This window comes from Pyxicephalus adspersus, chromosome 1 (assembly GCF_032062135.1).
Source record: "Pyxicephalus adspersus chromosome 1, UCB_Pads_2.0, whole genome shotgun sequence".
NCBI lineage: Eukaryota > Metazoa > Chordata > Amphibia > Anura > Pyxicephalidae > Pyxicephalus > Pyxicephalus adspersus.
Window position 1 is genome coordinate 32,378,440 of NC_092858.1, and position 144,179 is coordinate 32,522,618.

The 144,179-nt window shown below is 36.4% G+C and overlaps 11 protein-coding genes across 11 annotated transcripts in view; all 11 read right to left on the reverse strand.

The window, feature by feature from the left end:
• Window positions 1–10,936, reverse strand: part of LOC140321738 (keratin, type II cytoskeletal cochleal-like) — a 19,106-nt gene extending 8,170 nt beyond the window's left edge. The window contains exons 1-5 of the mRNA XM_072398529.1: window positions 10,529–10,936; window positions 10,020–10,228; window positions 2,802–2,862; window positions 2,106–2,201; window positions 1,356–1,416 (exon numbers count right to left, since the gene is read on the reverse strand). Coding sequence (XP_072254630.1) covers window positions 1,356–1,416; window positions 2,106–2,201; window positions 2,802–2,862; window positions 10,020–10,228; window positions 10,529–10,936 — 835 coding nt within the window. The remainder of the gene's footprint in view (window positions 1–1,355; window positions 1,417–2,105; window positions 2,202–2,801; window positions 2,863–10,019; window positions 10,229–10,528) is intronic.
• A 6,876-nt stretch (window positions 10,937–17,812) lies between these two features.
• LOC140321739 (keratin, type II cytoskeletal cochleal-like) lies at window positions 17,813–21,620 on the reverse strand. The gene is made up of 7 exons (XM_072398530.1): window positions 21,192–21,620; window positions 20,811–21,019; window positions 20,090–20,150; window positions 19,382–19,477; window positions 19,005–19,169; window positions 18,535–18,660; window positions 17,813–18,037 (listed from the first exon to the last, which is right to left on the reverse strand). The coding sequence occupies exons 1-7, from the start codon at window positions 21,618–21,620 to the stop codon at window positions 17,813–17,815; spliced, it is 1,311 nt and encodes a 436-aa protein (XP_072254631.1).
• Window positions 21,621–30,181: 8,561 nt separating this feature from the next.
• On the reverse strand, window positions 30,182–34,729 carry LOC140321741 (keratin, type II cytoskeletal cochleal-like). The gene is made up of 9 exons (XM_072398531.1): window positions 34,310–34,729; window positions 33,336–33,544; window positions 32,754–32,814; window positions 32,545–32,640; window positions 31,786–31,950; window positions 31,572–31,697; window positions 30,962–31,182; window positions 30,727–30,751; window positions 30,182–30,286 (listed from the first exon to the last, which is right to left on the reverse strand). Exons 1-9 carry the CDS (start codon window positions 34,727–34,729, stop codon window positions 30,182–30,184), a joined length of 1,428 nt encoding a protein of 475 aa, XP_072254632.1.
• Window positions 34,730–42,307: 7,578 nt separating this feature from the next.
• On the reverse strand, window positions 42,308–45,991 carry LOC140321742 (keratin, type II cytoskeletal cochleal-like). The gene is made up of 7 exons (XM_072398532.1): window positions 45,566–45,991; window positions 44,548–44,756; window positions 44,145–44,205; window positions 43,969–44,064; window positions 43,717–43,881; window positions 42,970–43,095; window positions 42,308–42,532 (listed from the first exon to the last, which is right to left on the reverse strand). The coding sequence occupies exons 1-7, from the start codon at window positions 45,989–45,991 to the stop codon at window positions 42,308–42,310; spliced, it is 1,308 nt and encodes a 435-aa protein (XP_072254633.1).
• A 6,515-nt stretch (window positions 45,992–52,506) lies between these two features.
• LOC140321743 (keratin, type II cytoskeletal cochleal-like) lies at window positions 52,507–57,765 on the reverse strand. Its single transcript, XM_072398533.1, has 9 exons — window positions 57,355–57,765; window positions 55,762–55,970; window positions 55,598–55,658; window positions 55,089–55,184; window positions 54,670–54,834; window positions 54,254–54,379; window positions 53,322–53,542; window positions 53,066–53,100; window positions 52,507–52,625 (listed from the first exon to the last, which is right to left on the reverse strand). Exons 1-9 carry the CDS (start codon window positions 57,763–57,765, stop codon window positions 52,507–52,509), a joined length of 1,443 nt encoding a protein of 480 aa, XP_072254634.1.
• Window positions 57,766–72,072: 14,307 nt separating this feature from the next.
• Window positions 72,073–81,381, reverse strand: LOC140344788 (keratin, type II cytoskeletal cochleal-like). Its single transcript, XM_072432030.1, has 9 exons — window positions 80,959–81,381; window positions 80,170–80,378; window positions 79,445–79,505; window positions 79,268–79,363; window positions 78,015–78,179; window positions 76,530–76,655; window positions 74,196–74,416; window positions 73,511–73,545; window positions 72,073–72,438 (listed from the first exon to the last, which is right to left on the reverse strand). The coding sequence occupies exons 1-9, from the start codon at window positions 81,379–81,381 to the stop codon at window positions 72,332–72,334; spliced, it is 1,443 nt and encodes a 480-aa protein (XP_072288131.1). The 3' UTR covers window positions 72,073–72,331.
• A 9,587-nt stretch (window positions 81,382–90,968) lies between these two features.
• Window positions 90,969–96,160, reverse strand: LOC140326678 (keratin, type II cytoskeletal 6A-like). Its single transcript, XM_072405505.1, has 9 exons — window positions 95,615–96,160; window positions 95,178–95,392; window positions 94,407–94,467; window positions 94,212–94,307; window positions 93,308–93,472; window positions 92,771–92,896; window positions 92,081–92,301; window positions 91,757–91,791; window positions 90,969–91,668 (listed from the first exon to the last, which is right to left on the reverse strand). The coding sequence occupies exons 1-9, from the start codon at window positions 96,119–96,121 to the stop codon at window positions 91,412–91,414; spliced, it is 1,683 nt and encodes a 560-aa protein (XP_072261606.1). The 5' UTR covers window positions 96,122–96,160; the 3' UTR covers window positions 90,969–91,411.
• Window positions 96,161–103,222: 7,062 nt separating this feature from the next.
• LOC140321744 (keratin, type II cytoskeletal 6A-like) lies at window positions 103,223–108,422 on the reverse strand. The gene is made up of 9 exons (XM_072398534.1): window positions 107,916–108,422; window positions 107,267–107,481; window positions 106,497–106,557; window positions 106,301–106,396; window positions 105,574–105,738; window positions 104,570–104,695; window positions 103,862–104,082; window positions 103,562–103,596; window positions 103,223–103,479 (listed from the first exon to the last, which is right to left on the reverse strand). The coding sequence occupies exons 1-9, from the start codon at window positions 108,420–108,422 to the stop codon at window positions 103,223–103,225; spliced, it is 1,683 nt and encodes a 560-aa protein (XP_072254635.1).
• A 5,804-nt stretch (window positions 108,423–114,226) lies between these two features.
• Window positions 114,227–119,177, reverse strand: LOC140321745 (keratin, type II cytoskeletal 75-like). Its single transcript, XM_072398535.1, has 9 exons — window positions 118,665–119,177; window positions 118,030–118,244; window positions 117,262–117,322; window positions 117,071–117,166; window positions 116,254–116,418; window positions 115,217–115,342; window positions 114,861–115,081; window positions 114,559–114,593; window positions 114,227–114,477 (listed from the first exon to the last, which is right to left on the reverse strand). The coding sequence occupies exons 1-9, from the start codon at window positions 119,175–119,177 to the stop codon at window positions 114,227–114,229; spliced, it is 1,683 nt and encodes a 560-aa protein (XP_072254636.1).
• An 11,507-nt stretch (window positions 119,178–130,684) lies between these two features.
• LOC140326684 (keratin, type II cytoskeletal cochleal-like) lies at window positions 130,685–136,338 on the reverse strand. Its single transcript, XM_072405517.1, has 9 exons — window positions 135,768–136,338; window positions 135,455–135,669; window positions 134,856–134,916; window positions 134,526–134,621; window positions 133,574–133,738; window positions 133,073–133,198; window positions 132,533–132,753; window positions 131,580–131,614; window positions 130,685–131,484 (listed from the first exon to the last, which is right to left on the reverse strand). The coding sequence occupies exons 1-9, from the start codon at window positions 136,299–136,301 to the stop codon at window positions 131,180–131,182; spliced, it is 1,758 nt and encodes a 585-aa protein (XP_072261618.1). The 5' UTR covers window positions 136,302–136,338; the 3' UTR covers window positions 130,685–131,179.
• Window positions 136,339–142,111: 5,773 nt separating this feature from the next.
• The window catches only part of LOC140326691 (keratin, type II cytoskeletal cochleal-like), a 7,399-nt gene continuing 5,331 nt past the window's right edge, over window positions 142,112–144,179 (reverse strand). Inside the window, exons 7-9 of the mRNA XM_072405530.1 lie at window positions 143,106–143,326; window positions 142,441–142,469; window positions 142,112–142,323 (exon numbers count right to left, since the gene is read on the reverse strand). Of these exons, the coding sequence (XP_072261631.1) occupies window positions 142,112–142,323; window positions 142,441–142,469; window positions 143,106–143,326 (462 nt within the window). The remainder of the gene's footprint in view (window positions 142,324–142,440; window positions 142,470–143,105; window positions 143,327–144,179) is intronic.

Consider the following 144,179-nt stretch of genomic DNA (forward strand, 5'->3'; position numbering starts at 1 on the left):
ATGGCACAGGGAATATTCCAGGGAATATAACCTTGGAGGTCCTTCCCTTCAACCTGCAGCCTAGTACTGTACACTGATTTTCTGTCAGTTAATATCATGTTAACTCTGTGCTTTGGATATGTAAGTTCAGGAATTGATAATAAAAATATTATTGGTCAAAAGCATTTTTGATATATGATTAGAAGTTTATTTGTGATAATATAGACAAGCAGTGATATTTGTTAATTAATTGCACACTAGTTATACAGAATCTCTGCAAGCTTTATAGGGCAAATCCAATAATATTAATACAGATATTTCTAAGAGGAAAGAATATGATTAAAGGAAGTTTCTGCATGCAAAATAAAAATTCATAATTTTGTATTGGAATCCTTGAAAAAAATGCTTTTGGCATCTGTAATTGTTGGCTTTAACATGTTAGCAATGGTGCCCATGGCTAGGGTGGTGCTTTGATTTGGAAACATTGCTGACAGAGCTGAATCCTCCTTTGTGGTGGTGATAATGGTGGGAATCCTGATGATGATGTACACTATGGTGATCTCCTGAATGATGCTTTCCTCCAGTACTGGAATGCAGAACAGCTGAAAGGAAAACAAAACATACATGAATGTAGAGAAAATAATTTACCATAAATTCAGTTGCTATTTCACAGAATTGCAACTAAAAGTGGTTCCAAAGCTGCTGATCTTAATGTTACATTAAATAATAATTTATTCCTCTACAGAGACCATGACAGACCATTAGAGTTAGTCTTCACCACACTTTCTACAAAATGGGATGGTGTTTTCTCTGCTAGCTATACTCCCCAATATTTTTTTTCTTAATAATCATACATTTTTCATGACAATAGTCATACTGATTGCTTTTTTCACAACATTGCTATTGGATTGCTAGTGGAATCTCTCTACACTGAAGCCCCAAAAGGTAAAAATGAATGAGATACTAAAACAGCAGCAGGATTATATTTAGTGAAACTGAAAGCATGAAATATAAATTCAGTTTGGAGTTTGTTATTAACTTAATCAATAACACATAGTTACTTACATATGTTTACACAATTTTCACCTGCCAACCTGTAAAGAAACGAAAGATTAAGTGAGTATTGGGAGAAAAAAGTTTAATTCATGTTAATCATGACTAAGCATTACCCTAAAAATATACGATTGTGTCTGAAACTTTTCTTAAGAAATAGCAGTGCACTTCCTAATATGTGAGGGTGTCTAGGCATTCTAGTGCCTACAGGTTTATAGCTACATATTTGTAGTGTGAGATGTAATACACTGCTACTTCTGAAAGTCAGTTTCCGGAGATTTGTAGTTAGATCCGGTGATGTTACCACTGTGCTGCTTTTCGGCTGTTGTCCATAGACACAACCACTGAAGTATCTGAGATCTGCGCCTGGAGCTGAGCAATCTCCTGTAAAATCACACAAATTAATATTTATTATATTTGTCTAGAGGACACTTAAGGAAAAATGTATAGCCATGTTCTTGGCTTTATTTAAAGGTTTATGTTGTATTTGCAAAACAAAAAAAAAAATATAGTTAACAATAATAAACAGGTATTCTCTGATTTATCTTAAGTGATAGTTTCATTGTTTGGATTATGTTCCTATGAATCATAACTGATACAATTTAGTGTTGGGTGCCTTCCTCTAACTATTCTGGCTGCATGTAGACGTTAGGAGAATAGTAACAAATGTAATATTTACTGAATGTTTAAACTTATTATCAAATTTAAAAAATATTTGAATAAGGAAATGATAATAATAATGTTAATCATTTCAAGATAAATAAGGGATCACAATATTTTATCTAATTTTTTGTAACTTTTAGAGCACTTCTGAAATGGGCTTAGATTAGTTTCATACCTGATAATATAGGTGATTGCAGATGATTTATTTAATTGTCATACCAATATATCCGGTGGAGACCATGTGGTCCCTTGACATTATCTATAATATTTAGGGCTAAGTTTGAATTATTCATTTTTAGATGAAGAAACTTACATATTAACTATAAGAACATTTATTTACCCAGGGGTACAGGCATTTCACATTTTTGTAACCCAAAAACCACAGAAAGAATTTTAGAGAAACTTTTTACCGCATCATACAGAGTCCTCAGGAAGTTTATTTCATCAGTGAGGATATTGGCCTTTGATTGCAGTTCAGCTTTGTTCATAAATGCTGAATCAACATCCTAAAAAAAGAGAAGAATTAATGATTGCTAGTGACAAGCTTTGAATGAAGCTTTGGATTACATTGTTATGTAACTATTGTAGTGCTGCTATTCCCCACTTTTGGAATCCTGATAATCAGGAAACAAAACATGTTCCCACTTAAATAAATATGACATGGAATTAGACCCCTGTGTTTATCTGCTTGTCATTAATCGTAGTACATTTTTTTTTACAATGTGCAAAGGATTTGAAATTGTTTTTTTAAAGGAAAAAATCATTTGGCCTATTATTTATCACAGTGCAAAGAAATAGGTACTCTGCAGAAAATCCATAGCAAATAAAATTAAACTATCCTTCTCGGATCAATCTTTAGTAAATAGTTTTTTTGGTTGCTTTATATTCTGTGCATAATAGTTTCCCTCTGAACTGCCAATAAAGACTTGGGTTGTGAGGGGGAAACTGAGCAAACTGAAGCCACTAATCATAAGAAAAAACTTTTAAACTACATTATTATCGGTGCCTTGTGGTAGTCCAGGCACATATGCTAGAATTACAAAATATCACTGTTGACCTCTAATTTTTATTAGGCAGTGATGATATTTTATTAGACTAACACTTACTCTCTTTAGTGCTGCAAACTCATTCTCTGCTGCTGTACGTCTGTTTGCTTCTTCTTCATATCTGGGTAGAAGGGGAAAACATCAACATTTTTTATATGTTAAATCAATTTAGAATAAATAATTACTAGCTTAAATACTAGCTGCATTTTTAAATAGCTGATTGTTAAAAAAAAGGTAGACAGCTGTCTCAGTTTCATTGATTGGTCTCACTTCCTCCCACTTCCACCCTTTATTTGGACAGTAAAGAAGCAGCACACCAATGGGCTCATGTCACTGCCATACAACTCACCTGATAGGCTTGTGAAGTAATATTATATGCAGATCTCAATTACTGTGTGCTAATAAAGTCTTACGGGATTTCAGGAAGTAACTTAAGACTAAGAATTGGACTGTAAATGTCCATAGAACAACAAGAGTTGTAATTGTATTTGCCTTTGTTTCTTCTTCTAAAATGTTTATAAATGTAGTGAAAGGTGGATTTGAGCTATCATGATTTAAAAGAACTTAAAAAAAATGAGGTAAAGACACTCACACTAAACCATTATTGTATATTTTGGTATTAAGAAATCTTAGGGTAGTGGACGGGGTCAAAGGAGACAGAGATTTCCAGTGTTCCTGAAAATCTCTTTAAGGAATCTAAAATATCAGGTATACCTTCTCCTTAATTCATCGACTGTTCCCTCCATGCCGTTTCTTTCTGCATCCAGCATGATGAATCTTCTCAGGAAGCTGGCCTATGGAGGATGTTAAAGTTGCTTGATGGCTAGGGAGATTGTGTTCCCTTGTGTCCTACCTTGGCTGTATTTATACTTGAAGTGGGTGTTTCTAATTACGGTATGTCACTAGACATTATAGTTTAGTTTGGAAGCATAATTATGTCATGTTTGAGAACAATAAAACACTAGCACACGCATAAACATTAATAATCAAAGCTAAATGTATTTACTGGTGGCTTCCATCACTGAACATCACTGATATTAAAATACCTTTGTTATTAAAGCACAATAAAATATTACCAATCATTGTTATCAAAAATTATTTTAGAATGTATTACATTTAAAAGTGTATCAAACACTTATTCACACTGAATACTATTTTATAAATCATGTTATTCATCAATATATGGGTGGATACCTGCTTTGGAGAGTGGTTCTTAAACTTTGTAATCATACTTGGCCCAAAAGCAAAAATTCATATAAAGATATAGAGCAATATATGGGTAATAAAAAATAGACATACAAACAGAAAAACATTTTGACTTTCTTTTAAGCACACTTCTAAATATTTTCTCATTTTTTAAATCAGAACATTTAAAAGCTAACAAATTAAAGTGGACCTAATTGCAAATTGTTACCTTACATAAAAAGGTAGACTACCATTTCATATAAGGTAAAGATTACCTTCTTTTTTTAGTGACGGTTTTAAAACCTTCTTTAAAAAAAAAAAAAGATTAAAGCACCTCCCTTTTGTCTTGATTAGAGATGAGCAAGCGATATTTGTAAGTTCGATCTTGTGGCGAATCGGGCCGTTCTCGCTTACCGAACATTTAAGCGAGAACAGGCTTGTAATTCGCTATGAGGTTGTGTTCTCACTGAACAAACAGCGGAAAATGCAGGGGTCAGGAACGGCGACTTTTTCTGGCAGAAATGGCGCGGCTGGGAGTGAATCATTTGCTCCCAGGATGCACAGCAAGGCCCAACAGCCCAATCAGGAGAGATCTGAGCACAGGCATATATACAAGGAAGGAGGGGGGGTTAGTCACTCCATCTTGAGTTCTGTATCAGAGAAAGAAGCAGGGAGAGAAGTGCATTGTGACAGGGACAGGTTAGGAGCCTTCTGTATATCTGAAATATACAGATTGTGCAGCTTTTGATGCTATCTCTTGCTATCTAGCAAAAAGGCAGAAATATTTCTGTCCTACTCTCCATAAAAACAGATATTTCATTCTGATAGCACTTGCTCTCTGTCAAAAAAGCCAGAAAAATTTCTGTATTTCTGCTAAAAATATGAAGATATTTAATTCTGATACCACCGGCTATCTCTCAAAAAAGCTGAAAAGTTTCTATATTTCTCTAAAAAAAAATAGATATTTTATTCTGATAGCACATGCTATATATCAAAAAAGCCAGAAAAAGGTCTATATTTCTCTCAAAAAAATACAGATATTTTATTCTCATCCCACTTGCTATCTATCAAAAAAGCTTGAAAAAATTCTGTATTTCTCTCAAAAAAATAAAAATTTTGCAAAAATCGATAAACCCGAACTTTGTCGGGTGGTTAAATCCCATCACTTACCTGGTCCCCGCTGTGATGATCCGTTCTGTTCCAGCATCGATCTCTAAAAAAAATACCTTCTCCCCACAGCTCCTCCGGACACTTGTGTCTTCATCCGGCGAGTGCAGTGACGATCTCCGGGTTTTCCCGGTGACGTCGCTGCATGCGTCACTGCGAGCGGGAGGCGGGGTGAGAAATTCAAATCGCTTTGCATTGAACTCAATACAAATAAGCTGTATTGAGTCCAATACAAAGAAATCTTTGTATAATATATTTAATTGTATTATATATATATATTATATAAGCTACTGTAAAGCTACATTTCATTATACACTATTTTTTATGTTTATAAAAAAAATTATACTATTTTTTATATTATACTATTTTTTTATGTTTTATAAAAAAAAATTTATTATTAGAAAAATATATTACTATACAGTATACCGAATTATCGCATTTTCAGTATTTTTCATTTATTTATGTATTCTTGTTTAAGCTGATTTTTGTGTCTTTGTTTTAATTTTATTAAAAGTAATTTTTTTTTTTGTTTACATAATTGTGTGTTTCAAACATTTTTTAGATTCATGATATCTACTAGAACCCTGTTCGGACATATTTCTGTAAGTTACAGGTCTACAATTTAAAAAAAAAATTTCATGAAAAATAGTGTACCGCTTTTGGTACAGAAATCTAGACATCAGTGTAACGCCCAGGTGGTTAATAAATAGGATTTATATAGCGTAAACAATTTATGCAGCTATGTAAATTCAGTAGGGGTGTGTACGTTAAATAGCAATGGGTTTTTCTGCTGTTTTTAGGGCAGAGACTGTTGCTAGTGGGTTGAGTTCACCCTTTCTAAATGTTCTAATGCTTATGCTGCCTTCTGGACGCTGTCAATCACGCAAAAATCCTTTTTTCCTGCTGTCACTTTTCCCGCCATTTTCTAGAAAACCACCAGGTCTTTTGGAACCTTTGTATTTTTTACTTGTCACTGTTCTCTTATACTTATCTATCAAATTTGGTGGTGGGCTTTGCTATTAATGTTTAAAGTCGGCATATTTACTTTAATGGAATTTGGGAAATCGATTCGCTAAAATTTTGCGAACCCACTGGAAGTTCGAGGAAATTTTTGCGAGACTGTCAGATGCCTTTTCGCTCATCCCAAGTCATGGAGAGCCACCCTTAACAATAGAAAATTGGCTCACTTATAATTTAATGTTTTTATAGTTCCCATTTTTTGCACTTTTTCTGTCCTTGTAGTGCCATTACACCAATCAAAATCAGGGAAGTTAATGACCCATTACTACCACTGTTCCAGCCTGTACATCCCTTTCTATCTGTGTAAATAGGTAATGATCTCTATCTTCTTTAGCACTGAGGGCTTTAGCAGACTCCAATAATTATCCAATATTTAATCCCCATATGCAAATCCAACCATATTTTCCAAACATCATCATATGCTCCATCAACAATTTCTTCTTTCACATTTACTTTCATGTCACCTCCCACATACAAACAGACACCACCTCCTTTTAGTTTTACTTCACTGAAAAGAGAATATAGCCGAGAATGTTAACAGCCCAGTCAAGGAAGGAACAGAGCCAGGATTCAGTGATAGCAATTAGGTCAAAGTGCTCTTTATTCATTAAGGCTTACATCTTCCCTATTTTTCTTGCCAGACTTCTAGCATTGGTGAAAAGACTTTTTAAACCATCACTGCTTTTACCAGCAGTGTTTGCCAAATACTTTTGTTTTTCATTACAATTAGTACTGAACACTCCAATGTTTGTGTGTAAGCATTCCACCCTCCACTGGTGACCCCCTGTCTGCCCTATCTGACCATGTTTGACTATCCCACCCTGCTCTGTCCTAGTTTAAATATTCCCCCAACTTTCCTATAAATCTTTCCCCTAGCTCAGTAGACCCCCTTCCATTTAAGTTCAAACCATCTCTGGCATATAAATTGTACCCCAATTAAAAGTCACCCCAGTGCTCTGGGAATCCAAACCCTTCCCTATTACTCTAGGACTTAAGCCATACATTTAGCTGTCTAAGCTTCCTTTGCCTTTCCAGTGTTGCACATGACACAGGGAATATTCCAGGGAATATAACCTTGGAGGTCCTTCCCTTCAACCTGCAGCCTAGTACTGTACACTGATTTTCTGCCAGTTAATATCATGTTAACTCTGTGCTTTGGATGTGTAAGTTCAGGAATTGATAATAAAAAGATTATTGGTCAAAAGCATTTTTGATATATGATTAGAAGTTTATTTATTATAATATAGACAAGCAGTGATATTTGTTAATTAATTGCACACTAATTATACAGAATCTCTGCAAGCTTTATAGGGCAAATCAAATGATAATAATACAGATATTTCTAAGAGGAAAGAATATGATTAAAGGAAGGTTCTGCATGCATATTAACAATACATAATTTTGTATTGGAATTCTTGAAAAAAATGCTTTTGGCATCTGTAACGCTGGCTATAACATGTTAGCAATGGTGCCCATGGCTAGGGTGGTGCTTTGATTTGGAAACATTGCTGACAGAGCTGAATCCTCCTTTGTGGTGGTGATGATGGTGGGAATCCTGATGATGATGTACACTATGGTGACCTCCTGAATGATGCTTTCCTCCAGTACTGGAATGCAGAACAGCTGAAAGGAAAACCAAACATACATGAATGTAGAGAAAATAATTTACAATAAATTCAGTTGCTATTTCACATAACTCCAACTAATAGTGGTTCCAAGACTGCTGATCTTAATGTTACATTACATAATACTTTATTCCTCTACAGAGACCATGACAGACTATTAGAGGTAGACTACAGCACACTTTTCACAAAATGGGATGGTATTTTCTCTGCTAGCTATACTACCCAATATTTTTTTTTTCTTAATATTCATACATTTTTAATGACAATAGTCATACTGCTTGCTTTTATCACAACATTGCTATTGGAATGCTAGTGGAATCTCTCTACTCTGAAGCCACAAAAGGTAAAAATGAATTAGATACTAAAACAGCAGCAGGATTATATTTAGTGAAACTGAAAGCATGAAATAATAATTCAATTTGGAGTTTGTTATTAACTTAATCAATAACACATAGTTACTTACATATGTTCACACAATTTTCACCTGCCAACCTGTAAAGAAAGGAAAGACTAAGTGAGTATTGGGAGAAAAAAGTTTTGAATAGATTTGTTGTCTAAACAGGAATTTAAAATGTGAATCATGACGAAACATTACCCTAAAAATATACGATTGTGTCTGAAACTTTTCTTAAAAATAGCAGTGCACTTCCTGGTATGTGAAGGTGTCTAGGCATTCCAGTGCCTACAGGTTTATAGCTACATATTTGTAGTGTGAGATGTAATACACTGCTACTTCTGAAAGTCAGTTTCTGGAGATTCCGAGTTAGATTGTTTAGTCTTCTGTAGGGCTTCTTCTAGCTCAGCCAGCTTATGTTTGGCATCTCTGACAGCGGCTTCGCCTTGTGCCTCGGCCTCATTAATGGCGTTTTCCAATGCTGCTCTCTAAAAATATCATAAATATATTTAATTTATAATTAAGGTAAAGACACTGCTCCACTGAAAAAACAGTGTTAATGTAGGTCCCACATTAGTGACCGTGGGTTTTTAATGATTGACAATTATATTTTTTATATTTATATTTCCTTTCAGTTTCATAAAGTGAGGAAAAAACAATTCAAAGGTCATGTATAGCCTTTCTGCTATGATTCAAATGTTGTGTTTAGCCTTTTTTACCTGAGATTTAACACACTCAATTTCCTCTTTAAGCCTCTGAATTGTCTGGTTTAACTCAGCGATCTCATTTCTGCTGTTCTGTAGATTGCTACCATTCCTTCCAGCTGCCAGGCGAAGTTCATCAAACTATGGTATAATGACAGAAAATAAATTGCATGGATGCATCAAAAAGATGTACATGAATGCCACCATCTCTGTTCAAAAACCAGAACATCAATAAAAACCATGGGCGTGTCTCTGAGTAGAACATTCCATCTTTAGTTATATACTGTCTGGAATGGGTGGAATAGGGTTCTACACCTGATTTTCCCACATTTCGTAGTGTTTGGTTACACTGTTCAAAGAGATTGTTTTTCAGTGGTTGCAAATCTGTATGTGATATATTATCAATGATTTAGCTTTATAGAATGTGGAAAATTTAATGACAAAGCCTTTAAAAACTAGGAAAGGTATATTACAGTAGTAAGAATATAATTATCATTATTTATTTGTATTTATAAAGCCTAAACATAGTATGCAGTACTGTACAATAAATAGGGGTTGCAGATGACAAACATGTATAATAGACACAAACAATAAAAAAGGATGGGGGACAGAAGGATCCTGCCTATTATTTTATAATACAAGAGGTGGGAGAAAGTATTACACCATAGGAGGGGGTTATGGAATAGTGGCTAATTAGTCATGGGTTGAGATGTAGATGAAAGCGGGTAGAAAAATTAGAAATGGTGGATTTTTTAATGTGTAGTATATTAGAGAAAGCCTAACAGGATGAGAAATGACGTTCCAGAAAGTGGAGGAAACTCTAGAGAAGATTTGGAGTCGTGCATGGGACAAGGGTGTGATTGAAGAAGTTTTTAGTAGGGCACTAAAAGAACAAAGAAACCTGCTAGGGCTTAATTGAAAACATCAATACTTACAAGGCACATGTTATTCTTAATGACACAATAGGTTGGGCTTACCCTTGATTGGTACATGGCTTCAGCCTCAGCTCTGCTTCTGTTGGCAATTTCCTCATATTGAGCTCTGACCTCAGCAATGATACAATCCAGGTCCAGGTTTCGGCTGTTGTCCATAGACACAACCACTGAAGTATCTGAGATCTGCGCCTGGAGCTGAGCAATCTCCTGTAAAATCACACAAATTAAATCTAAAATATCAGGTATACCTTCTCCTTAATTCATCGACTGTTCCCTCCATGCCGTTTCTTTCTGCATCCAGGCGAGCTCTCTCACTTTGCACACTCTCCAGCTGTCTCCTGAGATTACTGATGAAGGTCTCAAACAAAGGTTCAATCTGACACCTGGCTGTATTCTGGTCTTGCAAAACAGCCCACTTGGTCTCCAGCATCTTGTTCTGTTGTTCAAGGAATCTCACCTGAAACAAAAGAGCATATTACATATCTACATAACTGCATTTTCATGAGCAAAGATCATTCTCAGATACCTTACACTCAATATACGCAGAAAGTAGCTATATGCAGAATCCTTAGGAATCTAAAATGGCATATAATACAATTTATTCATGAAGTCAAACTTTAAACTGCAAATTGTTCTACCTACAGTTTATAAAACACAATTTAAATATTTTTCTTAAAAAAAGGACAATGAAAGTTAAATGTGGCTATATTTATTTAGCTACATCTTACTGTGGGAGCTCACAAATGAAAGACCTCACCTTATCGATGAATGAGGCAAACTTATTGTTGAGTCCTTTGATCTGGTTCTTCTCCTCTGTCCTCACTCTTTGAATACTTGGATCAATTTCCAGATTAAGAGGGGCCAGCAGACCTTCATTTATAGTAACAGGGTTGATCCCAACAGAGCAAGATGAACCACCGAATCCATGACCAAGTGTACCAATACCAAATCCAGATTTATGTCCGCTTTTACCTTGATGAATACTTCCTACTGATATCTTGTGTCCTTTGGAACCTACATTATGAAGACTTGAACTGGTAAAACAGTGCCGGCTCTTGTGTCCATGTTCATTATGTTTAGAAGAGTGTGATAAGAAGCTTTGTGAGCTGCAATGTTTAGGTAAAGCAACAGAGCAAGAACTGCTCTTGTGTCCAGAGGAGGTCATGATGGATTGATGGGGCATGATGAATCTTCTCACGAAACTGGCCTATGGAGGATGTTAAAGTTGCTTGATGGCTAGGGAGATTGTGTTCCCTTGTGTCCTACCTTGGCTGTTTTTATACTTGAAGTGGGTGTTTCTAATTATGTCACTAGACATTATAGTTTAGTTTGGAAGCATAATTATGTCATGTTTTAGAACAATAAAACATTAGCACACCCTAATAATCAAAGCAAAATGTATTTACTGGTGGCTTCCATCACTGAACATCACTAATATTAAAATACCTTTGTTATTAAAGCACAATAAAATATTACCAAACATTTTTATTAAAATTATTTTAGTATGTATTACATTTAAAAGTGTATGAAAGATTTATTCACACTGAATACTATTTTATAAATCATGTTATTCATCAATATATGGGTGGATACCTGCTTTGGAGAGTGGTTCTTAAACTTTTTAATCATACTGGGACCCAAAAGCAAAAAGATTAACATAAACATATGTTTATAAAAAAAGAAAAAAAGGTAAACATTTAGAGCATTAGAGCAATATATGGGTAATAATAAATAGGCATACAATCAAAAAACATGTTGGCTGCCTTTTAAGCACACTTATTATATTTTCTCAAATATAATATATTTTTATATTTTTCAAATATTTTCTCATTTTTAAATCAGAACATTAAAAGGTAACAAATTAAAGTTGACCTAAACGCAAATTGTTACCTTACTTTTTAAGGTAGACAACCCTTTCATATAAGGTAAAGATTACCTTCTTTTTTTGGTGAGGGGTTTAAAACCTTTTTTAAAAAAAAAAAAAGCCCTTGCCCTTTCTGTCTTGATCACCGCAACTGAATTGGATCGCAGAGCACCTGGGGATACATACGTCACACATCCCAGGAGGTTTCTGGCTGCTTCTTTGCTCCTTCTGTGCATGCCTAATCATGCAAGAATGAGCCTTTTCTTCAATGGGGAAAAAATGCGCAGTGAGATCGGCATTTTTTTTCCCCATCTACTTAACCCGATCTCACATCTGCACAGTGCGAGATCAGGTGATGTACGAAGAAGGAGGAAGAAGGCTAAAGAAGATGGCAGTGGGACAACGCGGGACCTGATCCAGGAAACATCCAGATAGATTGACAGACTGGCAAAGGTAAAAGGGAGCTTTTTTTGTTCGGTATACTTCTGTTTTAAAAATATTTCATGAGAGCCGTCCACGTAGCTGAATATTACTTGGTAACTGCCTCTGATTTTGCATTTCTAACCAGGCTTTACAGTGAAGAGAGAGAAGCCATTATAGTGGCTCAGAGGTTAGCACTCTGAGCTTGGTCCCAGGTTCAATTCATGACTAGGACACTATCTGCATGGAGTTTGCATGTTCTCCCTGTGTTTTATGGGTTTCCTCCCACATTCTAAAAACATGTAGTTGGGTTTATTGGCTTTCCCTGAAAAGACATTATAACGTAAAAGAATCAATGCATATAATGTTATAGAGATAACTTGTAAGAAAGATATAATTATAGAAATAAGTAAAAGAGAAGAGGAAAATAAAATGAAATGTTTTTTCAGGGGAGATATATATATATATATAACTGTATTATATAGAAAGAGTATCTATATTTAATGTAGAATAGTTTATCCACGGGTCCCAGATCTTTAGAAATGATCTTATCCATAGTTTTGTTACTCTTGAACAAGACCACCAAATGTGGGTCATAGTACCTTCTTCAATACATTTTCCCAAACAATTAGAAGAATAGTCAAGAGCCAATTTAGCTATTCGAGATGGCGTATGATACTATCGGTATATGATTTTGTATGAATTTTCCAGTATATTGATACTGTGTTTGTCCATATATCCTTCCCATTATCATCATCGATGGATACATTTACCTCTCCCAGTTCAGCATATAAGAAGGTTTATTATGTGATTTAGCAGATAGTAGTGAGGTTTTGTAATAAAGTGATGAGTCCATTAGTAAGTGGATTTAATCTTCTTTTGGATTTACTTCTGATAAGAGATGAGATGAAATGATGTATTTGTAAATAGTTTTTTTTTCGGATTCTGGGATTTCATGTGAGGATTTGAATTCTGAAAAAGGTTTTATTCCTTCATTAGTTAGAAAGGAATATATGTCAGTAAATTCTTTATTTGTCCACCATTTAAATTTGGAAGGGGGTTCTAAACCTGGAGGGAAGAGGGGACATTTTATTATAGGCAATAATGGTAAATGTGTTGATATAAGGTTTCCAGAGAATTTACCACTATCCCATATTTTCAGTAGATGTGTGGTAGGTGTGGACTAAGATGATTAGGACAATATACTGGAGGAATATACTGGAGGAATCCACTTATGGTAAGTGTAATGGGATAGCAGTTTATCAAACTTATAAGTACCCATAATTGGGGGATTTGTAGTGCTTTGGAATTCTGTCACTTTCTTATCCTTGTCAGGTGGTAAGGACCTGAACTTGATTAAGACTCTAGTCACTTATGGTCTCATTGTAAAGTACCTGCCAACATAATTGCTCCTATATCATACCTTATTAGCCTCAGCTAAAAAAACATAAAAAGGGTTCCCTTTAAGATTTTGGTGGGCCCTGGAGAAAGCACTTATGCGGGCTGACGGCATGTTTCATTTACTTATGTATTTGTATACAAATGTGTTATATATTTACATTTATTGGACACAGACTAAAATTAACGGACACAGAGTTTGAGAAAAACAAACTAATCAATGCAAATTAATACAAACTGGATACTAGGTAGAAAAGGGTTACGATAAATGATATGTTAGATATATGACTAAAATTAACGGACACAGAGTTTGAGAAAAACAAACTAATCAATGCAAATTAATACAAACTGGATACTAGGTAGAAAAGGGTTACGATAAATGATATGTTAGATATATGACTAAAATTAACGGACACAGAGTTTGAGAAAAACAAACTAATCAATGCAAATTAATACAAACTGGATACTAGGTAGAAAAGGGTTACGATAAATGATATGTTAGATATATGTGTGAATTCCAGGTAAATGTAGGTTTTTGTTGGTTTAAAAGCATATTCTATTTTAGAAAGCTTTGACTATTTTGCATAGCTAATCACCCAAAAATTAAAAGAATTAAGTGGGAGCCATATCATGAATAACTAGTTTACCGAGACCCAAATTTTAAAGAGTAGGCTTGATTTGATAATATGATTTAGGACACACTGTGTTTAGACTTTGTTAACATAAGCTTGTGATATTACATCTAGCTCTTCATGCATATATCATTTACACAGAGAGGCATTTACATGGGATGCATACAATGATTTGCCTGATAGTACTGCCAAGAATAATTGGCATCTAACACAGTGGTCGCCAACCTTTTCGGTCCCACGGATCACTAAAATTTCCGGACCAGCATACACAGGGAGCACAAAGAGCCAGGTGTTGCTCAAAGGGGAAGAAACTTCCGCCATAGTGATGTCATGATGCCAAAACCCGCCCACTCCCCCATCGGAGATCTGAAAAAGCGATGGGAGAGTGGGCGTATTGTGTCCAGAATCACAACCCGCCCACTTAATTGCTCTGGCCAGAGTCATGGGCCACCAAAATTTTCTCACGGACCACCGGTTGGCGACCGCTGATCTAACAGGCGCATGCCACATAAGGTATGATAAATCATATTTACAATACCAGCTCAGTTCTGCTCACCTTTTGAAAGGCAGAACTAATTGCTACAAGATACAATCACACTTTTTGCTGTTTTCTATATCTTACAGACATCTTTCTAATTTAACCCTACTATAAAGGGACTTACATTGTAAAGTAAAAAGCTATTTTTTCCCAAAAATGTTGAAAGTATATACTAAAGGTTTGCTATAGTGGACAAGACTGACCCACCAGGTTGATGGGGCTATCAAAAGGGTGAGGTCAACATGGAGTCAGTAAATGCCTTGGACCAGTGGGTAGTTTATAAAGGTTAGAAGGCTGAATAATATTTTTTTTAGTTCTCTGTATTATGTAAGTGTGCCTACAAAAGATTGGATAGTCAGCGACCAGCAAGAGTGACCTTGAGAAGTCTCTATCAGCTGAATGTGGTGTAGCAAATGTAGCATGTAATGTAGCAAATTACCAACTGCCTCTCCGTGTTTCTTCATAAAAAATGCCAAAGCATCCTTTGGTTTATTTTTGTTGGATTTTAATATTTTGGCCATTTCTTTTAGTATACTGCGAATATTCTCAATCACTGAAGTTGATTTACAAAAGAGTCAATTATCTTTTGCAGAGGTATAATTTATTTTGCTAAATGACAGCCTAACCTACTAAATACCTACTGTGTTGGACACAAAAGAAAAAACATTCCAGTACATTCAACAGGTTTCATTTTGCCTTCAGCTGGACTGCTCAGGTGGGCCACCAGGAAAAGCTATAGATACAATAGGCAGCTCCAATCTAAGCAAGAAGTAGGGTTGAAGTGGGAATTAAGCCTAGAAAGACAATATGCCTATTAGAAGAGATTTTCTTTCTCACTTAGAGCAACACAACATGTTGCGCTATCTAGGTAAATTGTCATACTGAACATATCTTATGACAGTTGCAGGGAGTAAGTGTTGGAAAGTGATGGATAGTGTGTACATACCCTGTTTCCCCGAAAATAACACCTACCCCAAAAATAAGCCCTAGCATGATTTTTCTGTATTTTTGAGGATGCTCAAAATATAAGCCCTACCCCCAAAATCAGCTACAATATATAAAAATACATGGACAAGAGGAAAAAGCTATTGCTAGACATGATAATATGGGGCCAATGGTTCTAAAGGAAGTAGAGTCACAAGAAATTCAAGATGGAATTCAGAGTTTGAAGAGTTATGACAATGTTGCAGAAGATGACTTTATTTCAATAAATGTTTATTTTTTGTTTAAGAATAAATATTGATTGTTGTTCATGATAAAATAAGACATCCCTCTGAAAATAAACCCTAGTGCATTTTTCAGAGCAAACATTATTATACGACACTGTCTTATTTTCAGGGAAACAGGGTATGTGCCAGATTTTAATCCTGTGCACTGCCTTTTTAAAAATCTCAGGGATTTTGTGTTCTTCCTGGAGTAAGTGCGCAGCTGACATAAAAAGACTGATATGATCAGTCTAGCCTGTCCTGCTCTAGGAACCACATGTCTGTAGTCACTGTAAAAAATTAAAGGTATTTGGGCTATCCATTGTTGTTTTGTTTGGGTTAAATATTAGGTTTGCTCCCATTAGACAGGGTTTCACCTTGAGCTGTCATTATAATTGTTGAATATTACGACAACAGGTGTAAGAATTTAAAAAATCTCATAGGTATCTTTAAGGACGTCTTTGTGTTCCTTGTACTGAATGGGTATAGGCATATTTAGCTTTGACTCCTTATGAGCTATTACTTTTGCTTTGTTATTATAATAAAATATAAAATTCTCACAAATATTTAATGATATGGAAATAGAAGTTTATTAATGTTTTAGAAAGGCAGAGATCATTTTATTTACAGTGCATGCAAATAATAAAAGCTATGAAGCAAGATTGATAGAGTAATGCAATGACAATACAGGGAATTGTTAAGAGACTGAATCATCAGCACTAATAGAACTTTTCTTTGGACATATTTTTGCAATCTTTCCTGTGACTTCAGCAATGGTGGCCACGGCTAAAATGATGCTTCTGTTTGGAAGTATGGCCGACAGAGCTGAATCCTCCCTTGTGGTGATGTTGGCGATGTTGATGATGCACACCATGGTGACCACTTGAATGATGTTTTCCTCCACTGCTGGAGTGCACAACAGCTACGCAGAAATATATACACATAAATGGTTATACAGACAATAATATGAGTTGTAAAAGGTTGCTATACCACTTTGATCTTTGGAGAGATAGGCCTCCTAAACTAGTCTTAGAGCAGAGTTATGATTCTTCAAAAGAATTGCTATACTATGCTTTATTCATGACTTGCTCCTCTACATATACCAATATCTGCCATATTATATCCAAATTCTCAATCAACCACTGGCCTCTTCTGTTTTTTTTTCATACAAGACTATAATCAAGGATGCAATATAAAGAGTACGGTGTAAGCTTAAGTTAGTGGAACAATCCTATAAAAATAAGTATGTAACACGTCAAGACTGGGGATGGCATTTGTATAAAAACTTTGTCAGACCTCAAAGCCAACCAAACATATTATAATAACTTACAACTTATTTTTATTCAAGCCCTCCACACCTCAAGAACAAGCTCCACAGTAAATACTTGGCATAGATGATAAAGTGCACTGTCTAACACTGTGCAATCAATTTTGTGTTATTTTTGCTACAATGGTTAGAATGTTAATGTTAGCTGACTGCTAATGCTTTTCAGAGGACCATCTTATTTTTCTTTTCTGATGAGATATTCCTTCTCTTTGTGGTTTTATGAAAACTTATATTTTTGTAAAATTACTTTTGTTCTGCAGAAAGACTTTGAGAGTCCTACCCCAATTTATTGACAAATCACAGATTTTAACTTTCCATTAAAGGAATTACTATTGCTACATCTGCTCAATGCCCACTATTTAGATTTCATTGTTGGTTCTATGGTAATTTGATGTCTACTTCTTCATCACAGTTTATTGAATGGATACAAAAATACCTAAATAATGTACAGAATAATAAGCATAGGTTACTTACATATGTTCACACAGCCATCAGCAGCCAACCTGAAAAGGAAAGCATGAGTATTAGACCAACTATGGCTTCATATTGTGTCTATTAAGGTGATTGTGCAGACTTTTTAGAGATTTCCGCCTCAAAAATGTTACATAAGAACATTTTCCTTTGTGCAGCAATAATCAAAGACAAACAGTAAAACACTTACCTGTGCTCTTCTCCCTCCAACATCTTCTTATAAGTAGCGATCTCAATATCCAGAGCCAGTTTGACATTCATCAGTTCTTGGTATTCTCTCAGTTGGCGAGCCATGTCCTGCTTGGCTTTTTGTAGGGCAGCCTCTAATTCAGCTAGCTTTTGTTTGGCATCTCTGATAGCAGCTTCCCCACGTTCCTCTGCTTGAATAATGGCAGCTTCAAGTGCAGCACGCTAATATGGATATAAATATATATAATATCTTATTGTTATACTGATGACTGCTAACTGCATCTAAATTGATTAGATAGTATGCGAGGCATGAGGAACTAGAGTGGAACTTTTCTTTATGTGCTGCCTTTGTCAGTCACGATGGAATTCCATGGACTTTTAAATAAATGAAGGAAACCAAGGCCCAAATAACATACTATCCTGGGTGTCCTGTACAGCAAATAATTTACCATGCATATTAGCTTCCTACTCAACATTTCAAAAACTAGAAATTTGAGAGCATTTATTGAATATAAATGTTAAATATAAATATTGAATATCTAAATTGCTCAGCACTTGAAAAACTATAAAATGGAATGTTTAGCATGGACGTGTGTTTTTTTTCACTAATGTCAAAATAAAATATTAAAAAGATGGTTTTCTTTTTGTGCTTTGTCTCGCTCTTTCTCTGTTTCTTGAATTACACAGATGCTTTCTACAAAAAATTAATAAACAATTACCTGAGATTTAGTACATTCAATCTCTCCTTTAAGCCTTTGAATTGTCTGCTTGAGTTCAGCAATCTCATTTCTACTGCTCTGTAAATCATTTCCATTTCTTCCAGCTGCCAAGCGAAGCTCATCAAACTACAACATAATGGCATAACAAATCACATGGGTAAGTAGGAATACCAATGTATGGGACAGATACCTTGAATTACAAGATAGCCGTTCAAGCCATTGTAAACATGGGATGCAAACAATGTGCCTGATTTATTAGTGCTCTCCAAGGCTGAAGAAGATACACTTTTATCAGTGAAGCTGGATCTGGTCCAAGATTCAAAACTTTTGCTACTAAATAACTTTGAAGAAATCCATTCCAGGTTTGCTGAATCACCCAGATTCACTGATGAAAATGTATTCTTTCCGACCTTGGAGAGCTAAAAAATCAGGCCCAATGTATCAAGACCTTCTATTGCTAGTAGACTTACCTTTGACTGGTACATGGCTTCAGCTTCAGCCCTGCTTCTGTTTGCAATCTCTTCATATTGAGCTCTGACCTGAGCAATGAGACAATCCAGGTCCAGGTCCCGGCTGTTGTCCATTGACACGACTACTGAAGTGTCTGAGATTTGAGCCTGGAGCTGAGCAATTTCCTTTAAAATAGAACATAAATTAAAAAAACTAGATCACAATTGGAAAAAATGATTGACACAATATAGATTGTTATTTGATATAGGTATTCTATGAAATATGTAAAGGGAATAATCAGTTTGTTAATGTAACATTTGATAAGACAACAGTGCACAAGGAAGGAAATATTTCCTTAGCAAAAAAAAAAAAATCCAAATGGTAGTAGAACTTTTACCGCATCATACAGAGTCCTCAGGAAGTTTATCTCATCAGTGAAGGAATCAGCCTTTGCTTGCAGCTCTGCTTTATTCATAAATGCAGCATCAACATCCTAAAATAGAAGATATTTGCAGTCATACTTAAAATAAAACATTTTGCTGCAGTTTCATCCTTTCTTTCAGAAAGAAAATGTATCAACAACCAAACAAAAAGCTAAAGTAAAGTCACTGGTAACAATACTTATGTTGACCATACAGAGAAAATGTATGGCTTAATCACATGTACTGTATATTCCAGACCTAATGCACCAATACACCCATACTGTTCTCTTTCCTATGGCCTACTAAGGATCTTTTAACCTTTTCCAACATTTTCACATTCTCTACCTATCTTACACTTTGTATGAACCATCAGTATTCAGCTGCAGTTGCATTTATCCTATTTTTTATATACCATCCTTTCCCACATCCTAGATTGTAAGCTTGATTAGGCAGTGTGCACTTCTCCTCCCATGTCAAAGTTTGTGCTTGGTATGTATGGATGATTATTATTTACAGTCCCTATTCATTATTAATGCCTTAAAAATATATAACTGCGTTCATAGGGTTTGGACATTCTCTCTGTCCTTTTTTGTGTCGTTTCTTTTAAAACATTCAAATGCGTTAAGTAAAAATGTTAGCATTATCATATCACATTGTATTGATGAATACATACTAATACTTACTCTCTTTAGGGCAACAAACTCATTCTCTGTTGCTGTGCGCCTGTTAAGTTCTTCTTCATATCTGTACAGTGGAAAAAATATATGTACTGATTGTGGCAAAACAAAAAACTAAAACTTATGTATACATTACAGTTGTAAGTTATGGACATATCTGGGTGAGGGCATCATTACCCTGACCTGATCTCACAAACAGTGCAGCACTTAACATTACTTGTCATTACTTACTGTTAATGTCTTTGTGTAAGTGATTTTTAGGACCTACTAATAAGGAGGTTTCATTTGCTTTGTAGCTATTGTAGCCTAAAGAATCTTCACATATATATATACATGTGATTTAAAAAAATAAATGTGTTAGATTTATAATGTTTAAAAGATAATTTAGCCTGAAGAATCTTCACACATATATATATATATATATATATATATAAAATTTGATATAAATATATAAATGTGTTAGATAAATATAATGTGTTAGATACCCCTTTCATGTACTGTGGTTCCTTTTCATAGTGAAATTACAACTGGTGGAAGGAACCACAGTGTGTAGCAAAGGTAGATCAGAGAAATGGCTTTGATGCAAGTAATCATGTTGATTACAGATCTCAGAAAAACCTAAACCTGCACCAGGGGCTACTTATACATCTGAAATACACAGGATTGCTTTTAATGAAATTCCTCTTTTCAAAATATGAATTTACATTTTAGTGAAAAATAGATGTACCTTCTTCTTATTTCATTTAGTGATCCTTCCATGTTGTTTCGCTCAGCTTCTAGACGAGCTCTCTCACATTCCAGATTCTCCAACTGTCTTCTGAGGTTGGAAATAAAAGCCTCAAACAGAGGTTCAATCTGACACCTGGCTGTCTTCTGCTCTTGAAGAAGAGCCCATTTGGTCTCCAGCATCTTGTTCTGCTGTTCAAGGAATCTCACCTAATTCAAACAAAGCACAATATATTTGTAACCTATTTGTTTCCCACATCTACACAATCTATCTTAGAAAACTTTACTAAAAAAACAGTATTATAAACGCTAAAGAAATATTTGATTGAAATACACATAATGATAGGTTTCTGTACAAATGTGATGTAAAAAAATTCCTCACCTTGTCAATGAATGAAGCAAATTTATTGTTGAGACCTTTGATCTGGTTCTTCTCCTCTGTCCTCACTCTTTGAATATTGGTGTCAATTTCCAGATTAAGAGGGGCCAGCAGACCTTCATTTATAGTAACTGGGTTGATCCCTCCAGAGCAAGATGAACCACCGAATCCACGACCAAGAGCGCCAATACCAAATCCAGATTTATGTCCGCTTTTACCTAAATGAACACTTCCTACTGATATCTTGTGTCCTTTGGAACCTACATTATGAAGACTTGAACTGGTAAAGCAGTGCCGGCTCTTGTGTCCCTGTTCATTATGTTTAGAAGAGTGTGATAAGAAGCTTTGTGAGCTGCAATGTTTAGGTAACGCAACAGAGCAAGAACTAAAGTGCTTGTATCCAGAGGAGGCAAGGATGGACTGATGAGGCATGGTGGATCTTTTCCCTGAAGAGATGTTTGGATGATTTCAGTTTCTTTCTGGTTAGTGTTGGCCTATGTTTTCCTCTGGTTGGTTTTATACTTTAAGTTCCAGTTATTAATTACGTCACTGGCTATTACAGTCTTGTTTGGAAGCAAATTTATATCATGTTTTATAACAATAAAATTTCAACACACCTCAAGAATCAAAGCTAGCTGAATCATTTAATAGCTTCCACTGCTAACATCAAGTAAAGTAAATCCATGTCAATCATTATAAAATGTTCTGTTAAAATGTAACTCTTCACATATAGCATTCATTCTTTTTGTAAAAAAGTATATATCATGTACAATATATCAGAACAGATTGCCATGCAAAATGTTTATCAGAAAAATATTTAAACTATAAATATTTAAACTTAGTGCACAATCAGATGAAATATTAGCACATAATTGTAGCCAATAAAAATAAAAATGTCTTGAAATCTTAATTCAAAGGCCTTATCAAGAACTGTGGATGCCTACTGCACTTCCTCTTCTTGTACTTTAGGTCTAAATATTTAGATTATGCACATTTTCCCAATCAGGCCTGTCAGGGGGCAACAGCGTTGTTTAGGTAGAAGTAGCCATTAAGGGCTATCACCACACAAAAAGCTGGTCCTTTGCTGCATATAAGAGACAAAAGAGGAAAAAGGCAGTAGCGGTAGTAATTCAGGTCATGTCCTGGGACAGGGATTTTTAACAGTAGCCTCACAGATAACTAGGGGCTAGTGTTCCAGGAAAGGACCATAAAAAATTATATTGGAACATAGGTACGTTTATTCAACATTTCAGTATGATAAATTATATTGATGTATCTCTCTACCATATATACTTACCTTTAGACGGAATTTTCTCTCTGTGTGTATTTTGGATACAATTATGAAATAAAATAAATAAAAAAAATAAAATAAAAAAATACATCATCTATTTATGTATTTATAGGTTGGTTCACATGCTTTAATTTGGTATCCTGATTGCTGATGGGTTTGAAAAAGAATCAAGTTTATTATTTGTTGTTAAAGTAAATGTGGAATCTAAGATAACACTTTTTCTTGGTGAAAAAGTTCATTTATTAATTATTATTAATAAATTATATTTTATTCATAGATCTCATGGAAAATTCCTGAACAAGCAGACCCAAGTTCACAAATTGCGTTGAATATGATATATGTGAGACTAATGTGATGGTTTTAAAATGTCTGTACATCTTGAAATTTTAGAATCCCTCTGTTAGTAACAGGATGAACATGTTTTATGCAAAAATATTCTATGTCAATGAATAATAAAAGTTAGGTTTTTTCTGTTTTATAATTGGTGCCCTAAAAGTCCCTCCTCTTCCCATGTTTGTATTTTGGTTTTATATACAGTAGCTATACTAGTTGGGATGTGGCACATGGATATATCATTGATGGTAGAATAACAATAAGAATCTGACCATACTTATGCATTGAATTAGGGGCTATTGTTGCTGTTCAAATTTGGGTCATTTACAAATACATCCAAAAAGGTTGGTCATTTGGTTTCTGATGGAACTGAATAAAGCCCCTATTTAGCAAAAATTAGCCTGGTTCACCAGTGAGCAATCTGGTAGTAGCAGTGGATATTCTTTCATTAATAAATTATTCTTAACAACAATCTTTTACTGCAAGCAACTTTATAGGCATCATAATTGAAATCTGCATCACAGGGAATATGGCCCACCCAGACCCTAAAAATCCAGGGGTGGTCTAGAAGCCCCTAATAGCCCCTAATTCAATGCATAAGTATGGTCAGATTCTTATTGTTATTCTACCATCAATGATATATCCGTGTGCCACATCCCAACTAGTATAGCTACTGTATATAAAACCAAAATACAAACATGGGAAGAGGAGGGACTTTTAGGGCACCAATTATAAAACAGAAAAAACCTAACTTTTATTATTCATTGACATAGAATATTTTTGCATAAAACATGTTCATCCTGTTACTAATAGAGGGATTCTAAAATTTCAAGATGTACAGACATTTTAAAACCATCACATTAGTCTCACACATATCATATGTCCATCCTTAATCAGAACTCAAAGCACTTCTATTTAAACAACAGGCAAGGTCACGTTGGGACCCTGGTCACGTGCCCAAATCTCAAGTGCCCAAATTATAAGTGCATGGGAATTAATGATAGATAGATAGATAGATAGATAGATAGATAGATGGATAGATAGATAGATAGATAGATAGATAGATAGATAGATAGATAGATAGATAAAAAAAGAGAACTCCTTTCATACTTGCAATGGAACACCATGCAGCCAACTGCACAGCAGTTAAATGCATGTGTGTTCTATTGCAGCTAAGGCTGTAGTTAGGTTCCAGAGAAGGAAAAGCAACCACACGGCCAACAGCGGCTTGTTGCTTTGTGGAACCATGCCACAATCCACCACTGCTGCAAGTAGGTATGTGCAGAAGGTAGTTACCAAATGCTCCCAATAATTTCAATGGGAGTGCTTAGGACTGCACCTGAGCCTGCAACATAACTTTGTGGTCAACCATAGGTCTGAAATGGCCCTAGGGGTGCTGATAAGATTGTTTTCTACTGCTCTGGAGAGTGGAACCCATGTTGGGACTGGGTTGGAGCTGGATACTTGACTGTAGGCAGGCACTGCTCTCACAATGTTTAATTAGTCACTTGTAACACTCACAGATTTATCAATGTATATATTTGTGTATATACATTTTCAATTGCACAGTTTGCAAGGAGTGTTTTTTGTGTGATGTTTTGTAACAAGCATTGCCATTGTGGATTCACTCACAAATTCTGACATGAATTGGTTATTTTTATTGAATCTCATAATTTTTGAGTTATCTTCTGTTCCAAGGTCTTGAAATTGCATAAAGGATAATCATCAAAGGCTTCAATATAACAAAACACGTCTTTTGATTCTGTGGTTATTCTTTAATCACAGGTGGAGGATATTGAAAAACACATTTATTAGAGTCTTAAATGAATAGAGAATTAAACTCATTCTAAGTATGAAAGTCTAGACAGTACGTGCATCATTGATTCTGGTAATATTAACCATGGTAGTCGCATCATTTGGTGTGATGCATACTTCCAATAGTTTGCTGGTGGATTAAGTGGACAAAAAAAACCTAAAAAATGTTAAAATGTATCAGCATAAATGTTTGGCAGAATCACTAAGTGCTACGTAGATAGATGATCCATCATCAGATTTATTATTTTGTTATTCGTTATTTTACCTAAACCATTTTTATTGCATTTATTCATCCGATATGATGTTTAGGATATTACTTATATAACAATATATATTCTTTTATTCTATTTTGTTTATTAAGCAATTAAAAGTACCAATATCTCCATGTAAAAGAAATCAGATTTAATGTTGTGATTGTTAATTTACTATATATTTGTGCTACTGAATAGCTGCATACTCGGTTTTTGTTATTTTTTGTAACTGTTAGGCTACGTACACACGTGCAATAATTATTGTTAGAAAACGAACGATTAACGATGGATCAACGATTATTTTTCAGATATAATCCACCAATAATGTACACACACTTGATACGATCGTTTGAAAAAATGCAGGTAGTGATGTGTACCCATAGAAAGTGTACCGCAGAACCATCCACGATCAATAAACAACGGTACACACAATAGATTGTGAATGCCCAATCAGATCCGCCAGAATGGTCGTTCGTTTCTAGCGTCGTTCATCAGCGTCGTTAGCCTGTCTTTGTGCATTTTTTTTGTTACCAATTGTCAGACGATCAGTCATTAATCGTTATTTTAAAACGAAAATTATTGCATGTGTGTACGTAGCCTTACTGCTTGGGTGACCATAACCTTGTCACAGTTGTCAAAATATTTAGGATGGCAACAGAACTAAATAACCAACTAACTAAATAACCAAATAAAAACTATTTGTGTTCATCTAACTCTGTTGTCAGTTTTCCCGCAACAGTGCCTTTTCCTGTGGTGGAGAATTCTTATCTAATGCTTCTGTAAGTCTGTAACTACGCCAACTGGCTGACATATGACTTTAATATACATTATATTTTTTTATGCAATATTGTTGCAGTTTTCGGAGGCATCTCAAGAAGGATCTTTATACTTGCTTTGCAATGAACAAAAGAAAAGACCTAAGGCGAGGGATGAGGTACAAGTTTGGTCCCATGGTGGGTTCTAGGGTTTCAGTGTTTGCTTTTTTTGAATTGACTTTGAAATTATGTAAACAATTACAGCAGATAAACAAAGCAGATTTTTCTACTTTATATAATAAGGGTGGATAACCCTTTTAAAATGTCTAAATACTTTATTTAAGGCATCCTCCCTTCTTTGCATCTGTGCAGGATGTGTAGAAGGGGCTTCTCCCCGCACTGTAAAACGCATGCGCAGTGAGATTGGCACTTTTTTTTACATTTACAGGAGGAAACTTCAACTCACGCCAACACAGGTGTGACGTAGGTTAAGCTGGAAGACAAAGGAAAAAGATGGCTGCACCCGATGGTTCCTCACCACTGGGATGAAAAATCCAGGAAGGTGCAGGAATGGATGAAAGCCAGTTGTAGAGGTATCAAGGGATCAAGTAAATGTAAGTGTATTTTTTTAATGTAATGACAATTATGCTTTAAAAGAATTTGCCTTTAGAATCAAATGTTCTTAGGGAGTTTTACTTCTAGGTATATTATCTTAGTCTATTGTCTCTTGGGATCAAATGTTCTTACCATATATTCTTCACCCTATATGCATAGGCTATTTTCTCACATATCTAAAACAAGATATAGATATACAAGATATAGCTTAAACCACAGTTACCATTTTTTTTAAAGCCATCACTAGCAGTACTAATTGGACTCCCGTACATTTACCTCAGGGTGATGGGACAGATATCTCAGGGGAATTCTAGATACTGGGGTCACATTGTGGAGATGGGGTTCTCTCCCCCAAATGATGGCCCATGCCACTGTTAGGACCAGGTGGGATTTTTGCCTAAAAGTAAGGAAGATACATTTCTCTATCCTTTTTTGGCAAACCAAATTCAAGAGTACACTCCCTTTCCCGATATCCTATAGAAGCAGATCCCAAGCCTAATAAAGGGTCTGGTTTTAAAAAAATAGAGGGCGTTAAACACAGTTTTTTAAATTTTTTCCTTATGCAATAAACAAAAACTATATTGTACCTGTCACTCCAGCCCCTATTATTGGTCCCTCTAGCCATTGTCCCTGTCATCTGTCACTTTATGACGCAATTTATGTTAGTTTTATTCATTTAATTATATGGGCTGCCTATTCTACATGCGACACCAGCTGATACAGACCGCGGCTGTAGTCTCAAAGTTCCTCCTTTGGGTATTTACCCCAAGGAACTATCCTCCCCCTCAGAGGGGCTATCTCTACATCTACAAATTGTCTGGGATTTTCCCCCCAGGCGTGTCTACACACACATATGCTTTATCTTCAAGAAATAAATACTTCAAAGTACTGTGTTCATTCTCGCTATTTGTGTCACCCGCTGAAGAAGCCTAAGATTGGTAAAATGCGCCGGGTATTCGACTTACGCTTGCGACACCACTGTTCATATGTTATAAATTCCTGTTAGAAGATCACTGTCTGGATCCCCTGAAGGGCCTATACAGCAATGATCTGGATCTGTATCCAGTCATTGTAAAGCCGAATATTGCATTGCATAATAATTGTGATATGTATTATGAGAAATAATCACTAATACAATCCATTTTTTTGCCACAAAAACCCTTCTCCTTGTTCTGTTTTCCTATTGATTATCCTCAGAGTTGGCAAACATGCCGAGCTTACAACCTATACATATAGACCACCACCAGATAAATATTTGGTTACATTATTTTAATAATAATTTTTAATCATTTTATTTTTATTGAATTCTATTTGAAAGATAACAGTGACGGACGCATTTCGTGCACTAAATTCATACTCAATTCTGTGTAGTTTTTCTTGTTTTTTCAGGTAAAAGTAAGTACCTCATTTTATATTTGGAATGGTTGACATTCAAGTATACATGGTATATTATAAATTGAGAAATGTCAGTTTTTGAAGAATTATCTGCATGATCTCAGCAACACTTTTACAAACCAGTGTTTGTGAACACAGTTCACAGTTGCATCCTCATATGCAAACTGTACCTTGGGAAACCATATACAAACATGATCAAGAAAAACCCCACATTCTTCTGTAGGCCCAATAGGGATGACGTAAACATCTGCCCTGCAGTCTGTTGAATCAAATTTTGAAATTATTTTTGAAAATCATGAATACTACATTTTCTAGGCTAGGAGACCATCTGACCTTGCAATGAAACCACATGAAAAGGAAGAGATAGTATATGCACATTTTTTTTATTCCCGGAATATGCTGTGCCAACAAAGTTGGATGTGTTAACAGGGTCACTATATAATATTATAAGTGAACCTGTGCCCAGACTATGCACCTTTGAGTATTAGCATTTCAAGCTGTGAAAGCCATCATGGACCTATGTAGTTATTATTGTGGAGTAATGAATTTTTATGTTCATGAAAGAAGTACTAAAATCTTAGCTTTATTCATGGAAGTGATGTTGGAAGGGTTCAAGCTCTCTAATGAAAGCAAATAGCAAATGTTTCATGTGTTAAAACTTTTTATAACAATTGTTATATCATTAATTTATAGCTCATACTGTGGAACTATAAGTTGATTTGTGCTAAAGTAGATTTGTATGTTTTAAGGCATTTATAAAAGATGTTGATACTGGGCATGACTATTATGTTCATTTATTAAAAAAAAAAAGATAACAAGAGGCATATTATAATGAAAGAAAGAATTTTATTGATTTGCGCCTACATAAATGAATTACTTCTACAATAGCAAAGCAAGTAAGATACACATGTAATACCAAATTATATCAGAAGAAATCATATTGTATGCACAAAAGCTTGAAAGTCATTGAAGTAGCAAATGTGACTGAGATGCAATTATAAATTGCCAGCTGGGAATAACTTCTCTCCTTTACTACAGTGCCAATTTCATGCTATGGTAAGGATCTAACCAAAGTTCAACATAAACCATCTGTATTTCAAAAGGTAAAGTATGGTATCAAGAAATAGGCAAAACTGCTTATGTTATGTCCAACTAAACTACCCAACCTAATCACTGCTAATCTGCAATCCAAGGAATGAAAATGTGAACCTTTCTGTAGACAAAATGTTGTCCAAGGTGTAGAGAAGATTTACAGTTCCTGCATGTTGTTTAACAGATAATGTAAAGCTAATACAAGCTAATCATTATTCAATGCAATCCTCTTTTCTTTGCAATACAACACCTACTTTTAAGCAATCTTTTTTTTGCACAACCATTTTATATATATATATATATATATATATATATATATATATCACATAGCAAATCCTAAATCTCCATGCTTTGCCCCCATATTATGCTCCCAATATGCTGAGAACCTCTGCCATAAAACCCTCATGGAAGACTGCTTTATTATATTTCTGTATTGGAATTCGATTTTCCAACTTTTCATGGTACTGCAGGTCACTCTACATCAGTAGATACACAAAATATGTGGCTTAAAATGTCACTATCTAGGTGTAAAGAAGCAGTGGACTCCATTGCTACCAGTTAATTGGTACCTGGATACCCTAGAAAACTATTAAAGTGCAGTTAAAGATGATGGCTACCTTGAAGCAGACCCATTGTAGTCCATTCAGCAGGTAGTGGTACTAACCAATTAATGTACTGGGGTTCACCTGGTGCAAGAAGTAGTGGGAGTTCACGGAGAATTGAGGTAAACCCGAGTTTACTTAAAATAACCAATCATCTGTAAAGGAAGTTAGAACATGGTTTTTCCTAGTACAGGATTTGATAACTAAAATGAATATTTTATTAACTAAGTTCACTGGGCTTTATATGTATCTACAGTTTTGTTGTTCCTATTATTATCTTGGCATTAATACAAACTTCAGTTATATTTGCTTTAGAATGATAGGTATTTAAAAGACTATCTTTAATATCTATTTCCTAAATATACTTTAGATGTGCATTGCAGTAAGATTTAAACACAAGCAAAAGCAACTACAGCAAAGGAAACCATTAAAAGGACCATTAAACATAAAAAGTTGGCTTTTCTTATCAGTTTAAATAAAATGATTACTTAACAATGTAAGTACATTTTTATTGTTTGAATGAGTCAGTATGCAAGATATTTTGTTACAATTTGCTAAATAATTAAGGGTAATGTACAGCTTTATGCTATTGCCCCACTCAGGCTGCGGAGAGGGTGACTACTCTGTCTTTCAGTGGGATTACAGAGCAGGAAGTCATCTGTATATGACAAACTTTACCCTTCACTCATTGTTTTGCTTCTGACTTCATTCGCATATACCTAATATATTCCTATAATATGTTTGATTATAAACCAACTGTATTTTAGATTTATTGGTCCTAAAAGACTGATTCATGCACAGAGGTTGCAAATTTAACAGTGGTGCCCATGGCTAGACTGGTGCTTCATTTTGGAAACATGGCTGATGGAGGTGAAGCTTCCCTTTTGATGGTGTCCTCCATGGTGTCCCCCTGAATGGTGTTTTCCTCCAGTGCTGGAGTGCAGAACAGCTAGGAAAGATACAATAGGCAGACTTAGGAATTCAGCATGAAACAATCCCGAAAATTGCTATACTAGCATTATGCAAGCTGTCTTTTATTATTCTATACAATATTGAAGTAAGCATTTAATAAAAAAAATTGTGGGCCAAATAGCTAGGTCTATGAAAACAAAAACCAGGCCATAGTTCAGTTTAAAGGAGCCCAGAGCAAGATATCAGTGGAAACAGGGGTAACGCTCCATGTCAGTGAATAGGTTGCTTACTTGTTACTTACTTGAAATATATATATATATATATATATATAGCACACAGGAGGGAACTGACAGATTTCATTTTATGCAAATTTAGGACATATGGTTGATTGTATCACACTGAATTTAGTTTTGTAATTCTTTCTATAACCTAAATTTGCAAAATAATGAATATAGATTTATTAGGATACTTACAAACATTAACACAACCATCAGATGCCAGTCTGAAAAATAAATAATATACAGGTTTAATATTCTTTGAAATTGTTTCAAAGGTAACAAAACAAAAATAAAAAGCTAAAGTTAAAAAACATGTTACTAATATATAATCCATAATATGCACAATTATAACAAGTATTACAATATTTATTTTTGTCTTAGCATTTCTATTGCTTTACACTGCTATGAAGTATACAAATCATCAGAACACTGACCTGCTCTCCTCTCCTTCCAGCATCTTCTTATAAGTAGCAATCTCAATATCCAGAGCCAGTTTGACGTTCATCAGTTCTTGGTATTCTCTCAGTTGGCGAGCCATGTCTTGTTTGGCCTTCTGTAGAGCAGCCTCCAGCTCGGCCAGCTTATTTTTGGCATCTCTGACGGCAGCCTCACCGCGTTCCTCAGCCTGATTAATAGCGGCTTCAAGTGCAGCACGCTGGAAGAAAAGATGAAGATGGACTGTTTTCAAGGTTTATATTTTGTAAAATTTTATAGAATGGATTTTACACAGTTGATGTTGTGATCACCCTCTTACTTTCTGCATGTTTCTAGTCATCACTTGAACGCTGCAAGAATGTTGATTGACTCTTGGTACTACTTTTCTTTCTCCCAGTGTAGAAAGGATTACAAAAGCTTATACTAAGTATTCTGATATCAACACTAACTACATTTTTTGATGTGTACATTTGTTTTTGCTCAATTGCCAACTCTAATGCATTGAAAATATACTGAAATGATAGACCATAAACGATAAAGAATCATAACAACATATACATAATTTAACAAGAAAACGGCATTCAGGGTTTGTAAAACAACAGTATATACCTGAGATTTGGCACATTCAATTTCTCCCTTAAGTCTCTGAACTGTTCGATTGAGTTCAGCAATCTCATTTTTACTGTTCTGGAGATCATTGCCGTTCCTTCCTGCTGCCATTCTTAGGTCTTCAAACTAATTGTGAGAGTCAATAAACAGTTATTTATGACACTTTAATGGTCAGTTTGGGCAGTAAGGAAAAAAAATTAGGTTCCAGACTCACCCTTGACTGGTACATAGCTTCAGCCTCAGCTCTGCTCCTGTTAGCAATATCCTCATACTGAGCTCTGACCTCAGCAATGATACTGTCCATGTCCAGATCTCGGCTGTTGTCCATAGAAACTACTACTGAAGTGTCTGAGATCTGAGCCTGGAGCTGAGAAATCTCCTGCAAAAATATTACATCAGTTTGACATGATTAGCTTATAAAGAAAGAAGAAGTGAAAGAAATTATTATCTTTAAACTACAGTGCCTAAGATCAACCAAACAAATATGATTTTACTCAGTCTGTGTTTGATAGCAATCATTTGTGTTTGATTACTATGAACAACTGCACTTTACATTTTACCTTATTAAAGAATTATTTTGACATATCCTAAGAAATTCTTTGCATTCAGATATTGCCTAACAATTAATATTTTATTATAGATTACCAAAAAGATCTATAGCACCCAACCCCTAGTGCTATCTATTTATACCAGTTTTTCACTGAACTACAGATAGAAACACCTACTACTCTGGTGTCAGCAGCCCAGACATTTCTAAAAAACTGACAAAGGTTCTACCCCCACCTAATTAAAATGACCTAGAGTTCTCCTAGGTTTTTGTGCAAAATCATGGTTGCAGAAGAATAAATTTATCTTTTTCATTTAAATAAAACAGGGTCTGATTTTATAATAAAATAAAACAGCTGATGCATCAAAGCTGGGTAAATGGTAAAATGCATGTGAATATGAATATAAAAATCATTTTTTATTTTACCGCATCATAAAGAGTCCTTAGGAAGTTAATCTCATCAGTCAGGGAGTCTGCCTTTGCCTGCAGCTCAGCTTTGTTCATGAAAGCAGCATCAACATCCTACAATAAAAAATGTCAAACAATGATCTCCTGAATAAATTAATGCTTCTGTTTTATGTATGTTTTAGTTTTTGTATGTTCCCAAGATTCTTGAGTAAATGTTTACAACTTACCCTCTTCAGAGATACAAATTCATTCTCTGCTGCTGTTCTTCTGTTCACCTCATCTTCATACCTGCAGTAAAATAAAATTTGGTAAAATCATCCCCAGCAATGATGAAATTATTGTAACTGCCATACACGGTTTTGTAGTTATTGGAAATCCAAACAATTCAGGGAAACAGCTTACAGGCAAAATAGTCATTAGTAGTGATATCTAAATTCAGTTTGTGTTTATAATAATATTAAAACTATCCAAGTTAGATTTGGACTAACTTCTGACAGTGTTGGTAGTTACCCATGTACATTAAAATTGAATATTATGTAAAACGCTGAATGCCTTATTTTGTTAAATGATCAAATATCAGAAGTTGTCTGTTTTAAAAAGGAAATTGTGTAGTAAAAGAAGTTTAGGCAGTGCTTAAGATATATTTAGTTAATGATTCAAATTGAATCAATTTCAAATTTTTATCATGTTAGCAGATTATACTGTACTGTGATCATTGAAAAAATGTGCTCTTTCATAAGAATGGTAAAATAATTAATTCTAGTAATTTAGTAAATTGTTAGACATTTATATGTAACTCTTTAGCGCACCTTCTCTTCAGTTCTTCCACATTTCCTTCCATGCTGTTCCTCTCAGCCTCCAGACGAGCTCTCTCACATTCCAGGTTTTCCAACTGTCTCCTGAGGTTGCTGATAAAAGCCTCAAACAGGGGTTCAATCTGACACCTGGCAGTCTTTTGCTCTTGCAGAAGAGCCCATTTGGTCTCCAGCATCTTGTTCTGCTGTTCAAGGAATCTCACCTAAATCAAACAAAGCACATAATAATTTATAACCTATTTGTTTCCCACATCTACACAATCTATCTTAAGCATTTCAGCAACTTCTGACATCTGTGGGGTTCACAATCACATTTCAACTTAAATAGACTTTGCAAGAATGATGTTCTCTAATTTTTTTCTAACCTTAATATAAATATGTGAAGTCAAAAGGGGTTCATTCCTCATTTGCTCTTTGAAAGCCTGCCCAGATAGGTTCAAGAATAGACTGTGAACGAAGCTCGATTTTTACATAGAAAATGTGAATATACTCCTCTCAAGAAAATTTTATTCCCCCTGAAGAAGTAGAATTAATATTTGCGAAACATGTTGGAAATCTGTGTATAATTACACTTGATTGTTTCTTGGAGATGTTTAACAAAAAAGTCTCAGTCTCAGCACCATGAATATATTTTAATACCATAAGTACTTTATACCAGAGGGACACATATCAAGTTCTACTTGACTGTATATCTTTATTTTTTAACTTTAGTGACTAAGCCACTTGTTTGGATGGTTTTATGGATGGTTTCAATACAAATTGTTATTGCCTTTAAGATCCTATCTTTCCTTCCACCCAGTTTTTTTGTGGTTACCTTCTATATAATTCAGTCGATATGCATTTTCAGATCATCATTTTAGTGGATAACCCTCATTCATAGTTCAGTTTACTAAAATATTAGTAAACAATGAGTGGAACAAATAGTTCATGGTATACCAAATTGTTAGGACTTGAGAAAAAAGTTTTACCTTGTCAATGAAGGAAGCAAATTTATTGTTGAGGCCTTTAATTTGGTTCTTCTCTTCGGTTCTTACTCTTTGAATACTTGGGTCAATTTCCAAATTAAGAGGAGCTAGCAGGCCCTGGTTCACAGTAACAGGGGTGATTCCTCCAGATGATCCGCAAAATCCTTGACCAAGCCCAGCAATACCATAGCCAGATGCAAGACCACTTTTTCCTGAATGACAGCTGCTGACTGAAAGCCTATGTCCTTTTGATCCAATATTATGGGCACTTGCACTGCTAAAGGAATGCTGAATCTTGTGTCCATGTCCACCATGTTTGGAAGAGAGTGATAAGATGCTGTGTGAAGAATGTTTGGGTACGGCAACAGAACAGGAGCTGAAGTGCTTGTGTCCAGAGGAGGCCATGACGGAGTGATGAGACATGATGAATCTTCTTACTGAGGATGCGAAGTGCAGTCTGTTTGGAGCTGTGAGATCCCAAGGCTGTGTTTTCCAACAGATGCCTGGTCCTTTTTATACTTGAAGTGGGTGTAGTCATGAAATTATAGCCTGTTATTACATCCTATGATTCCAGCTAGGTAGCATCAGATCCTCCTTGTTTCATAGAAAATAAAACAGTCAACGCGTTATAGCAAACCTTTATTGTTAATATTACGACATCAGTAGAAACAATAAGCAATGACAAAACAAATAAAAAGCCTTTTTAAATGTGTCTTTAGCATGAATAGCATTACTAGTGGAATGTGTTTTAAAAGTTATTCCTTGATGTTTAAAGGCTTTTAATGAGCTATGAAGTTAAAACAAGCCATTTCTTTGCCAGTTTGGGGCAAAGCAACAGTTTTGTTTTAACAATGGTCTCCCAAGCAGGTTATGTTAGTTATATTCTGTTCCCCTATTGCTCCATGTATTTCCAGGAGCTAAATGGTTTGCCTGTTATTTCCCAAATAGAGGAAGACTCGCTCCATCTGACAAAGTTGGGCTATAAGGAATCCATAGCTCTATGAAAGTTGCAGCTACAACAATTCGTAGCTTACACAAGACTTACCTTCTCCCAGCTTATCCGAGTGCCTTGGGAGCAAAAGGCATTTAGATAATATGCTGCTGGGGAGAACCAAATATAGGGGAACCTGTAGATTTTTCCTGTGTGGGGAAAGTGCTTCAATCTATGGTGCTTAAACACACTTAGCAGCACTTTTGACTGAGGTACTGAGCTGGAAAGTATACGCCTGTATTAGCTTTGCAAACAAATTTGTGGCACACACTATTGAAGTGTATCGGGCAAATCTTGTTCATCAATTCTAATCTTTTGGAGGGCTACTAAGAATGCTATTGTCAAACAAAAGTCATGGGAAATCCATATACATACATACACACACACACATATATATCATTGCTTGTATGTGTGTGTAGTATCTATAGTTCCAACACACACTGGTAATGTAGCAGCTGTGGCCCCAATTTTTTGTAGAGTGATCAAATCACTCATTTGAATGATTAGATCATGTAACTTAGCTGCATTATGAGGTTGATTTTGGTGAACCTGCTAATTTGTTAGCCAACCAAATCTGATGTGAACCTGCATCTCAAAACTATCCCCCCCCCCCCTTCATTACACATTTTCCAAGGGGAAAGTGGGTTAATATCATCTCTACAAGGGGGGCACACAATCTCTGGTAATTTACCTTCTGAATAAAAATTATATTTGTATTTAAAAAGGTAAAAAATGTGCTTTAAAAGTTGCTATAGTGAGAACTGCAAACTAATTTTCCCATATATGAAGCAGTCCCAAAAACTTTTTAAACCTGTCCACTGATACCATACCAAATGTTTACAACACAAAGTATAATATTCTGTGTCACTCATTTACTGATGTAAGTATAATGTATACATACACATTCAAATTTATAATAGCATACATTTTGATTAACCATATGTAGGCAGCGCTTTGTTACTACATTCATGTTTTTTTTCATAACTTACTGGAAGTCCAAAGATTAGGACCTTAAAACTACTTTGTGTGTTAAGTCAGTCACAGTTCTGAGCATTAGCAAACTGCACTTTCCCTAGGAAAATGCGATTTTGATGTCCATAGAAAGTTCCGCAGTCTAATAGTTACAACATTTATAATTACAATCACATCTATCAATCTGCAAGATAAAGCTTACTTTTTTATGTTGCCTTAACTCAGAGATGTCATTATTGGGTCTCTGTACTTTGTATAAGATGTTAGTTCAGAGGAGGGTATTTGCATGAAGACTGGACCTAGGTAACACCTCATGTGAAGCCTCAGTGACTGAAAGAACTGAAATACATTGAATGAAGGGGTGGGCCAGTAAAAGTACACTAGTTCAATATGAGTAATGCTTGCACAAACATTTAAAACTGAACACAAGGCTGGGGTCTATTCTGTTAATATTTTGTCTTTCTGGATTTCACTTTCCATTCTTATCAACATGTTAATAACACTTTTTTTAATAAACCCTTTGCATTTTTATTACATAGCTTATTTCATACCCAGTGCCATCATCAATTTGTTTTTGTATTTTTCTGCAATGCATGGCTGGTAGAAGGGCCTGGACTAACTGAAACTATCACAGCACCCTATCCCATGCAGGCCACCCTGGGTAGCTCACGTGTGCTGAACCTCCATAATTGCAAAAGCTGAAATCGAAATGAATAAAAGGGGTAAGCCATGGAAAGAACAGCTGGGTGGGAAATAGCTAAATCAGGGTTGTCCAATTCTAGTACCCCAGGGCCACATACTGGCCAAAATTTTCATATCTGCTATATTCGTTTTTTCTAACTCTTTAACTCTCTAACTCTTCTAACTCTATAAATCATACCTAAGCAAATCTACTGCTGTAGATCCTGTATATAGATCCTGACCTTGGAGGACTAGAGTTGGACAACCCTAAGCTAGTTATGATGGATGTCCATCACTCAGAAAATAAGGCAGACTGTCTGTGGCACATATTCTAAAACACAAAGTAAGACATTGCAATGATTGTGTGCAGTAAAATCAAAGAAAGCAAATACAATATCGTAGATGAGTCTGGACAATTATGCAAAACTAATGGTGAAATTCAGCTTTTACATTTTGAAGTTGTTGCTGATGTAGGTGATATGCGTCTGTAGCAGGAATCATTAGACTTTCTGATTACGACTAAAGAGCCACCTAAGAGTTATTCTATTTTAGAAAGTTATATACAAAAACATGGAATACTGAATACATGTATTATGGACATGTGGATCTGTGTAACCTGTCTAGTCTGTGCTCTTGTTTCCTTCATGGAGTGAATTGATAAGAAGTGAGTTATGAATGTTATTCCTTGATGGATCATGAGAAAGAAAGCAGCTGGTAATATACAAATCTGACCTAATATGAAGAGAGTTGTAAATGTTATGCCTTGATGGGTCATGAGAAAGAAAGCAGATTGTATTATACAAAATATTATATCATACTATATACACTATATATACTATATACACCTATACTATATACACTGCAATTTTCATCCTAGCAGAATCTATTACTTTTTGTATAGGTCCTTATGTGTCATTCAGTTTTACCATTAGGCTTTAGTTTTCACAAAATATCCCCTGCTCCCCTGTGATCATTCTGACTATATCACAGTAACTTCTGTAGCATCCAGACCCAGTCCTACTCTCGATGAGCATGTAATTCAATGCCTGGTGATGATAAAGAGATAGTCAAGATGGAATAGAAGTGAATATTGCAGGTTTAAGATTCACACAGTCCTGGCAAATTTTTATGCATTTCATTACGGATAGGGGACAAATCAGCAATTGTGTCCATGTACTGGAAACTCCTCTGGGGTAAGGATAAGGAGAGTTGACAAACTTCATATGTAAATATTATGGTTAAATAAATTGATTGGTAGCTTTTTGAGCAATGAACCTCTTTGTCAATCTTTTTTCTTCCTAATGTTCTCAAATTTTTTTTCTTCAATATCTTTAACAGTTAATGGCTACTTCTTTTTTTAATATTTTTTTAAATTAGGTTCTTTACTTAGTTTTAATGCTGTTATGCATCCACATTATGACCAGCAGCCTGAGCTTATTTTGAGCTGATTTTCCACTGACCAATCACCCTGACTGGCATGTGAGGGAGAGAATGACTGGCATGTGAGACTGACTGGCATGTGAGAAGTGAGGGAAACCAGGGTGCAGAGAGGAAATCCCGGTATACATAGGGAGAACATGCAAACTCTGCTCAGACATGTGGTTAAGGTTCAAACCTGAGACCCCAGCACTGCAAGGCAAAGTGCTAGCCATTAGTGCCCCCATGTTGTCCATTTTTTTCCAATATTTTGTGGGTATATTCTAAGTATTGTATGTTGATATAACTTAATTTTAGATTTTCCTGCTTTTTTGCATGAATGTTTTCCTTAAAATGTAAACATTAAGGGGATATTATTTTGGAATTTTCATAAAATCCAAAATAGCTCTAAAGCTCCCTGCTTGACTTTTTTCGGAGACTGTGTATTGAAGTGTTTTTTTTTTATTGCATATACATTTTTTAGTAGTTAGCTATGTCAAGCTGTAATATTTGTTGTTATATTAGTGTTTAATGAGTGGACTGATTGGTCTGACCAACCCAGGGTTTCTAAAACATTTCATAGTTTGCTAATCTAGACATGCCAGATTTTGTACCATGGTTAGAAACCAAAGGGTGCCTGGAGACAACCGAAAAATTACAAACAGATAAATATCTGGTTGCATGTGAATCCAGGTGCATTAATGGGCCATGTGCAGAAGTATGTACAAACATGTGTAAGGTGGTGATCAAACGTTCCTGTTAAGGACTAAATTCTGCATATGAATATTAATTCACCCCACTTCAATTTCAAAATATTGGGGGTTGATAAGAGTATAAGTGTTGATTCACTAAAGTAAAGAATTTTCTCTTGCTGAATGTGTTCATTTCAGTTTTAGAAATGCTGGGATGGTCAGACCAATCAGTCTATTCATAAAACATTATTATAAACCACTAATATAAATACAAAAATTACAGGCCAACATTTTATGTACTTTTCCACTTAGAAATAATAATGCTGAACTGCATTGTTCACTATATTTAAATATTTCAAACAAATAGATGCCATTACATTGTATAATTTAGTGCAACTTTTCCAAACCTTTTTATTCTGCAAGAACCCGTGAAAAAAATTGGATCTTGAGGAACCCCTGATATAAAAAATACACAGCTCAGCAAAAAAAAAAAAAATCACTTGCCAAGGATTTTTTAATATATTTAGTGTATTTCAGGTCTGCTGGATCCAGAAATGACATCACTTTCATTGAATTGGCTCTAGTTCTTGTGATACAGGAATCGGAATAGACGATTTTACCAACAACAAATGTTAAAACAGCATACTATTATCAACCTTTATTTTCCCTTTTTTATTAATACAATGTCTTTTTTTTTTTACAGAAATTCTTTTTTTACAGAGTTCCTCAAGAAGAAGTTGTTAAAATGACCCTCATGTATTTTGCTACATTTGTGGTGAATATTCTCAGCAACAACATAAAGGAAACATTACAGAATTTGTGAGCATATCTTGCATATTTTGGTATTAAACTGGGGGACCAAGAGAAGTATTGGGCTCCCCATATGGTATGCCAAACCTGTGTAGAGTGTCTACGTCAGTGGAAAAATGGAAAACTGAAAAGTTTGAAAATTGGTGTACCTATGGGTGAGAGCCCATGTTTGTTGTTGTGTTTTTTTTTGTGCTGTAAGTGTAAAAGGTTTCAATCGTTACAAGAAAAACAAGTGGGAGTACCCTGATTTGGAATCAGCAAGATGACCCGGAAGTGAATATTAAGGAAGTGTTTCATCAAACCAGCAGTTCTCCCAAGAAGAGCTCAATGATTTAATACGTGACCTAAGTCTGTCAAAACAAGCATCTGAACTTTTAGCATGAAGACTAAAATAAAAGTACTGTCTGAGACCGGAAGATAAAATAACGGTTTATAGGACAAGCGAGGTGACACTCCTACCATATTTCAGTGAGATTTCCTGTTCTGTTGTAACATCCCTGGACTACTAGCCCATATGGTAGTACCAGAATACCAAGCAAAAGACTGGCCACTTTTATGGACAGTTCCACTTGAAGTTTTAATTCTGTTTTACTGCATAATGGCAACTGCTATGCATCAATTCATCAATGCCATGGCTGCGAGGAACTTCTTGGGTAACCATAAAGCACAAAATTATGAAGAACTGGTACAAAACTTGCTCTTAAACTTTAAAAATTTGGGTGCTACTGTGAGCATAAGATACACTATCGCCATAGCTATGTGCAAAAATTTCCAGAAAACCTCGGCGATTTCAGTGAGGGACAAGGGGAGAGGTTCCATCAAGATTTAAAGGTTATGGAAGAAAGGTATCAGGGCAGATGGGATAGACACATGATGGCGGACTACTGCTGGAGCCTTTAACGTGATTGTCCTAAGCATCAGGAAATCATACAAACAGTGGTTTTTCAATGACTTCTTTGTGATTAGTTCTTTAAATATACTGAATTTACAATATATTGACATTAAGTATTTAAAAAATTTAATTTTGTTTACGTAGGCATATCTAGATTAGTTTTGCTTAATTTTCATGTTATATTAGTTTTCTATATTAGTTTTCTAATACCTTAACCTAACATTAGAGTCCAATGTAAAACTGCTTGCTTGTATTTGGTAGCCTGTGTAAATTTGTCCCCTGCACATCAGTGGTCAGTGAAGGTGGGAGATCAATTCCACATTGCTTTCTTTTTAAAGAAATACTTAAAAAACTCAGGAGGAACCTTAGTTGTGAAATACTTTGTTTCATTGTTCATTGAGTTCATCCCATTCTAGACCTGTTGGTAGTATAAACTACATCTATCAGCATGCATTAGTACATGTATGTGTATGAGCTGGACCTTTATTGGAACAAGAACAGCTTGCAATAGAAGACTGTTTTGTAAAGATGCATAATAAGTCTCAGCTTTTATATGAGGATGTTAAATATGGTGAATGAACTGAGTTTGTCTCCTAATCCATTTTCTACTGCCAGGGATCAAAATAAATAAACAATATACATTAATTTTCAACCACTTGTAAATATTATGTGGAGAATGTAGTAAACTACACCAGATGCCAGCAAATGCATTATGGTTTATTGAAGCATTTTACAGCATACAATGTCATAAATATAAACAGCAAGCATTAAACTTAGACTACCCTAAAAAGCAAGCTAGCGGCCCTAGTTCATATACAGTCACTATACATGAAAAGGAGTTTTCTTCAATTCTGTTGGGACTATCAGCCATGCGCCAACTGGGAAGCTTCATCGTGTATATAGGTATCCTTCTTAGCAGTGATGTCCATGGCTGGAGCGATGCTTGCTTATGGAAACATGGCTGCTGGAGCTAAATCCTCCCTTATGATGATGATGATGCCCACTAGCTTGGTGGGACTTTCCTGCAGAATGGTGTTTTCCTCCGGTGCTAGAGTGCAGGACAGCTGAAACAAATAGATAAATGATGTCAATACGTTTAATGTAAGTACTATTTAGTAGGAAAGCAATGTTATCCAAAATACATTGTGCTTTTATAAAGCCACTAAATATTCTTCAAATTTCATTCCAGGGCTAGTGTATTTTTATTAAAGGCACATTATCAACCCTCCCTAGCCCTTCTGGCCTATTTTTAATTTAAAGATATATGTAGTTAGTTTGAGATGGCCTGCCATTGGTTGAAATCAGATACTGTGTATCATGATTATTGCCAAAAACATTAACACATACTGCAATACATTAGAATATGATTATATGTTATTAAGGAGCAGCAGACTGCTGAGGAAACCTCTCTGTCCTCTCCTCTAATTAGCATGTTCTTAGTCAACATGGTAATGCACGACATCTAATTAACTCCTAGTGCTGACCTTTCCTCCACCGGTCTAAACAGTCTGAATTCTGCTTTAACCAAAGAGTTATTTACAAAACTCTCACCTGCTCTCCTCTCCTTCCAGCATTTTCCTATAGGTGGCAATCTCAATATCCAGAGCCAGTTTGACATTCATCAGTTCCTGGTATTCTCTCAACTGGCGAGCCATGTCCTGCTTGGCTTTCTGTAGAGCAGCCTCCAGTTCAGCCAACTTATTTTTGGCATCTCTGACAGCAGCTTCACCACGTTCCTCGGCTTCACTGATAGCAGCCTCCAGTGCAGCACGCTAGAAATGATTGAAGAACACTTATTCTGTGTATTGGTATGGTTTATTAAGTAACACCTGCTTGAATATTGATGTTAGATAAATGTGAGAAATTAAATAAATTTCCTTTGATTGGAAAGTTAAAACCATTTTGCTAAGCCACTCGTTTAAGAGATGGCCTAAAATGTCCTAAAATACAGATCTCAAACCGACAATCAAATTAAAAAAAAATCATTAGGAAATCTATAGCTTACTATTACAAAATGCAAGATTATGAGACAACCTCCACAACCATTATCAGTTTTTGGTCAGACTGAATCTAAAAATGGATAAAATTTAACAATTCCAAATGCAGTCTATGAATCTGTTGTTAATTCCAAATCAGAAGTACAAACAATAATGTAAAACTGGTCAAAAAACTATTTGAAAAAATAGACTATGGTTTTTTATATATATACCTGAGATTTGGCACATTCAATTTCTCCTTTAAGCTTCTGAATTTTTCGGTTAAGTTCTGCAATCTCATTTCTGCTGCTCTGCAGATCATTTCCTTTCCTTCCAGCTGCCATTTGCAGATCATCAAACTGTAAATAATAATAAAAAAAACTTCTGAATATAAAATGCTTAATATGTGTGCACAACAATTGTTTTTTTAACATGTTTTATCCACTGTATCATAGTAAATGTTTAATAAAAATGTTCATAATACTATTATTATTACTACTATTTTAAATAAATTGTTCTAAGTATGTGATTTTCACAGGACAATCTTGTCTTTATTGTATATGATCAGATGTGCTTCTCAAATTTTTAAAAGCTATCTCAAACAAATCAAAATGTAATATATATTAGCTTACTAGTCCATAGATGTGCTGGATTTATTCATTTTCAAAACAGTTTTAGCATGTACAAAAATATCTGGTAATACAATGGAGCAAGTGTAGCCACAAGCTAAAGTTTTGCTGACTTTTATCATCTAAATATGTACAAGCAAAACATATGCTTTTACATTTATTTTCATAGGTATTCTTTGCAAAGTGAATTTTTACCACATCACTGAGCTAAGTAAAAATTTTCTTTGAAAGTGAACAACCTAGACTACTTTAGTAATTCAAAACACCCCTGCTCCAGAAGGCCTTGGCATAATGTAGTGCTCATTTACCTCCTTTCTCTGAATCACATCTACAATGTATACCAACACTCACCTTAGATTGGTACATGGCTTCAGCCTCTGCTCTGCTCCTGTTAGCAATCTCTTCATATTGATTTCTGACATCAGCAATGATACCGTTGATGTCGAGGTCTCGGCTGTTGTCCATAGATACAAGTACTGAAGTGTCTGAAATCTGAGCCTGGAGTTGACTGATTTCCTAAAAATTACAAAATGTATACAGCAACTGCAGTGCAACATAATAATTTAGGTAATGTGCTTATAACTAAAGAGGAGCACTATTTACCGCATCATACAGAGTCCTAAGGAAGTTGATCTCATCAGTCAGAGAGTCAGCCTTGGCCTGAAGTTCGGCTTTGTTCATGAAAGCGGCATCAACATCCTGAAATTAGGAATACAGTTTGAATATTGTTGCTTTAACGTAAAATACAGGAAATCATGACAAAAATTCCTACAACTTACCCTCTTCAGACATACAAATTCATTCTCAGCAGCTGTTCTTCTATTGACTTCATCTTCATACCTAAAAAGACATTTTCCTTATTTATCATTTACATTGTGTAAATCATATTCTTTATAATTATTTATTTAAATTTGTATTTCTAATCTTTACAAAAGGAGGGGGCATTAGGGGAACAGATTTAAATCAGGAATTCAGTTCTGCTTTAGGGACCTTTACTGAATTACTGTGATGCAAAACAACTCAAACTTGCTCAGATTGGTTCACAAATACTGTAAAGCTCTCCAGCTTTTATAATAAGTGCTAGAATATACAAATTGTCAGTATGAGCCCCAAAACATGAAGTGGTAAGGGCCTATTTTACTTGCACAATGTTCCATACACCAATGCCGAATATATTGATACCTTCTCCTTAGCTCTTCGACAGTGCTCTCCATGCTGTTTCTCTCTGCATCCAGGCGAGCTCTCTCACATTCCAGATTTTCCAGCTGTCTCCTGAGGTTACCAATAAAAGCCTCAAACAAAGGCTCAATCTGACACCTGGCTGTCTTCTGGTCTTGAAGTAAAGCCCATTTGGTCTCCAACATCTTGTTTTGCTGTTCCAGAAATCTCACCTGAAATAAACAAACAATTTTTGCTAAGTCATAAATCATAACTGTCTGCACTAAAACATTTTCTGTTGCCGATATCATGAATACATTTTCTAGAAACTGTTCCTACCATGATACAATAACAACAAAAAGTTGTGAATAAATGGCTATACAAAGTAATTTTTTTTATGGGTAAAGAATTGTGGTAACATACATTAATTTACATGTTTTCACTTGGATCTAAGGCAGAAATAGTGGTCAAAAACATTAATTACTATTTACTGTTCCATGATTTTTAGGCTGGGACAATATAAGTAGGTTTAAAGAATGCACATCAAAGAATGGTAAGATTGCAGTAGTTCAAACCAATATATAACAGTCCTAATATAAAGCACTTCTTTATACTTTTTTTTTTAATTAAAGGCAATTAGGTGGCTTACTGGACAAGATGTGCAATTTTTTACTAAAAGTTTGTGTGAATTGTTGCTTGAAATATCTAATATTGTGAAAGGCAAATTCCTTTTCATTTTTAATACACAATTGTGTGCAGATGCTTTTTTACATAATGGAATAATGGAAGTGAATATTCAATACTCTCTTAGTAAATCGTCCTTTTGCGTTAATATACCCAATGGTAATGGCAACATATTGTCATAGATGTTCTACACGTGACACTTTAAGTAATATGTTTATTAGAGTATAAAGTATTGTAATATGCAGAAACCTGTATCACATGTGTCTTGATAATATTAGCCAGTTATTTTATAATGTAGTTATAAGTCAATATAAGTGCATCTTTTGTATTCATTATAAATGAGCTTAATATTTCTTACCTTGTCAATGAAGGAAGCAAATTTATTATTTAGACCTTTAATTTGGTTCTTTTCTTCTGTTCTTACTCTTTGGATGTTTGGGTCAATTTCCAGGTTGAGAGGAGCCAGAAGACCCTGGTTTACAGTAACTTGTGTGATTCCTCCACAACCAGAAGATCCACTAAATCCTAGACTATGTCCACCAATACCAAATCCAGATCCATGTCCATATCCACCTTTTCTTAAATTGCAACTTCCCATTGAAATCTTAGGTCCCTTTGACCGAACAGAGTGGTCACTCTTGCTGCTGAAGCAATGCTGGGTCTTGTGGCTGTGTTTAGAAGAGTGTGATAAAAAGCTGTGTGAACCGGAAGGTTTGGGTAAAGCAACAGAACAGGAGCTAAAGTGCTTGTGTCCAGAGGTAGCCAAGATGGATTGATGAGGCATGATGGGTCTTCTTCTGGAGTTGATACACAAGGAATCTAAGCTGCTGTCCACTCTTCCGAGCAATGTTCAATGCACTGACAACTGCTAGGCCCTTTTTATACTAAAGTGGGTGTAGTTGGTAATAGTTAGATTTTTATGGCTTCCTATGATTTCAGTTTGATGACATTGGTTCCTCCTTTTGTCACAGAAAATAAAACAGTAACCCACCTATATTTTCAAAGCTGTGACACTTTTATTAGTGGCTAATAATACAATAAAACAATGTTTAATTAGCATAAGCAATATGAGCTGATGTTATTACAAGAAACATTTACCTTTTAAATGTCTTGCATGTGTCCCTTTAATGCCTTAAAAGTTGATTCTGCTTGGAATGGCCAAATATAAATTATACAAAATTGATTTTAAATGGTTTTAACTATATTTTTGGTAAGGTTGTTTTTTCTTTTTAATCTGCAAAGGTCTTCCACATTTTAACTTTTAGTAATAGAGGTGAGCAGAATTGAAAAACCTTACTGGATATGAAATCAGAATCCAATTTTTTAATAAGTTTTAAAATGGTTATTGTTAATGTAAAATTACTAAAAAAATATTTTCTTAGCCAATTATGGGAACATTGGACAATTTGGGAGCAGTCTGATCTATGTTTCTGTTCACCTCTAAATACATATTTTCTGTTCTGTTCACCTCTTGGGGTAATTTTTTATGCCACAGTGAGAAAAATGGAATTGTAAAACTAGAACTTAATGCTGTGATTTCACTTGGTTCACGGTCCCACACAGTGCCTGGAAATCAAGTGAAATCACAAATTTTTCCATTCTGGCATAAACATTTACTACCTTTACTTATGTTTTAAGTTAAATTACATAAATGTATTATTTAGGGTCAAAATCTAGCACAGGACACTATCTGCAAAGAGTTTGTATGTTCTCCCTGTGTTTAGATTAGCCTAGTTCTAGAAATTTCAACTTTTGACCCAAGGGATCACTAGAAGAAGAAACTGGATGTTTTGTCTGAACTGTTAGAGTATGCCATCGAGGTATTTTCTTCTTTACCCTTGAGTGTTGTTTTCGCTATGGGAAGTGAAATTGTTACTCCAAAATGGGCTACACCGTCTGCCACCAGTGCAAAATGATAGATGTTCAATCAACTGAATCAATCCTGAATCAGTGACCTATTTTGGGCCCCTGTTCCTGATACCAAGAAATAATTGCACAACCACCAATCACCCTGCCGCCACTACCACCACAACCACCTACAGTACAAGTACATGTTTACCAGTCTACAAAATTTAGACTGTTCACTTGCTGTCTAGGGTTTCTACCATTTTTTTACCAAAAATAGTGATTTTTCAACAAAAATTATAATTTAAAACCTTTTTTTAAATAATGAATTTGGTCAGATTTTTCAACCAATTTGGAATTGATCTTTGGTGTCCGGAACGATTGTAGGAAACCATGCAACTCACATTCAACTCTTTTTAAGTGACAGAAGAAATCAGCAGATATTCACTAGACCTGCTTATTCAGATCTCTTTTGGCTAGACTGACTCTTTAAGATATCCTGCTGTGGTGGTAGAGCCAGTGACTTAAGCTGCGTACACACTGCCAATTTTTGTCGTTGGAAAGGATCTTTCACGATCCTTTCCAACGACAAGGGAGTGCACGATGCATGAACGGTGCTGTACATACAGCACCGTTCATGCTCTATGGAGAGGGGAGGGGGAGAGCGACGGAGCGGCACCCTGCTGCGCGCTCTCCCCTTGACTTTCATTACGATCGGCTGTCGTCCATCGTCCGTGGATCCGGCAGGTCGGTCGTCCGGACGATGGACGACACCGACTGTACACACGGCAGATTTTCGCCCGATAATTGGCCGATGCCGATTATCGGGCGATAAAAATCTGACGTGTGTACGTAGCTTTAGACCAGTAGCACTGTATGCATAATTTATTTACTCAAGTCTAAAATCTGCAGTGATTTACTAAACATAGAAATATAAAATTAAAGAACAAAAAAATAATATATTTTTTAACATTCTTTATTTAAAGGTTTTTCAAACAGTAATAAGCAAAGATTTTACAAAAAGAATTTAATATAAAAAGAGAACACAACTATTCATTTCTGTTTTTGTTACGATCAGCTGAGTACATCTTTTGTGTGTTTCAGTGTTGGATCGTCTTCCAATTAGTCAAAGAATATTTCTAGAAAACTGTATGTGTGTACCTTGAATTTAATTGAATATATTTATTGAAAACATTGAACAGGATTCCTTGTGAATGTTGGTTCAACCATGTACAAGCTAAAGCTGGGTACACAAGTTCAATATTTGTCGTTAGAAAGGATCTTTTACAATCCTTTCTAACGACTAAGGACTGCACGATGCATGAACTAGTGTTGTACATACAGCACCGTTCTGCTCTATGGAGAGGGGAGGGGGAGAGCGAAAGAGCGACACCCCGCTGCGCACTCTCCCCCTTCGCTTCCACTACGATCGTTCCTCGTCCATCATCCGTGAATCCTCCAGGATGGTCGTTTTGGACGATGGACGACGAGCGCTGTACACACTCCAGATTCGGATGTCAGGTCTGAGCCGATTATCGAACGAGAAGAAGTGTGTACGTAGCCTTAGTCTTTGAAAATAAATGCATTCACTTAAAGTGCACAAACTCTGGCTAAAACCTTTAGTTTAGCAAAACTGCACCATATACAGGGTACTGCATTAAAATCTTCAAGTTAAGTTAAACATTTACCTAATAAGGTAGGAAAACTCCGTTGGAGCATCACTGGAGCTGCTCTAAAATTTACCAGCTTCCAAAGTTATGATTAAAGTAGGTATAACCCTTTCCCTGTGCAAAATTGCTTGGTGAGAGCCAACCATGACCAGGTCTAAACACATTACTTCCCCTTTTCCCTCCATTATCACTATGATATATATCTTCATTAAGATAATTTGTATTAGCTACTTACCATTTATGTATACCTATTAACCACAGGTCCTCTTTCATTGGGGTAACCCTAAACCATTCTCCTCCACATTGGAGGCACCTTCTTTCCATTCATAAATGTTTTTTTCACCTCAAAGTTTACATTGTACTTCTATCCTTATTGGTAGTTATTGTGTAATATGTATGCGATCATGTTATATCACATATAATAAGTATCTGTCAATACTGGTATTACATAGTTCTCCTGTTCTTATACAGTGTTATTGATTCAAATGTTGTTATTAGAAAATAAATTCAAATTATTTTTTTAGAGGCCACCTTATCAATATGTATTCCTCATAATCTGTTGGTATTACCTTATGAGCTGGAACATCTATTACCATATACTGTTGATATTTATCACCTATGTGACTCATATTGATATTATTTGGATATATTATTATTTTCTTATTGTGTTAACTAATGTTATATATTTAGTACAAACCTAGATTTGTATACTTTGTGTTTTGAACATCGCTAAACGTACTGCCATCCCTGAAGAAGCCCAAGCCGCGTGAAATGCGTCGGGTTATCGGCCTACGTATCCGACACGATTTGCGTTGTACTATATTCAATTGGAGGTTTATTGTCTAGTGCCCTTGCAGCCTTGTTTGGTGTCTAGATTTATGCACCAGTCACTGTAATATTTGTTGCTGTGTATATTGAGATTTTATCAATACTACAACTCATTGTTTGCCTAAAACCCTTCTTTCTGTTGTTTTTCAGGTCTAAGCAAATATCAGACCCATTCCGTCACAGTTCAGTTTGAGAAAATATGTCATGTTGTAAATAAGCATTAGGAGCAACCAAGACTTTTAGAAGGCATCAAAAAGTCTAAAAGTCTATTTTATTGTAAAGTAATTTAGAAAATGGGAAGTACTAATATCAAAGTCATTGTTTCTACATCCAATATACATCTTTAAAAAATGTTTGTGCTTTCATTCTATTCCTTAAACCATTTATTTCATCACAGTCTCCAGAAAGGAGACAAGCTGCTTTATTCACATTGCAGTTTTGTGTCTATTTTATATCTAGATGATAATGCAGACAGCAGAGAAACCACACCAAAGTAGGTCTATGGTTGTGACTGAAACTGAAAAGGGAAATTAAGGCTTTCAGGGGAAGACCGCTATATAGAGAAATCCACTGCTTTAATACAAGCAACAACTTTTTAATTGTGCTGTTTGGGATTGAAAGAAAACAATCAACACCCAGTGCCTATTACCACAAGTTTACAGACACAATCCAACTACTCTCTTGCATCCGCTTTACTGGTGTGTTGGAATAAAACAATATTTACATAAGTTTATATAATTTGTTCAAAAAATTTTTTCCCCTAATAGCTGACATTTTCCATGGGTCATCAACCAAGTGTTATCAGATGTGTGCAGGTGTTAATGTTTACAAATGCCTTGATAGAAGAAACTTCAAAGTGTTCATAATTGCTTTCTACCAAACACATTCCTTCAATTTATTTATGTTTGTTTTTTTTTTTTTGCAAACCAATCATAGGACATTACTACTCACTCATGATAAACAGTACTGGAAACAATGGCAATCCAAAATGTAATTGCCCTATCTGGCTTAATTAAGTTTGGTCAAATATACAGACTTGGACTGATGTGTATGGTTTTATATATCAGAGCTGCTTTTTTTCCACTTTGGCCCTGCATTTTAAGTACTATTCAAAGTTTATGTACTGTTCTAGAAAGTGAGGTAGCATTTAGTTGGATGAAAAAAACAGTCACTGATTTCTTATAGTATAGGTGATTGATGTGGTGCTTCAGATCTCAATATTACTAAACGATGCATGAATTCTTTTACTTTCTGAATATTTGTACATATTTGTGTTCTTTTGCACACTAGAGATGGGATTTCAGTTTGATCCTGTTGCGGGTTTGACTTAAACTTCCTATTGCTATTTCAGTAAATGAATATGGAAAATTGAGCATGAGAACTTTAACGGGTTTGTAAGGTAATCATCAATTGTTCGGGTACACAGTGGGCAGAATTCCATTAACATGCTTCTTATAATGAATCCCTCCTGACAATTATTCATTGGGAACTCCACCCACAATGTACCCTAAATGATAAGTGTACTTTTAACTTGAAGTATACCTAGCAATTGTCCTCCCCCCAAGTAAGTGGTGCTCCCAAACAGGGATGTACAGTTCATTAGGTATATATACAGCTATCAGCTGCTATCCACACTCCAATCATTTAAAATTTACATTGCAATTACCCAAGCATAGTTCAGGCTCAATTGTAAATCCAGCTACCAATATTTTCTATAGGACCCAAAGTCCAAAGAAGACCCCATTCCAGGAAGTAGAAGGCTGAACTTGTGTGTTTAGATCAGAGGTTTGGGGTGGGTGAAACAGCTGAAAGCAGTTAGTATATCTAATGTGTAAAATAGATTTGGGTAGGCAAATTATTCATCCAGTTTAAAAGACCAGGACAAAAACACATTTTTTTATACGCATAACTAATTTATTTCCAAGCAGAAAAAATACAGAAAAAGAATTTTTTGAGAGTACACAAAATCTCTAAACACAAATCAAGTTGTGAAATTAATATTCCAATTTTTGTTACAATTTATTGATCATTCAAAAGCTGAATTTCAGCTTCCACCTTACACACTGTAGGGGAAGTCCTGCATCCCTTTATCAAGTCGACATAAAATTAACAAATAACATTAAAATGTTCTCACAATGCTCACTGTAAGCTACAAAATGTACCATTTTGATTTAAATAAATGAATTTTCAATATTTTATACTAAAAGATCCCGCTTTAGTAAAACACATTGGTATGGTGTGCATTAAAGCGAACCTGTGCATAGACTATGTGTACTTAAGTATTTGCATATTCTGAACAAACAGTTTTAAAACAATTAGTTTTAAAAAAGCCCTCATTTACCCCTTTATCTATAAACATTTGAGTGAAAACTATTTTAAAGGTCATTTAAATGTTAGCTGTCAGTCTTTTGATGTAAACACACAGCAGATGTTTCTAAGCTATTAGAAACTGACCGAAACCTTTCTTTGTTGTGGCCTTTGAGGAAAGTTTTTTTTACTGTTTGTTAAGAATGCGATAACAAAGATAACAAAGATAATGTTATGTCAATAGTGTGGGCACAGGTGCTCTTTAAGGAGTTTAATGCTACTTTGGATGCTAATAATTGGCTACATTTTTGTATCTGTAGTAATGGTTATGGTACTCTGTGTGAGGATTTAAAGCTGTTAGCTAAGACATTTAAGTCAATAGTCCTGCCAACTGCAGTTCTAGGTAATTCATGTGTCTGTTTATATCTAAGGAACATTTGAATGAACTGGATTGCCAAATTTTCAGTCAACGGAATGCCAATGTAAGCACTAAAACTTCTTTGCATAGCACATTAATAAACTGGAAACTGCAGAAGCTGTCACTATCAGTTTAATTTCATATTAATCAAGTATTTCTAGCTAATGTTTGCCCTTAATTAGTTTTCAAGTTGACATTTCACAAGCTGAGAAATGGCAGGTCACAGTGTGCTTAACATTGGCCATGTCCTGAACCGTATTTCCCTTTAGAAAGACTGCTTGAGCTGGATCCACTCCTGTGATGATGTCCACTGCCTCCACGGGATCCTCCACTGCTGGAGTGTAGCACCGCTATCAAAAGAACAAAATAGTATTAGCCATAGTTCCAGGGGTGTAGTCGTAAAAAAAGAAGAGGGGGCACAGTATGTGCCCTGCCCACTACAACTCTGCCTGTGTCAATCGAAGGGGAAGAAACTTGCCCCAGAGTGTTGTTATGATACCAGAACCCACTCACTTAAACCAGTGCATCGTAGACTTGTACATTACCCTATTCCATGTCAGTATGTGTGTATTGCATTGTTCATTATTTTGAATCAGGTCCAAATATACATTAGAGTAGATGACAATGTATCCCTACTTAAGAGCATGCTGGTCCATATTTAATATACTGTGTAACTGCTGAAACCTAAAATTCTGAACTAGATGGAACCAGAAAGAACATGCTGAGAGTTCCGAAGGTATAAGACCCTGTTAACTATTTATTACACTTTTTGTAGAAAAATTATACTTACATATGCTAACTTTGCCACTTCCCTCTCCAGACAGCCTAAAAGAGAATTACAGATTTGTTTTAGTTAACACATATATGCTTTATTAGCTCATAATGACAAAAATGCTTATTTTGACTTTGCCATTCTTTATTCTTGCTAGGTATGGTTTTATCTATTTGCAGCCACAAAATCATTAAGGAGCCTTTACCTTATTGCTAGAAACTGGTAGCAGAGTAAGCACTACTTTTACTCTTGTATTGTTTTAAAAGTAGCTTACCTGCATTCCTCTCCTTCCAACAGTTTTCTGTAGGTGGCAATTTCAATATCCAGAGCCAGTTTGACATTCATCAGTTCCTGGTATTCTCTCAATTGGCGAGCCATGTCCTGCTTGGCCTTCTGTAGAGCTTCCTCTAGCTCAGATAATTTATTCTTGGCATCTCTGACTGCCCCCTCTCCACGTTCTTCAGCTTCTGATATGGCAGCTTCCAGTTTTGCACGCTGTTAAAAGTACAAGAAAAATGTGAAAAGAGAAAAAAGATTGAATTGCACCTTCTAAAATAGGTCAGGTAAAAAGAAAAGAAAACCAGCAAAATATCATGGTTGACCTAATATTTGAGGCTATGGCAAGCCACTGCCCCACAATTAGAACAAATGTCCTCAGCTTTGCTTGTAAGCTTTTTCAGTTGCCTATTGTGCTGCCTATAAGCTGTACTAGGTCTATCAGATAGGTACCAAAAAGCCTTAAAAAGGCAGCACATAGTTGGCTTAGCGTTGTCAGCAACAGAAAGTATTGTTACTGGCAGGACCTCCAGGCAGAAAAATTTGCAATAGATTTACAAAAAAAAAAAAGAAAATGAGACATGATAACAAGATTACTGAAACAAGAGTTCACATACAGCCAAATAATTAAAAGAATACTAAGTATTCTGAAGCCAGACCAAAAAATTGTACTAATCTGCCTAGGTAATAAAAATGTCTTCCTTATTGGCCAAATAGACATCAGTTAATCTTTAAAGGCTGTTTTACCTATCTTGAAATTACATTTTAACATTTTTTTTAACAATAGAAATTCTTACTAAAATACAAATGTATGTCCCTTTTCTAATATGAGTATATTAGCAAGGATAAGTGTGTAATAAGAATTGAAATAGTTTGTAAAGCTTTGTTTTGAAATACTCATTTTACATAAAAAGGCAAAACAAATATTACCTGATCTTTCACACTTTCAATTTCTCCTTTAAGTCTCTGAATGACCCGGTTAAGTTCGGCAATTTCATGCTTTGTATTACGCAGGTCATCTCCGTGTTTTCCAGCAGTCATACGCAGCTCTTCATACTAAGAGTGAGAAATATCCAGTTATTCTGTACAATGAGCAGTAATTAGTTAAAATCTACTGCCAACTTTAAAACACAACTTCAAAATAAACTTTTATTTTTTTTTATTTCCTTCATATGCCAATGTAAATTGGCAGCTCTGCCTGAATTATCCACCTTTAAGCTGGATCTGTGGCCCACATTACCTGTTTATGGTCACAGGATATTCTTCATCATTCAAGTTATATGGTGGCCAGTGTTACTTAAACCAGAAGACAGAGGACTCTAAAATATATACAAGGAATCGCTTACTTTGCTTTGGTACAATAACTCAGCCTCGGCTCTGCTCCTCTTGGCAATATCTTCATACTGAGCTTTGACTTCACCGATGATACCGTCCAGGTCCAGGTTTCGGCTGTTATCCATGGACACAATAACTGAAGTGTCTGAGATCTGAGCTTGCAGCTGAGCAATTTCCTGTAAACAATTAAAACAAAAAACAATATTTTCTGCTGTTCCTAAATTTTTACGAGAAATTGCATCCCAGCTCAGCAAAATTATTATAACCAATTTTTCTTTTTGATTGAAAAAAAGGTAACCCATCAGTTTCAAATGGGCATAGAATCTCGTAAGTAATTTGAGACTCTACATTTTTTTAGTATATGGGAATTAATAAACATTTTACATCAAAGAACAGTTTGGTGGATATATTTAAATGTCATAATACATACCGCTTCAAATAATGTACGCAGGAAGTTGATTTCATCTGTTAGAGAGTCTACTTTAGCTTGTAGTTCTGCCTTATTCAAAAATGCTGCATCCACATCCTTAAAACATGATAAAAATAACAGAAAGGGAAAGAACATCATTGTAGCTTTCTGTGTGTGGGAATTCACATTATGAGTTATGAGAAGATGAAAAATATTGAAAAACTGAACATGTTTAAAGAATTGTTTATGTATTAAAATATTATTTAATTGATATTATGATATTATAATATTAGTGTGTGTTTTAACCCTGTCACATGTGCCCCTGTATAAAGACAAGCAGTCATTTTGGCCAACATTGTGAAGGTATGGTCTATCATTATCACTATCAGTAACCCTCCTAAACAATGACAGGCAGGTAAGACCTAAGTAAGAGCAGGTAGACAGGTAGTAGCTATAGGAGGCTGGGACAATACTAAGATGTAAAAAGTGTGTTTAAGTTTAATGTATGTAAACCTTTAAGTTTCACTTACCTTTTTCAGGTTAACAAATTCATTCTCTGCAGCTGTACGTTTGTTCAGTTCCTCTTCATATCTGCAGGATACAATGTATTTGTAAATGTATACTTATATTGACAGCTATATTGTGGAAATTCTGATAGGGCTTTGACTTTTTTTTATATTTGTTTAATACTCACTTTGACTTGAATTCTTCTACTACTTCCTCCATGTTCCTTCTTTCAGCCTCCAGGCGAGCTCTCTCACATTCTAGACTGTCCAACTGTCTTCTGAGGTTGGCAATGAAAGCCTCAAACAGAGGTTCAATCTGACACCTGGCTGTCTTCTGGTCTTGTAGAAAAGACCACTTGGTCTCCAACATCTTGTTCTGCTGTTCCAAAAATCTTACCTAACAAAAGAACAGAATATATGTAATATTTCTGCAGTGATCATTTTCATATATATGTGAATCTTTTTGTTCTTTATAAGGTGACTTTATAGATAAAACCTTGCCTTATCTGTTTTCCTTTCTGATACTACTGTGAAATAAGTAGTGGTTACAACTGTTAGACAAAATTTACATGGTACATGTAGCATGTGGCATGTAATATATTACAAGGGCAGCAAGGTGACATGAGACAAAAGATTACCAATAATTTTGTTACTTTAGTACAAGTCCTAGATTGCTTACTACAAGTCGTAAAGGGCTATTTTTTTAGCTTGTACTTAAGCAATCCTTTAAAAAGGGCTTTGTGTAGTTTGTGTAATACAGTAATTGTCATGCAAATGTAAAGGTTACAGATAGATTGGAATACTTGCAGAGGCTCTCTCCAAAATATTGATACAAGCTGTACTTTAAAGAGGAGCTGTGGCAATGCTACCAAGAATGATATTTACATTTTGATACAGAAAATGAGAAGGCCTTGTACCTCACAGTGAAGGCAGCACCAGGTACCTCAAGGTGTCTAATGAATAATATGATTTTATCACCATAAGATATTTAAAGAGTATGGCCTAATCCACATTTTCAATCAGATGTGAAAAGAACTCAACAGTCTATTGATCATCAGTCACTTTTTGGGAGTCCAATCAAATCTTTGGAAAGTACACAGGTCAGTAGATGTGTACAAATGATTAAATTAGATACTCTATGTAAACACGTAGTGCAACTATATATGTTTTTTTTTTTCTCTGCTGATCAATGTTATCTTGTTAGTCAAATACAAATACAGACAAAGAGATTTACAATAAGCAAAAAAAATAAAAATAAAATTGTTGTGCTGTTTAGCAGGATGTAGATCGAACAACTCTTGCTGAGCTTTATCTTCATGACAAGAATAGAAACCTGTCACAAGCAATTCTTCTCACATGCAGCTCATGTGCTATTACTTTTAATTATTCACACTGGCAGTTCAGTTGCAGTGCGTTTACTGCTTCCTTGTGCCAGGAAATGCTACTGCATCGGGTGACACTATATCGCCTTGTAGCAGCAATTAATAGGGGGTGCAGTGAATGGTACTAATGCTGCTATCAAATGTGCAGATGCTGGTTCTATTTGAACCAGTGCTGCTGTGCAAGTCGTCAAGTGGCTGGTAAGCTGCGGGGAGCGGCACAAAATCAAGCACTTAAGTGGCAGCTGTGAACCTGCCCTTACTGAGGTTAGACTTATACATTTTAACTGTAAGTAAAATATTTATATGCTAGGATATCATCTGAATACCATCATGTGATATACTATTTTTGAGACATGCTAAATAAAAACCTTATAAAGAAGCCTTGTTGGTTTCATTTACCTTGTCAATGAATGAGGCAAACTTGTTGTTGAGACCCTTGATCTGGTCCTTTTCATCGGTTCTCACTCTCTGGATATTGGGGTCAATCTCCAAGTTTAGAGGTGCCAGAAGGCTTTGGTTCACAGTAACATGGGTGATGCCTGCAGAGGAAGAGCCACCAAAACTATGTCCATATCCATGTCCAATTCTTGCTGAGTGGCCTCCTCCAACGGACATCTTATGTCCTCCAGAGATGACACCATACACACTTTTACTACCAAAACTTGGAAATGCTTTATGGCCAATGGAGATTTTCTTTGTTGTCAGAGAGCTCATGCTGTGCTTGCTTATAGCTGGTAAACAAGCGGATGAAGAGCTGAAACTTCTGTGTGCAGAGCCGCTGTGGGTAGAGAGATGAGTTTGATGAGACATGTTTCTAGTGATCAGAGAGACAACGTTGTGTTACTCTAGAATTCCCAGTGCTGTGAGATGTGAGCAATTCCTTCTATTTCCACAGCACAGACATTTACCTTTTATACACTCATAGAACTGGGTTTGGTCACTTTGATGTTTGACTAAGACCCCGTAATTGTGTCTTATGAGCTTGGATTTCTGACATTACTAAAAAGGCAGTCCTCCTAATTTAATAGATGCTAAAGCATCAACACACCTCAAATATTAATGTAGATGAAAAGCATTAGAATTCACCATAAAATTCGCTTTGAGGTTCATTTCTACAATGCAATCCCCCAAAATAATGAAGCAAATCATCTAAGGATTTAAATCTAAACATATACCTAATTAAGCAAAAGTTAGTGGAACCTTTGCACCTGTTGCATCACACACATTTTCCTAAAATAGATCTTAAAGTTAACTGAATGACATTTAGCTTGCTAAAGCATTGCAAATTATAGACAATTGCTTTTTCTGACTGGACTAAAATGACGGTTTCACCTTCTTTTGCTAATAATTGCTGATGATTAAAAAAAATATCCAACATTTAGTTTAGTTTTGGCAGAATCCAACAAGTTGTAGTTTGAGCATTTAGCTCATTTTTGGTACACAGTGGCAGGTTTTTATTCTGTCTGGGGCTCTATTAGAGATTTCTGAGCATGTTTTACTAGACGGGAAGTGAGAAAAGACCACCATCGAAACAAACAGAAATACAAAATCATGAAGACTGAAGTAGACCAGCAGTATTGTCTTGAATTTGGATAAATGTAAGGTTTGTTCAGCCAAACTGAGGTAAAATTCAGATTTGGAACATTCAAAATTTACCTCATAAGATACAAGTCAAAAACGTTTTTCTTATTTTGAATGGAAGGGTATACATTTCTGCCAGGTTTTCCTTCTGATTAGGCTTTGTAGAAAAAAATTAATCAGACTTTTATTTCTGTCTGTTTTCGTTGCAGTTTTTTCCTCACTTCCTGTTTGGTAAAATGTGGTCAGGAAGTAAAGAGAAATCCAGAAGAAAATAGAAATAAAAATCTGACAAGCATGCTCCTTCTCAATTCACTTCCTGTGGGGTAAAATGTGGTCAGTTTGACAGGAAGTTATGGAAAATCTCTCTCTAACAGAGGCCCTGTCAGAAATTTAATGACTGACAGGGAATCACTGAAAAAAATAAAAAAATAGACAAAAAGGTTTTTGCCTTGACATACACTTTAACTTTTTTGTAGGGCCTTAAACTGTACACAATGGGAAGTTGCTGGAAAATTTACTGGTACTTGAGGCTCTTTTGGAGAGATCTACCCCCAAAATCCTGTCAAGTGGATCACATTGTACCAGACAGAATGGTCTGGTGGATGGATTTTTATTTCTGGGTGTTTGTTTCCTCACTTCCTGTCCGATAAAAATGGCCAGGTCCACAGGAAGCAAGGAGAAATTTAACAGCCCCAGACAGCAAGAAATCCTGACTGAAATTTTAATCCTTCCATTCAGTTTTCACTTGACATACACCCTAATGTAAATATTATTATTTTGATCTAAATTCTGGAAACTGTAGTTTCTGTAAAAAAGAACTCATTCACCTTTACTTTCATTTATCCCTCGATCCCTCCAGTTTTCCTGGATTGAGTCCTGCGCCATTCTTCTTCTTTCGGTTTCTGGCTACGTCATCTGATCTTGCACAGAATTTACCTTACATAAAAGTGTTGTCTACCCTTTTAATGTAAAGTAAAAATTTTGGTAATAAGTCTGATTTACCATGACAATGTGTGTTGGGTGCACATGCATAAAAAAAACAAATCACAATTCATGTTGGAGTGAGACAGTCATTTTAGGGACAGACCGGCTCACCAGCTTGAGCAGTTGACCAATAAAAGCTTTTATAGCGTCGTCCATGGACAATTTTTTCTCAATATTTCACAAGAAGAAAGTTTAACCGCCTTGGCGGTATTCCTGAGTGTTGCTTGGGGTGAATTTTACATACTAAAAGCAGCAACCCCGAGCCACACTTGGGGTAGGAAAAAAAATCCTACCTGCTGCCCTTTGTCCAGCGGCATCCTCAGCGAACCCCGGCCGGCTTCTGCATCACAACCCCTGTATGACCATGTGATGCATGAAGTACTGCATGTGATCGATTTGATGCGTCTGTACGACAGGGAGGCATGGCATGGCGGGAAATTTAAAAGCAGATTACATTGTAATCTGCTTTCAAACATCGATTACAGTGATACAGTTTATACATTTAAATAATAAATCCAAACGTTTATTCTAATATTGTATGCTTGTTTGGACAAATTGAAAAAAAAAAAAAATTAATAAAGTTTATTTTATTTATAAAATTATTTATAATTATTTATTATATTATAATTTATGATTTGTGTTTCAAATTTAACCTTTTCCGGAGTTATTCCTAAGAATTACAGACCTAAAATATTAAACAACAAAATTCTATGCAAAACATTGTACCACTTTTGACATAATTAGACTGCCAGGGGGGTTAAAGACTGGGTATGTTCTGTTGCTATTCACCTGGCATAATCTCTACTTTTATTTTACAAAAATTATATTGTGTTTGTGTTTACTAAAATTACTATGCTCACTAAAAATCTAAGTATCCTAATCTAAGTAAAACATAGCGCAAATAGAAAAAATTGGAACTACCTCCATTTTATTCTATGGTGTCTCTATTTTCAGAATACACTAGAATATATAAATATTTTTATATATATTAAACTCACAGAATTAATTGTGTTTTTGGCTATTTTTGGCCTAAAGTATACATTTTAGGCTGGATGCCAGAGCAGATCTGGATGACAAGAAATAAAAATATCTTGGCCGTCTTCAGAAGATTGACACTGCTCCCTGGAATCTCCTATGTGGCATATTTGACTCTCATTCATGAAGCCATTTTACTGATGCCCTACCCCTCTCCTTGTCTCTTGACATGGAGAGACCCTGTCTCTTGTGTTCTTACTTATGACAAATAAAGAATACTTTGGCAGGGCAACAGCTCCTATACATTTATTTATAATGTGTATTTAGCTGTTCTTTGAATTCAGTTTTATTATATTTTGTGAACTTCAGTTTGAGATTCAATTGTATAGCAATAATAAAGTACAGGTATCAAACTATCAGTTATCTAATGGGGTGGGCTGGAAAATGAGGTGGACTCGAAGATAAACAGTAGTTGGTGATTATATGATTCCTTGGAACTTGTGGAGTATTGGAAACAGATACAAGTGATATACGCTGATCACTGAATTAATAGATGCTCAAGCCCCTGTCATTGAAATTGGGAGGGCAAGTATAATGGTAAATTGTTTACATGAGTACCCACCAAGCTGATCTGATCTGTGGCTGGTGGCTGGTGGCTGGCATGGATGGTTATTATACAAATACTGGGTGGCACTGTCAAGAGCCACTTTGATCATATAAAGTTTTTTACCAATTATAAAATTAGTAAACTTTATTTTGAATTCAGTAGAGCTCAAAAATTAATCCATTAAAGTTGTGGCCAAAGTTCTTTCAATATACAACATGGTATGAAAAATGTTAAAATTTAAAGTTAAAATCTTATATATATAATCACTGTCTCCCCCATTTTTATGGACCTGGTCCTGCCATATCTAGAGAAATTTTACTGAATAGCAACTGGCAAAAATATTTTTATTACTATTATTTTCAGTGTTTTGGTATGTAAATCATTAAAGGTGAACTATTAAAAAAAAGACCAATTAGAAAATACCAATTTTATTCACTTGTGCTGAAAATGTGTAGTGCATGTGTAGGGGGGCTTCCAGGTTCCAAATAGCCCCCCCCCCCCCATACCTGTCCACTAAAATAGTCTTTCATATTAGCATCTTGTATCTCAGCTTTCAATATTAGTTTCTCGTTGTTAATAAGAGAAGGGTTTCGGTTGGAGATGATTGCATTCTTGATGCAATGCATTCTTCTTCTATAGCTGGTTTGATGCTGATGAATGCCATGCCATGAATACGATTTGTTGTTGCTATCAAACAAAATAAATATGAATTTCTTTACAAAGCTTCATTTTGTGCCCACATTGCTTAATCATTCTTTGGATTTTATTTCTTTCAGTTATGGAGATACAGCATGATTTGTGGACATTACCATAGCTTCTTGTTTCCAGGAAGCTTAGCAGAGCACCCAGCAATTATCTGCCTACATTGCTGTGATCTAAGTTCTAAAAAGTGTATGAATTGAATTTATAAGCAATTTATAAGCAATCTCCACTAAAGCACTTTGTTCTGTATTTATTGCTATGTGTTTTCTGAAAAAAGTAAAAAATTGAGTCGGATCCTTCGTTTTCTTTCACTAATGGCAGGCCAAAGTGTGTGTAATGCAATGTAAGAGATTTGATGTGTGTTTTACATGGGAGCAGAAATGGCTTCTAGTCAGGGATAATCAGAGAATGGAGTCCCAAGCTCGTCCTTTGCTGGATAAAAGTCGCCCCAATACAACAGAGAGCAATTCTAGACAAAAGTTGCAGGAGAATCTGCCTAGAAATTAGATTTTCTAAACCATCTGGCACTGCCTCTTCTGAGGACAGAAAAACTGGTGAGCAGCCTATGGCCTGAGCAGACTTCTAACCATTTCCGTGGGTCCATATCCATGCACCTGAGAGAGAAGTGATTATTTTTAGTAGGTGGGACACAATTTTTGCACTTTACATGTGAACAGTATAAGGATGCCTGAAGTGTGGCGGAGATGTTAGTGACCAGTGGGAATCTCACACAGCTGATGAAACATTGCCACATGAACCTTTATATATTGAACAGCCCCATAGCAAACGGTTCACATAATGTAAATTTATTCACACATGTTCACAGAAACAGACTATGGAGCTGTATCAATCTGACAGAAAAATTCACATAAACCCAAAATGGAGTTCCTGAAGCCTACAGCTAGACCACTGGTCCTTCCCTCTCTATCTGTAAGTCTCACAGCTAACTGGAGGCTGGGAGCCGAAAGGCCTGAGCCACTTTACCTAACTAGCAGGAACTCTAATTTACACTTCCAGGGACTGGCTCAGAATTCCCCAGAGCTATGGTTTAAATAGTCAGCAAGTCAAAGCTTTCCTCCAAGATAGTCATTCATATAATAAGGGACATTGTGGACCAAAAAAGTAATTACATCGACTCAGGCTCATTCAAAATGGCTGCTCCCTGACTGGAGCCCTAGAAGCATAGATCAGGCAGCTGTGTGTATATAGAGCTCCATCTGGTGGCCAATTATAATTGCTGCAGTAACAACACCAAATACACAAACAATAGGGGCTTTTTTTTTTTTTTTTTTAAAAAAAGCTCTTCAGGGCTGAAGAGGATACAGTTTTATCAGTAAAGCTGGGTGATCCAGCACACCTGTGTAGGGGACTGCCTTTTTCTAAACTTTGTAACTGAGTTGTAACTTTGTAAATTGCAAATAAAGTTGTTTCTGCCCCTGATAGTGGCCTTAGAAACCCCACCAGGATATAAGGAAATGCAGGAAGTACAGGGACAGAGATTAGAACATGTGCTCAGCCAGGGTAGGTGTCTGCATCCCTTTCAGAACACACTGACTGCTGTGTCTAGCGCAGTATTATATTATTACCCCCTGTATTATTGGGGTATATGTGATATCTGTTATCAGAGATTATTCCCTTCTGTACTAATGGGGTATATGTGATACCTGTTATCAGAGATTAATACCCTCTGTAATAATAGGGTATATGTGATGTCTGTTATCAGAGATTATTACCCTCTGTAATAATGGGGTATATGTTATATCTGTTATCAGAGATTATTCCCTTCTGTACTAATGGGGTATATGTGATACCTGTTATCAGAAATTATTTCCCCCTGTATTAATAGGGTATATGTGATGTCTGTTATCAGAGATTATTACCCTCTGTAATAATGGGGTATATGTTATATCTGTTATCGGAGATTATTCCCTTCTGTACTAATGGGGTATATATGATATCTGTTATCAGAGAATATTTCCCTCTGTATTAATGGGGTATATGTGATGTCTGTTATCAGAGATCACTTTGGGAAATCCCTACTGTCAGTGTATCAGCTATATACACAAATATATATTGGCTCTGCCCTTTCGGTTATCTTTGCTGATCTGCACTCTCTGTCTAGTTACATCTAGCATAGGTTAGGCATCCGATGGCCCATAGGTAGCAGAGGTCCAGTTGGCAGATTAGTGTGATTGCTAGGGTCTATGTGGTAGTGCATATAGATTGTTCCTGAACTCCAGAGACTTTGCCTGCATCCCTGCAATCCAGGATCACAGCATACACAGCCCAATTGTCGGTTGGAGGATCTCCTTGCTGCTGTTTTCAGGATCATCCCATCAGGACATCTTTGCTACAATCAACTCCAGAGGCCTCTGCAACTCATCCTGACACTGATTATTACTGGAGGTATTTGTGGTTATAGACTGTATATATAGCCGGGTATAACTGTGCACAATTCTCCTCAGGACTCTGCTGTGTGCTTGATATGTGTATTCATTGCTGTTTATGGGTTGTATATATTGGTATTACTGTTTTGAGATATAAAGCTTACAAATACTCCAACCTGTGTGTTCATTTAGCTTCAATGGTTAATGTTGCATGCTGGGTGTAGTGGTTCCTCGGGTGCTGTTTTATATTACTGTTATTAATTCTGGCTAATGTCCCAGGAAGGGAGCCCCTCTGCTAACAGAGACCCTGTCCTGGGTGGAGGCACTGCCAACTTTATTAGTATCCTCACTCTTCCATATAGCGAAGGCCCAGAATCCTCTCTGTTATCTACAGGTTAGTGTCATAGTCTGGATTCTGAGGGTCATTTACATGACCCCCCATAACAGGGCTACACCTGGAATGGCTTTCCTGGAAGCCATTTGCTAGCAGGTGTATTGAATCCTGGACCAGATCCATTCCAGGTTTGCTGGATCACCCAGCTTCACGGATGAAAGCAAATCCTACCTGTCCTTGGAGAGCTTTATTAAATACGGGCAATGTCCCATGTTGGTTCTGTCACCTAACAGACACAGACTTGTATCTGCATAAAACATTACACTGGCATACTCACAACCTAACTGAATGACACGTTACATTAGGTTGAATGTACCTAATGAGGACAATAAAACTACCAGGAGGTTATATTTTTTTTCTTACTCTTTCTAAAACCATAAAAGGTTTAGCTATACATACTATTTTTTGCAGAGCTATAACCAGGTTATAGATATTCAGCGTTTGGCATATACTTAACAAGCACTTAATAATCTTTATAACAAGCCCTCTAGCTCCAGATATGTACTGTCAAGCAATCCTTTATCAAAGTTTAAAAATAGTTATATATATATATATATATATATATATATATATATATATATATATGTAAATACATAAATAGGCGTATATATGTAGCACCCTACAAGTAATTCTGCTGTACATATGCTGAGCATTGTAGCCCCACAATAGGAACTTGTTGTTCAGGAACCAAAGTTACTGCACACTGGTCAGAGGAGGAAGTTGAGGGGGGCACAGCAGGAAAGAAGGGTCTGGTGTGAGGAAAATGAAAGCAGTCCTGGTGTGGGGAGGGCTCTTCTAGGTCTGATAGGATTGCAGCATCCCAGCTGACTGGAAATATTGATTTCCCTTTTTTTTCCTGTCAGTATCTGTGACTTAAGGATTGCCTACAAGCCTGGTGGGAAAGTGATTTGCCAGTGGCTTTAAAGGCAGTCACAGTTTAAATTACTATTTGCTGTGATTGCTAGAATACACCACTGGAAGGAAGATGGTGTTTAAAACCAGCCAGTCCTGGTAATACTGGTGCCGATTCATTATAACTCCATTTACATACTGCGAGTCACAGCATTGCTTATAGTGACACTTCTTTGGACTGGGAAGCTGCTGAGTCTGTCTAATTCATGTGTCAGAACTTCTGCTTTGATTCTGTCAGCTAATTGCAGGACATCTTCAGGAAGTGGATCTTTGCTTTAGGGCAGATTCAGACCTGCCGCGGGATGGATCCTGCATGGCGTCTGGCAGCTTGCAAGCTTCTCAGTCACTTGCCCCACTCTGCTGGTTCTTAAAAACCAGCACCTGCACGTTTGAAAGCTGGCGGCAATACTGGTACCACTCACTGCCACCCCATTTTATACACGATAGGGTTACTGTGGGTCGAAGCTACATGTGGCGTAGCATGAGGAAGTGGTAACTGGACCTCATTTTCATGGTAGTGTAAACAAAGCCCTAAGCTCAGGACCCCCTTAATGCTGCAGTGTAATAAAGTCATTTATAAAGAGGATCTGTCATCTGCTTGGCCAGAGCGCAGGAACTCTCCAATTCATGTTTCTCCTGAAACACTTAGGGGGTCCGCTCATACTTATCCAACATGATGTTAATGCATGTAATGTTTTTTGTGTGTCAAGGTATTAGACTGTTTCTTGTAGTATGCATTTTATTTCAATTATTTTTATTGGGTGTTCAACAACAATAACAGCAACAAAAGCAAGATAAAAAATACAACATACCAGGATGTAAAAACTGATGAAAGAAGGATGACTAATGGAGGTGGGGGAAATGGGATGCAACATGCATGTTAGAATGCAGCGGGAGTCCCTGTTTGGGTACCAAGTCCACTTAGCTGATATAGAATAGGTTTTTTGGGGTTTCGCATGATGGTGTGCACTTACAAAAGAGGTATGCATTTTCCTTATAAGTACGGGCCTGCATCAGTTGGAGGGATGAACAGTGGAGGCTTTGTCTTAGTTTAATGAAGGCCTATTAACACAATTGCGATGTGCTAACACAAATTAGGTGTGTCCGTGAATAATGGCACCCAAAAGCATCCAGCATTCCAGCTCCTTTACTTTGCAAAGCAGCCCAACCTGAACTGTACTGCTGAAAATGGTGCATGTATGATTTGCATGCACACTGTTCTTTGTGGTTTGTTAGGAAGCCCATTCAGATGAATGGTCTCCCCTAATCCATACACAATAATGAACCTTCTTTAAAAACACAACAGTGAACACGATTGGTGTGAATGGGCCCTTCAGAGGTTTGCAAAACGTGAGATTTGAGGTAGCAAGGCCACAGATTTCACTCAGATATTTAACTATAACTTTATATGTGTAAAAGCAGTACATTGTCTTTCATGAACATTTATTTTACAGTATAATATAATAGTATGAGTATATTATAATTTTTTTTAAATTAAATATAATTATTTTTAATTTATTATTTTGACATGAGTTTGTGTTTTAAACCTTAATATACTCATACTATTATACTATAAAATAAATTTTCATGAAAAACAATGTACTGCTTTTAGAGATATAAATCCAGACAGAAATGAACCACCCAGGAGATTAAGAGACAGAGGAAGACAGGTAGGCAAGTTTGAAAAGATGGGTTTTGAGTGCGCTTTTAACCTCCTTTCTGTCTGGATTTATATACGTGGTACATTGTTTTTCATGATAATTTATTTTACATTGTAGGCCTGTAATTCTTAGGCATAACTCACCGGACTCAAAACACAAAATTGTCAAAATAATAAATTAAATTTAATAATAAACTTTAACTAAAAAACACAAAAAAAGCAGACCATTTATCTCATAAACTAATAAACATCCTGGGTGTGGTATATTTTAAAACAAGGTACAGCACAACGTCCAACGTCACAATTCGGACAGTAGAACTGAGTTTCCCGCTAAGAGCAACACACCACGCACATTCTTGTTGGCGCTTCTTTTCTTGCGCTTGGTGGTACATGCTCCATAAAGTGACGACCAGTCAGGCGTTCTGGATTTGCCACTGTAGTAGCACTCCATCCAACTACATCTGTACCCATTTGTGGTGTTTGGTGTTTCAAACATATCTCACAAACCTTCCAAATGAAATCGGGGTAAGGTACAGATCTGTCATTTTTTTGTTTTAAGCGAAGGTAGGCATTCCACAAACATTGTTTCACAAGATCTCTAAGGATCTTTTTATAATACAGTGCTCAACCCAGAAATTTTTTTGAGCCGGGTGGGAAGGAATTGCAGGCGGATGGCGGCCCCGGTATTGTGGCCCAACTCATCAGTAACCACCCAAAAACAGCCGGGTGGTTACTGGAAAATGCTGGGTGGTGCACCCTGCTAAAAGGGGCCGGGGAGAACACTGTAATACTTCCTTTGTTGCTTTCTAACGGACAGATAGAAAATCATCGCCTGGTCGGCTCTGTCAACTCCTCCCATGGTGCTATTATAATCCAAGACAACTTGTGGTTTCAGGATCTCTTTCCCACCTCTTGTTCTTGTCATAGCAGTGGTGGTGTAATCCACAGTGCTCAAAAGGCAGACATCCTTCTTGTCATGCCATCGCAGGGCCATCATTTTACCTTTCTGCCAGGCAACTATTTCCCCAACCTTGAGCTGCTGTTTGGCGAACATGAATGGCATTTCACGCCGGTTAGCCCTAATTAATGTTAAAAGTTTGTAATCAATAAAACGGCCAAACAAAGGTCATTTTCACTATACCTGGAATTTGTCTTTATTATAGAAGGTATGAGTTTCGAGTGGTAATGGGAAGAGGTTATGTAAGAAAAGACTCTTGCATGCCACAGTCAAGTGTATATTAGAAAGTTCCAAATATACTCTGTTGGTGATTCGCACAGCATATTGGATTTCACACCGAACCGTGCTCTCTTGATGTATTGCACCCAGCTGAGCATCCCCTTGTAGGCCATTAGACACATGGATGTATTGCACCCAGCTGAGCCTCCCCTTGTAGGCCATTAGACTTTCGTCTATATTTATTTCCCTTTGTTGCACATAGCTGCTTATGAAGTTATCCAGGATCATCTGATAGACCTCCTAAATTTTTTTGAGCTCAGGTGCAGGATGAGTGGTCTCATCAAAAGTGTCATTATTACAAAAATGGAAGTACTTCATGATCAAGCCAAATCTATATTCTGACATGATTGTGCCAAAAAAGGATGTAACAATCAGCCTATTCGTGGAACAATACCACTTGTGCAGGGGTTTCCCCACCACTCCCTAGAGAATAACTAGTCCCAGATAAAGCCACATCTCCTGTTCGGTGACAGGTTTCCACTTCCTGCTTCCGGAAAACCTGGTGTGTGTAGCAGCTAATTGTTGCTAGGCGTACCTGTTGGTTTCCTTAACTATTTTCTGAATGACTTTGTCATTTAAAAATATCTCCAGGTACGCCAAGGTGTTGTGTTCCATCTCTACCTTCAGGCCAGGCCAACCAGTAAATGGGAATCTTGGGGGCACTGGCTTAGCCTGACCAATGTCAATCGAGCACCAAGTGCGAAAATCTCTACCCTCAGTGACAGAATCTTTGCTTTCACTTTTGGTGTCCGATGACAGGTCTCCAGGCAAATCACTGCTTCTTGACTCCTACAGCAGTTCCAAGTCGTTCTCGCTGTGTCTGCAAGTTGTTCAAAAGCAGCTTGACTTGGGAGACTCCTTTTGGAAGCCATGACAGAGGTCAGGGCTGGCAGCAGGCAGAGGTGTTGTCAGAATCCAGGCAGAGGTCAGGGCAGGCAGCAGGTAGAGACGTGGTCAGAATCCAGGCAGAGGTCAGGGCAGGCAGCAGGTAGAGATGTGGTCAGAATCCAGGCAGAGGTCAGGGCAGGCAGCAGGCAGAGATGTGGTCAGAATCAAGGCAAAGGTCAGGGCAGGCTGCAGCAGAGATGTGATCAAAGGTCCGGCAGGCGGCAGGCAGAGACGTGGTCAGAATCCAGGCAGATGTCAGGCAGGCTGCAGGCAGAGACATGGTCAGAGGTCAGGCAGACGCACCAACGTCACTTGGAACTGCCAGGAGACTCATCAGATGCAGAGGACGCCGGCCAGAGGATGCAAGAGGATGGGCAGGATGAAAATAAACAAAGGAGAATGCCAGCGGACCAGGTAACGTTGTATTTGTCATTGATTTAGCTACCCCGAGTGTGGCTTGGGGTTACTGCTTTCAACAGTTTTTTTTACACTGAACCACATTCTGGGTTTACCGCTGGGGAGGGTAAATGAGCAGAAAGTAGGAGCAAACGGAATAGGACGAAGAAGACCATTCCAAAGAATTGGGGCAGCACTAGAAAAGTCTTGGAGCCGTGCGTGTGCTGAGGTTATGAGGGAGGAAGACATTAGTAGGTCAATAAATGTGAATAGAGCAGCTAGAGAGTATTTTTCTGTCAGGTCAGAAAGGTAGTTGGGACTGTGGAGGGATTTGAAGGCAAAGCACAGGAGCTTGAATTTGATTCTAAGGTGAAATGGAAGCCAATGAAGAGAACTACAAAGAGATGCAGCAGAAGAGGAGAGGTGGGAAGGATGGATAAGTCTGGCTGCATCATTCATAATAAATTGTAGAGGAGAGAGTCAGGTTAGTGGAATACCAGAGAGGAGGATGTTACAGTAGTCCAGATGAGAGATGATAAGAGCGTGTACAAGGAGTTTGGTGGGGTCTGGGGACAGGTAGGGGCGAATTTTGGAGATTTTGCACAGGTGAAAGTGACAGGACCTGGAAATGTTCTAAATATGGGGGGAAAAGGAGAAGGCAGGATCGAAGGTTACGCCAAGACGTGCCTGAGGGGATGGACGAATAACAGTGGTGTTAACAGTTAGAAATATGTCATGGAATGTGTGTGTGTGAGGGGGGATGATGATGAGTTCTGTTTTATCCAGGTTGAGTTTCAGGAATCGGTCAGACATCCATGATGATATGGCTGACAGGCAGCATGAGACCTTATCCAGGACTGAGGGAGACAGGTCAGGGATGGACAGATAGATTTGAGTGTCATCAGCATACAGATGGTACTGTAAGCCAAAGGAGGATATGAGACTACCGAGAGAAGAGGTGTACAGAGAAAAGAGAACCAGTCCCAGGACTGACCTTTGGGGAACACCAACAGGGAGGAGAGTAGGAAATATTATTGAAAGAAACTTGAAAGGAGCGGTCAGGTAGGAAGCAAACCAAGACAGAGCAGTGTCACTGATACCAATGGAGCGCATGATTTGGGTTGGAAGGGGGTGATCAACATGTCAAAAGCAGAGAGGAAAGATCAAAGAGAAGGAGGAGGAGGACAAGACAAGGCGCTCAAGAAGTTTGGAAACATATGAGGGAAGGGAGATAGGGCGGTAGCTAGAAGGTAGGGAGGGGTCTAGTGAGGGTTTTTCAGGATAGGGAGATACCAGTAGATAGGGAGAGGATGAATATTATTAGAAAGAGAGAGGTTGAATATTACTATATCAAGAAATAGGAAGTGTCCACTGGATTCAAAGTGATCTGAGTCCTTTGAATATACCCATGTCTACTGATATTTTAGAAAGAAAGACCATAGAATATCTGCCCCTTGTTCAGAATAACCAACTGTCCCTGATTTGGAGGGATTGTCCCTCTTTCATACCCAAGTCCCTCTGTCTCTACTCAGTTGTCCCTCTTTTAATTTGGATATGTACACTTTTTAACTAATAAACAGTGTAACATTTTACACTATACTGTTCATCTAGCCTCTTATGTGCTAATATAAACAGTGTATCTGAATTCACTAGACATTCTGTGGTGGAGAAACTTCCAGCTCCATATGTTTTCAGAGGGAGAGATTGATTCTTTACTAGAGAATATTTGGTCAATGTCAGATTTACTACTTTATATTTAGATCCCTCCATGTTTTATTGTTTTATTCTGGAAATGTAATCTAATGGAAACATAGTTGTGATTAAAAAATGCTTGTCATTTTTGTGTATTAATTTTTTAGGGTATACAAAATAGGGGCATAGCAGGCAGGGCGGCCATTTGGGAAGAGCGGTGGGGGCAAGGACTACTTCAGTATCAGGCCCCAATCACATCAATTTGAGTTTTGTAATGTAGGAACTTCTAAACATGGAGAAGGGTGCCAGGAAGTTTACCTAGTATGGGGCCCAGCAATTTCAGATGGCTTCCCTGATAGCTGGTCTGGTATTTGTCTTTGCACTTTCTTCCTTTCTCTAAGAGCTGAAAGGTATGGAGTAACCATTATTGGCCCAGATGGCAGAGGGCCTGGAGAGTTGCATTCTTTGTGATATATCCAATATGAAGGTTTTTTTCTTATGATTTCTAAGAAAATAAAGGCTTCTATAAGAGCTGCACTCACATCTAAGATTTTTAAGGTGTGTTTCTTCTCATTGTAGCATGATGGTGTTATGACAGAACAACAGTTGCCTCAGGGTGTAGACTCCATCCCTTAGATATACTCAGATTTATTGATAACTTATATTGATAATTTATATTTAAGAATGTCAGGCATAGAAATGTTTGCTTTAATCAACTAATGCTTTATTATAGGAAGTTCAGAAAAGTGCATGGTTATGGATAGCAAATATAATTACAGAGTTTCTTTTTTGAGGCACACGCATGCAGAGAATGCCAAAGTATTATAGACACAAGAAGAGATTAGTGATGGCATTAAAGTTTGTTTAGAGCACAGGTTAGGAAATTCAGGCTCAGTACAGTGCAAATAATGGGAGAACGTCTTGGATATTCAAATGATTGTTTTAGCTTTCTGTCTTCCATCTAGCAGTGATGACCATGTTTCCCCTTGGAAAGGCTGCTGGAACTGAATCCTCCAATGTGGTGGTGCTGGCTACTACCACTGTGTCCTGTAGTGTTGCTGACTACAGCTGAAAACAAACAAGCCAGAGTTATAGTATACTATGTAAAAGTAAGTGGGGAAAATAAATGATGCCTGTTAATTCTGTAGTACTGAAATATACCCTTTAAATCTTTAGTTCACCTTTATTGTTCCCACTATAAAGGCTTATTTGCACAGCCATTGGTACATAGTTTTCACACCTACTGAGAAATTCCTGTAGCTAGGGAAGGAATAGGTGAATCATACACACTAGCAGCTGCTTCCCTTAAGCTACAATAAAATAAATATGGACTGCAGCTATACCATATGTTTAATTCTGCATTTCATGTCACATATTCACTGGTATTTCCAAGGAGTTTCACCAATACCAGAAAAGCACCTGTCACAGGGTTCAGCATGAGCCAATGTGCATACCATCGATCTGCATGTTATTTGCCTGTATGCTGCAAAACAAGTTTTTATGAACTTTGCATACTTTAATAGATATGCCAATTGAAAAAAATATAGTTAATTAACTTAGCTGTGTCCATTTCATTTTACCCAATAGTTGGACTGAAAAACATAGTAACATTTCCAGCTTGAAAAAAAAAATATTAGTAAGTAAAATTTTAAAGAGCTGCAGTGGTAGTAGCTCCAACATTTTGTCCAGTCTTCTGCATTCAAGATCTTTGACCATTTTTATTGACCTGGCTGGAAAGACGTAACTCCTGCACATGCGCAAGTGTCTACTCATTCTGGCACATGGCACATTGAGATTGTACATGTAGCTACTTATGCTAAGCATAATGAATCTTCCAAAAAGGCAGTGAACAGGGAGGTAAGCTTGTTTTTTAACTGCAGATGAGACGTAGCATGTCTGTTCTACAATAAATTGCTGATTGTAGCTTTTTTTTCGGTTATGTTCCACTTTAAGCTAAAGTGCCCAGGTAACTGCAGCAGCCTTGGAGCAACCTTTAGTTTATTTCTCCCAGAAGCCCATTGGAGGTGTATATGACCAAAAATAGCAAATTAAGTTTGATTCAAATTTGGCTATACAAATACATGAAATTCCCAATAAAAACATCAGGATCAACTCTGATAAATAATATTCTTTTACTTACAGATGCTAACAGATCCATGTCCTTCTCCAACCATCCTACAAGGTAAAACAGATAATATAATAACATAAGAACTTAACTGACATCTATTCCTATTAATACTTTTGTATTTACACTAAAGAAGTACAATGAACATATATGAAAGATACGCTAATGCATTGTTATTTGCATCCATTACTTGGCAAAAATGTTGTCATTGTCTCCTTTAGTAGTTTGTGTAAATTAGTATATATGTTGGCAACACAATATTTGTATTCACCAATCCAGGGTAATCAGGGGTAGTTAGCATTTTTTCAAAGTGCTACTTTACAGCAGCAAAAGGAGGAATTTCTTATTTAAACTACACATTTACAATAAATGAATCTCATAATCTGTCCTATTGCTCCTATTTAGCATTACTGTGACAGAACTCATAGATGGCTAGAACAAATGGTTAATAGATGGCTAGAACAAATGGTTAATCAGAGGGGGAAACCAAAATTAGCATTAGGTACAATCACATGTTTAGATCCATAAGATAAGTGCTGTGTGTCAGACAGTACAGGGTATTGGATCTTTTTTTCTCTATACTGTGTAGAAGTAAGTAAACTTTTAAAGAGGTGAGTGTAGTAGCTCCAACATTTTGTCCAGTCTTCTTCTGCATTCAATATTCAATATATATATTCATCATTTAAACATGTATGCTCACCTGCCCTCTTCACCCTCCAGCAGTTTCCTGTAGGTGGCAATCTCAATATCCAGAGCCAGTTTGACATTCATCAGTTCCTGGTATTCTCTCAGTTGGCGAGCCATGTCCTGCTTGGCCTTCTGTAGAGCAGCCTCCAGCTCAGCCAGCTTATGCTTGGCATCCTTAACAGCAGCTTCACCACGTTCTTCGGCTTCAGCTATGGCAGCTTCCAGTTTGCAACGCTGAATGACAAAAACACATATGACATAGTTAATGTCCTTTCATGTGTGTTTTCTCTGAATACCCAATCATGTCCTGGGAAAGTAAACACTATCAGGATGTTTGCTTTCACATGATAGGATGATACAGCTTATCCTTACTTTCTAAACAAAGGGAACTTTTCTTTCACATGATTGGATGATTCAAGTCAGCAGTGTAAAAAATCAGTTTGCAAAGTGAACATACTGTACTGCAATGTGAACTACTTAGCCAGCTTCACTACATGCATAGATATTCTATCTATATCCTGTTCTTCTATTTTCTTTAAAACACACATGTTCTATGTATACCATGTAGCACATTCTACACGAAGAAATGCTTGCATATTCTTTTATCATTTATGCCAAAACTGAAAGGAAATATGAAATCACTGCCATCTAGTGAGTAACTATAATAAAAAATATATGCCTGTATGTATGTACAGTATATTTGTACCTTGATTGGTGTCATGCCAAATTTTAGTGTATACCTCCCTCTGCAGGATCAAGCAGAAAATCACAGGGGGAATGTCATCACTAACTTTTTAAGATGACCAAACTAATATTACTTTTTTTGACTGTTGTGAATATTTTGCTGACTAGAGATGTTAATTTACACTTTATCAATGAATGTGAAAATGGAATTTATAGAATTAATAACATTAAACAGAAAGGATGATTAAATACCATTGTATACCATTGTATTTACCATTGATACGGATCTTAGTAAATAGTAAAAAAAAAGTATGCACCAAATAGAGGTTTAAGAGGGAAAATCAGTTTCACGTGGGTGCGTTTGGGCAGAGCCTCCATGTATATCATAGACCACTGGATTACAGATAACAGAAAGAGGCGCAGAGAAGTACAATACAGCAATGTCTGGATGAAAATGAATGATATGAGCAGACAAGTTTAATTCCCTGTGTGGTACCCAAGGTTTTTTCCATTTTGCTTCAAGCGCACCTTTAAATAGGTTAGGAGAAAAACAACAAACCTAAAAATTTAAATCGTGCCTTTGATTAAGAGTGCAGACGGACATGTATTAATGTGAAAAAGACAATTTTGTCTGAATGGCACATTTTTCACATTTCATAGTGAAGTCTCACAGTGAGTGTCAGTTGAAGCAAATGCATGCATGACAAGGTAAATTAATGTAACTTTCTGAGTAATGTTAAATCATCACAATTTACGAGCTCTCCCATGCCTCACCTAGCATCTAAACTCGTTCCACCTCTTTTCTGTTATTGTAATCATTGTCTCAAATAAACGGGGATATCATGGGGCTTATATCTGGTGTTTCAGCTTATCAGAAAAAGGAGTACCTGTATTAACATGCTAATGCTACATCTGAACACTTTTTAGTAAATCATTTTATTTGTCTGGATTACCTACAAATGTTGTATATTTACGCCTTCATTTAGCTGAGCATGACTCATGTAGAGGAGAGGGAACCCCTGACAGGGAGGAGAGGGAACCTCTGCTGTCCTGACAAATTCCTGCACTCAATGGCATATGTATAGCCACAACAAAGAATGCCACCTATATGCATCCCAGCACCACCTGTCATGCAGGTAAAAATAGCATTTGCTAAAAACAGTTAAATAACTTAATGTTTCTTTATAGCTTGATAACCACTAAAAAATAATGTGAATGTTAGTAGGGCTATCACTAGTCATAATACTTTAGAGGGAGATTAAAAGGGAAAAACTGATGGAGTTAAGGGACACCGTAATGTTTCCTATGGCACCCTAACTCATGCACCTCTCTTAGTATCAAACAGCTCTAGCAAAATTTTAATTCCTCCTAATTATAAGAATTCATTAAAAATGTGATATGGATAACAATATTACATATACAAATGTGATATTGTTATACACACATAACTGTAGGATATCAAACTGCTGACACAGCAGCCATTGTCAGATTTCAGGCAACCTCTCGCCTCCAATCCCCATGGCTTAGAGTCATCCACAAGTGTTGTCCTACTAATGTAGCAGTAGGCCATGTTTGACATACTGTTGAAATGATAAATTAGCCATGATTACCAATGGGCCAATCTAATTTAAAACAAAAGTACGTGTTTAGAAGGCAATGTTACCTGTGCTTTGACACTTTCGATTTCACCCTTCAGTCTCTGGATCAGGCGAGTGAGTTCAGAGATTTCGTGCTTGGTATTGCGCAGATCATCCCCGTGTTTTCCAGCTGTCATACGCAACTCTTCATACTATAGAAGAAAGTTTTAATAAAGCAGACCTAGGGTCACACACTTAAGTCAAGATACCCCCATTTAGTGCCTTTTTATCCATTTACAATTATGACTGGGGAATAGGGATTATAAAAACCAACTAGAGGAGATCAATAAAGAACCAAGAGTTAATTATTTAGGCAGGTGGGGTGTACATGGAACCACACAAATAAGTTGTTTTTGGACATCTTATTCTTAAACCATAGATGGTATTATAGAGCTCCTTTCCCTTTGGAACTTAACTACTAATCTGGAAAGGCTTTTTACAAGATTTTGGATTCTGTATGTGAAAATTTGTGCCCATACAGCCAAAAGAACAACTCACAGTCAGGATCCGAGTCATTCCCGAAGATTTTTAAATAGGGTTAAGCTCAAGGCTTCATATAGACCACCCACATTTCCTTACACCAATTTTTTTAAAATCATGTCATTTTTTGGACCTGGCCTTAGGTACAGAGGCACAGTCATGCTGGATCAAAAGTGTGCGCCAAGCTGTTGCAACAAAGCTGGAAGGCAAATTAAGGTGCACAAAAAAGGGCAAATGACAGCAAAGAGGTTTCTAAAGGGACCTGCTTACATTTTAAAAAAGCATGCAGGGAACCCAATAACTCAGTAAAGAAGATTTTTACTATGGACATTATATGTTAGATGCCATTGTACATTCTACCTTTGGAAGTGTACAGTATGTACTTATTCTAATAATGGTACAACTGAAAGAGGCAGCATCACCATATTTCTTAACTATAAGTATTATTATTATTCATATCACTTGCGTGCAATCTTCATCTGCACTGACCTGAAATAGTTTGGTTAATGTATTACATCAGCATTTGTCATCATGCCTAGGACAGTGTAAAAATTGTTGCGTGTTCAAACTATGGTGGTAGACAATGCTGTGACTCACTACATATTACAACGATACCACCTTGTTTAGTTATACAATGACAGTCTGAAGAGGTTATGGGAAAATGAAACACAGAAACTGCTTTTCATGATGTTTAAAAGGGTTGTTCCTGCAAAACAACTCTGAGGGTAGATTTTCCTTCAGTACTGCTGATAAAAATACACTGATAAAGAGTAGCTTAGACAAAGAATAGAGGGTAATTTTGCAGATCAGTAGCTGACATCTGACTAATGAGTGACAGAAAGTTATGTAAAAGTTCTTCAGTAGAGAGTTCATCTAAACAAGGCAAATCCTATTTTGTTAGAGAACAATAAGTCAACTCAAAGAATAATCGGCCAAGTTGCAAAGTGTATGGTCATGTCTTTGTTTTGTGTTGGACTGCCCTACAAATATACTTATAGATAGCTACCTGTGAATCTTGGAGTCACACTCACCCTTGACTGGTACATGGCTTCAGCCTCAGATCTGCTTCTGTTGGCGATCTCCTCATACTGTGCTTTGACTTCAGCTATGATGCTATCCATGTCCAGGTCTCTGCTGTTGTCCATGGACACAATTACTGAAATATCGGAGATCTGAGCCTGGAGCTGAGCAATTTCCTAAAGGAAAACAAGGGTATTCAAACAGAGTTATGGTAAAGAAGGACTTCACTGGACTCAGTTTCCAAAAAAAAACTGGCTATATAATATAGTCCCAGACTATCAGAAAGACGTGGACCCTGTGTGTTAGGAACATGTTAACTGATGATGGGTTGTTATGCAGCCATACAAATAGTGGGTAATAAGTAAATGTGATGTGTGTGACCACCCTTAATTTTTTTTCACATTCATGGCAAGTGTTGGAGGTGTAAATTGGCCTATTAGTTAGAACAATGTAGCGCACATATAACATCTGTAAGGATGTTGGATAATTATTAGCTGATAACTTTATACATTGTACATTATTGAGCGCTCCTATTTTCATAAAGGTTGGTTAAAGATGTTCCAGGGTAAATCTGCTTGTATTTTGCCTTTCCTGGCTTATAAAATGCCTTGAAGGATGAATGTAATTTTTTAGTAGTGGGCATGTGAGTAGGACATTTTTTTTCATGGAAACCGACCAAGATAATGCCTACATGTGATGCTGAGCCTCCATAATTTGAATAACTGAAATCCATTGAATGAAAGGCCTGGATTATTGAGGTTCTCAAGCCAAGAAATATAGGGAGATCTTACTAACTTGCTGCACATTTTTAATGCACCCCGATAGTAGTTTAGAGTATGCAGTAAGTACAGATAGTCATTTCAGTGTAGGAGAGCAACCTGTATGACTTGACTAGACTAGAGCTTAAACTTATTTAAAATTGAATTTATTGGCTCCTTACATTGAACAGTGACATTTTTGTGTGTTCTGTAAGCACTTCTAAACTATGATCCTGTTTAGTGCATAGTTTGTATAGAAATAAGAGGAACTGTAACTTAAAAAACAAAACAAAAACATATAACTCAGTTCTCCCTAACCCAACCTTTAACCTAACACTATATACTGTATATATTATATAACTTTGTGTTAGACTAGATTTGCCACTTCCTTGTTATTCCTAGCCCAATCAACAAACAGAGAAATATTACTTAAGAAAACCTATAAAGTTAAGTGTAATGCAGCGTCCTGACTCGCTGAGTCTAACTACAATAGAACAAAAATTTACCGCATCAAAGAGTGTGCGAAGGAAGTTGATCTCATCAGTCAGGGAGTCCACTTTAGATTGCAGTTCCGCCTTATTGATGAAAGCAGCATCAACATCCTAAAAGGTAAATAATACTAATGATTAAAGTCCTTTTTGTTCTTTTAGGTAGTGTAATATGTAAACTTTGCCTGTACATACTCTCTTAAGGCCAACAAACTCGTTCTCTGCAGCTGTGCGTCTGTTGATCTCTTCTTCATACCTGTTGAGTTAGAAACAATAAGAATTTTGTAAAACAATGTTTTCATTATTATGTCAAATATACAGTGCAATAAACATGATAGTATGGATTTCCTAGCATTTCCAGACTGGGAACCTAAGGTATGTTTGGATTACAAAACATGTACATTTAAATATATCAGCAGATTGTACTTTAAAGAACAAACATTTGAACTGGGTATGGCTTGGTAATTTATTTAAATCAGGGCTAAGTATGGCAAAGTAACACTTTAGAAACAAACCAAATCTTAGATACTTTTAAAGCATAGCAGCTCATCTTGCCATGTTTTATACTGAGATCCAGATTTCTTCTAACATAGACTGTGGCCTAGGGTGGCATGGCTGCTAGGGAAAGCATATATTACAACTTATCATGAACTGAATGAATCTATACATCTATACATAACCAACCTGCTAGAAAGAAAGAGTTCTAATGCTAAGCTAATCTTTTCCTACATGTTTTCTGCCCCTATTGTAAGGCTAGGAAAATGAGGGCATAATACAGCTAGGGTGAACAAACTATAAACCTAGCCCTTGTAAAGTCCAGTCTTGATTGCTTGCCTGTAATGATTTAAATAAAAGTCAATCCGTTATCATGCACACATTCTTAGATAATGTTATGCTAAATTTATTCCCAAAGTTCTTACTTCTTCTTGAATTCCTCCACTGCATCTTCCATGTTTCTTCTTTCTGCCTCCAGACGAGCTCTCTCGCTTCCTAAATGTTCCAGCTGTTTCCTGAGGTTGCTGATGTAAGCTTCAAACAGGGGCTCAATGTGGCTCTTGGCTGGTTTCTTCTCTTGCAATAGTGACCATTTGGTCTCCAGCATCTTATTTTGTTGCTCTAAGAATCTTACCTGTCATAGAGGGAAATCACTTTTAACTTTTTAACTAAATACACAATCAAGTTGATTCTACATAGAAACAGACCAAATAGAATCAACCAAATAGTGCCAAATAAAGGATTGATATTCATCGTCTAGTACTCCTAACTTTGTTCATGTTTTCTATGTATTTAATAAAAAGAAAAAGTAAAATGTTTTTTGTTTTCATGGTAGAACTATAGGCACATAGAAAATTATGTATGATCATTCCAAAGAAAACTGCTGGTAAGTAATTGTGCCACTTCCCCAGAGACTGCAGCTTAAAAATTAAGTTGGCAATTGGTACCCCTATTCCAACAAGTTTCCTTTAGGTGGTTTATCTCTAACTATTGATTAAAATGTATGGTGGAGAGGAAATGTATTCTGATGTGTCTCATCTCAGCATTAAATTAACCGCGCTCAAAAAAGAGCCAAGAGCTAATTATAAAACTCAATAAAGATATACCCACTTTTTTAATCAGTTTACAGGCCATTCAGTTATGGCAATAAAGGTAATCTACTTTGCATGAAAATTGCGCCATTGCAGTTTACTACATGCAGTACATTATCTTACCTTATCTATGAAAGAGGCAAACTTGTTATTCAGTCCTTTAATTTGGTCCTTTTCATCGATTCTAACTTTCTGGATGGTGGGATCAATTTCCAAATTAAGAGGGGCCAGGAGACTTTGGTTTACTGTAACTGGTGTAATACCAGCAGAACAAAATGATCCACCAAATCCACAGCTTGCTGAGCTTAGTCCATGTCCAATTCCAGCAAAACTGTATCCATGTCCAGCCTTCAGTCCAGATGACAATTTATGTCCACCAGACACAACACTGTAGACACTTTTGCTGCTGTATGAAGGAACCATTTTGTGGCCAACGGAGACTTTCTTAGTATTGATGGAGCCAACACTGTGTTTGCTTACAGCTGGCAAGCAAGCTGAAGAAGAGGTGAAGTTTCTGTGGCTGCCATGTCCGGAGTGGTGAGACATCTTTGAGGATCTGATTGGGATGTGAGCTCTAAGGAAGAGTACAGAACAAGGTATAAGTTGGTCCCTTTGAATGCAGTCCTGAATGTCTTTCATTTTATATACTCACTGCAGATGGGCCTGGTTACTTTAATGTGCACTAAGACCCTGTAATTGCATCTTGTGAGTTTCAACTTTGGCATTTTTACATTCTTATTATCTTGATTTAATGAAATTTAATAGAACAGTTAAATAAAACACACCTACAGAGTTTGTAAAGATGAAAAGCTCTTAATGCTGATGACTTTTGTCTGTAATGGAGCACACCTCATTTTCTGTACATTCACACTCATTACTTAAATAGGGGTCAGCTTGTAATGTGCTTTTATGGGTCTCTAGTCCTTAGTTTGTCATACTGTGTCACATTAACTCTGTCTTACTTCCTTTACCAGGTGTCTTCATTTTATATCTTCATAAAATGTTTGGTGAGAGAAACAAGTATTAATGTCAAACTAATTAGACCTTATTTTATGATGTTCTTGAATTAGTATTATGTTCTTGTCCCTAAATTTTCTTTATCTCAAACTTGTAGAGGCATGCTTATTTTGTCACAAACAAGTTCAAATACAGATATTTAAGAATATATGTTTTACAAAGTTATTCATTTTTTTAAACACAGATTGGATCATTAGGTAACATTTACATTCTGTTACCTTTCATCTCTTATCAAGGTCATGATTGTAATCTACACATGTACTGCAGCTCCTAAATGTTCCAACAATGTGATCCAAAATTTAAAGTTAAAAAAAAATGATTAACTTATACTGCGGGGTTGTTTTACTATAGGAAAGTTGAATTTTTAATTTTCAAAGTGTATTTTCATCTAACACAATAATAAAATGAATCTACCTCCATTATAATCATCCAATTAAGCAAAAATCCTACTTTTTTTAATGTCTTTGTATTTGGTTAGGTATTTAGAGAAAAAACTGTTTTGTCTTATTGGTTCCATTTTTAGTTTGGTGTATTGCCTTATTGACTGTAATATTGTGGCTAAATGTGCATTGTGGAAATGTAGCCCATACATTTAAATAGGGTGATGTACTAGACCACACAAAAAAAGGATAGGCACCATATTTGCAAAGCAGATCACCACAATGTAGAGTAGTATATTACTGTGCATTGTAGTATGCTGCAATGCAAGTGCATTGACAATGTGCTTTGGGGTGTCATTAGAAATGATTGGCACCACATCGCACTGACAAAAACTACCATGGGTTTCAGTAATGCAAGAGATAATCCACATTACCATACCACACAAATGTGAGGGGGTCCTTACTCTGGTAAGTAAACACTTACTCTCTAAGTGTATTTTTTCTATTCTTTTAGTAAATCAAGAACAGGTAAGTAAGAGGAGAGCAGGTTGCCTAATTTCCTTACACTGTGCTCTTCATGCCTTGTTTCTGCCACCCCTACACGAGACAAGATTTTTACCATACCTTGTTATAGGTTAGAGGGAAAAATAGAGAGGAAAACAACACATTAAAACTATTTCTATGCGTATATATGTTTTAATAGGATTCATTATAGGTATACAAATTTCATTTCATTACACGAAACACAATGACGTCCAGTATGTAGGTTTGATTTTGTTAGTTGTTATTTGGCTTCATATTTACCATTATAATTTGTAGAAAACACATTTTTCTTTTTTAATAAATTAGTGGTGGTAGACTTGTTGGCAGGTTAATGTATGCCCTAAAGATGACCGATGTGCAGAATCTAAGGAACCTTCCAGTGTTAACCAGATTACCCTGCATAAGAGGGTGGGCTTTGCAAGTTTGGCTGTTGGTTACATTAGAAATGGCTGATAGGAGGCAGACACAAAGCATGGTAAAAAAAATAATAAGCAAGATCATAGTCAAACAGGCAAAAGGGTCAAGGGAAGGAAGATAACATTGAATTATGGGAAACTGGCATAAGTTTAGGACATCCTTTTAACATGGATCTTCTAGAAAAAGGCAGAGATTGTAAATGGTATCAAAACTGCATCAGATATAATGGAAACAGGGGCTTAGTAACAAATTCTCTCAGACAACTCCCAAATACACTGGGCAAGTTTAAATAGCTTTTTTGCACACAAACCCAGAGTACATGTACAGCATTATGTCTCACAAAGAGCCAGAAGGGGAAGTGTGGTATATTTCTGGGGAATTAGAAAGTGATTGCAATGATGAATAGGAATGAAGCATGGAGCCCAAGAGTGAAACAACAAAATGATCCTGCAGCGACTGCATCATAAACTGCTATGGAGTGTGACGCAAGTTTGTTTTGGAGATAGTGAACTGTGACAAATACTTGACTGTTGCCAGCACTGAGAATACCTCCTTGCTGATGCTGCCAGTTTTAATATAGTGATTCTAACAGTACAGAGGAACTGTGGACTGCAGAGCTGATTTTATTTACAAGATAATTTTTCTTTAATAACGTGTGTTCAACATTGCTTTTCTTCTAAAATATTTTGGAATCAGTTGTACAAATCACTATCAGTTATTGATCAGTCTGTACCTTTATTCCTAAACTTTTAAAACATGTATTAGGAATTTTTAAAATGCCTATAAAAATATTATTGGATGTCTAGAGTATTAAGGTTGATGCTTATGATGTTAGCTTGTAAATGCTGATGTCATCGAAATTATATTGGTTTCACGTAAATGCTTAAATACTATGAGTAGTTTTTGTTTACTGCAGTTAAATATAGCTGTATTTTAGCTTGAGGAATTCGAAAAATGAATGATACACAAAAGAATTTTACTAAAACAGAAAAACAAAGCATATTCTTTTTTTACCATCAGTCAAAACCCTGTACCCTGGGAGGGCTGAGAGTGTCCTTTTCACAGTGTACAGGATAAGAGAGGGGCTGTTATGCCATGATGAATGTCACCATCATCATCTTATTTCTTTTTTTGTCAAGATTAATTAAGGGATGTGGTATCTTTTTTTTATAATGGTCCAAGGAAAATTATATGAATCCTCTATGAATTACATATATGCATTTGGCTATCCACAATAAAAAAAATAATTATCAGACCAGATAATTTTTGCAGCAGTACTATGTTTAGGGGCTTTTCAGTTAACTTGCAATGTGGAAATCTATAAAGATCTGATTTTTTAATGGCAACAAAAACTCTTGTCTGCCTCCTCTCTGCTCTGGACTTTACAATGCTGTGTAAAAATACAAATCATAAACCTTATTTAGTTGCCTTTTTTATTTGTGAAAATACTGCCTTGATTTTTGATGTATAAAAATGTCTGCCTTCTATCCTGCTATGTCATTGTAGCCAGATAAAGAGTGGGCAAACATTTTTTTTCCTAGATGAAAATTATCTCTGAATGTTTACCATAAAAACGTAACTCTGTTTCCTGACCCGCTCTTTTAATTTAGACTTTAGGCTAAGTCCACACTGTTAATTTTAAAAGCATATCAATGTCCATTCAGCATGTGTAGGATTTTTAACCACTTATAAAGGCATTTTGAACATGTGGCAGGGAAGAATTAGAATAGGAACAACTTCCCCAAATCACCCCAAATTGGCCAAAAATGTTTGACAATGGCCAAAATCACCCATAAATGTCCCATTAATCTTGAGGGGGGGGGTGGGCATTTGGAGCAATTAAAGGTATTTACAGGTGTTTTGGGTGTTTCAGGGGCAAGTAGGCTGTTCGGGGGCATTTTTGGGCATTTCAAAATTTTTCAAATGCTATGTTAAGGATAGGTGTTCTTTACAGGCCATCATGGAAATGCACTAGTGTGCACTGGCCCACTGTAATGAATGAGAAATTTAAACATGGGCGTTTAAACACTGGTGTAAACATGGTAAACACTGACAATGCTGGGCAAACAACAGCCTTCTTTTCCTATTTTGTTGCTTAAAAATGTTTATATTAAAGAATACAAAAACAAAAAGATACGGTACTTTACAGGCAGTGGATTCATATGTAATGTTTACAATTTATCTAGCCCATGTATGCTAACAATGTTGATTAACTCATCCTGAAACTTGGTATAAGGGAAGAGGCATGTATATTTTAACTGTTGTTTCTTAATGAATGAAATGAAAGGTATATGATATTTTTTTATAAATCCACTGCCCTTAAAGTCCTGTATCTTTTTGTTTTTGTATTCTTTAATGTATGTCTGGGATGTTGGCAGGATTACAAATGTTAGAAAACCAGACGATAATAATGATAAACATTTTTATACATATATTTGCCTTGAAAAATATTTTTAAATGTAAAAATAAGCTACATTACATACTACTCTAACTTTGAGGCCTAAAAAATATGTTTTCCTATAGTTTTTAATGTTATTGTAACAGTATGATTTTTTATATTACTATATTACTTTTATATTAGATTCCTAGATGAATTATAAGTATATTTACACATTTCCTGAAATGATAAGTTTAGTATGGCTCAGCCAATATGACTACTGGATGATGATTGGCCAGATTGGCCAAACTGTACCATACCTGTAATTGACAGGTATAAGTTGGATCAGAACTGGTGGACCACCAATATTGTTCACTAAGGATATGTACGACTTATTTTAACTCGCCTACCTTTAAATTCATTTTTCACATTTGTAATATTTCCTTATAGTCTGAAATTACAAACTAATTCCAGCAGTTTCTTTATTTTTAGATTGTTTATAATTTTTATGCTCATGTGTGATAATATGAAATGTAACTTTCCCTGAATACATGAAAACAAACTTTGAAATGACCACTGAGAGGATCATTTCAAGAAAACAAAAGACAGCCATATTTTTAATGAGCTGAAGTTTATTGAATCAAAGAACAGAAGGAATGCAGAAAAAAGAATACAACGGATTTGTTACAGCCGATATGTCCAATTACGAATTCATGTTACTAAAGATGCCTTCAGGAGAGCTTGCTTAAATGTCACATGCAATAAAGCTGTCTTACAGTTACTAAACTCTAGTGTTGATACATTTTTTTGCATCGTTTTGCATTTTTAGGTGGCTACTGGCAGTGACAAAATAGTGTTTGTTGAATAGTATTTCATACTAATTCGATTTTCTCAAAGGGGAAATTGTAGCAAGTATGTTTCAGGGTAATCTGTATAATAAACAATATTTAGGGCTGTTTCCTGATAAATGGAAATGACCATCTAATATTTATTTAAAGTGTATGTCTATACAAAACTATTTTTTTTAATTCTAAATAGATTAGGGAAAGGTTAAATACCCACTGTCAACTTTTTACTGCTTTCTGTGTTCCCATTGGGGAAATACACCATCCATTTCTCCTGTTGTCACTGGAAAATATTTTCTCTAAAACAAGATGTGAGGGTAAATTTTCTAAGACCGATACCTGCTTAAGGCACAACTGTCTAAAGGAAAATGTGGCTCTATTTCCTCTAACTTTACATTGTGTCACTGGGATAGGAAGTTAATAAAACTTTCCCCAATGGTACAGACAGCAAATAAAAAAAGTATTACCCGCGAGGGGTCTTAACCATCACCTGTTCATTCCCAAAATAAAAACAAGGTTTTGACTATACATACACTTCAACAACAAAGAAGGCCATAAAGAAAAGAGCAGGTCTAACGTATTAGCTTAGATCTTCCTTGTAGAACTGGAGGAGCTGGTTCTTGTTATGGTAGCCACACTTGAGCTGGTCCCTCCAGTGTATCCTGGACCAGAGCTATACCTTCTATTAGCAGAACCGCTGCTGGAGCTCATACCACCTGAACTATGAAAGCGGCTACCACTCACACCTCCACCAACACCTGCTCCACCGAAGCCAGGTCCAGAGCTCATTCCACCATCACCGTAGAAGCCGCTGGCATTGCCAATAGATCCTCCCACGCTGGATGACACCACAGCTAAGTGAAGAGGATTTTAAAATATATATGTTAATAAATGAGGACATTATCTTGGATATTAGACATCTGTGATATAAACTGAAATAAAGTAGAATTAAAACTACTTACAGATCTTAACTGACCCTGCACATTCTCCAGAAAGCCTGCAAATAAACATACACACTTTAGTTTGCAATGGGGACATCAATTTCATTTACCTTATGTAACATTTTTGGGAAGGCATTTATTTTCATGACATATTTGTGTCTATCATCTGGCTAACATCCAGCTATTAGGGGAAATATATATAAATATGTGAAATATGTATAAACCAGCAAATTAAACAACATATATATACATGCTACTGTACAGCAATATTACATTTCACTATTTTTTTTTAACAATTTTGTGTTTTTTTATTTAAAGTTTAATTTTAAGTTTAATAAATACTAGCTGACAACCCAGCGTTGCCCAGGTATTTATTTATTGCAATCCTATATTATACAGGAAAAGGAATCAAATAAAGCTATAGTGATGTTCTTGTCTACGGTGTTGTTTCATTTTTTTGCCTTTGATTGTACTCGGCCAATTGCCTTATGTTTACTCGAAGGCATTATTACAGGCCAGAAATTTGTAAAAGAATCGTAATAGAATCCAAAAAAAGTATGTAAAAATCTAAGCAAAAGGGACACTGTCACTGAGCAATACATACACACATACATACATATACACATACATGCAAATTTACCTCTGACATATACCACAGCACTGTACAAAGATCAGCAGTGCACTCACATGAGTCTGAGTCATATGTCTAGTAAGTTTGGTTGAAATGCCTCCATAGGTTTCATAGTGATGACATACATACATACATACACACATACATACATACATCCAATTTTATATATATAGAGTTATATAGTTCTGACATATACCATAGTGCTGTGCAATGAAACACTGAGCTAGACCCATCCGTCTCTGTACAGAGGAGCTGACACTCTAATGCCCCCCACAGTCACACACTAATATTATACATTTATATACTTCTTTTTTGTATCTTCAAACATCATCTTCCTTTGTGGCTCTTGGCATGTATTTACATATGTCAGAGCTGCAATTAAAGCTGAGCTTTATTCAGCACCATAAAGTACCCTTAAACCTCCCTTATAGGATCCACTGGTATTTATTTTAATACTTTCAATATCTTTTTTCAATACCTTGACCCTGTAATGTGCATTCCATTTTTTTTTTAGCCTTTTCTGGTTTCTTTACAGCTGAATCCATAGTTTCTGCCAATCTCTGTGGTCAGTGACTAGTCAGGGGCAAGGGGCATGGCAATCCAGGGAAACTAAGCTCTCTTCTTATCTCACAGTTTAGTATCCTTCAGCTATTTTAGAGAAGAAGAAAGCACAGTCACCCTGCTAAGGAGCTATATAAATCCTCTATCTATCCTCCACTCCTGCAACCCTTTATCTTTCCCATTTACTGAAATCAAAACAACTCTCCCTCTGTGTTAACACTAAACTCTGGGCAAACCTTACACTTAGTTCATACCTCTCTCTACCATGCTTAATTAATTAATTAATTAATTTCCTAAATAGTTTTTCACTTACTTTGTAATTGATTCTGCTGTTAGCAATGGCAGAGGAAAAAAATATCAAACTCAAGCTTCTTTGTATTATGACATTTAGTACAGGGGGTGCAACTCCACAGTAACCCCACAGCAACCCCACAGACCTATGAATGGCTTTTCAGTGAACGTTTAGCAGGCATTTGTCTAAAAATAAACACAACAACAGAATAGTAAACTTTAACAAGTACAGGGAATTTCTCATCTCACAAAACTGCCTCTCATATATGTGAGTATAAGTGTTTTGGAACAGACCAATCGCCTGCTGAGTATCTGCTCCCGTCCTGATTAGGTATAGTGCATGCACGAGAAGAATCACACTGTCTCTGAGTTCAGACAAGTGAAACTCCATTATTCTAATAGGACACAGGGTTTTTTTTATGGGCGAGCAGCTAATGCCGTGTGCAAAGTGTCCCTGAGTATAATAATATAAATTTCTGATTGGTCATGTCCATACAAGGTAAACTTCCTCCAGGAGCTGGACATCATCATCTTGGGTGTAGTCCTGGATGGAGGCTCCATCTTAGTTACATGCTCTTGATTCGATGGGAGGGGGTGCTACTAGCGGCCATTTGGAGCAAGAAATATAAAAGAATAACTGTACATATATACATTGTAAAATGGACATTTTACTCAATTTCATCACATAAGCAGTTCCTGAATTATTTGCATGCAGATTAACCTAGGAAATGCCCACACATGAAGCTGAGACCTAATGACTGAAAGAACAAAAATTAAATAGTTGAAAATTGAGAAGGCAAGGACAGCAGAGATGGGGAGGAGTGGGCTGGATGATCCTTGCAGCCCATCAGACAGTAACTGAGGTGGGGTCAGGATACCTTCCGCAGCTTCTAATTCTTGTGGTGCAAAAATCACTTTGTGCAAGGAAATAGGCGAATGTCTTTCAGTGAGGTAGAGGATTATCTAAAAATGAATAGTAAGGCTAGAGATAAGAATGAGACTCCCCTTTGCCAGACACACAGACATAGCAGGAAGATAAATAACGTCAAGCTTACATTACTCCAAGTGTCTTTTATATCCTAAATGATATAGCAAGCCACTGACCCAATATCTTTTATTAGTGCTGGACAATGGGATAAATGCCCTCGTACCTCCCACCAAGTCCTCCCCTGCTACTCTGCATTGTAAGCATCTACAGCAAAATCTATGCACTTTTGAGATTCTAGTGTCAAAAGAAACTCTATTTTGTGGGCTTAAACAACATGAACAGTGGTTTATCAATCAAGTCTACATATAAGAGCACTACCTTAAAGATCAATTGTTTTCAAAAGTGTCTTACTTGTGTTTGTTGGCTATTTGAGGTTTACTGTGTACCCAAAATTTAGCGCCCATGCAGCAGCGTAAAGGTAAAAATAGTTTCTCTCCAGCAGTCTGACTTGCCCTGCCTGTGACAAATACATCTCTACATTTAGTAATGCTCATGCATCCTGCTTGGATTCAATATGTATAGGATTTTTCCTGCCTAGTAAATTCTCTCACCTTTTTTGGCTTCACAGAATCCCGGTTATCTAACTTTGACACTTCTCTCATGTACAGCAGTAAAAAAATAAAAGGTAGCTATTTTGGTACCCTTCTGTCCAAACACTGCTTATTCAGCCTTCTCTCCTGTACCTACCCTATGCATTTCATCATTTTAAGTCCGTTTAGTTTATGTCTCCTACTCCATCTACCTATCCACATCCACACATTTTATTAAATGATGGCAATGTAAGTACCTAAGTTTAGCTTGATATCAGTCTGTATAGCGGAGTTCAGATAAGGGGAAGGAGAAGCAGCCGCAGCAAGAAGCCAGTCAGATGTGCTGCTGTTCAAAAAGTCATCCAGACAGGACAGTGCAGCATAACAGAGCTATCCTAATCTAAGTATTTGGTCACCAAAAAAATGTAAATCCTTTTACAGATAAAACAATTCCCATATATGTGTTCCATCTGCTTATTTTACTGTTTGCCTGGAGTTTACCCTTGAGATAAAATAACTTGAGTACAACAAGACAGATTTTTATAATGATTTATTAAAGGGTTTTAGAAAGTTCAGTATTTTGGTACAAGTACCAAACAAATAGGTCCCTCCTCCAAGAAAAAAAATATTTTGGAAAACAATAGCCCCATCTGAGAACAATTGTTTAATTTTCCATATCAATTGGTGCACTTATTTGCATTAATGTTTGGGAAAAGTAAAGGAATTTATTTAATAACAGTTCAAGGTGCAAATATGTATAGCGAACCATGGCAAAATTTTTACAACTTTTAGCAGGGGTGTATCTGGACACCTTCAAAAAAATATATAAATACATTCATTTTCTCCAAATATAATTGTTGAATGCTGTGGCTACCAGCATAAATTATTATGTAGCCAGGCAGAACTTGGACATCAGCCATGCTGGGTACCATAGCAGTTGGAAGTACAACTGCTTTTATCTCTGTTATTAAATAAACCTAATAAAGTAAAAATAGATCAGGATAGTATATCTCAACATTTTTTTGCCTTAACATTTATTTAAGTTTTGGTGACTCCTAGTATCTTCGGGAAGTTGTAGTGGTTTTTGAAGCAATCTTCACACTTGAGTTGCTGCCACCACCAGACACAAAGCCAGTTGGTCTCATGTTGTTTACACCAAAGCTTCCATCGCCAAAGGCCTGTCCACCGCTAACACAGACTCCATTTCCACCGCTAACTCCGCTTCCGTTTCCAAAACCGAAACTACCTCCAACTCCATAACCATGGGCTGATCCACTTCCGGAACTATATCCTGATCCTGAGCTCACTACAGCTGTTGGAAAAAAACAAACATGATTATATTTATGTATATTTTACTCCAAATAATGATAGTACACATAAAAGTTAAATGAAAAACTTACATATGTTTACTTTGCCAACACCTTCTCCAGCCAACCTATATAAAAAGAAATCAAAATATGACACCAAATTAAAGTATATAGTTGTGACTCAATAGTTGTTTGGTTCGAAGGTTTTACTTACTAAACCAGAAAATAAATGTTTGCTTTACAAGGCTAATATTTTAGCCTTACCTATGCTTTACATAGGTTCACTTTTTTAAACTTGTTTTTATAATAAACACAAGCTTGCAAACCCAGCAAGGCTAATGAAATTAATAACTTTTCCAATGAATGTAAACCCAGTTCATGAATAAATAAAATTATAAAATGACTTGTGTCCATCACCTGCTCTCCTCTCCTTCCAATAGCTTCCTGTAGGTGGCAATCTCAATATCCAGAGCCAGTTTGACATTCATCAGTTCCTGATAGTCCTTCAACAGGCGAGCCATGTCCTGCTTGGCCTTCTGTAGAGCATCTTCTAGTCCTGTAAGCTTTTCCTTGGCATCTTTTACTGCAAGCTCACCCCGCTGTTCAGCATCAGCAATTGCAGTCTGCAGCTTGGCACACTGAATGTATAAAAAAGCATTTTTATTATTTAAATATTTTTATAGCAACTGGTGAAAGACAAGGTTTTTTAATTGAAAATTGAATCTCAAATGTTGCCATGCCTGCAAATAAAAAAACACCATCATGCAAGATTCTCATGGTCAATCAAACATGCAGAAGTAAGCAGGCTATCACTTTAAAGGCTTTTGATGCTATGTAATATGAGCAGATAAAAATTCTGAAAATAATGTTGGGAAAGGTTGTTATTAAACAATCTGCCCCGGGTATCAAAGAAGCTAGGCAGGTCACTGATTACTACATACAATATTTTTTATGCTTTTTACCTAATAAAGTTGCAAGGAAGTTTCTTAGATAATAATAGCTTTCATAAACCCAGTGACAGCATAATAGGTAGTTTTTACACAATGTTGTTACATCTGACAGTTTTATGAAACATAAAGATCTATAAACATTTCACGTTTAGAATACCTGTTTCTTCACACTATCAATTTCAGAGCGCAGTCTGTTTATCAAGCGGTTAAGCTCAGCAATTTCAGTTTTTGTGTTTTTCAGATTATCACCGTGTTGCCCAGCAGAAACCTGGAGCTCTTCGTACTGCAATCATAAGAAAACAAATTTAATTAAAAAATATTGTTACTAGGGAAATACAACTGGTAAATTGCCTCATTACAGCATTTAACATTTAATGTTGCAAAGAGGTATGCAACTCCTTACAACATTCAAGGAGCAGTCTAATAAAGTATATATATATTATTGTTTTTTTTATAAACAAGAGGATCCCAAGAAACATGGAGTTGGGGCTGGAGTGAAGTTACTGTCAAACTGGTATACTGTCTTCAACCTTTTTATTCCTTTGTTGCACTTCATCATTGCTAATGATCTCCTTCAGCATTTTTGCCACCAGTTTCTGTCTATATACATGTAATCCAGACTAAACCTAGATGTTTAGTTAAAGCAAAGAAAAATTTAAGTTATGTAAATATGTTATTTGTACAAAGGACTCACTTTGGTTTGATACCAGGCCTCAGCATCTTCCCTGCTTTTCTTGGCAATCTCCTCATACTGAGCTTTCACTTCATTAATGATACTCTGCAGGTCTAGGTTTCTGTTATTGTCCATGGAAAGGACCACTGAGGTATCTGAGATCTGACCCTGCATCTGGGCAAGTTCCTAAAATAATGAAAAAAAAATTATTAGCATTTTTAGGATGTCCTAGGACTTTGCTTTTATGACATTTAAAATGTTACCTTATCTCCATAATTATCAGGATTATAAATCACCATATCAAAAGTAAACGAAACATAATGTATAGCATCATGCCAATAAATATTTATCCTACTACAATTTGCTAATCATTCTCTTATATTGGGGACATTTCAATTTGTTTTACACTTTGATCAGAATAGCTTTCACTTCAAAGTAAACTGGGTATGCTATCATCCTCAGATGAATGCCTAATTCAGGTTTTATACCATTCGGCAGAATACAATATTTGGATCCAATGATGCCCGCTAGGATATGAAATTCACTAATACTTGGGGATCAGTTGTTGCCTACCTTTGTGAGGTAAGCTACTTTCAGAACCAAAAAACTATTGATAACTTGTTGTAAACCTTCCTTCTGACTTCCAAATGCAAGTATTTTCAACATCAATAGACTACAGACTACAAGGAGGGATAAACTGAAAGTTAGTGTTACAGGTACATTAAGGTTAAGATGAGGAAGGCCTTAGATGTCCATGTCAGCTCCAGGACTTCTACAATGAAAACAACCAGCATAGCACTCAGTGTTAAGAACAGAAAAGCTGTCATATTGAAAGCAATGGCGATAAATGTACATCATCATTATGTGTGGAGTGTGTCTGGGATTGTATTATATACTTCTTTGACAAGAATAACAAAAAAATTACCGCATTATATAGGGCCCTTAGGAAGTTGATCTCATCTGTCAAAGCAGCCTCCTTGGATTCCAGGTCCACTTTAGTTATGTAGGCAGCATCCACATCCTATGGAAAGCATTGAGTAGTACATGATTCCATATTCAAGACACAGGTAATCACAAAATAATACATAACTGGTTGATCACCAAATATTTTAATATCTACCTTTTTGAGTACCACAAAGTCATTCTCAGCAGTAGTGCGCTTTTTAATTTCATCTTCATACCTGGTAAAATAGATTACTTTATTTACAGTACTAATAAGCCAAGTCAACTGTTCAATAAATGTCAAGCTAAAACACCTTGACTACATCCAAAAAATATCATTTTTGTATCCCCAAAACCTGAACATCTCAACCCACACCTTCAGTACCAGCCATTTTTCTTGTGGTAATTGCTAATGTCATGGTGGTACTACTCTCTCTTTGCGGTACTAGAGTAAAAAGGTAAATTCCTATCTGCTTAGTTACTATATGCTTGGAGCCTGTATGTTCTCCCAAAGTTTTGTGTGTTTCCTATCACATCTAAAAACATAGAGGTAGGTTAATTAGCTTTCCTCAAGTTGGCTCTGGACTGTTTTAGGTACAATAGATTGTTCTTTTGGGTTATATATATTTTTCTAATACACAATAAAATACTGCAAAGGATGCCAGCAAATTTATACATAAATAGTGATAAAAATTCATATTCAGTAAAAAAAATTTTTCTCATCATACACAATTCCCTCATATATAGTTGTAGGTATATAGAATGTTTAATACATTACATTGGGTACTGTACAGCAAGAGACACTGTATTCATTATTTTGAGTGTCAAACAATGCTGAAAATAAAAGGCCCAACTTTTTATTGTACAGACTTTAGCTTTGTATTTAAAATATCCTGTCCTATTTTGTAAGCACTAATAAAAGTGTAATATTGTCATTGTATGAACTTACTTGGCTTTAAATTCTACTACAGCGTCTTGCATTTGTTTCAATTCACCATCAAGACGTGACTTATCATTTACTATGCTATCCAGCTGTCTCCGCAGTGAGGAGATATAGGCTTCAAAGAGAGGCTCAATGTTATTCTTCACGGTTTTGACACCTTGCTCTTGCAAAAGCTTCCATTTTGTTTCAAGAACCTTGTTCTGCTGTTCTAAGAATCTGACCTGAGGGGTAAAATACAGCAATACATTTTTCGTTTTCTCTATTTATAAGAAAAATATAATATGGTATTAAGAAAATACATAATTATAAATTCTGTATCTCGGGGCTTTCAGGGAAGTAATTTATAGGGGCCCATCACCTGAAAGAATTCCCTAATAAGCAGCAGTCTCTATTAAGATAAGGAATTGTAAGTTGGAAATCTTTTTTTAAATAAATGTATTTACCTTATCGATGAAGGATGCAAACTTGTTGTTCAAAGTCTTGATTTGTTCCCTTTCTTCTGTGCGTACTTTTTGAATTTGTGGGTCAATTTCCAAATTCAGGGGTGCTAATAGGCTCTGATTAATGGTAACTTGCTGAATTCCCCCTGGTGGGCATACAGGAAATCCAGAACTACCACCAAATTCTTGACCAAAGCCAAACCCAGAACCTACGCCAAAGCTTGCTCCAGCACCAGCTCCATACCCAGCTCCGTACCCAGAAGCACTTCCAGTATTGGACTGTATGCCTGTAGGAATGGAAATTCTTTTACTTCCTCCCAAACAATAAAGACTTCTGCTACCAAAGCCACCTGAGCCAGCACGGCTAGCACCAACACCTCGGCTGCTGGTACGAACAGTGGAGACGGAGCTAAAGCTGTTTCGGTTTGCTCCATTTGCAACAACAGAAGCACTGCTGGTGCCTTTTCTTGTTCCTCCAACAGAGTATGTAGTTTGGCGTGATGCAGACATGTTTCTTGGTGGTTCTTTGTTACTGAGGACAAACTCAAAAGAAAGAGTAAATGGCTCAGTGGAGGATCTAGAAAATATTTCCCTTTTTATTTGTCTCCAAATGTGGGTTTGGTCACAGGGTTTTGTGTGCATCATCGTTCCTCAATAATGGGCTTGGCATGCCTCTTAGCAATCTAAACACTGATCTCACCTGAGTATTGCACGCCTTGTACATTAGGTGTAAATAAATATGCTTACTCTAAAGATATTGACTATGTTGCTAAATACAAAATCACACATAGGTATACATTTAGTCAGATTTGAGCATTTCAAGTTGTATCTGAAAAGGGATTACCACCAAGATGATAAAATGTATTGTCAGCAGTTGTTCACAATTAAATGATTGCTTCTCTTGTTTTTGTTATATCTTTAAATCAATCAAAATTATACATAGCAGGGCAACTAAGTTATGAATCTGTTTCAAATCTTTTGAGAGATCCTGTCAACAATGTAAAAAAAATTGCAGGTAAATACACAGAAAAATAATTTCATCATCATCAAATCATTTTAAATGCTTACTTGCATTGTTTTGTTTCCCAATAATGATTTTTATGTACTTGAAATGTACTTGCAAAAAAATTGACTACACTCACTCAAAACATTTAGGCATGTAAGAATTCTCAAGAAGACCCACTGACGTTAAATCTGAGTTTTAGAATGTGAAGAAATGTGATTTAAATCATTTTGAATGTGACATAATTGTTGATGCCGGGCAGACTGCACTGTGTATTTCTGAATCTGCAGGGCTTTTCACGCACAATTGTCTGTGGGGGTTACAGAGAATGGTCCACAAAAACCTCCCCTCTGGGGGGTCAGAGGAAAAAAAACAGATTGAAAATAAAAAAGCGACAGTAACTCATATACCAACTTGTCCTTCAGTGGTCAGTAACAGGCAGGATGCATCCCTTTTCATCAGGCATGTGACAACATTTGATGCCTACTGCATGAAACTCAGATAGCTAGATGCCATCATGTTCCAGCTATGCTGCTATCACTAGATAATTGAAAAACTTTTGATACAGTTTCCTGGGAATCTCATTTTGCTGATGATGTGATCTTTCTTACTAACCTCTCTTCCTTACCTCTCCCATATAGGGCCTGATTAATCAAAGTTCTCCAAGACTGGTGAAGACTATTATTTGGACTCTTAGCTAATATAATGCAATTAGAGCTATTAGTTGGCAAAAAATTTCAATCCTGGGCCTTTATTCAGGCTTCATATAAATTTTGGCAAGTCACATGCTCTTATTATTTCTCTATCGTGAGTTGGTTACTCACTTTTTTTCCCCCACAAATTATTTCCCCATAAATGTTAACAGGAAAAATTCCCATACTCAGGGGTCTTTCTTACAGCATTCTATGACTCTTTCTATTTCTATAGCTACCAAAATAGCTTTTCTATCTTGATTACTCTGAAATCTTCAGTGGTGCCAGTAAATATTCCTTGCTTCCTCCAAAGGGCTTAGCTTGGTGTTTTTTGTCATAGATCCAGACCAGGAGTGGCTAAAAAGATCCTCCGAAATTCATAGGTGGCCTATCAGTTAGGTGCTTGTTGTCTTGCATCCTGATGCAACTACCATACTAATTCAAATGTATGTCTGGGTTAGTTTTGAAGCCAAATTAACGGCTTCTATATCAATAGATACACTCCTTTTGAACCCCCCCACTCCCATTTACAAAGAGGTATCCCTAACCTCCTTCTTCAACATTCTCTCAAAATGTGGGATGATAGTAAATTTTTAAAGTTGTTGTATGTTGCTACATACACTTTTGACAACCTTCCTATTTTCCTAGCTTTAAAGAACCAGGGAATTTTGTATGGTGGCTGTCTAAAGGTCTTAAGGGAGCTTAAGATATAAAAACTAAGCTCTCAAAATGAGATTTGCTCATTAACTCCTCCTATGATATTGCTTCTTTGTGTCAGGTTACCTACCTCCTGTTGGAGCACATGCTTCAATTCTGTGCTAAAATTTACCAATAAACCTTTTTGAACACACTGTTCAAGAGTGTTTGCACCAACGATCCTTCAGGAAAGGGTACGTTTTTGTTGCTTTATCATTCCCTCCTCTCAGGTGCACATTCCTGTGAATTATGTGTAACCCGCTGGGAGGTAGGTATTGGCCGGTCTTTGGACAGTTGAGTGTTTTTACTCAAACGTTTGCGATATAAAAAATATTATACAAAACTTCTACATTTTATATTCACACCTGCAAACAAACCTTTGTTAATGTCTGGTGTTCTATCTCACCAACTGTTGCACAGGTGAAAAAAAAATATCTTGATTTTTCTCCAATTCATTCATTCAAATCATTTACTGTATGGTCACCTTGGATTACACATTATGAGACAGGGGTGAAGGTCTCCACGTCAGCATCCAGATACCATGAATTTCCCCCCTTTTCTCTTTTTTCCCTCTTTTGTTTCTCATTATTCTGTTTTATTTATTGCTGTTCCCTTTCTCCCTTTCATTTGCTGAGCTTTGACCATGCTTTTCATTTGTTGGCCTTATTAGCCTGGAGATATTAAAATGTCCTTAGCCCAGTATCTCTATATTTATTATTTCAGTTCATGTCATTCGTTATGTCATGTTTTTAATTCATTTGTTCTATTGTTGAAATTGTTCTTTTCTCTTTTTTAAAAACACAATAAAAATAATGAAAAAGAAATAACCACTTAGTATATGCAGAAGGGCATCTCTGCACACAACATGTCAAACTTTAAAGCAGATGGACTATCTAGGAACAGACACATCTGACAAGAAAAGTTTGAAAAAATATTGCTTGGTCATATCAGTCCAGATCATGGAGGCCATGGAGGATTTATGGTAAGTTTTGTTACAATTAATGGTTTGGTAATAGAGTCTCCAGCAGTAAGCCTGGTCTTTTTTAATTTATTTTAAATATGTTTCATTTTAGAGGAACCCCAGGTCAGCAGACAACCCTTGTGACCTTGTTGGTTGGTGGCTGCACAATATCATAAACTTCTGGACCTTCTGTCCTCAGTCCTGTGGCTCTGATTTCCACTGTGTATTGTCACCACACAGATTATCAACCCTGATCGGATTAAGCTTTAGAAGTTCCTTGATAGTGGAATGTTTCTGGCATGAAAGTGATAAGATGAGCAACTCCCACATTACTAAGATGCAGTTTATGAAATTAGACAGGCCCTAGCAACAGCCAAACAATCCACCCTCATCTCTAAACATCCACCCTCATCCACCCTACTTCTATCTTCATCTCCTCACACCCCAGTAACTCCAAACAATGTTTAATCATTTTTGGATTCCCACCCTTTTCCTGTTCCTCTGCCTTCTACTCTGAATTTCAGCTAAAAACATTTATGACATTTTTAAAAAAGTTAAAATAAAATAAAATTGACAACATCAGAAAAAGCTTTCGTTTTCAGACTACTCTGTGTTCACTGATCCCCAAACTTATCTCATTCCCACTCTGTTAAAAACAATGAAACGCTGTCTCTCTCACCTGGAGCTCCTGTCTGCCTACCTATCCCCCTATCCTGGTCTTATACTATCTCACCCTAACCATTCCACTTTCCTCTTCCCTCATATCTATCCCACCCTTACTCTTTATCTTTTTCTTACCTACAATTGTCTTCCTTTCCACGTACAAGCATGCTCTCATAAAACCAGTTTTAGTAAGCTTATCAACTCATTTGACTTGGAGTATGGATTAAAGGCTGATGACACCCAAATGTATTTCTCTGCTGCTGCTGATCTGCCTATAACTTTTGTCATCTTGCCTGCCTAGGCTAATATTAAGAAAAACAAAATCCTTTGTATTCAAACTCTCCTTTCCTTACTCTAATGCTGTTCTTCTTAGTCAGCCTCTGACTGCACATTACACAAAGTATATAATTCAAGATTTTACCTTTTATTCACAAAGCTTTCTACAATCTAACTCTATCTGCACCACACTTATCACCAAGTGCTATCCTAAGTGACCATTAGCTCTAATGACACCTTCTGCCTTTCTTGTTAACTCCTGGTTAGTCCTGTATTTAGGATTTTTTACATGATTATCCTGTTCTCCTGAATTCTCTTCCCCAAATGTTTAGCACATACCCACCTTTGCTGTTCCTAAATGAAACCTGAAAAAGTAGATTTTCAAGTAAGAATAAAGTTAGGTTACCCAATCCAGATAACAAACTTTCACCTCAACTTTGTACATAGCTTACTGACTACACTTCTTTTTCTTTACGCCTTTATCCTTTTAGAATGTATGTTTGAAGGAGCCCTAATGACTGTTGTGCATACATACATCTCTACCCCACCTCTGGCAACCATATACTTTGCAATTCGGGCCATTCCTGTATCTTCCTCATTGTGTGCACCACAGTTGTGTTTATTTCTCTTATTTCTCTGCACATACTATTTACCTGTATCCTCCACATTATTGTTCATTATATATGTATATATATTTATATATATGCATGTATACTATGTATTGTATGTTTTACAGTTTCACAGAAGATGAAGGCACTGTATATTACACAGCTCAACAAAAAAAAGTTTTTTTCACTTGCAAAGTCTTTTTCAAGATATTTAGTGTATTTCAGGTCTGCTGAATCCAGAAATGACATCTGTTTCATTGAAATGGCTTTAGTTCTTGTGATACAGGAATCGGAATAGACAATTTTACCAACAACAAATGTTAACACAGCATATTATTATCAATCTTTAATTACACCCATATTTTGCATTTAATACAATAAATGTAGCATTGTTTTCATGAAACTTTAATTTGCCTTCCTTTTATTCATACATTTTCTTTTTTTACAGAAATATGAGTTATTCAAGAAGAAGTTGTTTAAATGATCCTAATGTATTTTGCTACATTTGTGGTGAATATTCTCAGCACAGAGGAAAAAACATTACAGAATTTGTGAAACATGCATATCTTGCATATTTTTGTACTAAACTGGGGGACAAAGATAAGTATTAGGCTCCCCATATGGTATGCAAAACTTGTGTAAAGTGTCTATGTCTGTGAAAAAATGGAAAACTGAAAAGTTTGAAATTTGGTGTACCTATGGTATGGAGCCCAAAAATCATCATAATGAATGTTATTTTTTTGCTGTGAATGTAAAGGGTTTCAATCCTTACAAGAAAACAAGTGGGAGTACCCTGATTTGGAATCAGCAAGACGACCTGTGCCACATGGTGCTGATGTTCCCATACCAGTGTTCAGTACACTCCTCAATATTCCTGTATCCAACATGGAGGATATACAGGGTTTGGAGTGTAATCCAGGAGTTAGCAGTGAAAGTGAATATGTTGGAAGTGTTTCATCAAACCAGCAGTTCTCCCAAGAGCTCAAATGATTTAATACGTGACCTAAGTCTGTCAAAACAAGCATTTGAACTTTTAGCATCCAGGCTAAAAGAAAAGAAATTTCTGAAACCGGAAGTTAAAATAATGGTTTATAGGACAAGAGAGGTGACACTCCTACCATATTTTACCGAAGATGAAGACCTTGTGTACTATTGTAACATCCCTGGACTACTAGCTCATATATAGCCCAGAATACCGAGCAGAAAACTGGCGACAGTTCCACTTGAAGTATGAAATCTGTTTTCCTGCATAATGGCAACTGCTATGCATCAATTCCAATTGGTCACTCAACAAAACTTAAAGAAGAATATGAAAATGTCAAAATGGTCTTACAAAAGCTTTGCTATAATGAACACCAATGGTCTATATGTGTTGATTTAAAAATGGTGAATTACCTACTTGGAGGGCTAGAGCAAATCTAGCAAAACCAATACCATATTTGGATTCTGTGCATCAAACATACCCTAACATGACTTTAATCTGTTTGGCAAGAAAATGTTTGTTGACCAGTGTTATCATTGTTTTGTTAATATTAATAATAAACTGTACTAGGGTAAGATTTGAATTAGGCAAATATCAAGGACACAAATTCATGCAGTTCTGTATTCATTTATACATCATTACAAGTTCTATTTATAAAACTGAAAATCTAATAGTCCATCAGACATTCTCTGGTGGGAATTAACTACTGCTATTGAAATACATTGACCTGAAATATCCCCACATGCAACGTCTGAAGTAATTTCTGATCTCTGTGTTTTAAATGTAGGTAGTGTAAGTACCGGTGTTTGACTTAGTATTAGTCTCTTAGTCTCTACTGTATTGCAGTTGAAAACAGAAGAAGAAGAAGCAGCAGCAAGGAGCCAATCAGATGTGCCGTAGTTCAAAAAGCTTGCTGATTAGAGAGAGTAGAGTAACAGATTAGATTATCACTGTTCTTCATTTTCTTGCCGAGTTACAGGGTTAGGTGTGGAAGATACTTGCTAGTGAAACTGAAATTCTACACAAACAAAATCCCCTCTTTTGTTCCTTTTAGCCCTTCTTTTGCCAGACAGGACTGTACAATGTGACAGAGCTATGATATTCTCAACATTGGTTGAACAAAAATCTAAATCCTTTTACAGATAAAACAACTCCCATATACTGTATATGCGTTCTGTCTGGGTATTAGTTTGCCTGGAGTTTAACATTAAGATAAAAAAAAGTTCAACAAGCACAAAGAAAATAGGCCCTCCCCCTAGGTTTTGAAGGAAAAATAAATAATTTGGAAAACAAACGTCCCTTCTGAGTACAATTGTTTTATTTTTCCATATGATTTGGTTAACGTAATTGCTTTTTACTTTGGGAAAATGGTAGGAATTTATTTAATAACAGTTCAAAGTACAAAGGTATATAGCAAACCATGGCAACAGGGGGACCTGGACCCCTTCCAAAATATATACATACAATAAATGTATCCAAATATAATTAATGAATACTGTAGAAATGCTGGGCACCATAGCACTTACTTGGTTTATCATGATTTTATTTTCTCTATATTATTGATTACATAATAAGGAAAAAAATGATTTGTGCTGTGCATCAATGAAGAGTTACTAAATACAACTGCTTTTATCTCTGTTATTAAATAAACCCAATAAAGTAATTGCAGATCATGATAGTATATCTCAGCATTTTATTGCCTTAACATTCATTTCAAATTTTAGTGACTTTCAGTATCTTCGGGAAGCTGTTGTGGTTTTTGATACAATCTTTACACTTGAATTGCTGCCGCCACCAGACGCAAAGCCAGTTGGTCTCATGCTGTTTACACCAAAGCTTCCATCGCCAAAGGCCTGTCCACCGCTAACACAGACTCCATTTCCACCATTAACTCCGCTTCCACTTCCAAAACCGAAACCACCTCCAACTCCATATCCATAGCCTGCTCCACTTCCGGAACTGTATCCCGATCCTGAGCTTACTACAGCTGTTAGGAGAAACAATTACATTAGTATATTTCTATAAATCTTTCTCTAATAAATAATCGTACACATAAAAGTATAACTTACATATGTTGACTTGGCCAACACCTTCTCCAGCCAACCTGTAAAAAAAATAAACACAAATATAAATATGGAATCAAACTAAAGTATCTAGTTGTCACTCAAAAGTTGTTTGGTTCAAATGTCTCACTTACTAAACCAGTAAATAAATGTTTGCTTTAAAAGGCTAATATGCATAGGCACACTTCTTTACCTTTGTATAATGAACACAGACTGGTAAACCCAGCAAGACTCCTGAATTAATAACTATTACCAATTATTGTAAATTTAGTGCTTAATAATAATAAAATCACTTGTGTTCATTACCTGCTCTCCTCTCCTTCCAATAGTTTCCTGTAGGTAGCAATTTCAATATCCAGAGCCAGTTTGACATTCATCAGTTCCTGATAGTCTTTCAATTGGCGAGCCATATCCTGCTTGGCCTTCTGTAGAGCATCTTCTAGTCCTGTAAGCTTTTCCTTGGCATCTTTTATTGCAAGCTCACCACGCTGTTCAGCATCAGCAATTGCAGTCTGGAGTTTGGTACACTGAGTGTATAAAAATAAAGCGTTAGAGGGTCTATTTTTATGAAAAGCAAAAGAACACCAAAATCTGTATGAAAAATAAAGTCAAATTTAGCTATGGCTGCAATTTAATAAACAGCAAGATTGTTCAAGATTTTCATGATCAATGAAATTTGCAGGTGGTCGTTGGCTACCACTTTACTCCCCTTTGATCTTATGTAATGTAGGCTTGAAAGTATTAGAAATAACTTGTTTAACTTCATGATTATTCTTGAATGATTACTACTACTTCATGATTATTCCTGAAAATAAATAATCTGCTACCCCCCTTCCCCAGTGTAAGCTAGGCAGGCCACTACACAATATACATATCTCTATATAGATAGCTTTCATAAACCCAGTGACCACATATTAGGTAGTCTTTCCACAATTAATGTTTTTACATCTTTTATGAGTTTTATGAGAGTTTTATGAAACATACAGATCTTTAAAGTATTAACATTTAGAATACCTGTTTCTTCACATTATCAATTTCAGAGCGCAGTCTGTTTATCAGGCGATTAAGCTCAGCAATTTCAGTTTTTGTGTTTTTAAGATCATCACCATGTTGTCCAGCAGACATCTGGAGCTCCTCGTACTGTAGGCATAAGAAAAAATATAAATAAATATCTTGTTACTGGGAAAATACAACTAGTAAAGCTATAGGAAAATTGAAGTAAGTGCAAAAAGATGGCTATGGCTCCAAAAGCTGATCTTATACCTAATATAGTACAGTCGCAAATTGGGATGGTCGGAGCTAACACAGACTATTCTTAAATGTTTAATTCACAGAAGACATTGGTACTCTATTATTATACATGTATGTAGAAACACTAAAGTAACTACTGTTTTAAAAAGATTTTAAAAGTCCTAACAGAAAGAGTAAGTGCAATCTCACACCATCAGTCATACCTTAAAGCAGAACACCAGTTTGCTTTTAAAATTGAAACTTCCATTGTCAAGTAGAAAAACTGCAGCCCTTACTGCAATACTCTTCCCCACTACAGCCTTGACCCCACAGAATGCCCCCTTCAAGGTCCAGTACCCGGCAACATTTACCTTCTTCAAGGTCCAGTACCCAGTCTCTTTAACCCTACTTCCTGTATGTCCATGTCATCATGGATATACCATCTGGAATTTCATTTTCTAGCTAGCCTGATTTATTGGGGGACAGTTCCAAAGGGAAAAAGGAGCCATGATGTTACATGTCCATAACTTGGACACGTGGATAAGGTAAATATATATAGTAATGTATAGTATTTGTTTTTAAAGAAAATGACTAAAGTTACTGTGAAACTGGTATACTGTCTTCACCCTTTCTATTCCTCTGTTTCACCTCGTTGTTAATGATCTCCTTCAGCATTTTTGCCACCAGTTTCTGTCTATATGCATGTAATCCAGACTAAATCTAGATGTTTAGTTCAAGATAAACACAATTTAGGTAATGTAAATATGTTATTTGTACAAAGGACTCACTTTGATTTGATACCAGGCCTCAGCATCTTCCCTGCTTTTCTTGGCAATCTCTTCATACTGAGCTTTGACTTCATTAATGATACTCTGCAGGTCTAGGCTTCTGTTATTGTCCATGGAAAGGACCACTGAGGTATCAGAGATCTGACCCTGCATCTGGGCAAGTTCCTAAAGTAATGACAAAAACACAGAAACAATAATAACATTTTAGGATGTCCTATGACTATGGTTTTATGACATTAGCACCATAATTATCAGGATCAGAAATCACCAGTCAGAGGTAAAGGAAAAATGTATAGCATCATTCTTACAAATATTTATCTTAATACATTTTGCCAATCATTCATTCTTATATTGGAGACATTTCAATTTGTTTTTACACTTTGAACAGAACAGCTCATTTCTGATGGTAACTTTATTCAATTCCATCATTTATACCCAGATGCCTTTAACTTTCACTCCAATGAAAACCATGTATGACATCATCCTCAGATCCTCATCATCCTCAGAGTGCTATATTCAGGCTGCAAACCATTCAGAAGTATGCAATATGTGGATCTATAGATGCCTGCTAGGATATGTTGTTCTCTAGTTGGGGATCAGTTGCTGTCTACCTTTGTGATTTAAACTTCTTTCAGAACTAATAAATAATAAATGGGCGCTGACTTTATGTGTAGAGTGTGTTGAAATTGTATTATATACTTCTATGACAGGAGGAACAGGTAATTACCGCATCATATAGGGCCCTGAGGAAGTTGATCTCATCTGTCAAAGCAGCCTCCTTGGATTCCAGGTCCACTTTAGTCATGTAGGCAGCATCCACATCCTATGGAAAGCATTGAGTAATACATGATTCCATATTCAAGACACAGGTAATCACAAAAGAAGTACATAGCTGGCTGATTACCAAATCTTTTCATATCTACCTTTTTGAGTAACACAAATTCATTCTCAGCTGCAGTCCGCTTGTTAATTTCATCTTCATACCTGGTAAAAAATAAATTACTTTATTTACAGTAATAATAAGCTAAGTCAACTGTCCAATAAATGTCAAACTAAAATGACTTGACTACATCCAATTTTAGAGAATTGCTTGCTTTATACTTAAGAAATATCATTCTTGTATCACCAAAACCTAAACATCTCTATGATCTGCCCACACCTTCAATACCAGCAATTTTTCTTGGCATTTTTTGCTAATGGCATGGTGGTTAAATGGCTAGTACTCTTTCTTTGCCGAACTGGAATCCAAGTTTTATCCATAGCTAAGAAGTAACTCTCTTGCATCTAAAAACATACAGGTAGGTTAATCTCCCCTAGTTGGACCTAGACTGAGTTAGGTGCAACACATTGTGAGTTTTTTTACTTATATATGATTTCTTTATTACACACCATAAAATGCTGCAAAGGATGTCAACAAATTCATAGATAAATCTTCAAAATTCAGTTTAAGGGAATTTATTTCTGCCTATCATACACTATTGCCTTATATGTTTTTAGATATATTAGGTAGTATGTTTAATACATTTGATCGGGTACTGTAAAACAAGAGCAACTGCATTCAATGCTGAAAAAAGCCTGTACTTTTAACATACAGACCTTAGGATTATAGGTATTCAGCTGTGTGTTTAGAGAATCCTGGCCTATTAAGCCAGCCCTGATAAAAGTATAATAATATTATACTGAATGGACTTACTTGGCTTTATATTCTTCTACAGCGTCTTGCATTTGTTTTAATTCTCCATCCAAACGTGTCCTATCATTTACTAAGCTGTCCAGCTGTCTCCGCAGTGAGGAGATATAGGCTTCAAAGAGAGGCTCAATGTTATTCTTCACGGTCTTGACTCCTTGCTCTTGCAAAAGCTTCCATTTTGTTTCAAGAACTTTGTTCTGTTGTTCCAAGAATCTGACCTGAGGGGTAAAAAAAATATATATGTTCAACTCTACACGTTTAATGAAGAAATTAATATGGTATATAGTGGATATCTAATACCTAATATCTAAAATTTGTTTTTCATAGGAATTTCAAAGAAGTAATTTAGAGGGCCCATCACCTAAAACAGTTCCCCAATACACTGCACTTTGTCTGTTTACAGTGCTTGAGCAACAAAAGGTAAAATGTTGATATATACTGATTCTCTTACAAAACCATTACCTCCATAAATCTATGGTACTTTTATTTAGCTTTTTAGAAACTGGCTACAATTGATATTTAGAATTACAACTCTTGATATTAAAACATATACAAGTTATTGGGAGATAGGTCCTTCTCCACCCTCTAATGTGATGTCCTAAGATAAGAAATCGTAGGTTACATTGATTTTTGTCTTTTGAAATGCACTCACCTTATCAATGAAGGATGCAAACTTGTTGTTCAAAGTCTTAATTTGTTCCCTTTCTTCTGTGCGTACTTTTTGAATTTGTGGGTCAATTTCCAAATTGAGGGGTGCTAATAGGCTTTGGTTAATGGTAACTTGCTGAATTCCCCCTGGTGGGCATACAGGAAATCCAGAACTACCACCAAATTCTTGACCAAAGCCAAACCCAGAACCTACGCCAAAGCTTGCTCCAGCTCCAGCTCCATACCCAGCTCCAAATCCAGAAGCACTTCCAGTATTGGACTGTATGCCTGTAGGAATGGAAATTCTTTTGTTTCCTCCCAAACAATAAAGACTTCTGCTACCAAAGCCACCTGAGCCAGCACGGCTAGCACCAACACCTCCACTACTGGAACGAACAACAGAGACCGAGCTAAAGCTGTTTCGGTTTGCTCCATTTGCAACAACAGAAGCACTGCTGGTGCCTTTCCTTGTTCCTCCAACAGAGTATGTAGTTTGGCGTGATGCAGACATGTTTCTTGTTAGTTTTTTGATGCTGAAGAATAACTCAAAAGAGTAAATGGCTCAGTGAAAGCTCTGGAAAATATTCCCCTTTTTATTTGTCTCCAAATGTGGGTTTGGTCACAGGGTTTAGTGTGCATCATTATTCCTCAATAGTGGGCTTGGCATGCCTCTTAGCAAAGAAACACTGATCTCATCTGATTATTGCACGCCTTGTACATTAAGTGTAAAGAAATCTGCTTGCTAATGAAGGTTTTGACTATTTTGCTGAATTCAAAGCTACACAATGGAATACATTTAGTCAGATTTAATCATTTCACGTTGCATCTAAAAAGGGATTCCCACCAAGATTTTAATGCAATGTGAGTATTTACTTTACAAATAAACAATTGCTTATCTTGTGATTGTTTTTTTTTTTTTATATCAATCAAAATGTTACATAGCAGGGCAACTAAGTTATGAATGTGCTTTACATTTTTAAGAGACCCTGCCACCAATGTAAACAATTGCAGGTAAAAACTCAGAAAAATGTTGGAACTTGTTAAAAAATTTGCTACACTAAAGGTAGTACTGGTACCTTTCACCTTCCATATTATAGCCCTTTCCTCTTAAGAAATTGCCAAATCAATTTCTGAGCTGAGCCATCTCCTCTGTACTTCCCTTCACCACCCTTCATGGCATTTTTTGCACCTGCCAGAGGGAAGGTAAAAGTGAATAATATACTATATAATCTCAATGACCACTTTATTTGGTACACCTATTCAACTGCTTGTTAGCGCAAATGTATAATCAACCAATCACATGGCAGCAACTAAAAACATTTAGGCATTGTCATAATGACCTTCTGAAGTTTAAATTGAGCATTAGAATAGGAAGACAGATGACTTAGTTTAGTTTGAATGTGGCATAATCTTTTATGCCAAGTGGACTAGACTGAGTATTTTAGAAACTGCTGGGGTTTTATTGCACAATTGTCTCTAGGATTACCGAAAATGGGAAAATATCTGGGTAACGGCAGTTCTCTTGACTAAAATGTATTTTTAATGCTAGAGGAGAGGTCAAAAGAGAATGACCAGATTGATAGAAAGACAGCTGTAACTCAAAAAACAATTCATTGTTGATCAGTTGGGAACAGGAAGAATTCTTTCCACTGTGTAAGGCAGGTGACGGTATTGGATGCCTACTTCATTTAAGTCAGTTTGCAAGTTTCTGGCATTTTCCAGCTATGGTACTTTCATTAGATATTCAAAAAAGTTTGATATGGTTTCCTGCCCTTACTTCTTTGCCCTCCTTCAGACCTGGGTTTTCCTTTCCTGGGTGACATATATGCCACTAACTGTCCCTCAAAGGGGCTCACAATCTAATGTCACTACTATAGTCATATGTCTTTATTATAGTCTTAGGGGGAAGCCAATTAACCTAACTGCATGTTTTTGGATTGTGGGAGGAAACCCACACAAACACAGAGAGAACCTGCAATCTCCATGCAGATAATTTCTTGGTCGAGGTTTGAACCTGGGACCCAGCGATGCAAAGTCCAGAATGCTAACCTCTGAGCCACTGTGCTGCCCAATCTTTAAATACTGACCAAAAGGCAAATGTACAACATGAAGGGTTTCTTTCTCTTTACTTTCCTGTCTGCCATGAAGTCTTTTTTTTCTATTGGCCAAAGGGAGCCCCAATCCCCTTACTTATTGGTCTTTCTTTGAGTAGTATGAAATTATCTTTGGAAACTTGGACAAAATATCCTATGGTTTGGTAGGATTGCATCCTTAAAAATGTCTGCCCTTCCCAGAATTTTGTAACTATTTTGAGTTTTTTCAGTTGTGGTGCCACTTCATGTTGTTTGTATGATCCTTTTTCTTCCCAAATTGAAAGGTAGCTTGACAGTCCCTAATAATTTACACTATTACAGGGCAGTTCAAATGGCCCCTGTCCATGCAACTTCAAACATACCTCTGTGGGTTAGTTTAGAACCTCACTTCTTGGCTCCTATGGCAATAGATACACTCCTTTACACACCTCCCTTAACTATACTCTGGGATTTAATCATTCACTCCGCTTATGATATTCCTTCCTCAATTCTTTCTACATCCAGTTGAAGCACTCTGTTCAATCTATGCTTAAATATACCGATAATCCTCTGATTAACACACCCCTTGACAGTGTTTGTGCTAACGATCCTTTAGGCAAGGGTATACTTTCATTGTTTAATCATTTCCTCCTCCTCTCATGTGCACATTCCCCTACATCATATATAACCCACGTGGAGGCAGAAATCAGTCTGTCTTTTTTTAAAAGTTCTCAGTGGGATCAAATTTGGGACACTGCTGCCCCCAGGGCTCTCCATGTGAACTTTTATGAAGACAATTACCATTTTTTTCTTTTTAATACATTTGCAAAATTGTCTAAAATTCTGTTTCTACTTTGTTGTATGAGGTACTGACTGTATATTAATGAGAAAAAAATATTGCAGCATCAGGAATTGAATTGAAAAAACTAAAGGGGGTCTGAATACTTTTTAAAGCTACTGTAAGTGATACATCTAAATTTGGCTTTTAAAAAAGGCTTTTACAAAGTGGCTCTTTAATTGCTAAAATATGCTAAATTCAGATCTAATTGTCTTTGGCAAGATTTTAAAATGAAAAGTTTGGTAATAGGGTCTCTTTAAAGTTGAACACAAGCAGTAAGAATGGTCATGCTGAATCTTAAAATATGTCTCATTATAGAGGAGCCGGAATCCCGGTGTAGCAGCCAAACCTTGTAATTGGTGTTCACTTGCTCTCTTCTGTCCTCAATTCTCTGACTCTGATTTCCATCCTCTATTGTCACCACACAGATTAAGCTTTATAAGCTCCAGGTTGCTCCAGTATGGTGGAATGTCAATGACAAGAAAGTGATATGCATTAACACTTCCAATCTCATCTCCACCATACCATCCTCATCTACCCTAATATTATTATTGTTATACAGTATTTATATAGTGCCATCATATTATGCAGTGCTGTACAAAGTCCATAGTCATGTCACTACCCTACCTCTACTTTATTTATTACACAGTATTTATATAGCACCATCATGTTATGTAGTGCTGTACAAAGTCCATAGTCATGTCCCTAGCTGTCCCTCAAATGGGCTCACAATCTAGGTTGATTTTTTTTTTGGGGGGGAAGCTAATTACTCTTACTGAATGTGGGAGGAAGCTGGAGTACCCGGAGGAAACCCATGCAAACACAGGGAGAACCTGCAAACTCCATGCAGATAGTGTCATGGCAGAGATTTGAACCTAGTGCTGCAAGGGCCAGAGCACTAACCTCTGAGCCACCCTGCTGCCCCTCTACTTACTTTAGATATCTTCTTGTTCCCCCACCTCTGCCATCGACTTTGTGAATTTCAGCTGAGAACGCTTTTTAAAGAATAAAATTGACAACATCAGAAAAAAATATTTATTTGCAGACTACTAAGCGTTCAATGAGCCCCAATCTCATCTCATTCCTACTTTGGTAAAATAATGAAAATTTGTCCTTCTCATTTGTAGCTCCTGTCCACCTACCTGCCCCTCAGTCTTATATAATCTTACTTCATACCTCATTCCTCAACTTTCCTCTTACCTCATATATGTCCTAACAATGCTCTTCATCTTTTTCTTATCCACAGGTCTCCTATGTCATATGTCTTGCTGACTTTGTGTGCAACCTCACTGTTTATTTCCTGTTTCATCACCTTCAATCTGTTTTCTTCTCAAATCACTCCACTGGGACAGCACTTTCCAAAGTGATCAACAGCGTATTACCTGCCAAATCTAAATGTAACAAATCTATATTCATTTTACTCCAGGCTTTCAACGTATTGTTCTCTCTTAGCTTTCCCTATACTTCACTGGTTTAACATTGCACACTCCAACACCCCCATCTTTCCATGCCCCATTATTGCTTTTGTATCACAAGGTTCTGTTCTTTAAACCCCTTCTATTTTCCATCCGTACTTTTAGTTTTGGCCAGCTTATCAACATATTTGGCTACCAGTATTGACTAAAGATTGAGGACACCCAAACCTATATCTCCAGGTCTGCTTAAACTAACTTCTCGACCTCTTGCCAGCTTAAATTAATGTGGACAAAAACAAAACTGTTGTTATCCTACCCTTTGCTTTATTTCTCCTGTCTGACTTAACAATACATACTGATAATGTACCTATAACCCGTGCCTCTCAGGCATGTTGCTTAGTCATAACACTTGACTTGTCACACTTATTTAAATCCCACATTGATACACTAACAGCTTCCTGTCATTCAACCTAAAAACATCTTTTGCATTTTCTCCTGTTCATGATACAACTAAACTTTTGTGCATGCACCTATTATCTAGTACTATTAACTAGATTACTGAAATACCCTTTTCTGTGGTTCATCCCTAAACCACCTGGCTCCATTCCAATCTATTCTTAATTCTGATTCATGTCTCACCCAACTCTCGATACTGTAATGATGCTCCTCTTTACCCCACCTACATCTACATGTCAACCCCACCTCTATGAAGCATACATGTGATAATCCACTCATTTGGGCACTTCCCGTATATTCTAAATTGTGTGCAAAACAGCTGTTTTTATATTTCTTTTTCCATCTCCACATACAATTTATCTGTATCCCCCACAGGAGATGATCGCACTGTATAACATTTTATCATTTTATTATTATTATTATTAATATTATTATTACTATTAATAATAAACTGTATTAGAAAAAAATAGGTGAAATCCTAATGGTTTCTGGGGGCAACAACATGTGTTAAGGGTGAACTTTAGGCAGATAAAAAAGGCACAAATTCATGCAGCTCTGTATTGATTTATACATTATTATATGTACTTTTTTCAATAATGGTAGAATAAGTAATTGAGTTTGACTTGGTATCAGTCGTTTGCTCTCTTCTGTACAGCAAAGTTGAAAAAAGGAGCAAAAGAAAGGAGCCAAAAGAAAAGAGTAGAATTACATAGGATCATCAGTGTTCCACTTCTCCTTATCTTGCCCAGTTACAGGGTTAGGTGTGGAAGATACTTGTTAGTGAAACTGAAATTCTACAGAAACACTATTAGCCCCTCTTCTGCTAGACAAAACAACAAGGCAGAGCTATGATCAGCAGTGGTTCAACAAACATCTAAATTTTGCAGGTAAATCAACTCCCATATATACAGAATATGTTCTGTGTATTTTGTTTGCTGGAGATTAATCTGAGTACAAGGCAGTTTTTTTAGAATGATTTATTAATGAGTTTCAGAAAGTTCAGTATTTTGGTACAAGCACCAAAGGCCACCCCTCCAAGATTTTGAAAGAAATAATAAATACTTTGGAAAACAATAGTATAGAGTACACTTGTTTTATCTTCCATATCATTATGTGCACTAAATTGCTTTAGCTTTGGGAAAATTATAGGATTTTATTTAATAACAGTTCAAAGTGCAAAAGTATATGGAGCATAACATTTTTTTCCTTTTTAGTAGGAGTGTAACTAGACCCCTTCTAAAAAAATTATCCATATATGTAATTTTTTCAAAAATAATTGATAAATGCTATACCAATGCTAGGCACCATAGTAGTTGCATGGTTGGTGCTGACTTTATTTACTTTTTCATTATTTCTTACATACTAAAGTAAAAAATGATTTATTTTCAGTGGCAATGATGAGTAACTAAATACAACTGCTTTTATCTCTGTTATTAAATAAACCCACTAAAGTAATTGCAGACCATGATAATTTACCTCAGCATTGTATTGCCTTAACAATTATTTAATTTACATGGCCAAGTTTTGGTTACTTTCAGTATCTTCGGGACGCTGATGTGGTTTTTGATACAATCTTCACACTTGAGTTGCTGCCACCACCAGACACAAAGCCAGTTGGTCTCATGTTGTTTATACCAAAGCTTCCATCGCCAAAGGCCTGTCCACCGCTAACACAGACTCCATTTCCACCGCTAACTCCGCTTCCGCTTCCAAAACCGAAACCACCTCCAACTCCAAATCCATAGCCTGCTCCACTTCCGGAACTATATCCTGATCCTACTATAGCTGTTAGAAGAAACAATCATGTGAATATATTTCTATATATTTTTTCCAATAAATATTAGTACACATAAAAGTACAACTTACATATGTTTACTTGGCCAACACCTTCTCCAGCCAACCTGTAAAAAAGGATACACAAATATAAATATGACACCAAAATAAAGTTATGATATATCAATATTTGTTTGGTTCAAAGGTTTCACTTACTAAACCACAACATAAATTTTTGTTTTACAAACTTAAAAGGCATAGGTACACTTCTTTAACCAAACTGCTTTTATAATGAACACAGGCTAGTAAACCCAGAAAGACTAATGAAATAAATAACTTCCCAATCAATGTAAACCCAGTGCATAATTTATAATAATATCACTTGTGTTCATCACCTGCTCTCCTCTCCTTCCAATAGTTTCCTGTAGGTAGCAATTTCAATATCTAGAGCCAGTTTGACATTCATCAGTTCCTGATAGTCTTTCAATTGGCGAGCCATGTCCTGCTTGGCTTTCTGTAGGGCATCTTCAAGTTCTGCAAGCTTTTGCTTGGCATCTTTTATTGCAAGCTCACCACGCTGTTCAGCATCAGCAATTGCCGTCTGCAGCTTGGCACACTGAATGTATAAAAAGAAAGCATTAGACGGTCCGATTTTATGGCAACAGTTGAAAATAATAAATATTTATTATACAATTAGTTTTTTTACATTTGACAGTTTTATGAAACATAAAAGTTTTCACATTTTTAATACCTGTTTCTTCACATTATCGATTTCAGAGCGCAGTCTGTTTATCAAGCGATTAAGCTCAGAAATTTCAGCTTTTGTGTTTTTAAGATCATCACCATGTTGTCCAGCAGAGAACTGGAGCTCTTCATACTGTAGGCAAAAAAAAAAAGAAAATTAAAAAAAATCTTGTTACTGGGGAAATACAACTGTTAAAGTTATAGGAACATTGAAATGTGTAAGTGCAAAAAGATGGTTATAGCTCTACAAGCTGATATTAGGCTATTTATAGTACAACCACATATTGAGATGGTGCAGATAACACAGGCTATTATATAAATGTCCTATTCACACACATTGGTACTCTATTATTATACATGTATGTAGAAACACTGCACTAACTACTATTCTAAATAGATTTATAAAGCCCCAACAGAAAGTTAAGAATAGTCAAAACTCTCATAGTCAAGTAGAAAAACTGCTGTCTTTGCTGCAGTACTCTGCCCCATTACGTTACAATGTTCAAGATCAAATATCCAGCATCATTTAACCTTCTTCAAGGTCCAGTACCCAGTGTCATATACCCTAGTTCCTGTGAGTCCATGTCATCATGGATATACCACCTGGGATTTCATTATCAAGCCAGCCTGATCCAATGGAGACTGCAGAGAGGGAGTGCCTCTCTACTGCAAAGAGGGATGCCATTCTCTTCAACATTCGAAGACCAGTTAATGGCAGAAGAAAAAATGGCAAAGGAACCATGATGTTACATGCGTACAACTATGACATGTGGAAAAATGTATGTTTATAGTAATGTATACTATTTCTTTTAAACAAAAAAGAGTGAAGTTACTGTCAATGGTATATACAGACTTCACCTTTTCTATTTCTTTGTTGCATCTCATCATTGCTAATGATCTCCTTCAGCATTTTTGCCACCAGTTTCGGTCTACATGTATGTAATCCAGACTAAATCTAGATGTTTAGTTCAATCTCAGTCTCTAGATGTTTAGTTCAAACACAATTTAAGTAATGTAAATATGTTATTTGTACAAAGGACTCACTTTGGTTTGATACCAGGCCTCAGCATCTTCCCTGCTTTTCTTGGCAATCTCCTCATACTGAGCTTTCACTTCATTAATGATACTCTGCAGGTCTAGGTTTCTGTTATTGTCCATGGAAAGGACCACTGAGGTATCTGAGATCTGACCGTGCATCTGGGCAAGTTCCTAAAATAATGAAAAAAACATTATTAACATTTTAGGATGTCCCAGGACTATGGTTTATGACATTTAAAATGCTACCTTAGCACCATAACTTTCAGGATCAGAAATCACCAAAACAGAAGAAGATGAAAAAGGATGTACAGTATCATATCAATACATTTTTATCTTAATACATTTTGCCAATCCTTCTTTTTTATATTGGAGACATTTTAATTTGTTTTTACACTATGACCAGAGGAGCTAATTTTTGATGGTGGCTGGAGTCAATTTCATCTTTGATACCCTTTCTTTCACTCAAATGTAAACTGTGTATGGCATCGTCCTCAGATGCTTCTGTGTGCTGATATGGAATATTAAATATGTATAATGGAGAATTGGGTTTTTAAATTTTAAAAAGTTGCCAACATCCTCACAAATAGCTCATATACAAAATTATATGTAATATGTGGATCTATTAATGCCTGCTAGGATATGTAATTCTTTAATAGTTGGGGATCAGTTCCACAACTTCTACAATGAAAACTATGAGTATTGTGTGGGAAACACAAAAGCTGTCATGTTAGAAACAATGGCAATAAATGTGCATCATCATGAAATGTAGAGTGTGTCTGGAATTGTATTATATACTTTTATGTCAAGAGTAAAAGATAATTACCGCATCATATAGGGCCCTAAGGAAGTTGATCTCATCTGTCAAAGCTGACTCCTTGGATTCCAGATCCACTTTGATCATGTAGGCAGCATCCACATCCTATGAAAAGCATTGAGTAATACATGATTCCATATTCAAGACACGGGTAATCACTAAATACATAACCGGTTGATTACCAATCTTTTTATATTTACCTTTTTAAGTACCACAAAGTCATTTTCAGCAGTAGTGCGCTTGTTAATTTCATCTTCATACCTGGTAAAAATAAAATACTTTAATTATACTACTAATAAGCCAAGTCCACTGCCCAATAAATGTCAAGCTAAAACGGCTTGACTACATCCAATTTTACAGTTGCTTGCTTTACGCTTAAGAAATATCATTCTTGTATCCCCAAAACCTGAACATCTCTATGATCTGCCCACACCTTTAGTATAAGCCATTTTTCTGGGCTGTAATTGCTAATGGCATCATGGTGGTTATGTGGCTAGTACTCTCTTTTTGCTGTACTAAACTTCAATTTCAATCTCTGACCAAATTACTATCTGCATGGAGCTTATATTTTCTCAAGATGTTTGTGTTGGTTTCCTCTCACATCTAAAAACATACAAGTAGGTTAATTGTCTCTCTCTTTGTTAAACCTTGACTGTGTCAGGTACAATCGAGTTCTTTTGTCTTATACATGATTTCAAATAGTGGCAAAAAAATCTTATTCATTTTAAGGGAGTTTATTTCTGCCTATCATACGCAATTGCCTTATATATAGTTCTGGGTATAATAAATAGAATGTTTAATTTATTAGATTGGGTGCTGTAAAGTAAGAGACACTGCATTTTTGTATTCTGCATTTTTCTCATACGGACCTTAAGATTACAGGTGTAGGTAAGAATGTGCTTAGAGAATCCTGGCCTATTAAGCCAGCCCTGATAAAAGTGTAATACTATCATACTGCATTGACTTACTTGGCTTTATATTCTTCTACAGCGTCTTGCATTTGTTTCAATTCTCCATCCAAACGTGTCTTATCATTTAATAAGCTGTCCAGCTGTCTCCGCAGTGAGGAGATATAGGCTTCAAAGAGAGGCTCAATGTTATTCTTCACAGTCTTGACTCCTTGCTCTTGCAAAAGCTTCCATTTTGTTTCAAGAACTTTGTTCTGTTGTTCCAAGAATCTTACCTGAGAGATAAAATAAAGGAATATATTTTCAACTGTGTACAAGTATAATAAAGAATAAATTACGGTATAAAAGCAATATATATTGTCAGTAAAAATTCTATGGGACTTTCATGGAAGGAAATTTAGATGGCTCATCACCTAAAACAGTTACCCAATAGACTGTGTTATGTCTGTTTACAATGTTTGAAGAACAAAAAATAAAATGTTGGAATATACTGATTTTCTTACAAGACCATAACCTCCATAATTCAGCGCTACATTTATTAACAGCTGGCTACAATTTTATACTTAGCATTACAGAGCTTTATTTTGGAAAATAAAACTTAGTGAGAGGTAGGCCAACCTCCATCATCCAGTCTAAAGTCCAATAGATTGTAAGTTGCATTGGAAACCTTTTTTTTTTTTTTTAATTACACTTACCTTATCAATGAAGGATGCAAACTTGTTGTTCAAAGTCTTGATTTGTTCCCTTTCTTCTGTGCGTACTTTTTGAATTTGTGGGTCAATTTCCAAATTGAGAGGTGCTAATAGGCTTTGGTTAATGGTAACTTGCTGAATTCCCCCTGGTGGGCATACAGGAAATCCAGAACTACCACCAAATTCTTGACCAACGCCAAACCCAGAACCTATACCAAAGCTTGCTCCAGCTCCAGCACCAGCTCCATACCCAGCTCCGTACCCAGAAGCACTTCCAGTATTGGACTGTATGCCTGTAGGAATGGAAATTCTTTTGTTTCCTCCCAAACAATAAAGACTTCTGCTACCAAAGCCACCTGAGCCAGCACGGCTAGCACCAACACCTCCACTGCTGGAACGAACGACGGAGACGGAGCTAAAGCTGTTTCGGTTTGCTCCATTTGGAACAACAGAAGCACTGCTGGTGCCTTTCCTTGTTCCTCCAACGGAGTATGTAGTTTGGCGAGATGCAGACATGTTTCTTTGATAGTTTTTTGCTGCTGAAGATGAACTCAAAAGAAAGAGTAAATGGCTCAGTGGAGGCTCTGGAAAATATTCCCCTTTTTATTTGTCTCCAAATGTGGGTTTGGTCACAGGGTTTAGTGTGCATCATTATTCCTCAATAATGGGCTTGGCATGCCTCATAGCAATCTAAACACTGATCTCATCTGATTATCTCACACCTTGTACATTAAGTGGAAATAAATCTGCTGTTAATGAAGGTATTGACCATTTTGCCGATCACAAAGGCACATACATAAAGTATAGTAATAAATAGTATATCGTAAAATATTAGTAATGTAAGTCAGATTTGATTATTTTAGGTTGCATCTAAAAAAAAGAGATTCCCGCAAAAATGGTAAAATATAATGTGAGCAGTATTTATTTTACAAAAAAACAATTGCTTCTCATGTTTTTTTATATTTAAATCAATAAAAATGTTACATAGCAGGTAAAATAATATGTAAATGTGTTCCATATCTTCCAAGAGACCCTGTCACCAATTTAAAAATTGCAGGTAAAAGCACAGAGAAATCATTTTGAATTCTTACTTGCAGTGTTTTCTTTTCCATGAATGTTTTTTATTCACTTGAAATGTACCTTTGAACTTGCTAAACAAATTTGGGTACATCAGGAGAGTTATTGCCCTTTTTACCATCCTGCTTTCCATCCTGCTTTGTATCAGAGGTTTAGGCTGGTGGTGTAGTAGTGTGGAGTAGTAGTGTGTAGAGTGTGATTGTGCCAAGTATTGTCTTGGCACAATCTGGGCCCCTTAGTACCAGCTGAGAATTGAGCAAATGTCACAGCACCAGTTAGTATTGTTGCTAACCATGTACATCCTTTTATGACCGTCAGCCATCCAACAGATCACCTTTGGGATGTGGATGAAAGAAGAGATGTACAGCTGACAAATTAAAAAACAAATGTGTGATGCTATATGGGACAAAATCCCTGAGAAATGTTTTCAGCACTTTGAATCCATGTCATGAAGAATAACAGACTTTCCAAAGGCAAAATGGGGTCCAACATGGTACCAGGAAGGTATATCAAATAAAGTGTCTGAGAGTGTACCGTAGGTTCAGTATATATCCTAGTGACATAATCAAATATGCTGGGGCTGCTGACATCACATCCAAGATCACAGGATCATGGCAGCCAGTAGCACTCATGGGGCTTTTAAAAGGAGACTTTTACAGGTAAAAAATATGAATAATATATGATGAATGCAGTCCGGTGATAGGAAACTCCAGCAATAGCTGGTAATGCTGAACCTTTTCGTTTGCTTCAGAAAGAGAAAAAAAGCAAGAGAACAGAGGAAGACTAAATCAAACTGTGTAAATTTCTGGATAATGAACTTTGACCATGATGTAACTGCCCCACATGCACATAGTTCATTCATTACTGGCACGCACAGAGGATTCCAGGAATGCCAGGTATCCTGGCAGCCAAAGCTGATGCTGCGCATGTGCATCTCAGCTTTTTTTGCCTAAAACCCAGGAGCAATCAAGCAGGTAGGAGGGATTATTGCAGAAGGCACATCACCTGTCCCTTTCTAAATTATTGACCTGCTTGATGTTGTATTCAGTATTAACTTTAGTTCCACTTTAGGTGTTTTTTTTAATAAAGTTTTCACATAAAAACTACCTTTCACCCATTTCCCCATATAATTCTAAAAATTATGTGAGAATATTAATACATAGACCCCTAAGTTTACTTCATTTTAACAAAGTGAGAAGTTTTATAAAGTGCCATAAAGAATATTTCCTCTTAAGTTTCAAAAAATAAACTTTTTTTTGCAACTTTTACATTTTTTTTGTCATTAAAAACCTGATCAGAGAAAGAATTTTCATTAGCTTTTCAGGTTATATATTGCTGGTTTCCTTACTAAATTGGTGCATATATTTGTGGAATTTTCTCTGAGAGGTATTTGTGAGACTCATTGAAACAAACCGTTCTGTGTTACATAATTTTGTAGTAAATGCTATGCATGGGCTGACATGAACAATGGGTCCCTGCCCATATCATAATCTCTACAAGTCAATTTGTCTTAATTTCTTGCTCTAGTAAATCACATGAATGACTTGATGGAATACATTGTCTTTTTTTTTTCTTTTTTGATTGAAAGATGTATAAAGGCATGCATGAATATAGAATAAAGTAAGCATTGTGTCAAAAATGTTTGGTGCTTGTGTTGTGGACAACCACGATTGTACAGGGTGTGGAGACAGACGTAAAGAACAATAAGGGGTGTATACGTCAGAGATATAATAGGGTGTGGATTGTAAAAAAACAGAAGCCACCATTCTAGAGGCACAACATTCAGATTGGAGACACTATAGTGAATAATTAGTTACTCACTTACTCACACATAGATTATTAGACAGAAAAAGCTGCAAGGGTCTATGGGTGTGCTTACAACAATGACATTTTCTTAATTTCTACCCTGTTGTGCCAAAAAATCTGCCTGTATTTATACCATGTATTTATGCCATATACACTGTGACAAAACATAGTTACAAACACAGGGCACAACATTGCCTGATATGAAATGATGCTAGCTATGCAAATCGCTACATTCTTGTTAAATAGTACAAAATTCCGTTTTTAAATGAGAACATCATAATGGGTATCTCAGGTGTCCCAGTATCTTACTTTTGTTATTTATGTCTTGGCATAAGTAAAGATCTTTGTGATTTGGGTGATAAAATCAACGAATCCATTTAATTAAAAGCAAAAAACATTAATATCATATCTTATCTGAATTTGGATCCTCTGACCATTTGGTAGGGTTGTGCTCATTGGTTATGTTCTGATTAAGTAGAGATTGGGGTAAGAAGGAAACTTTTTTTTTCCTTTTTTATCCTTTTTTATACCTTATCTCCTTTAACTTCCCTACAGCTGGTACATGTCCATGTACTGTACAGTGAGAAAAGACTACCATAATTTATCCATTCAGTGATGTCGGATGTCCCACGACTATCTCCCATCTGATAACAGCTCTGCTTCAGTCTGACAGCAACCCCTGTGTTCTTGCCTATCAGATTCGGTAAGCCAGTGATAATTGTCATCAGTTGATTGGCTGAATAAATCTAAACAATGATGATACGTTTTTTTTTCATCAAGGACAAAATTTTACATCATCGTTGTTTAGATTTGTTCAGCCAATCACAAAAGAGGGCAGCTGAGGTCAACCGTCCCTATCTGAATGACTCCAGCGGGCACAAACACAGAAGCTACTGTCAGGCTGTTACTGGTTGGATAGAGCGTCAGGATGGATAGATCATTGTGGAACATCAGACATTCCTGGCTAGATAGATCACTGTGGGACATCTGACATCACTGGATGTATCATTGTGGGACATCACACATGCATGTGGATCAATAATCGTGAGGCACAATGTAGGATCCTGTAAAACCAAGTATTAGTTAAAAAAAGACGCTGGTAGGAGGAGGTGGGCAGTTTCATCCTAGCGATTTTTTAACCCTGGGTTAACGGAATAACCCTTGGGTTATGTGAATGGATAACAGGTACTGAGTACCCCATACTCATTCCCCTATTGTGAGTAGGCAGATATCTGAGGATTCCCTTATTAAAAAGGGCATCCAGACCCCACAAGACAGGGGTCATGTTGTGGGGAAGAAGTTTTTTCCCCCAACAATAGCTCTTCCCACCATTGGGGATGGGGGGGGGGGTCTGTTTTTTGTCAAAAGGGAGGGGGGCTACCACCTTTATGACCCCTTTTTTTTTGGAATAACCAGATTCAATAGGATCTTGTATGCATATGTAAGGGTACACACACACTTGCTGCCCCATGTCCTATCCAGGAAGGTCCCAAGCCTATAAAAAAATGTGTTTTGGAGGCCAAAAAACTATCGGAAGAGGCGGTGATCCAATTAAATGCCCATGTAGCCGCTAGAAACAAAACCTCCGCTTTCTATACCAAACATACATTGTCATGGCTCAACAAAATTGGCACCCTACTGTCTCGTTTAGCTAATCCACATGGCCCTAAACGCCATATATTGCGGGTAAAGGATCCCAAAACAGACACTAACTACACCGCCCACTCAGAAATCCTATCAGTCATTATACACAGCTCCTGAGCAAAAATTAATTATCTAAATTCTCTTCCGTGCGCTCCTTAATGCTCCGGTTTCAGAAACAGAAGTCCTCGCACAATAGGATCTTTGGCAACCAGTAAAACTCTGGGCCCAGATGGATTTTTGGGCAGCATATTAACAGCTGTTAGTACAAGAAATTGGCCCCCTCCATACTGATGTTTATAATCACATTTTGGCCCATCATACCCCATACTGGGAATTTAACGAAGCATGCTGATCCCTAAACCTGGGAAAAACCCTGATTTAATGGCCTCCTATACGCTCATATCACTGTTAAATTGTGATTACAAAATTCTCGCAAAGCTCATGGCGAACAGAATACAGACTTTCCTTCCCCCCCTTTTAACTAAGCATCAACTTGATTTTGTTTGAAACAGACACTCTACTATAGGTATTAGGTTTGCTATATCAGTAACAGTAGAAGATATTCGGTTTCCTAACACTAAACGTATGCTACTGAGCCTAGATGCAAAAAAGGCTTTTGATAAGATCGAATTACTATTAAGATCATTACTAAATGCTATGTTGTCTACCAGATACCAGATTGTCTCCTTTGGTCAGACATTTTCTACCTATATACAATTTATTTATCACAACCCGTCCACCAAGATATTTATCAATGGTGACTTATCAGGCCCCACATTAATGTCTAGAGGCACACGACAAGGATGTCCCCAATATTATTTAATCTGGCCCTAGACCCTCTTCTCTGACTTCTAGAGATTTTACCAGAATTTGAAGGCATTAGGATAGGTACACAAACCCTAAAGTTAAGAGCTTTTGCAGATGATTTGTTATTATACATCTCTAACCCTAAACATTGTTTAACCTAAATACTGGACCTGATCTAGCAATACAGCTTGGTATCAGGTTAAACAATTAACCTTGACAAGTCCAATGTAATATACCTAAACAAGTATGTGAGACCAGCTTGAAGTGGATGCTATTCTTTCATATGATGTAAGGAAAAAAATCAGTATTTGGGAGTCCAAAATCCTATGAACTCTATATAAATTATATTTTATAAATATACTGCCAATAATTTGAATGAGCAATTCTGCAGCTTGTCTAACCTAATGATCTCTTACCTAGGGAGAATTAGTTTGATCAAAATTATTGCTTTTCCAAAATTGTTATATATCCTTCAGACTTTACCCTTAGTGGTTAAAAAGAGGGAACTTTTCCTGAGTTCATATGGGGTAGTAAAAGAGCTAGGCTTGGTCTTCAGATCCTTCAGCAAACAGCGCAAAATGGAGGCTTGGATTTCCCCAATATTGAGTCATATAATGCAGCGTCCATCTTGCGTTACATAAAAGATTGAATACATGATACTTCTGTATACGCAGACCCTATTTTGGATCAACAACTTAGTCCCAATTTAAATCTGAAATACATCCCCTATATCCACAGGAGGAAGTTACTTCTAACCCTATAACATACTCTTGTTGGCTAATATGGCACAAGATTAGCGGGCAACACTGTTTGAATAGCCACTCAAGTCAATCCCTTTTTTTGTCTTTCCGGGGTAATCAGGATATACCTCACCTAACTTACTCTTCCTTACTACAAAAATGGCCAACATTCCATACAAAAACAATTAGATCATTGGCAAATATGGAGACTAAACGTCCTCTTTATTTAGAAAATGCAGCAGCTGAATACCCCTTTTTAAAAACAGCTGATTACGTTTTTATGCAGGTACAATCATATACTTCAACAGTACTAAAATCCTTAGCTGCTAAAGATTAGAAAAATCTGTTAGATTACATACTTGTCACGTGTAATTCTCAAAAAAAAGCGATTACTGAAATTTACAAAAAGATCAGACTGACTTTGGACTATACTAAGCGGAAAGTTGTCTTAGTTCCATGGTCAGATTACTTTCCTGACAAATCAGAAGCTGACATTCTTACTGATTTTTCCAGAGCGTGGGCGGCGTTGTCATCTACTATGTATAGGAAAATGACACTTAAACTTTCATGGAGTATATATATCCTATTATCGTGCTTATCTTATGGGTTTTACTACCACCACATTATTGTGTTAAATGCACCCACGAACAGACTTATATTGCGCTTTATGGGATTGTCCAAAAATTAAACAGTTTTGGGTAAGGTGGCTAGTTATGTTTCCTCCTATTTAGTGAATTATGTACCATTATCCCCAGAGTGGGCAATCTTAGGATTCATTAACTTGCACAGTGCACAAATAACCAGAGGGAGCCGTAATTTGTTATCTATAACCCTCCTAGTAGCTATAAGAAAACTATATTACACAAATAGCTGGACTCAGAACCACCTACTTTGGGGCTTAATTTAAAGACAGTTGGCTCATGTATTTCGAATGGCATGAATAGAAGCCTCCTTGGATAAAGAAACTAAAATTCCAAAATTCTTTGAGATTTTGGGAATCATTTTTAGAAATCCAACTTCGATCTATGAAACAGCAGATAAGACGCACCTTTCAACATGCATCTTGGTATATTCTAAGGCTATGTACACACTTGCAATGCTTCTCATCCGATAATCAGCTCAGGGTCGATATCAGACCAGAATCTGGCGTGTGTTCAGCGCCCGTACGACTATCCTGGCAGGTCCACGGACGATGGATGACGAACGATCGTAATGGAAGCGAAGGGGGTCAGGATACTTATTTAGGAAAGGGAGCTTCCTTTCCAGCCTCACCGGCATCCTCCCTTTTTTCAACATCCTCTCCCGCCCACCCCCTTGACTTGCTTGAAACAACAGACCTGACTATGTTACCCTCCCCACAGTGGGAACACTTATGTCTGAAGGGACAAGCGCTTCCAAACATGCAGAACTTAAAGATCAAGCACACCCCTTGAAGGGCTGGAGACCTGAGGGGGCAGGGCCACAAAACTAGACCAGAGAGGGCTACCCACCCCCTCCTACCAGCTTCAGCCACTAAATATTTGTGGTCCCACCTAAAAGGTCCCACTGCCTTGCACTGATGAAATTGCTTGACAAAATGCAACCACGCCAACCCCCCATATACCCTGTAAGCCTCACTATTTGCATCTAAATAGCAAAACAATGCAAAGCAGTACTCAAGGGATTTCTCCCCTAACACACTAACCAAAATCGCAAAACCCTGCGGCCAATTTGCAAATATATGCAGAATGGCTCGGGTCAAACACAGCCCCTGCTACTCTCACTTCATTTAAATTAAAGGACTCTAAATGAAGCAGGGAGAAGATATCCACATACTCACCCCTTCAGATTTGCTCCCTTACCCCTTGCAGAGGTGAGCCCTTAGGAAGCTCTGGAAGCACACATAGACTTCACACTTAGCGGAGTCTCCTATACTTACTACTTCAAAAGCCAGTAAAGTACACGATCCCCCAGAACTACACCTGATTCCCGACAGCAAGTCTCCGTAGCCACACCATCTCCCAGGTCATTGACATCATTCCCACTGCCGCTCTTACCACCTCTCCCAATGGCACTCACCGGGGGAATTTCCAGCCGCCATCTTGGTTCCTGGACCCACCAGCCAGGATTCGTGCTCCGCCACAATTCTTTTTGATGGCCTTGATCTGGGCTGCCAGCTGCTATGTTGGACCCTGCCTCTGCCCTGAGGAACCCCTGGCCAGGGGGCTGTGTGCTCCAGATCACAGAAGGCATTTGGGCAGGCCCCAGTTCCTATTGCATCTTCACTTCCTATTGCATGTTCAAGATGGACACTGGAGAAGAATCTCTACAGCAAGACATGGGCAACAAAAAATTACTTGATAAGAGATTTAACCATCTCCTACTTCATACAAAAGTTATGGCTATACACACAAATTATGGTTATGGTAAACTTACAATTTCACTTATTCCTAATGTACACCTGGCTGAAAGAAAGAAGTAAAAGTAACTAACTTCCAGATAACACTTTCAGCAGGGTTGCTAAAAGGTTATACAGTATGTGCCTATGGTACAGAGAATATCATAAGACAACGCAGCAAAACAGCCAAGTTTGCATGGCCACAGGAGCGCTGCTGTTCCTACGGTTCAAGTATCCTTATAAACAATGGGTCTAAGTTATTAAAGCTCCCAAAGACTGGATAAGACTATTATGGAAGAACTTGGGTGATCCAATCCAATGATTGGGTGCAGGATTGGAAACATTTTTCAACTAATTGCAGGTCATTTTTAAAATGTTCCTAGTCTACTCAGGTTCCCCCACTAATGTCTATCTTCTCCAGTCTTGGAGAGCTTTAATAAATCATTTCCTATGTGTGGGGTGCTCCAGCTCTAGTGTCACCTACCTAACATGATGCAAGCAGTTACCAGAGGATCATATTCCACATTACAGTCTGTAATGAAATATGAAGAAAAAAAAAGGATACATGAAATAAAACAAAAAATAAATAAACTAAAAATGATTGCTGCGTACAAAAAAGCATTAGAATAAAAATACAATACGTTTGCGGTTACGTTTCTTAAATTATTTTTATTAATTAATTGATAACAGTTGTCCTGATGGTAAGGTTTTGTCTAAGAGATTAAATGTATATTACAAAATATTAGTTAAATCCAAATTTCCAGATAACTTTAAACTGATTTGAATATTTTACACTACTGTATACTTTTAAGGCAGTGCTCAGGTTTATGTGCAGTGCTTGGCTTGTAAAAACAGCTCTTTTAAAATTATAAGCCATTAAAGTTCTTTCTTCACTCTACAAAAAGAGTCATATAATCTCAAAATTAATTCCCTCAAGCAAAACATTCTAGCGTGATGCAAGTATCTATGTGAATGTTCCTCCTCTACCATGATGCTGGGAATTTTAGAAGTTGTTGATAAAGGGTGGAACTGCCTATCTGGCAGAATGATCCTACAATTAAGTATTTAGTTGAAAGAGGCAAGCCCACAAACATTTCTGTGAGATCTAGGAAAAATGTGTTACTGACAGTGAAATGTAACAAAGGAAATACAGTTATTTTTTCACATACTCGAAGAACATAGGATCTGCTATAAAATAAGTTAAAAATAACTTTTTATACTTTGTTGTGCATTTTTGCAGTTAGAAAGGTGTGTTTCATACACTGTGGTCAGAAAGTTCTCCAAGTTCTGTATACTGTAGCTTGTGTTTTGATGGTGAACAATAGGGATAGATACAATTGCCTATTTTGCTCTGATAAAATTTCTGAAATTTTTAACACATTGTGAGAAATGGGCAAATTGGAAGTATGATATTAGAACTAATAGGCAAACTACAACAAAACAAAAGGCATGGGTGGCTGGCACAGCCACGAAAAACATGTTTGTAACCAAGAAAAAATGTACATTTCCAAAGCAAGAATAAAACATGTGGCTTTATGTGTTAATGCGCATTATTTACCCCTGGAAAACCCCTCAGGGGTAAAATGCATAAATGTGAATCCTTTTGGACACCTTTCAACAAAACTAGTATTGTGGTAGAATTTACCAATTTGCATACTTAAAATTACAATTTTACAGAGGATTACCTTTTTAATGTAGTGGCCATACTTTGCATTTCTTACAAAAGGTACTCTGTCGATATAAACATGGAATAGTGTTCATAGGGTGAATCTTAGGCCTCACTTTGATATTGGTGGTAAGCTTTTTATTTCAGCATAGTGATACAGGTCTAACAAACATTGGACAATTCTAAAAAAATGGATTTCAAGTTTGCAAATTTTTTTTCTGTAACATAGCTATGATAAAGTGGCTACCATCCCTTAGTTTTAGAAGTACATAATTCTGTACATAATACAGTTTAGAATTCTGTGCAATCTGCTGCTTCTACCCTCCTTTAGTTTCTGGTAGCACTGCCGAGGCATTGAAACCACTCAGTGCCAACAGCATAGTCTCTACTAATTTGGAGTGCTCTGTTTACTTAGGACAAGGTAGCATGTTTAGCATGTTTACTTAGGACATGGTAGCAACAATTGGCATATACCCTATCGAAGCAAACAGATAATACTAAGATCCCACTACTTTTTTAAAGGAGACCACAACTGAGTGGGGGGTTGTAAAGGGTGCCATGCACTCAGTTTGCACTCCAGTAGCTAGTGCTACTTCACCTGTCATGCACTTGTGCTACATCCAGCAGATATTTGCACTTTCTGTCCATTCATTAAACAGAAACATTTTTGCCAGTATCACCTTATGTTACTCCCATGGGGTTGTAAGCTGGAAAATCTTACCATGGGTTCTGATGATTGTTGTAAGGCCATGTATACATTTATATGCATGTGTCACTTTTGTTCAGTTTATGTTTTCACCACTCTGGCTCCTGGAAGCAGCCAGCACTGTATTTATGTCAAGGCTGTCTGGGGGTGTACCATAATTCACTTTGCTTCACACTGCAGGCTCCTTGGGGACACCCAAAATCATTACGTGGGCTTTCCCCTGAAGTCTGGCATCACAATTTATGATGTTTTACAAAATGCCTCCCTATCACATTCATCCCATCAAGGTCTAACTAACCCCCTTTCTCCAACTCACACATTATTGAAATGTAAAACAGAATTTTTTTTGTAGATTTTTTTCAGTATCGTGTGTAAGTGAACAAGCCATTTTATTTCATTTTTTGATGGCATGCTATGAAATACCATGGTAATATGGTTGCTCTCACAATGCTATCCTATATGTGCATACTTTTATTAATAATTAAAACAATATTTGTACCAAATGTAGTACTGAATTTTAAACACGTTACTTTACTTGCTTTTCCTAATTTCCAGGCTCCAGGTTGACTTTATTGCTACCAATATTTTAGTGTATATTCATTAAGTATGACTGTTTTCTGATACATCCAAGTGATTTAAGGCCCTTTCCCCTGCTTTTGCAAAGTGATGACTTGTTTCTAAAAAAAATATAAAAAAAACATAATATAGTAACCCGAGGACATTACTGTCTATAGCCACATCTATAGACCCATTTGCTTCCCTTGTGCTAGTAGGTGGATATGGTGTGGCATGAAATTTCACTTCCAGCACATGCAGTCTCATATATTGAATGGGCAGACATGGAATGATTGGTGTTGCAGACAGCCTATAGCTTGAAGAGCTGGTTGACAGCTTGGTTGGAGAAAAAGGGCTGATGGCCTTGGTCCGTTATCTTAAAAATGAGGTTGGAGCGAAGGCTATACAGGATGTGTTTACTGAGGATTGCACAATGAGCAAGAAAAAGTTCTTTACTTTGATACAAGAGAGGACTTGCTTTTAATGGTCTCAAATAACCCTGGACAATAATTGAAGTATACACTAGAAATCTTTAAGAGGGTACTCTTCACCCTTTTCCATTCACCACACAATTTTATTACCATTGCATATGCAATGGCATCATTGGCATAATAAGTCAAAGAAAAGCAACAACACTGTTTCTAAAATGATTGCAGTTTATTGCAGAAGAAATAGGACATTGTAAAAGTATACAACAAAGATAAGCGAGCGTTACATTGCACATTTTGTATTAAAGAAACATGTCTGACCCAACAGATTAGGTATCAGATTAGAAAATGGAGTAGGGGTCAACTACGGTCACTCCTAGTAGATATATATTCTATTGTTAGTAAAATATCTAGATATTACAGATATTCTACTGTTTGTTCAATTTAATTATGTATAAGACGATGTTATAGGGACAAAGTACCTAAATTCTGTTTTTTTTTCCGGTACATGGATATTATTGGTTATGGGAGGTTCATCAAGACAATGCTGGGGAAAAACCTTAGTTTCAAAATAAAAATCATCCATGGATGGATGCATAAAGCCTCCTGGTTAACCCCAATACTGCAAAATCTTTAAATTTAGAACATGGGTATCACTATTATGGCCAGATTGTAATGGTATTATATTACATGCAGCATTTAAAATGACAATTTAAAGCCTTCGGGAACTTGTGGAGGTCTTTGAGATAATTTTAACATTTGAGCTGCTGCCACTTCCAGAGCCATAGTTAGCCAGTTTTCCACTGCTTCCACTGAAGCTTCCTCCACCGATGCCTACACCACCATAGCTGCTGCTTCCTCCTCCGACACCGTATCCACCTCCTACACCGTATCCACTTCCGACACCGTATCCACTTCCACCTCCGATACCCATTCCACTTCCACCGCCGACACTGAGTCCACTTCCACCACCCATACCGTATCCACTGCTGCCTCCATAGGATGAGCTTACAACAGCTACAAGAATAAAGTTACATGGTACGTCAGGTTGAACTGCCACGAATACTATATATGGAATTAAATCTATGTATAAATCAGCAACATGGACTTACATATGTTCACAGGTCCTACGCCTTCCCCTAACATCCTGTAAGAAATAAGGCAAAGAAAAAATGCTTAAAATCTTCTTCAAAAACTGTTTGTAACACTTATTTTAACTCCTAATCTTTCTTGTCTTCTGTGGGTCCTTGTTACTGTCTTGTAAATCAGTAGTACCAAATCAGGGTTCCAAGGTTTGTTTTACAGATTGCAACCTTACCTAATAATAGGTTCCCAGTGATTGGCAAGAATAATAATATTTTTTAATTTGATGCAGATATGACCAAGTTAGTCATTATATATTAAATTATTACATTACTTACATATGATGATGATATTCATTTTTTAATGACCTAGTTGAAACTGGGCCCATATCTAGTAGCTCCACCACAATCAAGTAGACTCACTTGATATTAGTAGGTCAGGAGAAGGGAAATTTTCAAGGGAGATTAATGGAAGCTATCAGGCTGCGATGCTCGTACTTTGGCTTTAGGGCTATTTGTCTGGGTATAAATATCCAGAACAGATAAGGATTTCTGACACACATTTAAAAGATGCCTTGACTCATTTCTGTGCTGTCCCCTGCAAAACCTTATCTCACCACAGATTCTCTAGTTGGTTTTACAAAGACTAACTTATTTCAACCCAATTTTCATGAGCCCAGATTTTCACTGGCATACTCTAAATGTTTCTCCCCATTTTAGTCAGGCCCGGAGTACAGAAATGCAAAGAGCAGGACTGACATCATAACAACAGCACTATTTTACTTAGCACTGAAGACTGCCCACCGTTTTTTCAAGGGAGAAGAGGAATACAATACAATAAAGACATAACCACAGTAAAAAATGTTTTAAATAAGGCTGCAAGAGGTGTGTGTGTATGTAGTGAGGGTGGAAATATTAAAAGTTTGGAGTTTTGCTTGAAAAACATTGTGAGTTTACATTGTTAATTATGTTTTTTTTCTTACCTGCACTCCTCTCCTTCCAGCAGTTTTCTGTAGGTGGCAATTTCAATATCAAGGGCAAGTTTGACATTCATTAGTTCCTGATAGTCCTTTAGTTGGCGAGCCATGTCCTGCTTGGCCTTCTGCAGAGCGTCCTCCAATTCTGCAAGTTTCTGCTTGGCATCCTTAATTGCCAGCTCTCCACGTTCCTCTGCCTCAGCAATTGCAGCCTGCAGCTTGGCACACTTTTTAAACGGAACAGAAAAATTATTAGAATTTTCTTAATCCACATTTATGATGTATTACTTGACAACATATAGGAGAAACTCTTCTGCCAGATAACCTAAAATAACCAAGTAAGGTTAGGTTTTTCAATCAGTTTAAATCTCTCTGTAGCCAAAAATAGGCAAGTGCAGTTTTTTAATAGCTATGTTAAATTCCATAATACATACTTCCTGGCAGATGTAAAACCAGAGACAATGTAACACTGTAATAATCCTTTGTTTAAGAGAGAAGTGTTCATTCCTGACACTTATTGTTAATCCCTGAAGCTATTCCATATACCTGTTTCTTCACGTTTTCAATCTCAGAGCGCAGTCTGTTAATCATACGGTTCAGTTCAGATATTTCAGTTTTTGTGTTTCTCAGATCATCAGTGTGTCTGCCAGCAGATATCTGGAGCTCCTCATACTGCAGGAAAAAAACAAGAATTGGAATAAGTAAGTAAAGATGCACAACTAAGACCACAAGGATAAAACTAGAGTCATATTGGACTAAACTAAAGGACCAGAACCAAAGCCACACTGGAAAATCTTCAAGCCTTACACATATAATTAAAAAAGCATTACAATTAGGTAAATAAAATATTAGTGACATTATCTTTGTCTTCTTAAATAAACTGTCCATAATATGAAGTTTGGGGGGCACACATTTGTAATATAGGTAAATTCTTGGTTAGGATGGCACAAGTGCCACATAATAATAATATAATAATAGAGGGAATATCAAAGAATGATATTTTGTAAAACTGTGGACTGTATCATTTGAATATGAGTTAGAACTTACTTTAGTTTGATACCAGGATTCTGCTTCTTGGCGGCTTCTGTTGGCAATGTCTTCATACTGAGCTTTGACTTCTGCAATGATGCCATCCAGATCCAAAACTCTGTTGTTGTCCATGGTCAAAACGACCTGGGTATCTGAGATGTGTCCTTGCATTTGGAGAAGTTCCTAAATAAATTTGAAAGGTTGGTTAGTACGATTCCTTAGGTGTACAATAACAGATGTTGAAGGGAAGGATGGGAGAAACTTTTAAAATGAATTCACTGCTTAGGTAATCAATACATTTTTCTTTCATTTATTTTATACTGCATCATACCTGTACTTTGTCACCCTTATTGATTTTCAGTGCATGGGTGGTCAGACTGTTTAACTCTGTACCAAAGCCACTTGTTCAACTTTCAAAACTATATGAATGTTACTGAAAAAGATAAACTTTTTCCTTTTTAACAAAAAAATAATATTAATCAGGATTCATTAATAGGCTATCTGGTAAAAAGAAGTTAAAACTAGTTGTCATTAGCATGGTTAAAAAAAATGACTAGTGTGAGCTTTAGGGATGAATTACACCATAGTGCCTGCAGTTACAAAGGTCAGGTTTGATTTTTAACACTCTTTTACTGATTATTAAAAATATGTAAACCTCTGTCCATAGTCCATGCACAGGTGCACTTAAAATTATATTTGTAATCATGCCCCATAAAAGTCAATATACAGATAGTAAGCCCATTCTAATAATAAACTGTTTATGTAAAAATAGCTGTCATCCCATTAAATTATTGAGAATCTGCACCTGGCTGGTAGAATCAGCAGGTATGTCTTAAAGTTTGCAAGGGGCTCTGGGGAAAACAAAATTGGCTTTTGTTCATTTACATTTTTGCTAATCATTTACAGTATCCAATCTATATTATTAGAAGGGAAAGTGTACAGTATAAAGCACATGGTGGGCTGTAATTACCGCTTCATACAGGTTCCTCAGGAAGTTGATGTCATCAGTCAGGGCATCCACCTTGCATTCTAGTTCAACCTTGTTCATGTAGGCAGCATCCACATCCTAAAGCATAACATAGGAAAAGATTATTTATTGTTAAATAGACAAATTGCCTTATTACATATTGTCATGCCTAGAGCCATAGTGCACAATAACCCATAGCAATCATTAGGCTAGGAATTAAGTAACCAGCTGGGCATTCACTAACTGCATTGTTTTTTTTTAAACCCCTTTGATATATTTTTATATAATACTAATATATTACTTAATATTAGGTAATCAGGTTTTAAAAATCACCTTTTTAAGCACCACAAATTCATTCTCAGCTGCCGTTCTCTTGTTAATTTCATCTTCATATCTATAGAAAAGAAAACACGATAATGTAATTATTAAACATAGTTATGTCCACTGCATAATAACTAATACTAATACATAAAAGTAAGTATTTTATTTCATGGAGGATGTAATCACTCTGTTTTATATTGCAGCAAACCTGTCATCTCACATTTTACATTGCATGTAATGTGAAAGGGTCAAAAACAGTTCAGGTTTTGAATAAAACACATTCTTATGTATTCATTATGGAAAATCATGATTACAATAAACACTGATCAAGGCATAATCATCCTGGTTACTCAAGTAAAGATATGAAGGCTTCAGTTTATATATATGTTTTTTTAACAGTTCCTTGACTTGATAATAATTGCAGCTAAGTAAAAATTTATTTGCAAATTGATCTTTGATAAATATTTAGCCCAAACAAACCGTGCCTAATTGATTTGTTTGCAGGCCGTCCCATATATAGACATAATTTAATTTTTTTTTTACAAATGTAACAAGAGTCTTGCACTGTACTAATAAAGTAACAGAAAAAAATAAAAATGATTTAGACTTACTTGGTCTTGAAATCCTCAACGCAATCCTGCATTTGTCTGAGCTCTGCATCCAAACGAGATTTATCATTGCCTAGGCCGTCTAACTGTCTGCGGAGTGAAGTAATGTAGGCTTCAAAAAGAGGCTCAATGTTGTTTTTGACTGTTTTTACACCCTGCTCTTGCAAGAGATTCCATTTGGTCTCCAATACTTTATTCTGTTGCTCTAAGAAACGCACCTAAAATTTAACCAAAATCAGAGCAAAATTAACATGTCATGTCTGTGTTATTTTCACAAAAACAGAATAAATATTAGATGTAAGTAAAAATACCTTACCTTATCAATGAAAGATGCAAACTTATTGTTGAGGGTCTTAATCTGCTCTCTCTCTTCTGTGCGAACTCTCTGAATATTTGGATCAATTTCCAGATTCAGGGGAGCTAGGAGGCTCTGATTAATTGTGACCTCTTGTATCCCCCCAGGTGGGCACACTGGAAATCCAGCTTGTCCACCAATACCCTGACCAACACCGAACCCTTGACCAACACCAAACCCTTGACCAGCACCAAATCCAGAGCCCACTCCAAAGCCAGCTCCTGCACCAACTCCAAAGCCTGCTCCGCTACCAGCTCCAAACCCAGAGCCATATCCATAACGGGACTGGGAACTGTGTGAAATTCTTTTGCCGTATCCTAGGTTTTGGAGACTTCTGCTGCCAAAGCCACCAGAGCTGACCCGACCAGCACCTAAACCTCCACTGCTGGAGCGAACAGTTGAGTATGAGCTGAAGCTGTTTCGGTTTGCCCCAACTGGCACAGCAGAAGCAGTACTGAAGGTTTTTTTCATTGTTGTTTGGCGAGATACAGACATGGTCCTGTTACAAAATTGATGCTGAGGATGAGTGGAAAAGGAGGCAGAGTGAATGGCTCAGCAATGAAACTCTCCTTTTATCTGTCTCAGTATGTGGGTTTGGTCCAAGGACATGTATGTATCATCTTACCTCAATAATGGGTTTGGCATGCCCTGAAGCAGTCTAAACACTGAGCTCATCTGATTAACGCATACCTCTATTATATGAAGTACAAGAAATATGCAATAGCTTGTATTATGTGGGAAACTCTTCATCCGATAATTAATCACTGTTATAAACTAGCGTTTAAGTTTTGTCTTTGACACGCTTAGATCCTCAGTCTTCTGCTAATGTGCTTTTATATATAAAAAGACAAGAAAACCTTAAAAAGGTGAATAGATAGATAGATAGATAGAAAGATAGATAGATAAAAGAAAAAAGATTGACTGAAAAAATATAAATAGATATAAACTGATGTTAGAAAGACAGACCAAAAATGATGAATGAATAGAATGACAGAGAGAAATACAAACTGATGGTAGAAACGCTGATAAATAGATAAATAATAATAATCTGTGTTTATTAAGTGATCTCAAAGAATTCCCATAATATTTGAAATAATTCACATGTGCTTGTTTCATATAGCTCATATGCAATAGATTGTAATATGTGTAAAACTCTTCATCTGACAACTAATCACTGTTACAAGCCAGCATTTTTAGATTTGTCTTTGACATGTTTAGATCCTTAGTTTATTCTTATGCTTGTCTTCTTCTAATGTGCTTTGAAATTTGAGAAGACTGGAAAACGTAAGAAAGGTGAATGAATAGAAAGAATGACAGATAGATAGATAGATAGATAGATAGATAGATAGATAGATAGATAGTGATAATAGACTCTCTTTAGTTTGTATTTTATTAAGCGATAGCAACGAATACCCAAAATTGCCATAGTTCATGTGTGAATTTATCATGTATAGTTCAAATCCTTCTAAGAAAATTATTAAAATGCTGTTCATGTAAAATGCAGGATAGTGAATACATGTGCACAGTTAAAAAAACTTTATGAGCTTTTTCACTATACCAATCCCCCACCCTGTGAGAGGCTCATGTCTTTGGCATTTGTCAGTTGCTGGTCCGTTGTAGGTGCATGTAGAAGATTGCAGACACTGCAATGACTAAATGAAGCAATGTCACCTCCCTGGCTTGTGGTTAGAAAGATATTTTTTTTACAAACAGGTAAAGAATGTCTCATAAACACTTGCAAGCTGAGCATCCAACTTGTCAAATGAAGCAATGAGGATACAAAGGCTCGCCTGTTCTCTGCTGTAAGAGAATAGTTAGTTGTAGACCTAAACATAAACAATAATGTAAAATAAAATCATACATTGTATATTGTACAATAGCTGTAACTAGGAGCTCTGTTTGCAATGCTGTTGTTTTTGGGAAAGTTTTCTTGTTATTTCTTAACTTTAGGAAGGATTATATTTGAAATATGGTTTGCATACTTACTGTTTTACATTCTTTTTTATTTTCTTTTTCTTGTCTAAAAATTTTAATAAAGTATAGTAAATATTGTTTTGCTTTAAAAGTCAATCAAATCCAAAACTGACTTTCACATTTTGTTTGGAGCTGTCAATAGATGTAAAGAGATGTAATAATAGATGTTTGACTGTTTCCCAATAGTTGAGGGTGATCAGTATGGTAATGATAGCCTTCTTTCTTGACAATGGTTTAGTATAATTGTCCCTGCCGGTATTCCAGCATTCTGTTAAAAAAACAAATTCTCCTTTCCTCAATCCTGCACTGGGGTGGGGAGGTTATATAAGCTGCTTTGCATTGGTGAAGTAAAATCTATTCAAACTTTTTAGCAAACTACTATGCAGTTAACACAAAAAAGGATTAAAATACAATTTTTTTTTTATTGTTCTTCACATCAATGGACAAATGAAAACCCCTATCCTGCAATCCATTTAGCTATTCGTGTCCCTTAACAGAATATTTTCTGGTTGTGGGGAACTGTAATCCAGTGCTGCAAGATGTGCCCTCCCTGGTTGGTGTCCTCTCACCCCCTCATGTAGACATCGTCATTTCAATCTGTCCTTTAGATCCTGATAGGACTCGTTCTACTTGTTCCACTAGGACTAGTAAAATTTAAGAGCATGAAAAAAGGGAGAAAGAGAATTTTGAGAGATTTTTTCTTAACTCCTAATTACAGCAATTGGAATGGAATGGGTAGCTCAAGGTTTATCTGACAATGTACAGAAAAAAAGGTATATTAAAAGTAATAAAGTAAGGTCAAGCTCTGCCCAATCTCCGCCCATAAAATTTTGGCTGGAATATTTTTTAAGGGACTAAACAGAACCACAACCAAAGCTACAAATTATGTCAAGAATTGAACCTTAAAATACTTTTTTTGATCCATTCTTAGGACAAACAATCATGAATATAAAGCATTTATGCAGTGAGTACATTGTAGGTTAAGCATAGGGCTTTTCAATACCTTTGTATTAGTAGTTTTTCTTTTTTTTTAAGATTAGGTCACACGTGGGATCTATTAAATTTACTTTACCACCTCTGTAGTTTAATATACAGGTACTGAACTCTTTCCATTGTATGCCATGGAGTGACTGGCTACCTCACACCCTTAGTGTTTGCTGAGTTTCAGTCCTTACCACGTTAACTCCCTTCCAGCTGATCACAGCCTATAAAATATTACATCTTCAATTGGTCTCATTGCCCGTGATTGCTAATCTTCCTGCCTGACACAGCTTGCATAACCATTTTCCCACGTACAGTCTTACTACAGCCTGTGATTGGCCAAGATCCAATCAGATGCCAGTTACAAAAAGTTTTCAGAACCCTGAAAATGGAGCAGTGTAGACAAAAATCCCCACCCAGTTTATTATAGGGAACACTATGACAATTATCCTAACAGGTAGTATTGATATTAAAGGTATTTTGAAGCTCTATAAAAGTTAGATACCAAGAATCAGAAATGTTTTATTACTTATTGCAAGCTGTTGATGTGCCAGAAATACATGAAGCTCTGAATTTTCTGTAGTGGGCCGAATTAACATGTCTTTTTCTGTCTTTCTCACAGACACTCATTGCATACATTTACATGTGCATCTCAGCTGAATGTGGGAGCAAGAGCACATTGGTTTTCTTAAATATTTTGATACACTTCCATTTTATTGCCATAATAAATTTTACTGCCACATCAAGGGGGCTGAATATCATCTATGCCAGAGGTCCTCAACCCCTGGTCCGCGGCCGCAGATCTGGCCAGTGTACCCACCAGTGGGGTCAGAAGAAGGACCCTGCTTGGGGGGGCGCACCTGCCAGAGCCGTGGACCATGTCTCCCGGAGATATTGCAGGCTCAATGAGGTGGGTGAGTAGTGTCTCAGGTCTGAGCCTGCAATGGGAGAGTGGGCAGGTTCTGGAATCATGACGTCACTCTGGGGGGAAGTTTCTTCCCCTTTGAGTGACACATGGCTCCCAGCGTATGCGCGGACCGCATAAAAACAAAACTGTATCTGTATAGATCAGTTTTACTTTGCTTTAAATAAATATTCACCAAAAGTTTTTTTTTGGTATTATGCAATGAACACTCATGACTGATGGATTAGTCAATATTCAATAATTGACCTCAAATAATGACTTGACATGGATTTAAATTTGCCCACAGACACCATTTATTGAATAACTATTAATATCAATAAGAGCAAAAAATATCATGTCATAATCAAAAAAACATATCAAACATAAATGGACAAGTATTGCCAGAAGAGGGTCTTTAAGTGTCAAAGATCACTAACCAAGATCATATCTAAGCAACGCCCAATTCCTTGCTGCAGCTAGGAAGGAGCAGCTGTTAGAGCGGCTCAAAAATTGAATATATATATAGACTGACTTTTACCAAGCGACTGCAATCTGGTAAAACCAACAACAACCCATCAAAAGGAACCATCTTATGAACCTTTTTTTATAATGATTTCAAGTTAAAAAAAAAACCCTGACCCTGCCAGGCTGTTGTGACAAAACAAAAGACCTCTAAAAGGGTAGAATGAATGCCTTTGTCTTGTCCCATTCCCCCTTGATCGCACTTTACTATCTGACCAACAACTACCAATTGGACAAAACTCCTTAATTGTTTACGTACAGTTTCCTCATTTAATCCTTTAAGTGGGCTATTCATCCTTTCAGTTGTGTAAGACTACATACAAATGTGAGATGGTTCTCAGCTGATACGAATGGTTGTGCTTGTTTCTGACATGTGAACAGCAGTTTCCAGACATCGTCATAGTATGAATATCATGGTATTATTGGTATGATTTAATGCTACACGCATCTGAAACTGTGTATTCCTGAATTCCAGAGGCCTTGAGACCTCCTGTGTACCCAGAGAATTTGTTCCAAAGTTCCAGTGTCCTTATGATTTCCTGTGTACCCTTAAAGTTCCAGTGTTCCTAAATGTCCCTTCCAAAGTTCTAGTGTTCCTGAGAGCTCTTGTATACCCCAAGAGTTCTCACATTCCTGCATGACCCCAGTGTTCTTGAGTTCCTGTGTGCCCATGGTGTCCCTGTATGTCCCCAAAGTCCCTGTGTACTAGTGACTCAGAATTCCTGATTGTCACTTGTATCCCAGTGATGCATATCACTGATGTTGCAGCATCATCTCAATGCTCCACTACCTTTGCAACAGATACTTTGGTGTTACTCCATGTAATAAGCCAACTCAGGCATTATTCCATCTTCAGCTACAAGCTTCAGACTGTATTTCCTATGCTTTCTTGCCTGCTGTACTTTTACTAGGTCAATTTCTTTTTTCTTTTTTATACACTTCATTGAATACTACATATTACTACATTGATATTATTATTAATACATGGATTTCATGGATAAACTTCTTTATAAACTTCTATAACTTCTTTAGTTATCTTTAGACATTCAGACATTAGTTGTCATCAGTCAAACAATTCACAATAGTCAAACTGTACAAAAGACAAAGAAATTAATAAAGTTTATGAAAGATCCTTTTTTTATTTTGTGTTACAAGATACAGAGCAGATGCAAGCTCATACAGCAAGCCTTGTGAATACCAAAATGTTTGATGACACTTTTGGACACTTATAGTTTAATAAAATAGTGGTAAAAAATCAAATTGTAGTAACCACAGTTTATATTATTCTGGTCCCACTACAGGTAATTAATATTTGTAAGACATGAAACCTATTTAGTAAGATGAAATGCAAATTGCATTAAACAACCTCAACTTATCTGATTTTGGATTACTTTATATAAGACCAATTAGCATGGCTAGATACGTAGCTTGGCAATTGGTAGGTATGTTATATGATGGAAGGCTGTATAACAAGCTTCTCTGTCTGCTCATGAAGTTCCAATATAACTATTTTTCTTTATCAATCAAGTTGATTTTTCATCATGTTAAGCAGGAGGTATTTGTCAGTGGGGAAAAAAACTTTTTTAATTTGTAGGAAAGTTGTTCTGAAAGCCTCAACTGAAGAAACACTTAAGAAACTGCAAAGTTACAGCCAACAATCATGTCAATCGTTTAAGTTCACCTGCACTTAAGTAATACAGAGTATCAAGGACAATAGAGGTTATTTCTCCTTCTGATGACAATTACATCACAATTAATGTGGATTATGCAGACTTAAACACAAAGTGTACTTTTTTATTTAGTTTCCCACTGAACACAAAACTAGAAAAAGCAAAAGAGAATAGTCTGGTGGTAATGCAGTAACTTAATATAGTAGCAAGCAGAAGATATGGATTTGCAGCCTGCCAAGTGGAGTATGAGAAATTTAACTTCTGTAGCTTGACTGGCTGGACACAAATCTTACGCCGCTGCCACCACCACCACCGCCAGATGAGATGCCATATCCTGAAGAGCTGGCAGAGCTGAATCCAAAGCCTCCGGAAGAGCCGCCATAACCACCTGCACCAAAGCCGCTACCAAAGCTTCCTCCAGCTCCACCGCCACCAGCTGCCAGGGAGGTCTTTCCAGTGACCACAGCTGTAAACAGCATAAAAAATAATTATTTTTTGTATATAAATATTAGTAAGACAAATGGTGTCAAATGAAACAATGTATGTTTAACAAAAAGACATATAAAGTATCTAGAATACTTACAAATGCTCACGTTGTTGTCTGTGGTCAACCTAAAAAATAGGGGAAAGGTTTTCATTAATTAAAAAGGGCTACAAAAATGTCCTTTATAGTAAAATGTAATGATAAAAGCATCAGATTCCAAAAAATATAGTAAATACACAATATGCTTGTTACATTTTCTATCATTGTTATGCCATATTTGGCAGTGCAAAACAATTCAATGTAGTTAATAAAAACTGCCTACAAACTATTGTATTTCAACATATTCATTTGACAAATTAAGCCATTTCCAAAGGCCTATTTTCTAATACTTATTGAATAAAATAAGTAAATAATATGTATTTAAATATGAAGTTTTGGTATTTGTTCCCTTTTGATCTGTTAAATATACCACTGAAAGTTGGATGTGCCAGAGATCACGTGCTTTCTTGTGTCCTGAGCACTCTGCAGGCCCATCCTAAGCAGTGTTGGCTCCAACCAGTTTACCTCTGTGAACTACAGAGCACCTGCCTCCTAAGGTTTGGAGATTAAGAGATATGTAAGAGATTTGGAGATATGTTTTAGGATTGAAGCCTGAAAAGTCTAGAATCTGCCATTACACTTACTATAATGAATCTTTCTCCTACCATAAATATCAGTGATTTATTCATCTGCAGTTATTGACACACAGCAGAAGAATTGCTTACCTGGTCTCTTCTCCTTCCAGAAGTTTCCTGTAGGTGGCAATTTCAACATCCAAAGCCAGTTTGACATTCATCAGTTCCTGGTATTCTCTTAGTTGGCGAGCCATCTCTTGTTTTGCCTTCTGAAGAGCTGCTTCAAGCTCAGCCAATTTTGCTTGAGCGTCCTTCAGGACAAGCTCTCCACGGTCCTCTGCCTCAGCAATGGCTGTCTGAAGTTTGGCATTCTACATGAAATATTGAAAATTTGTTAAAAATCCTTAAATTGTGAAAACTCAAAGTGAATGATAACAATTTGTAATAGTGTGAGGTTAAAAAAAATTAAACAGAGCAGTGTTTTTCATACACTTGTTCTTCGTAGACATTTCATGCTATTTTGTACCAAATATCCAGTCATATAAATCATTTTCTAATACAACAGTAATGTAATTTTACTTTGTACTGTGATTATTATGTCCTCTTTTATCTGTTCTTGTACATTGTGTTAAAGAGAGATGATGGCACAATATACCAAGAGTTGCAGCTCACTCATTTTGAATGTATCCAAAAATTGATCCTGCAAGTTTTTGTGGATTACCATGCCTTGTGATGTTCCATATGTGTGTCAGTGCTGCATTGGGGTGCCATTCAGCATGGCAAGAACTGAAATTTAGAATTTATTGCACTACAATGCAAAAATGCACATATTGGGCCTGGTTTATCAAAGCTCCGCAAGACTGGTGAAGTTAGACTATCATGGGAAAACCTGGATGAGCCAACAAACCTGGAATGGACTTCTTAAAAATCATTAGCTATTAGTTGGTTCTGGACCAGATCATTTGTATGTTTGCTAGATCATCAAAGATCATTCATGATATCTTCTATCTTCTCCAGGCTTTATTAAATCCGGCCCAATGTGTGTCAACATGTGTTGAATATGTGAAAGCATTCGTGTGCATGTTACCCTTTTTTATTGTTGCTTAGAGTTTAGCCACACTTTTGGCTCCAGCTCCAGAAGATAGCCAAATCTATGGTACATAGCAACTTACATTGCTTGCTAATAGTAGTGCTCATTGTAGTCATAGTGCTAAAATTACAGAC

Excerpts from the sequence above, each read along its gene's own strand:
- LOC140321739 (XM_072398530.1), bottom strand. The coding sequence starts at position 21,620 with ATGCCTCATCAGTCCATCCTTGCCTCCTCTGGATACAAGCACTTTAGT. Across the intron at positions 19,170-19,381 it reads TGAGGACTCTGTATGATGCG|GAAATTGCTCAGCTCCAGGC; the intron begins GTAAAAGTTCTA and ends TCTATTTTAAAG. Across the intron at positions 18,661-19,004 it reads AAGCCATGTACCAGTCAAAG|TTTGATGAGCTTCGCTTGGC; the intron begins GTAAGTCTACTA and ends ATTATGTTGTAG.
- LOC140321741 (XM_072398531.1), bottom strand. The coding sequence starts at position 34,729 with ATGTCTCATCACTCCGTCATGGCCTCCTCTGGACACAAGCACTTCAGC. Across the intron at positions 31,951-32,544 it reads TAAGGACTCTTTATGATGCG|GAGATTTCTCAGCTCCAGGC; the intron begins GTAAAATAAAAA and ends ATATTTTTGCAG. Across the intron at positions 30,287-30,726 it reads CATCTGATGGTTGTGTTAAT|CTGTTCTGCACTCCAGCACT; the intron begins GTTTGTAAGTAT and ends TATCTTTCCTAG.
- LOC140321742 (XM_072398532.1), bottom strand. The coding sequence starts at position 45,991 with ATGCCTCATCAATCCATCTTGGCTACCTCTGGACACAAGCACTTTAGC. Across the intron at positions 44,757-45,565 it reads TTGCTTCCTTCATTGACAAG|GTGAGATTTCTGGAACAGCA; the intron begins GTAAGAAATATT and ends TGTTTATTTCAG. Across the intron at positions 42,533-42,969 it reads TTGAATGTGCCAAATCTCAG|CGTGCTGCACTGGAGGCTGC; the intron begins GTATATATATAA and ends AATCATTTCTAG.
- LOC140321743 (XM_072398533.1), bottom strand. The coding sequence starts at position 57,765 with ATGTCTCATCAAACTCATCTCTCTACCCACAGCGGCTCTGCACACAGA. Across the intron at positions 54,380-54,669 it reads AGTTATTGTACCAAAGCAAA|TATGAAGAGCTGCGTATGAC; the intron begins GTAAGCGATTCC and ends TCTCACTCTTAG. Across the intron at positions 52,626-53,065 it reads AAGTGGCAAAGTTAGCATAT|CGGTGCTACACTCCAGCAGT; the intron begins GTAAGTATAATT and ends TTCTTTTGATAG.
- LOC140344788 (XM_072432030.1), bottom strand. The coding sequence starts at position 81,381 with ATGTCTCACCACTCCGGACATGGCAGCCACAGAAACTTCACCTCTTCT. Across the intron at positions 78,180-79,267 it reads TTCGCACACTCTTTGATGCG|GAAATTGCTCAGCTCCAGGC; the intron begins GTAAATTTTTGT and ends GTTTTCCTTTAG. Across the intron at positions 73,546-74,195 it reads CTGGAGGGTGAAGAGGGCAG|GATGGTTGGAGAAGGACATG; the intron begins GTGAGCATACAT and ends TTTACCTTGTAG.
- LOC140326678 (XM_072405505.1), bottom strand. The coding sequence starts at position 96,121 with ATGTCTGCATCACGCCAAACTACATACTCTGTTGGAGGAACAAGAAAA. Across the intron at positions 94,308-94,406 it reads ACTTTGTGGTACTCAAAAAG|GATGTGGATGCTGCCTACAT; the intron begins GTAGATATTAAA and ends TGCTTTCCATAG. Across the intron at positions 92,302-92,770 it reads TTGATAGTGTGAAGAAACAG|TGTGCCAAGCTGCAGACTGC; the intron begins GTATTCTAAACG and ends TTATACATTCAG.
- LOC140321744 (XM_072398534.1), bottom strand. The coding sequence starts at position 108,422 with ATGTCTGCATCACGCCAAACTACATACTCTGTTGGAGGAACAAGGAAA. Across the intron at positions 106,558-107,266 it reads GTAGAAGAATATAAAGCCAA|GTATGAAGATGAAATTAACA; the intron begins GTAAGTCCATTC and ends ATTTTTTACCAG. Across the intron at positions 104,696-105,573 it reads AGGCCTGGTATCAAATCAAA|TACGAGGAGCTCCAGATGTC; the intron begins GTGAGTCCTTTG and ends TTATGCCTACAG.
- LOC140321745 (XM_072398535.1), bottom strand. The coding sequence starts at position 119,177 with ATGTCTGCATCTCGCCAAACTACATACTCCGTTGGAGGAACAAGGAAA. Across the intron at positions 115,343-116,253 it reads AGGCCTGGTATCAAACCAAA|TATGAAGAGCTCCAGTTCTC; the intron begins GTGAGTCCTTTG and ends TTTTGCCTACAG. Across the intron at positions 115,082-115,216 it reads TCGATAATGTGAAGAAACAG|TGTGCCAAGCTGCAGACGGC; the intron begins GTATTAAAAATG and ends TTATACATTCAG.
- LOC140326684 (XM_072405517.1), bottom strand. The coding sequence starts at position 136,301 with ATGTCTGTATCTCGCCAAACAACAATGAAAAAAACCTTCAGTACTGCT. Across the intron at positions 135,670-135,767 it reads TTGCATCTTTCATTGATAAG|GTGCGTTTCTTAGAGCAACA; the intron begins GTAAGGTATTTT and ends GTTAAATTTTAG. Across the intron at positions 133,199-133,573 it reads AATCCTGGTATCAAACTAAA|TATGAGGAGCTCCAGATATC; the intron begins GTAAGTTCTAAC and ends TTTTTCCTGCAG.